Source organism: Ailuropoda melanoleuca, chromosome 6, assembly GCF_002007445.2.
Source record: "Ailuropoda melanoleuca isolate Jingjing chromosome 6, ASM200744v2, whole genome shotgun sequence".
Taxonomy (NCBI): domain Eukaryota; kingdom Metazoa; phylum Chordata; class Mammalia; order Carnivora; family Ursidae; genus Ailuropoda; species Ailuropoda melanoleuca.
Window position 1 is genome coordinate 93,576,235 of NC_048223.1, and position 144,179 is coordinate 93,720,413.

A 144,179-nucleotide genomic window follows, 5' to 3' on the forward strand; every position below is an offset into this window, starting at 1 on the left:
TCTTCGTTCCTTTAGTGCACAGAGAAAACAGGCTGGAGAAGAGAGGGCAGGCTGGGAAAAAAGCAAGAGACTGCCATGAAAGAAAAGATGAGTGTATGATCTCTGCCTCTTCACACAGAGCTGAGTGACCCCCGTCCTGCAATTACCATTATCAGAGAACCAGGGCCCAGAGGAAGAACACCAGATTGGGAGTCAGAAGTCTTCTTTCACGCATACAGACTTGCTTGGGCAAGTTAACATAACCTCTCTGACCCTCTGTATTTTTCTTGTCTAGATGGGGAAAAATACCCACTCTCTTTCCCTGATTAGGTTTTTGCAGTTTCACATGAAACAATGTATGCCAAATGAGTATGCAATGTAAGTTATTCTTACTGTGACTCAGAGGACATAATTTTAAAATCTTGCCACTTCCAATAAAAACTTATGGATGGAAAATAAACAAGAATATGTTATTATATTTCTTAACACCACACTAGCCTACTTACCTACCTTCAGCCACTGAAATTTACCTGAAAACGTACGTGTGTGTGTGTGTGTGTGTGTGTGTGTGTGTGTGTTTTCTTTTTCTAATTAGTACTTATTGCTGGGAACTATCTACTTCCACACTTGTCCTGGAGCCTGGAAATGCTATATAACCTCATACCAAGGGCCAGATTATGTCTTAGCTGGGCTGGTGTGAAGGGAGTTTTCAGCACAGATTTGGAATTCAAAATAGGGTGATGTCTGCAAAGAGAGTACATCTTTGGCTCTCTCCTTTCTCCTATTTCTCCTGTAAGTATTCACTTCAACTTCCATATTACACTAACTCCTCCCTTTGAGCGGGTGCCTGCTTACTCTGAAATGTTATAGTTCAGTACTTGCACCAAGAGTTCTTTCTAGCTTTGAGGATGTTATCCATTCAATAAGGTTAATTAAGCTTCCAATATATATCTAGCAATAAACTGGATGATTTGTTAAAGTGAAGGAAAAGCCCTCAAGACATTTACATTCTGGAGGTGGAGCTCGTATGCATAGACATGACACGATGAGATAATATGGTAGAGCACACTAGGGAAATATACACTCGGCCCATATGTAAATCGGGAAACAAACTGAGGGCTTCAGAGGGGAGGGGGGTGGGGGAATGGGATAGGCTGGTGATGGGTAGTAAGGAGGGCACATGTTGCATGGTGCACTGGGTGTTATACGCAACCAATGAATCATGGAACTTTACATCAAAAGCTAGAGATGTACTGTATGGTGACTAACATAATAAAAAAAATATTATTTAAAAAAAAAAAAGACCCTCAGACTTTCTAACAGCCCCCAGCATATAACTGGAGCCATCCATTTTCAAACTCATTCTTACTTTGAATAGAAAGAATATTGACCTTCTATAGGTGAAAATTCAGTTTGCAAATTTTACTTTCAGAACAGACAAAACAAGCAGAAAATGATAGCTTATACATGAATTACACATGGAGGATTCTATTAGGTTTGGTCAGACTATGTGACTGCTACATTCAACATATATTTCTAAATGGATTTTAACGAATTTAATTATTCATGGTGTGATATATACTGTGTGGGAAGATTCCAACTATTTTCTGATATATTTCCATTCTAAGAATATAGTTCCATTAAATACATCCAGCATTATTAAAACCTCTACACATAAACTATGACCCACATATTACCAGTTTCCATAGGTTTGTAGTAGAACTGTCCATCTAATCAACTGTGACCCTTGTATATGTACACAGTTGCTTCCTGTATTCATTTACTCACCCACTTATCCAACGACCCACCCACCAACCCACTGATCCAACATGGAAGAAGCTTGATATGGAGAAATAACAGGTACTTAGAATCACACCTGGCTTTGAATTCAGACTCTAATGTTAATACTAATTATGTCTCTGGGCATCAGTTTCTCATTGTAAAAGAGATGAATATACATAATATCTAACTAGTAAGTTACTGTAGCATTCTAGAATACTTGCTGGAGGGATAGATATTTCTTCAAGTTTAATTTATAGTTATCTAATCTTGACTCAGATGAAGACAAGTAAAACAATTATTAACCTTGTACTGAGGAATTCCTTCTGCAAAATACTGATATAGCCACATATCCTGTGCTAGAAGAAGAGAAACACAGCCGCGGAAATTGTCAGGGCTCAGAGAATGAACGAGTGTGTTGGTTTCCCACATACTGTGGATTGGAGATAATTTTAGATGACAGCACAATCCTGTTGGTCAGGCGTTCTGATTTCTACTGTGCCAACTCATGGCTTCCTAAATAAAGTAGCTAAACGAAGTCTTTATTTTTAAAATAACTTCTGGGGACCATCGCTGCGGCGGGGCAGCCAGGGAGCAGGGCTATCTCAGGGCATGTCTTTTTGTTCATCTAATACTTGGAGCACCAACTCAAACTTCTCCTTCAAGGAGCAAAGTCATGAAAAAAATGGGGGTTCAGGAACCTCCGAGAGGAGTCATCAGCATTTGCTCTGCGACCAGCTCTGTCCACTCTAAGAAGGCCAGAGGCAAATGGTGCCATTTCTACATTTTGCTGCAGACCCAGAACCCAAGTAAATAGACCTTTGCTTAGTGTGAATACATATCTAACTCAGTCTAAACATGTGATGGACTCAGGAGAATTAAGACTGGCCTATGTAAGTGGCTTTGCTTAAACTCAGAACTCATTTTTGAAAAAGAAAAAAAGTAAAGCGCCTAGCACAGTGCCCTGCATGGAACAGGAATACAGCGGGTAATTAGTTTCATTCCCCAAACTTTGACTGAGACCCTATTGTGTGCCATGTACCATCCACCCTTGACCACATAAAACTAGGTCCCTACTCTCCAAGGACCTATAATTCAGTGCCCGAGGAGTTCACTGACAGATATAAATAGCGTGAGTTTCCTAAGGCCACACTGTGGACTCAAATAGAAGGGAGGAACCCCCTCTGCTGACAAGGCACAAGGAGGGTCACTTGAAAGAGTGGCCTGTTCCTAGGAATGTGAATGACAAGGCGTTGATGAGACTTTAGTCCACGCCTGTCTTGGGCTTGACCCTGATGTGCTGCTGGGTCTCAGGATCATTCCCTATCGGTAAAGCAGAGTTTGGTAGTAAAACAGTGACACAAATCCTGGTTTTGCTACCCTTGAAGCTATTCCTGTTCATTCATTTATTTTTTTCATCAAATATTTACAGAGTACCTACGATGTGCTAGGCACTCTGTAAATAGCATTAATAATACAACAGATATTTATTCTATTCCCGGGAGCTTATGATAGATAATATGTAAATAAATAACTTAATAATTGGAAACAATTTAACAAAAACTCAAACAGGCTTTTGCAAATTATAATACAACCTATGGAGGAAGAGGATGAGGGAATGGAGAAAAAATAGGGTAAACTTCCTTTAGGTGTTAGTGGAGGCCTGTTTTGGAGCTCATGTTTCCACTGGAGGCACGAAGGTGGAGGAGGAACAAGGTGGGAGGAGAGTGGGGGCAGGAGTGGCAGGAGAGAGTTTCGGGGAGAAAGAAGAGTGAGTGCTAAGGCCCAGAGCGTGGCAGGGGTGGGAGTGGGGGGGCACATCTGGCATGTTCCAGCTCTCAAAGGCCACCAGTGAGTGAGGGTGCAGGAGGCATTAAGGAGAAGACCGCTCAAAATACTCACTCAGAACTCATTTCCATTCACTAGACAGTGTTCTCTACTTGACTCAAGTGAGAGCACTGGCAGTTACTACCACGACAGGAGCCTGCCCTCCCTCCTCTCCCACTACCCCCCATTCACACAGCCCACTCTGGCTCCATGCTCCTCGAGCTCAGCAGGCAGGCCCTGCCTCCAGGCCTCAGCATCTGCTCCTGCCTCCCCTGGGGTGCTTTTGCCGAAATACCCGCCTTGCCTCCTTCAAATCTTTGCCTTCTCCATCCATTCCATCTAAAATCTCACCTCTCCCAACCCTCCCACACCCATGTTCTCTTTCTCCATTGCATTTATCCTCTTCTGAAGAGCTGGGAAATGACCTCCTGGACTCTGCTCAGTCTCTCTTTTCTAGACTGTAAGCTCCAGGAAGACAGGGACTTTCGCCTGTTGTGTTCACTGCTCTATCCCTAGCTTCCAGAACAGTGCCATAGGAGGCATTCGAAGACAATCTGTTGAACAAATCTCTTTTAATCCTTAGAAGCTAGCCTGGGAGGCTTAGCTCAAGGGAACGGTGAATTCGTACACATGAAGTTACAAAAATCATTTCATTGACAAATTAAAGTCGTGCATTGATGAAGTTGTATTCAGTTTTGACAGTCTTTCCATCTCATGAAATGAAAATCAATGACAATTTATTAAAGCCCGTAATTTTCCTTGCTATTCATCGTATATTATTTGCATTGTGACAATGTTACATCCATTGATTGCATTTCAATTTGAAAGTCAAACATAATTAAAATAAAAGGTTTTCTGTGAGATTCAATTCTCTTTTTGATAATTGTATCTCTTGTCTTCTAGTATTGTTATATAAACTATACACTGTAGTGAATTATATATTCAAGGTATGAAGAGAAAGTGGTCTTAAAGTATGTTTCATTTTCCTATCGTTTTTAAATTTAAAAAAACCAGAATGCAAGCAGGGAAGTTTTTGGGGGGTTTTGTCTGTTTTTCCACTCTAATAGATAAAACACAAAATAGAGCAACACTAAAAAAAAATACTACTAGCCAGATGGGTATGTCTCCTTGCTACACTTATGGTGATTAAAACTTTCCATTTTTGGTACTTACTTGAACTTGAGGTCTGCAGTAAGAAGCCTCTCAGGCTGCGGGAAATTGAGAAACTACAAACGAGCACACTCCAGAAGGGTCTTTTTAATTAGCTACTTATCTTTGAAAACACAAAGAGTCACTTTTCTTCTCCTGTTGAACTCCAGACTCCCTTTCTCCATGAGAATGCCATACTCTTCATCATCAGGATAAAAGTCCTTGGTTGCTATATTCTTTCTGGCTCTAGTTATGTCAAGCTGGATCTTAGAAGTCCCCTTCTGGAATGTAACTGGAGGAGTTAGCTGTCTTGCCTGGATTGACATCCTAAGACAGGGAATCTACATAGATGGAATCTTGAGTCAAAGGAACGAAAGAGTGAGTAGGACCTGTTGGGGGGGGGGCAGAGCAAGTGACCTTTGCCCTTGACCTCTTTGGCATTGCACTGTATGGGGGCGCTCAGGCACAGGATTTCCTGGACCCAACCTCTGTTGCTGACAGTCCCTTAGCTTACAAAAAAATTCCAGGTGAATAAAGGACAAGCCTTGTTTAGAAGGACGGAAAACAGTGATCAGACAGGCCTTGATGGGCCCCAAATCAGAGAAAAACATCTTTCTGAACTAGAGCATCTGTCTGTCCAGGAAACTACTGGACTATATCAAAAGGATAGAAATTAATCTATAAAATTCTAATGCTAGCACAGCTTCACAACCTCATTAAAAACTCTGGCAATGTGACACTTTGTGTGTGTGTGACAACATCTTTTCCAGTGACTTAAACATTCTGGTAGTTTTACTTTGATGCAAACTCTTCCCAAGTGATACTCAGATCCGGATCTCACTCACAGTAGTCCCTTGATACATGCCTACCGATCACTGGATAAGTGAATGAATGATCAACAAAGGAACATCCCTTTCTAGCAAACATTAGCATTTTACTCTGAAAAGCAAATAACAAAGCTGTCTGAGAGTCAGCATTTTACAATCTGGTTTCTCTAAAAGCTTTTGATACAAAGGTTCTTACAGAGGTTAAACATTACAACACATTTTTTAAATAAAAAAGAACAATTCAAAAATAAAATAATTTTCTTTCGGTGCTAAATCAAATACATTTAAAAGACCGTTTCGAATCTTGCAAAAACAACGTGAGCCTTAGTTAATACACAGCAGAGAAAGTTCATTATATATGAAGTTGCCTCTCGGCTATTTTTAATCTTTCCATATAATGGCCTCCACATACAAGAACCAGTGTGCCCACCTCTGTCCTCCCTTCTCCTGCTCTACCTCCCATAGCGGTGATGGTGGCACTTTGGAGCAGGGATGAAGGAGACTTAGTCCTAGTCAGGCTGCCCTGCCTTTGGAGAAACCACATAGTATCTCTGGGAGCCCCGCTTCCCTCACTTGCAAAACGAGAGAAGAATGCTTGCCCTACCACACACCCCCCGCAACCGCTGGAGAGTGTGGAAAGTGCTTTGAAAATGTTAAAGCAGAATATAAATGTAAAGCGCTCTCATGACAAATCACCAGGAGGCCCTTCTGGCTTCCTTAGAGTGGCCCCACCGTCATCAGCCTGCCCCCAACTTTTAACTGGAGGGTGTGCAGCTGGGAATGAAAGGCACTAAATATTTCATCTTCTAAATTCAAAGGCACAAGCACAACCATCCGAAAGGGTTTATTTCAGAAACACCCATTCTGAAAAGCCCACCCTAGCTGCCTACGTAAAGAAGGCTGGGTCTAGGGGAGTCCCCAGACTTAGGTCATGAGGTAGTAACTCTGTATTATGGACTGCGTTGTGTCTCCCCAAAATTCATATGTTCAAGTCCAAACCCCCCAGTGCCTCAGAATGTGAGACTGAGTCTGTAAAGAAGTAATTAAGTTAAAATTAACTCATTAGAGTGGCCCCTAATCCAGTATGACTGGTATCCTCATGAGAAGACATTAGGACCAGAGACAGGTATAGAAGAAAGACCATGTGAGCACGCAGGGAGGAGAAGGTCTTCTGCAAGCCAAGGAGAGAAGCCTGCTGACCCCTTGTTGTTTAAGGGGCCCAGCCTGAGATACGTCGTGACGGCAGCCCCAGCAGACTAATGCAGTGTACCTGCATCTTTCTCTCTCCGTGAGAGAAGGGGACACATTGGACTTGGCACCTCTTTCTTCGGCCCAGTTCTTTTCCCCACTAGGTAGGGTCAGTGGTGACTGGTCTGAAGGTTGCTAAGTTGCTGAATCAGCTGGGTACCTGATTATTTGACCCTGCCCGGGTAAGAAAGGGGGCAGGAGACAGAAGGTGAAACTGGGAGGGAACCAACCACTGCCACTCAAGGAGAACACCTGAGTCTCCTTTGGGCTGAATGGAGCTGTGCCGAGTAGCTGGCTTCCCCTACCAGGGCCTTCCACTAGAGCAAGGGGACCTCGGCCTCAAGAGGCTCTAAGGAAGATTCACCCCTGGGGGGGATGAGAATCAGCAAGAAGCCCAGGCTGGCCAGACACCCACGCCAGAAAACAGTACAGCAAAATCCCTCACCTGGAGGAGCCCCTGAACAAGCCACGGGTGAACTGTCCAAAAACAGCCAGCATTTGGACACGGATGGCCCAGGGAGGGTGAACAGCTGGTTGGGAAAGTCATAAAGCAAACAAAACAAAACACCACAGCAACCTACTGAAAAGAAATGGTAAACTTGGCCATTGGGCACAGAAAAGTTGTTTCCTCCTGCCATCATCAGGGAAGACGATCAAGAGGGGAGAGAGACTCTCCTACTGAAGGTTCTGACAACAATCCCAGGGCGGGGAGGAGGGCAGTATCCGCACCACCCAGCAATTCTCCAGCACCAGCTGGGTATCCTACAGTTCCATTCAATCCTGGCACTATCTATCCCTGCGCACTTCACTAACGGCAAGCCCAGGTGGTCACCTGTGCTTCTGACTGCCTGGCTCTAGACAGAAGGTTCCAATGACTTCCTCTTCGGGTTTGATTCATTTGCTAGAGTGGCTTGTAGAACTCAGAGAAACGTTTTACCTAAGAGCCGGATGGAAGAGATGCATAGGGTGAGGTGTGGGGCAAAGGTGAGGAGCCTCCAGCCTATCTTCCCACCAGCCACTCTCCCCAAATCGCCAGGTGTTCACCAATCTGGAAGCTTTCCAAACTCTGTCATCTTGGCAATTTATGGAGGCATCATTACATAGGCACAACCAATTAAATCACTGGCTATTGGCAATTGAACCCAATCTCTAGCTCCTTTCCCTTCCGGGGAGTTCAAGGGATGAGACTGAAAGTTCCAACCTTCTCATCACTTCTCATCCTGTGGCAACCAGGCTCCACCCTTTAGTTACCTACTGGCTTTCTAAAAGTCACCTTCACCGAACAAAGACACCTTTGTTGCTCTCATCACTGAGGAAATTCCAAGGATTTTCAGAGCTTTGTGCCAAAAAGCAGGGACAAAGACCACATATATATTTGTTTTAAATCACAATATCACACCTTCCTTTTCCCCAAACAGTTCCATCCTCCAAGCGAGGCCCATGAATGGATAAAGTAGAAATATCTTAGTAATACAGTTGGATTACAGAAACCAATGGACTGACCTAAATTTTAAATGGAATTGGGAGGAAAAGAAAAGAAAAAACGAAAAAAAAAAGAGGAAAAAAATTTTCTAGTCAGAATGGGACATTTGGGGTCAAAAAGCGCAGTCTTGAGACTCAGGGGAGTTGCACGTTGTGTGGATCCATTACACAGCTTCTCAGCCAAACCCTCACACGGGTGAGCGCAGGCCTCCCGGCAGGCATTACTCACACGTAGCACACCTGCTCACGCCTCAGTTTCATGATTTACCTCATCCTCACAATCTCACTGCGAAACTTGAACCTCACCTCTGCAGCAGACGAACAGTGTGATACAACAAGTAAGACACCCGCTCTGGCACGGCCTCATCTGTAAAATGGGGACAATCATCCATCTTGCAGAGTGGTTTAAAGAGTAAATGATACACAACATTTAAGATCAAGTCGGGTACATACTGATGTAGGAAAAACCTTAGGGTTCGAAGCCGACGGTCAAGAAAGAATTCTTGAGATATCTTTGGTGCAAAAAGGTGGTTTTATTAAAGCACAGGGACAGGACATGCGGGCAGAGGTCCTGAGGGGTGGTGACGATATACCTAAGAGTTGGGAGGGGGTTAGGGATAGCACAAGTCTCTAAGGAATTTTGGAAGCAAGGTTTCCAGGGCCTTGAGGGGGCTAGCTATTGTTAGGAAAAGGTCATTTATTACCATCTAATAAAACCTTAGTCATGAGACCCTTCAGATATATCGGTGGGCCATATGCTTGGGGGATGATGGCCAACACGTATCTTGGGGGGGTTGAGAGATAAACGAAATTTCTAAAGGAATTTTTAGGTTAAAGTAGACTTACAGGACCCTGGGTGTTGGGCTAAGATTGCCTGTTGCCCTTAGCAACGTATTAACATCNCGGTGGGCCATATGCTTGGGGGATGATGGCCAACACGTATCTTGGGGGGTTTAGAGATAGAGGAAATTTCTAAAGGAATTTTTATGTTAAAGTAGACTTACAGGACCCTGGGTGTTGGGCTAAGATTGCCTGTTGCCCTTAGCAACGTATTAACATCAAGGCAGTCAGTTTCAAGGACTTGTCAATGGGCTGTCGGTGATGAGGGAACAGAAGGCAAGCTCAGGACAAAGCAGACATTGACACCCTGCAAACCACCCCCCCATGTATGCAACATTCCTCAGGCACTCCTGGCTGCCCTAAAACTAAGGAAAGGAAAAAACAAATGGTTAACTGACAGAGATCACAATCCTGCAAGACCGGAGTCTCCCTCAGTTTACACGTGTCCTAGTGATTTACAAGGAAGAAGCTTTCTTATCAATAGCCTAACTTCCAGAGACCCATAATTCAGTTTCCTGAAGCCCTAACATTACCATCCCCTCCATAAAATTGAGGGAAGCTGAGGCAGAAGGAAATGTAAATAAACCAGAATTTCTTTTGGACCTGTAGCTCATTGATAAGAACACAGTGAGAGTGTACTGGCTTGACAATAGCAGGGCCTCCAATATCCTGTGAGTCTTCTCTAACATATGGAAATGCTTTCTCAGCCTCCCCTTTCCCTTACCTCCCCTAGCCCCATGGTATATAATCAGCCACCCCTCACAACCCGGGGCAGCAGCTCTTTCTGCCCACGGGTCCTGTCCCCGTGCTTTAATAAACCACCAATTTTGCACCAAAGATGCCTCAAGAATTCTTTCTTGGTCGTTGGCTCTGGACCCCACCCCACTGAACCTCACATATATTGCACAACCTCATCATAGGTAGTAAGGAAATTTAATTTTTCTTCTGCCTTTGTTTCCCACATCAACACTACATTCTTTTTTCCCCTTTCTTTCTTTTTTATTTATGGGAAAGAGAGCAGGGGAAGGAGCAGAGGAAGAAAGGACAAGCAGACTCTGCATGGAGCCTGATGCAGGGCTTGATCTCAGGACCCTGAGATCATGACCTGAGCTGAAACCAAGAGTTAGACGCTCAAGCTACTGAACCACCCAGGCGTCCCCCTCCCACTATATTCTTGATAAATGATAGTTACCATTATTAACAACAATAATTATATGAGAAAATCTTACATTCTAGGAACACTAGTCTATCGATGTTATCCAAGCAGAGATATTCATTCCCAGTGCAAGCTCTTCGTCTAGAAAACACACGGCACTGTAGGGGTCAAGGGCAGGCCACCCCAGAATTATGTCACTTTGGCATATTATTTTAAACAAAAGAAGGCAGCCTATACAAAGCAGGAAATAGATCTCTCATGTGAAAGTTACCCTCCCTGTACAAGAAGGTAAAGACAACATTCTTAGAGACAGAAAATTTAGATCTGAGAAAGCTGTATAAACAATCTTTGTTACTTTTGACTCATGTACTACTCCAGCCCAAATTCTCTTTAGAGTTCCTTACTAGTATTAGAGGCAGGTATATGGGTTCTAGCAGGAGGCCTGGAGACCAGCAAAGAGGAAGTCATTGCCACCTATCTGGCAAGTCAGAGGTCTATCTGGCAGCACTCCAAAACAAAGCCACAAGAAGCCAGATCAAACCAGACAGGCCCAAGATGGTTGGTAAAGGAGACTTGAAACCCCTGACCAAATAAGGAAGAAAAATCACAAAATTCTGCTTCCAAGAAATCTCCACCTTAAGTAATACGTATTCTATCCCCCAGGTAACAACTGTCAGTAAAAAATGGAAACCCAAACCCTAGGGCTCACAGCTCTTGCTCTCTTGAGCTCACCCACTCTACATCGAGAGTTTACTTTCATTTCAATACACTTTTGTCCCTCCGCTGTGTTGTGTCTGTTCTTGAATTCTTCCTTGTGACAAGACCAAGAGTCTGAAGTGACATCTTTGAGATGGGCTGGATCGAGGCCCCAGGGCCTGGAGTCTCCCCAGCTCACCAGGCAACACTAACTGAAGCTCCCAAAGTTAAATTTTCTTTGTCCCATCAATTCCTCACAGATTTATTGTCTCTTTGACTAAAAAGTACAAAAATTGCCATTTCTTTAGTTTGAATTTCATTGTTGGGCCTTTATGCTTATGTTATAAAACTCTGTTTTTCTCCTGTTAATCTGTCTTATAAAAATTTAACTCTTAGGCCAGATGGAAGAACCTTAAATATTGGAAAATTTCTTCCTCCTCCTCAGTACCTACCCCATAACACATGACCATGGGGGCCACATCAAATGTCATCTTCTCTATGAAACCGTTTTCAATGCCATCCTTGTACCTCTTTCATCCTCTTTGCAACACTACAGAAGAAACTTCTTCCTCCTGTTAGGTATTGTTCAATTTGCTGAAAAAGTACTTAGCACATTAGTTTTTCCAGCTAAACAACAAACCCTCTGAAGGTTCAGAACATGGTTTATTCAGTTTTGTGCCTAGTAGGTAGTATGTGCTCCATGTTCAATACCTTGAATTAGATGGTTAGCTCCTGGGTTCTTACCTACATGAGGCGTTGAACTAGAAGATGCTCTGTGGTGGTTGCATCAGAATCATCTGGAGAGCTTGTTGAAGTACAAGTACTTGGGCTGCATCATCAGTGAGCCAGACTCAGCCAGTTCAAAGGGATCCAGGACATTTTAACACTCACCCTTCCACAAGCTAATTAGTGTATAAGTGAGACACCCACAGACTGCTCCAGCTCTTGGATTCCATGATTACATGAGTCAGCTCACATCTGAGTGTGCCCTTTGCTCATTTCCTGACTCAACTTTTCAGCCTTTTTTAATTATGGGAGAAGGAAAAAAGACTTTGTTCTTTTGTTTCCAGTGTAGGAACCAATTTTTACTGAGGACCAATTGCTCACGGTTGAGCACAGAATTGCTTTAGCATTCAAATTAGTTCACTGTTGATGAAGCATTTCTTGAAATTATTTAAAAGCCCACAAACTAGCCCCCCCTTTTTTTTCCCTACAACAGTCTATCAAGCATCATGTACGTTACTCACAGTTCAAAATGGTCTTTCTAGAAGCTTTCGGAATTGTTCTCTAGCTCTAAAGGCCCATGAGCACAATTCTGTGAGATTCCTCAAGATCTCTGCCCTACAAATCTTGCATTTCAAACCTGGTCATTTTTTTATTATGTATTCTCTCTTCTCTAACCCAAGTTGCAATATTGAACACTATTTTTTTAAACAAATGAGAAAAAGTTGTTTTAAGGATGCAATATCTAAAAATAACATATATTAGAGTAGTCCCAGGTATTAAAATAGAGATTACCTGGCCATTTCTCATTTTCTGAAGTATACAGCATCCTTCCAAACCCTCCCCCTCAACTCCCACCAAACTTATGCAGCTGGACAAGTGATAAAGCATTGAAACCTCTGGAGAAAGATCTTAGACCTATGGTCACTAAGAAGAAGAGTAAGAAGTAAATGAGGCAAGTGGCTGGAAGCTAGAAAGTTGTCTTTATCTTGGCACCTTCTACCAATCAAGAAGAAAGGTTGTTCATATTTCCCTTTCCTGCAGAAAAGTATAGAAGAAATGAAATTGGGCATATTTCCAGTCCTCAATTGAATTGCTGGTGAACTCTGATAAATTATCCTGGGGAATTCTAGTTGAAAATCCCACATAAATACACTATTTCAGCAAGTGTAATTAGAAAAAAAATATATCTACAACATTGCTTGTTAAGAATGCTGCATCCCATAATAAACATTAAATATACTTTTTCCTTTAAACCTGATAATTATCTTTGCTCTTCCATAAATATTAGAGGCTGTCTGTCTTCTGGTCCTGATACTCCACTACCTACCACCAAGCTCTGGTTTCCGGAGAGACAGACCATAAGCGGCCCTCACAAATACATTGATCCTTAAACATGCCTTCTTCCTCAAAGTTTTGTCCCTTTTCCACCTTGAGGAGCTGGAAAGGTCCATGTTTAAGAGTGTTGACCTCTACATGGCACAATGCACCACCATTTCTCACCCCTGTGTCCACAGCAAATTTTTAAATTGTGAAACATACTATATATCTATCTATCTATCTATCTATATATATATATCTATATATATATACTAGTGTGTGCATATATATCAGATATGTAGGGTTTATGTAATAATATAATCACCAGTTTATGTCACATGCAGGTTAAGAAATAGAACATTAGGGGTATCTTAGAGGTTCCTCCTGGATTATGGGCCATGTTTCACTGCTCTCAGAGAAAACCATCAGGTGACTTGTATGATAATCATTTTCCCTCTTCTTTTTATAGTTTTATACCTACATGTACATATTTAAACAACCTAATTTTGTATTGCCTGTTTTGACCTTTATGCAAATGAAAACATACTGTGTGTGTGTATATTATATACGCACGTGTGTGTGTGTGTGTGTATTTTTGAGATTTGCTTCTCTTGCTCAGTATGTTTGTAAAATTCTTGATCCATGAAGCTATGGTTCATCACGGCCATTGCTGTATAATATTTCATCATATAAATTAACCATAATTTTTGTATCTGTTCTCTTCTTGGTAGGCAGTTAGGTTGTTTCATGTTTGGGTTATGACAAACCTGTGTTGATTGTCCTTCTATGAACCTTCTAGTGCCCATTACACGAGTTTTTCTAGGATAGCTAGCTGAAGGTAGACTTGCCAGACTGGAAAATACACACATGTACTTTATGAGATAATGTCAAATTGTTTTCCAAAGTGGTTGTACCAGTTATACTCCCACCAGCAGTATAGGAGAGTTCTATGTATTTCCATCTTTGCCAACATTCTCTAAAGACAAACCTAGCCCCCTTAATCCTTCTCAGCACAGAGCTTGAAGATTTTATTACAAATTTCTCAAAGCTGGCATATGAGATAAAACCTGTTTGTCATCTCCAATATAGAAGGTTCCCTTCAATTTTCTTTCTAAAACCTTAGAATCTGGAGAAAGCCTGTAAAAAGCCAGCTTCTAACTCCCAGTCCTTAAAGCTCCACATTGGCCTTTCTCAGCCTCCCAGAGTCAAAGGTACCCCTAATGCAAGAGACCTCCTCAGTCTCCAAATACATGTTTCTGAGGCTTAAGATCAAAACTGTAGGAAAACATGTTTTGTTTTGTTTTGTTTTTAAAAAAGAGAAAAAATTTTAAATAATCCTTCCCATCTTCCAACCAAAATATTTTATTTCTAAGATGACTATTTCTATCACACTCAAAATATTATCAATGAGATAACAGTGGGAAAAAGAGTATCTGGACATGAAGAGAAAAATACAAAAAAACTCAAGAATTTTATTTTCAGTACTAAAGCATCTGTACTTTTTTAGACTTAGGTATCAAAAAAGGTATTGAAAATTTTCTTGCTTTGCTGGTCCCCTAAAGGGGCTCTAAGGAGCAAATAAAACATGGAGAAATCAGGCTAAAATTTCCAAATATGTGCCAAGAAGTCCAGTCCTCAGGTTCCCCCAAAACAGAGCAACATAATCACTAAAGCCCAGAAAACGGTTGCTCTTTCCTCTTTTCCAGCAAAGCAGAGAGGTTGTCCCCAGAACAGAGCAGTCTCTGTGGTCCATTATGTAGACCTCTTACCTCTTTAAGAGTAATACACGAATTGCCTGAATAGTACCCAATTCACTTAGTCATTATTTAAAAGCACCCAGTCATGTTTTCTTTCAACTCAATGTGTGACTCAGGAAAATCAGTTAAGCACAGTGGCCCCACTAGTAAGTGGGGTGTGGGGCCAGATGATTTCTGACATTCTACTGCACTTTTACATTCTTTGATTGTTACTTTTCATATCTCCAGGTTGAGTGCTACTGGTGTGATTGACAGCCTAATACAAAGTGTGCTTTTACGTAGGTCAACTATAATTGTTCCTGAAAGCATTTGCTCTAGTTGAGCTATGCACCTGCCAAGTTAATTTATGAAGCTGACGATTGATCGCCAAGCAGACAGCTTAATAAAACATGATTACTACTAATTTCTTAACTTGGCCGTCAGTCCGTGCCTAGTGGCTTTGCAATGGAAAAGAGTGATGGCAGGTACTACTGGGTGGCTCCCAGCAGCCGTTTCCCCTTCTTCTTTTTTAATCTCATTTTCTTTCTTGACTGCATATGGGAGTGGGTATATGACTCCATCCTGTCCAATGAAGCAGAAGATGATGACTGCTAGGTACTTCTGGAGATGGCTTCTCTCTCTGATGAGAGACAAGGGTATAAAAGTGGATGACTCTCACCTCCACTTCTTCCTTCCTGCCTTTGGATTTTGTCCTGACAGGGCATGATGGTTAGAGCTGTGTTACCTATTTAGTGACATGAGGAAAGGCGTGAATGAAATGCCGAAGGCAATCAAGCTGAAAGCAGGAAAGAGAGTTCAACGACATTGCTGAGGAGCTCAATTAAGTCCTAGAACCACTGACCCCCGGATGTTTTGTTATATGAGATCAATAAATCTCTATAATTTACTTGAGACACGTTTATACAAGTATTCTTATACATACCGCCTGAGACGCACTTCTTCATACAAAGGTCTACGATACCTAAAGGACATTGCTCTGAGGACATGGATGCCTCCGGGCCTAGCTTCACAGTTGATGAAATGATTCACCCCACAAGATGTAGAGGGTTTCGTCCTCTGCCACCTCTTAGCATTGGCTTTAGGCAAATCACTAAAATGGACGAGTTATCATGCCCTCTCTGTAGCTGAATTGTCCAGTGGGAAAATGAGGAACATACTTAGGGTGCAAAGAAAATGCACACAACATGAAAAGAAGTCTAGCTGTGATAAATACCCCAGAATTTTGCAATCAGAAAATTTAAAAATAAGTTATTTTAATATCAGATATACATAAGTTCTACAATTTACATTAAAATATTGCTCTGGGGGCGCCTGGGTGGCTCAGTCGTTAAGCGTCTGCCTTCGGCTCAGGGCGTGATCCCGGCGTTCTGGGATAGAGCCCCACATCGCTCCTCTGCTATGAGTCTGCTTCTTCCTCTCCCACTCCCCCTGCTTGTGTTCCCTCTCTCGCTGGCTATCTCTGTCAAATAAATAAATAAAATCTTTAATTAATAAATAAATAAATAAATAAATAAATAAATAAATAAAATATTGCTCTGAATTTGAATTTGGTCAAGATTTCTAGTGCACATTTTCATCCAGCTCTTCTCTTATCCTGGACCTACTGAAGATGGAACTTTGTAGGCCATTGTAAGTAGTTGGAGCCATTGAGCCTAGCCAGAGAAATAGGATAGGAAAGAATGCAGAATTTCAGAACTGCTATGGACTAGTGACTACTGTAAACTTCCTATTCTTTCTAAATGGAAATGTTTATCGTACCATCCTATTCCTTCTCCATGAATGTATATTGGAAGGAGGGAGATAAGATAAACTCAGTCCATAGGTCACCAGACCAGGACACACCTCTTCTGAACATGGAGATTATCCCTATCACCTGGAGATCTTGCACTGTGCAAAGAATGAAGTTTCCAGATGGGACTTTGGCTTGTCCTCCTAAGGAAGTGGCTGAGTGTGCTCTTCATGTAGACAGAAGAACAAACGTATTTGGTAAGAAGGCAAGAAGGTAGACTTCAATGGAGATGATTTGTGCTCATCCATATTCTTTCCCCTTCTCCCTTCTGGGCAGATTAGAATTCCCAGTCACCTTGCAGTTGGGCAGGGTCGTAAACTACTTTCATCCAGTGAAAGAAAAAAAGTGATAGGCATTTCTTCTAGGCCAAAGTATTCTGAAGCCAGTATGCCATCCTGACAGTCTTCTCATCTCCTTTGGCAAGAAATGAGATCGTATTTTAAGATAGTGGCCTACAAGATAGAGGAAAGCTTCCAGAGAGAGGAAACTATCTCCTAACCTGCATTAGATTTTTAACAAGTTTGTGGCTCTAAACCACTGGGCCTTTGTTATTAAAGCAGAACTTATTATATTCTAATTACATTCTAATATAATAACATGATGGGGAAAGGAGGAGAACTAACATCTTTCCAATACCTAGGTCCCTGATGCCCCCCTTCTTGGGCACTATGCCTCTCCAATGCCCAAAGACAACCCCTTATGCAACACACCAGGCCCACTTCCTCTGACGACCACATTATATCCAAAAACGATTCCCTTTTCTTTGGCCATCAAAACTTTCTCCTATCCATGGTCTTATAACCAATATACAAAACAATTCACATTTAAGCATTACCATAACAGTAGCAAGCTCAGATTTTTTCAAGGAAGAAAGTACTCTTAATTTTGCTCACTTGAGCCTGTGTCCTATATCTATATATAAATCAGTGCCTACAGGAATGCTTTTAAGTGGAATCTTATAAAAATGACAGTAGGATTTATTAATCTCTGACACTCTGTGATTAAAGCTATTTATAGTTAATTTATATATAGCTAGAAAACCATACAGGATAGGCAGGTGTATCTGATCTCAGTCTCCACTTTTTATTGTTAAGGAATGGTGATCACCTCTCATCAGAGTAGCTAAGCAAATACTGTAACCTCCTTGATGATTATTCTATTCTGCCTGAGTAGTCCTCAACATTCCACCTCATACTCTTCTCTCTGGGGCATGCTAACGTTGCTTCTGAGTCCACGTGACTCACACATGTACACTTGTCTGAATTAGTTTATCATCATATATGCATATAAAAGAAAACTTCAAATTCTTTCAAAAATTAAAGATTATCTCATGAAGTTCAGAAGGAGTGGAGATTCCAAAGATGTATTTTGATCAGTGGCTCAACAATTTCACCAAGAGCCCAGGTTCTTTCCTTATCTCTTCTTTCCCACTTTCTGCATTGACTTCATCCTATGCTTGTTTCCCTTTGTGGTCCCAAGATAGCTTTAGCCTTTCCAGAAGTCTCATTCAGATAGGACAATATCTAGCCCAAGGTAGAAAGAGGATGCGCACTTCCATATCCCTTTTTAGGAAGGGGAAACTTCCTCAGAAGCCCCACAAACATGTCTTTCCTTTAGGTCTCACTGGTCAGAGTCACATTACACATCCATTCCCAAACCAAAACCGGCACTAGGACTAAGAACTTAGAACAAAAGTTCTCAATGAGTAGTGGATGGAGGTCTGTGGGAGCCCCAGGCCATTTCACGGAATCCATGAAGTCAAAATGATTTTTGTAGTAATGTCAAGATGCTATTTGCCTTTTTCACTGCACTGCTATTCACGTTGATAGTGTGAAATCAACGGTAGATTAAACTACTGTATCAGCACCAATCCAAATAGAGGCACTATACTGTGTTAGTCATTACACTCTTTACTGCCATGCACTTGCAGTAAAAAATAACATTTTACTCAAGAATGTACTTGATAAAGCAGTAAAAATTATTAATAAATCTTGACATGTGAGCCCACATCTTTTTAATATTCCATGTGGTGGAATTGGAAGTATATGCATGAAATACTTCTGTGGCATATAAAGTATGTTGGTTGTCTCAAGATAAAGAATCACAGGTGCAACTGTTTGCATTGCAAACTGAACCAACCGCTTTTTCAGTGGAATACCATGCTTTTCTTGAACAACAAAAATGACAAAAAAAAAACTAGAATTAGTCATACTTGGGTATTTAGCAGAGATTTTCCTTGGTAATGAATGAAGTAATCCTGCCACTTGAGAGAGAAAGAGGGTGGGCAGAGGGAGGGAAGAAAAAACAATTAGTGACCGTGTTGTTGCCAGTGAAAAAAATTTAAGTTTTCAGGAGAAAATGAGAATTAGAGAAAATTTGTTCTGCTACCATGAGCTTGATACCTTCCTTTTTTTTTTTTTTAAGATTTTATTTATTTGACAGAGAGAGACACAGACAGAGAGGGCACAAGCAGGGAGAGCAGCAGGCAGAGGGAGAGGGAGAAGCAGGCTTCCCGCCAAGCAGGGAGCAAGGCGCAGGGCTTAATCCCAGGACCCAGGGATCACGACCTGAGCCGAAGGCAGATGCTTACTGACTGAGCCACCCAGGCACCCCAGCTTGATACCTTCCTGATACTAAAGACTTTTCTTATGAGATGTTGGGGATATCAGTGAATGTGATTGTGATTTTTTCTATATGAACATTTGAAGAAGAGCAGCATAACTGTGAACCAACATTCTTCGAACAACCAATGCATGATGTTGTGAACTGATGTATGGTTAGAAGTGCCATTTACTGTGTAGGATAGGTCAGTGGGCTTTAACAGGACAGATGAAAAGTCCATTAACATGGCTTTAATTTCATCAATTCACCTTGAAAAACCACCGCTTGTTATGTTTTAGTATAATATCAAAGAGGAATATCCACAGTTATCTGAAAAGTTTATTTATTAAAATATTTCTCCCTTTTCCAACTGCATATATGCAGTTTTTACAATTTAATGAAAATAGTATATTGAATAGATGGAATGCAGAAACTAACAGGAGAATTGATTCCATCAAATAGTAAAGATATCTGCAAAATTGCAAAACTCTTGCCACTCATTTGTTTTGAAGAATATATCCTTTGCATTGAAAATGTTACTTTAGTAAACATGTAGCAGGTTTATTATAAAATGTATTTATAACTATTTAAAAATATTTCTAAGTTTTAATTTCTACAATAGTTAGTGTTGATAGATATAAACCACAAAACAGAAGCTCATTTGGATCCTCAATTCTTTGAGGGTAAAGACGTCCTGAGACCAAAGAGTCTGAGAATCATTGGGTAAGGCTAATCAGGACCCATCATCAGATGTCATGAGATTTACTAGAAGCACATGGATTTCTGTTGTATAGGAAGATACGTGGATAAATGGAGAGTTCTGTTAGCAAAGAAAAAGGGAGCATCTGACACAGTTATAGTGGAAACCTTCACTTCCCTCCAGTATGTTCTGCAACACATTGGCTGCAATGCATTTGAGTAGTTAATAGGAATGGCTTTGTGACATGGCAGCTCTCAGTTTCCCTTATTGCCATGCTCTGCCAGCTGTGTTCTCTGCTGTGTTCAGTTCCTTCAGCTCTGATTCTGCAGGCTGATTCATGCGGACAAACGGAGTAAGGGGTTCGTTCCTCCCATTGCACTCATCAGGCCATGATCACAGATGGAGATTCTTGGTCTTAGTGCAACCAGAGGGGAGAAGTGGAGAAATAGGAATTGAGAAATATTAATAAACGGTTACCTTCAGGGAGTGGTGCCTTTATATTTGCTTCAGAGCAGGAACATAGGAGCAATAACCTGGTTGGAAAGGAGTCTATGGGACTTGTTTTGAAACTCTATTTGTTGAGCAAGCATGCAGTTGCTTTTAATCCACAGTTTATAGTACAGATACATAAGAATAGTAAAGCTTGGTAAAGATGCTTTTATTCACACATTACTTCAGATTTAGAAAATGACAACTGTCCATCTCAAATTATGAGTGACCTTGGGATGCGGCAGTTGATGGATATTTAAGAGAAGGGAAGTTACAAGGGGACTCCCCTATTCCTAACACACTCCTGGACACTGCCTCGGCCTTGAGGAAGGTAAGGAGGAAAATTAAGGGACCATGGGATAAGGCGCAAAAATCCACTGCTAAGTCAGGGATGCTAAATAAACAATACTACTCAGGAGTAACATGGGGCGAACAATTTCTGGTCCTTTTGGTACTTGAGCAATAAAGTGTGACAGATGACAGGATAAGAAGAACCTTTTGCTGGACACTCAGCTAAAAAATATTTCCCTCTGCTTCCAAGATTCAACACGCTTAACACATTTGATAGAGTCCTAGCAACTGCTGAGATGCTGATCACAGAGGTAACAGCATCCACAAGATGTTGCAAGCTTGCTTGAGAAAACAACTGAGCAATAGGATTTGGGGTAAGGGAAAGACATCTAGATGCCTGAGTCTGCCCAGGAGTTATTAGCATCAATAGAACAGTCTCTCCCATGTAATATCTGGTGTATGTATTATATAATTCCATTAATTAACCTGTATAATATAATATTGTGCTGAAGGCTCTTGTCTCAGGTCTCACATAGTCCCAGGAGTTTCCTGGAAAGTCATTGGAAAGTGGTAGGTCATCCAACAATATTTCAGTTAAACTGATTAACTGGGGAAACTCATCATAAATCTCATGGATGGGTGAACTACAACTTACTAATGTAACAGCAATTATACCTCATGCAGGTATAGCATTTAACTCTTTACAAAGCCATTTTACTCTGTCATCCTCATTGTATCTAACCTGAAATTACCTCACCTTATCCTAAGAACAACATGCAAGATATGCTTTATCTCCCTTTGACAGATAGGGAAACTGAGGTTTAAACCCACATACACTTTTAAGTGATCTCCCCAAATTCACAAGAGCAAGTAGGAGCCGAAACATAATTTGAGCCCAGGTATTCCAAATTCCACATCATAGCTGCCTGCTGTTTACACACTTGCCCTGCTACACCCAGAAATATGAACTTAGCTTCTGAAGTCATCTGACTTGCTCATTTCATGACATTCCTGTCTTGACACAGAGACGGTCCCTCTGCTTCCCCCTTCCTCTCCGCACTTGGTTGGGCTGCCTGCTTGGCACCCTACCACTGTCTGCGGGCTGGTGCTGTGGAACGCGCTTTTGTCTCTCCTGTAAAGTCCTTGAGAGGGGGTGGTGACCAGCCTCACTGATCTCTGTGGTTAATTGGTTTGTTTTTCCCACAGAACCCTGCTCAGTGCTTGGCCCATGGTAGAAGCTTAGTAAATACTCATCCCTGGTAGATGAAACGCTCACACATCTGCCCTGAGCACTGAATGGTTCTGTGAGAAACTCACTCTCACGATAAATCAATTCTCCTGTGCAATTGCCTCTTTCAACTAAAACTAGACCTGATCCTGCAGAAATAGCTCGAATTCAACCAGGCCAGCCAGCAGCATTCCCAGCCTACTGGGATCTTCACAGCCATTCTGGGAAGACCAAGAGATGCACTTCCTTCAACGAAGGCCTTGGTTCCCCGAGCAGCTGGGAGTGCTGTCATCAGGCCGTGCTCAGCTTCAGCTCCTACAGGGATTGCCATGACTACGCTCCCTCCAGGAACCCTCATATTTATGAGCGATCTGTGTGGGGGTTAAAAAGACCTGCCTATCTCAATTCAACAACAGACAGACCCTGAAGGGACATTCTTGCTCCAGGGCTCCCTGCGGGGTCAGTGGAGGGTGTCACTAATCCAATGCAACCTTTCAACCTCGCCCTCTGCCCAGCCATTCTTCCTGTCCCTTGCCCAGCTGGGGCTCTCAAGCACTCCCCCTAGGAAACATCCTGCACATTAGCCCCACGTCAGAGTTCCCAATCCGAGACACACCTTCACTTCTTCTAGGATTTGAAACAAATCCGGAAAGGGTTCTAAAGGCCCTTCCTTATTTCTGCATTCACCTTGTGGAATTAAAGCCAGCCAGGACACTGCTCCCTCTCCCTTGTGCAGTGAAAACAGCTTTTCTCTGATTATATAAATAATACAGGCTCAATATAAAGTATTTTTACAAAACACAAAAATAAAAGTCATGTGAGTGTTATCATGCTAATTGTCTTTAATATTTGGGTGACTATCCTTCCACTCATCTCTTTACGTGTACATATAGTTTTCCAAAAATCTGGAAAATCACGTAAGCAGTTTCTTGGTAATCATGGACCCCATAGGTTATGCACAGATCCACAGTATATATTGTAGAGACTTTTGGTTTTGCCTAGTTTTCCCTTCTCCCCCTTTTCTCTGCGATCCCTACACATCACACAGGTAAGTGACGTTAGTTACTCAGTACGTCTCCTTGTACTGACTTCTCCAGGATGTTATACTTATTCACATACACACATGTGCATAGATACTATAGGTATTTTTACCACTTTTTCCAAAAACGAAATCGTTTATTCTTCTGTATCTTGCTATTTTCACTTAATATATTATGGCTATCTCTCCAAGTAAAGTGGTACAGCCTCATCTTGTGGCATCATATTCCACCAAAGGAAGGTACAACTAAACATTTGAATCCTCTGGGTTTTTTTTATGGGTATCTGCATTATTTCTAGATTTTACTACTCCAGTGTTGAATTAATCATCTTTATACGAGTGCTTCTATTTCTAAGAGATAGGGTCCCAGAAATGGGACACAGGAATACTGTGGCAAAAGATGTGTACATGTTTATACGTGTGTGTGTGTATACATATGAAGAGCTCTCTATAGAGATATCTATTGGTTTACTTTCCAAAAGAGATGTAATGATTTATAATTTCTCAAGCAATACTTGGGTGGGTGTATTCCTTTTCCTGCTATTTCATGAGTAGGTATTATCTCTTTTTGTCCATCTGATGATTTAAATTGATATCTTACATTAATTTGCATTTCTCTAGACACTACAGAGGTAGAGAAAATTTTCATATATTTATTGGCTGTTGGGTTGGCACATTCTGCTCCTTTCTACACTTTCTATTTTTAATCTAGATCTCTACTTGAAAATTGTTCATTATTAGCCTTCTCATATTTTGTTTTTAAAGATTTGAGAGAGAGAGTGCACCTGCAGGTGTGGGCGGGGAGGGAGGCTGATCAGAGGGGGGGAAAGGGAAAGAATCTCAAGCAGACCCGTGCTGTGCATGGAACCCCACACAGGGCTCAATCCCAAAACCATGACCTGAGCCAAAACCAAGAGTGGGATGCTTAACTGGCTGAGCCACCCAGGTGCCCCTAGCCTTCTCCTATTTTAAAATATAAATAGGAAGATATTTGTAAGTTGGACATGAGTTGTACTGGTAGCAGGGAAGTAGGGGTTGGGAACACTGTCCTAAGGGACTAGTTAAGAATGCTGTTTAGGGGCAACTAGCAAGGAAAGAAAATATCATTGTTGAGCTACCACTTTGCCTACGTGCTTTGCCTACACTCACTTCTCATTTTCTCAACATCTCTGAGAAGTCAGTACTATTATCCTTCTTACACAGGAGGAAACTGAAGCTCAGAGATTTTCAGGAGCATCTCAAAGTCACTCAGCTCCTGATTCATAGCTGGGCTTTGCGTTGTGAGCCAGGGCCCCTGTCCTACCACAACTCCATGCAGCTTCCCAGCACACTGGAAATTTTACAAGCTTTTATTTGTACCCTCTCCACATAAGGCATCGGGTCCTGTGTGAGCTTCTCATGCTCCCTTTACAAGGTCAGGAAAGTGGGTCCCAGAGGCATAGGGGTAACAGCTAGGGCAAGAGATAGTCCAATATTTTATAGGACTGGATGGTTATGGAAAAGAATTTATCTGCTATAAATACCTATTGCGTGGAGCTGCTGCCCCATCATTGAATAGTTTTGCAGGAACCTATTATATCGCCAAAGCTCTTTAGGGAGCAATAACATAGATGTTGGTATTTTAAGAATTGATTTTTCCTCAATTTGTTGTCCTCTTGTACCTCAATGAGCTTCCTTAGGACAATTACTTTGAATTCTTTGTCAGGCAATTTGTTGCTCTCCATTTCTTTAGGGTCAGTTACTAGAGCTTTATTAATTTCCTTCGGTAATGGCATGTTTGCCTGATTCTTCATGATCCATGTAGCTTCGCACTGGAGTCTGTGCATTTGAATGAGCTTCTGTCCGTATTTACGGACTCTTTTTTCTTTTAAAACAGGCAAAGACCTTCTCCTGCCAGGTCTCCTTACTGATGGGATTGCCTCCAGAGTATCAGTCAAGTAAGACTGGATCTAGGTCACCAGCTGCTGGTTAACAGGCCTGTTACCAGGGGCATGGATGGGTGTCTCCTGCCGGGTCCGTATGAGATCAGGACCAACTCTGAAGTGGCAGTAAAGTGGGACTGGAGGTGGGTCACAGGGCTACTTCAGGTCCCATGGTTTTGTGGTGTGGAGGGCTAGGCACGTGTCAAAGAAGGAAACTGGACCCTTATCTAACACCATACACAAAAATCAATTAAAAATAAATTAAAGACTGAAAAGACCTGAAACCCTACAACACCTAGAGGAAAATATAGGGAAAAATCTCCTTGACGTTGGTCTTGGCAATGATTATTTGGCTAGGACACGAGAAGCTCAGGAAACAAAAGCTAAAACAAAAACACAAGAGGAACATCTAAAAAGTTACTACACAGCAAAGAAAGTGATCAAAATGAAAAAGCAACCTATAGAAGGGGAAAAGGTATTTGCAAACCACATATTCAATAATGGGTTGATATCCAAAATATATAAGGAACTCCTACAACTCAATAGCAAAACAAAAACAAAAACCAAACAGAAGACTAAAAACAAGGCAAAACAAAAATTCTATTAAAAATGGACAACTGACCTAAACAGACATTTTTCCAAAGAGGACATACAAATAACTGAGAGGTAGATGAAAAGATTTTCAACATCACTAATAATTAGGAAAATGCAAATCAAAACCACAATGAGATATCAGCTCACACCTCTTAGAATGGTTATTTTTCAAAAGACAAGAGATAACGAGTGTCGGTGAGAATAGGTGAGAATATAGAGAAAAGGAAACCTTTGTACAGTGTTGATGGGAATGTAAGTTGGTACAGCCACAATGTGTGACACTATGGCGTTTCCTACAAAAATTAAAAAATAGAGCTAACACATGATCCAGCAATCCCACTCCTTTTCCAAAGGAAACAAAATCAGTCTCTCAAAGAGAGATCTGAATTCGCAAGTTCACTGAAGCATTATTCACAATAGCCAAGATATGTAAACAACTTCCAGTGTCTGTTGACAGATGAACGGATAAAGAAAATTATAGACTAGAATGCTATATAGCCATAAAAAAGAAGGAAATCCTGCCATTTGTGACAATATGGATGAACCTAGAGGATATTATGCTAAGTGAAATAAGCTAGACCATGAAAAACAAATACTGTATGAGCTCACTCGTATATGTAGTCTATGAAAACTAAACACATAGAAACAGAAGAGTGGGGGGCGCCCAGGTGGCGCAGTCGTTAAGTGTCTGCCTTCGGCCCAGGGTGTGATCCCAGCGTTCTGGGATCGAGCCCCACATCAGGCTCCTCCGCTATGAGCCTGCTTCTTCCTCTCTCACTCCCCCTGCTTGTGTTCCCTCTCTCACTGGCTGTCTCTCTGTCAAATAAATAAATAAAATCTTAAAAAAAAAAAAAAAGAAACAGAAGAGTGGTCACAGGGGACTGAGGGGTAGGGGAAATAGGAGATGTCCATCAAAGGGTAGAACTTTCAGTTATAAGTTATGGAGACCTAATGTACAGTATGGTGACTATAGTTAATGATGTATTACACACGGGAAGTTTGCTAAGTAGATCTTAAGTGTTCTAATCACACACAAGGTACTATGTGAGGTAATGGATATGTTAATTAGATCAATTGTGGTAATCATTTCACAATAAATACTTACAATAAAACATTACATTGTATACTTATATACAATCTTTATTTGTCAATTATACTTCAATAAAGCTGGAAAAAATGAATAGATTTTTATGGGTTCAGTCTCTTTAAATCTTGGGCATGTCAGCCTTCTTTTTCTTTGCACCACATTGTGATCTCTTATTCCACAAACCCGACAATGACTATAATGACTAATGACTATAATCATTATTAATAATAGCAGTGTTAACCCTCATTCTATTCATACCAGATTTTACCAACAATGATTTTATTATAGTAGGGCTTCTAGGGGCCAGCCACTCTCTTGCTTTTCCAATCATTGCCTCATTGAAACAAAGTGTGGATAAAGTCCCATGCATTAGTCATACTAACCTAAAGTAAGGAGGACATATAAGGTGTATTCAAATTATCCTCTTTGCTGTCCACTGGAGGCTTTACCCCTCAAGCTTTCTGTCATGCCTTGTGGGTCAAGGTTGGATAGTCTTACTAATGGCTGGCTCCACTTGCCAAGTAAAGAGAGATGGTGACACTTAAAAAAAAAAAAAAAGCCTGCTGTAAGTAGGTTGCTTGCATACGTTATCTTGGAAAACCTCATGTTCTGGTCATCAATCTCTGCACTGTGGGGAGGGTAAGAAGTGGAACGTGCTTGGCTCCGGCTCCCAGCACTTGCATTAGGAAATTATTGTCTGGTTGCTTAGAAGTCCATCTGCTCCTGCTGGGTATTGCCGTGCTTGGAGGTCTAAGCCCCGAAAGTCATACCCAGCCACTGCCAAGGCCTCAGATTCACTGCAGCAGAGGTGATTAGGGTTCCACGTGGGAAACAGGCTGCAGGAATAGATGACTTCCCAAAGCTCTGATTTTTTTCATCTAGATGACCTATGGCACATTGAAAAGAAAGGATGTGCAATTCACCAAGAGCTGCTTTTCTACAGCTCATATACTTTCACACCGCAGTGCGGTTGTAGGTCTTTACACCCTGCTCTCTGCATTCAAAAGGCAAATTGGGGCTTTTAGTGGCATGGTGAGCGGTGTGAGTCTTTCATTAATAGGTCTTCCTGAACTAGGAAACACACAGGCAGCTCTCTATGGCCTGTCTGCCACACTGGGCACACTGGTGCCGAGGATCCTGCCCATGGATGAACCTTGGGAGACAGAGAAGTCAGGGAGGAGCTCTGGGCCGGAGACTCGACTCAGGGAAGGTCTTGGGGAAAGGGTAAATTGGGTAAGCGGTACGTGCTGACAGTGGAGACTACTCCTGTCTCCTCCAATGATTTGTCCTCTGTTGTGCACTTAATGGCTTCATTTTTCTGGAATTGGAAAGTCATAAATATACTGTTCCATGCTGTTAACCTTCCAAATCAACTGCCGAGATTCTCCNGGGTGACTATCCTTCCACTCATCTCTTTACGTGTACATATAGTTTTCCAAAAATCTGGAAAATCACGTAAGCAGTTTCTTGGTAATCATGGACCCCATAGGTTATGCACAGATCCACAGTATATATTGTAGAGACTTTTGGTTTTGCCTAGTTTTCCCTTCTCCCCCTTTTCTCTGCGATCCCTACACATCACACAGGTAAGTGACGTTAGTTACTCAGTACGTCTCCTTGTACTGACTTCTCCAGGATGTTATACTTATTCACATACACACATGTGCATAGATACTATAGGTATTTTTACCACTTTTTCCAAAAACGAAATCGTTTATTCTTCTGTATCTTGCTATTTTCACTTAATATATTACGGCTATCTCTCCAAGTAAAGTGGTACAGCCTCATCTTGTGGCATCATATTCCACCAAAGGAAGGTACAACTAAACATTTGAATCCTCTGGGTTTTTTTTATGGGTATCTGCATTATTTCTAGATTTTACTACTCCAGTGTTGAATTAATCATCTTTATACGAGTGCTTCTATTTCTAAGAGATAGGGTCCCAGAAATGGGACACGGGAATACTGTGGCAAAAGATGTGTACATGTTTATACGTGTGTGTGTGTATACATATGAAGAGCTCTCTATAGAGATATCTATTGGTTTACTTTCCAAAAGAGATGTAATGATTCATAATTTCTCAAGCGATACTTGGGTGGGTGTATTCCTTTTCCTGCTATTTCATGAGTAGGTATTATCTCTTTTTGTCCATCTGATGATTTAAATTGATATCTTACATTAATTTGCATTTCTCTAGACACTACAGAGGTAGAGAAAATTTTCATATATTTATTGGCTGTTGGGTTGGCACATTCTGCTCCTTTCTACACTTTCTATTTTTAATCTAGATCTCTACTTGAAAATTGTTCATTATTAGCCTTCTCATATTTTGTTTTTAAAGATTTGAGAGAGAGAGTGCACCTGCAGGTGTGGGCGGGGAGGGAGGCTGATCAGAGGCGGGGAAAGGGAAAGAATCTCAAGCAGACCCGTGCTGTGCATGGAACCCCACACAGGGCTCAATCCCAAAACCATGACCTGAGCCAAAACCAAGAGTGGGATGCTTAACTGGCTGAGCCACCCAGGTGCCCCTAGCCTTCTCCTATTTTAAAATATAAATAGGAAGATATTTGTAAGTTGGACATGAGTTGTACTGGTAGCAGGGAAGTAGGGGTTGGGAACACTGTCCTAAGGGACTAGTTAAGAATGCTGATTAGGGGCAACTAGCAAGGAAAGAAAATATCATTGTTGAGCTACCACTTTGCCTACGTGCTTTGCCTACACTCACTTCTCATTTTCTCAACATCTCTGAGAAGTCAGTACTATTATCCTTCTTACACAGGAGGAAACTGAAGCTCAGAGATTTTCAGGAGCATCTCAAAGTCACTCAGCTCCTGATTCATAGCTGGGCTTTGCGTTGTGAGCCAGGGCCCCTGTCCTACCACAACTCCATGCAGCTTCCCAGCACACTGGAAATTTTACAAGCTTTTATTTGTACCCTCTCCACATAAGGCATCGGGTCCTGTGTGAGCTTCTCATGCTCCCTTTACAAGGTCAGGAAAGTGGGTCCCAGAGGCATAGGGGTAACAGCTAGGGCAAGAGATAGTCCAATATTTTATAGGACTGGATGGTTATGGAAAAGAATTTATCTGCTATAAATACCTATTGCGTGGAGCTGCTGCCCCATCATTGAATAGTTTTGCAGGAACCTATTATATCGCCAAAGCTCTTTAGGGAGCAATAACATAGATGTTGGTATTTTAAGAATTGATTTTTCCTCAATTTGTTGTCCTCTTGTACCTCAATGAGCTTCCTTAGGACAATTACTTTGAATTCTTTGTCAGGCAATTTGTTGCTCTCCATTTCTTTAGGGTCAGTTACTAGAGCTTTATTAATTTCCTTCGGTAATGGCATGTTTGCCTGATTCTTCATGATCCATGTAGCTTCGCACTGGAGTCTGTGCATTTGAATGAGCTTCTGTCCGTATTTACGGACTCTTTTTTCTTTTAAAACAGGCAAAGACCTTCTCCTGCCAGGTCTCCTTACTGATGGGATTGCCTCCAGAGTATCAGTCAAGTAAGACTGGATCTAGGTCACCAGCTGCTGGTTAACAGGCCTGTTACCAGGGGCATGGATGGGTGTCTCCTGCCGGGTCCGTATGAGATCAGGACCAACTCTGAAGTGGCAGTAAAGTGGGACTGGAGGTGGGTCACAGGGCTACTTCAGGTCCCATGGTTTTGTGGTGTGGAGGGCTAGGCACGTGTCAAAGAAGGAAACTGGACCCTTATCTAACACCATACACAAAAATCAATTAAAAATAAATTAAAGACTGAAAAGACCTGAAACCCTACAACACCTAGAGGAAAATATAGGGAAAAATCTCCTTGACGTTGGTCTTGGCAATGATTATTTGGCTAGGACACGAGAAGCTCAGGAAACAAAAGCTAAAACAAAAACACAAGAGGAACATCTAAAAAGTTACTACACAGCAAAGAAAGTGATCAAAATGAAAAAGCAACCTATAGAAGGGGAAAAGGTATTTGCAAACCACATATTCAATAATGGGTTGATATCCAAAATATATAAGGAACTCCTACAACTCAATAGCAAAACAAAAACAAAAACCAAACAAGACTAAAAACAAGGCAAAACAAAAATTCTATTAAAAATGGACAACTGACCTAAACAGACATTTTTCCAAAGAGGACATACAAATAACTGAGAGGTAGATGAAAAGATTTTCAACATCACTAATAATTAGGAAAATGCAAATCAAAACCACAATGAGATATCAGCTCACACCTCTTAGAATGGTTATTTTTCAAAAGACAAGAGATAACGAGTGTCGGTGAGAATAGGTGAGAATATAGAGAAAAGGAAACCTTTGTACAGTGTTGATGGGAATGTAAGTTGGTACAGCCACAATGTGTGACACTATGGCGTTTCCTACAAAAATTAAAAAATAGAGCTAACACATGATCCNTGAGAATATAGAGAAAAGGAAACCTTTGTACAGTGTTGATAGGAATGTAAATTGGTACAGCCACAATGTGTGACACTATGGCGTTTCCTACAAAAATTAAAAAATAGAGCTAACACATGATCCAGCAATCCCACTCCTTTTCCAAAGGAAACAAAATCAGTCTCTCAAAGAGAGATCTGAATTCGCAAGTTCACTGAAGCATTATTCACAATAGCCGAGATATGTAAACAACTTCCAATGTCTGTTGACAGATGAACGGATAAAGAAAATTATAGACTAGAATGCTATATAGCCATAAAAAAGAAGGAAATCCTGCCATTTGTGACAATATGGATGAACCTAGAGGATATTATGCTAAGTGAAATAAGCTAGACCATGAAAAACAAATACTGTATGAGCTCACTCGTATATGTAGTCTATGAAAACTAAACACATAGAAACAGAAGAGCGGGGGGCGCCCAGGTGGCGCAGTCGTTAAGTGTCTGCCTTCGGCCCAGGGCGTGATCCCAGCGTTCTGGGATCGAGCCCCACATNCGTATATGTAGTCTATGAAAACTAAACACATAGAAACAGAAGAGTGGGGGGCGCCCAGGTGGCGCAGTCGTTAAGTGTCTGCCTTCGGCCCAGGGTGTGATCCCAGCGTTCTGGGATCGAGCCCCACATCAGGCTCCTCCGCTATGAGCCTGCTTCTTCCTCTCTCACTCCCCCTGCTTGTGTTCCCTCTCTCGCTGGCTGTCTCTCTGTCAAATAAATAAATAAAATCTTAAAAAAAAAAAAAAGAAACAGAAGAGTGGTCACAGGGGACTGAGGGGTAGGGGAAATAGGAGATGTCCATCAAAGGGTAGAACTTTCAGTTATAAGTTATGGAGACCTAATGTACAGTATGGTGACTATAGTTAATGATGTATTACACACGGGAAGTTTGCTAAGTAGATCTTAAGTGTTCTAATCACACACAAGGTACTATGTGAGGTAATGGATATGTTAATTAGATCAATTGTGGTAATCATTTCACAATAAATACTTACAATAAAACATTACATTGTATACTTATATACAATCTTTATTTGTCAATTATACTTCAATAAAGCTGGAAAAAATGAATAGATTTTTATGGGTTCAGTCTCTTTAAATCTTGGGCATGTCAGCCTTCTTTTTCTTTGCACCACATTGTGATCTCTTATTCCACAAACCCGACAATGACTATAATGACTAATGACTATAATCATTATTAATAATAGCAGTGTTAACCCTCATTCTATTCATACCAGATTTTACCAACAATGATTTTATTATAGTAGGGCTTCTAGGGGCCAGCCACTCTCTTGCTTTTCCAATCATTGCCTCATTGAAACAAAGTGTGGATAAAGTCCCATGCATTAGTCATACTAACCTAAAGTAAGGAGGACATATAAGGTGTATTCAAATTATCCTCTTTGCTGTCCACTGGAGGCTTTACCCCTCAAGCTTTCTGTCATGCCTTGTGGGTCAAGGTTGGATAGTCTTACTAATGGCTGGCTCCACTTGCCAAGTAAAGAGAGATGGTGACACTTAAAAAAAAAAAAAAAGCCTGCTGTAAGTAGGTTGCTTGCATACGTTATCTTGGAAAACCTCATGTTCTGGTCATCAATCTCTGCACTGTGGGGAGGGTAAGAAGTGGAACGTGCTTGGCTCCGGCTCCCAGCACTTGCATTAGGAAATTATTGTCTGGTTGCTTAGAAGTCCATCTGCTCCTGCTGGGTATTGCCGTGCTTGGAGGTCTAAGCCCCGAAAGTCATACCCAGCCACTGCCAAGGCCTCAGATTCACTGCAGCAGAGGTGATTAGGGTTCCACGTGGGAAACAGGCTGCAGGAATAGATGACTTCCCAAAGCTCTGATTTTTTTCATCTAGATGACCTATGGCACATTGAAAAGAAAGGATGTGCAATTCACCAAGAGCTGCTTTTCTACAGCTCATATACTTTCACACCGCAGTGCGGTTGTAGGTCTTTACACCCTGCTCTCTGCATTCAAAAGGCAAATTGGGGCTTTTAGTGGCATGGTGAGCGGTGTGAGTCTTTCATTAATAGGTCTTCCTGAACTAGGAAACACACAGGCAGCTCTCTATGGCCTGTCTGCCACACTGGGCACACTGGTGCCGAGGATCCTGCCCATGGATGAACCTTGGGAGACAGAGAAGTCAGGGAGGAGCTCTGGGCCGGAGACTCGACTCAGGGAAGGTCTTGGGGAAAGGGTAAATTGGGTAAGCGGTACGTGCTGACAGTGGAGACTACTCCTGTCTCCTCCAATGATTTGTCCTCTGTTGTGCACTTAATGGCTTCATTTTTCTGGAATTGGAAAGTCATAAATATACTGTTCCATGCTGTTAACCTTCCAAATCAACTGCCGAGATTCTCCCTTGATGTGGCAGTTGCATTTTTCTTGTCCTGACTCGATGCCCTTCACTGATTGCAGAAGACGTCCCTTCCCAACATCTCTTACACAGCCACACTCTCCCTTTTCCTCAGCGAGGAACTCACGCTCTCTGTCAGTTCTCTGCTACAGACCAGCGGCAACTGGCACAGCACAGCGGCAAATCGGAGCCAGACTCTTGCCCCACTTCCCATGAACTAGCCTGTGATCCCCTTCGGCTCATAAGTATGTAGGCTGATAAGTCCTACAGAAAATACGGACTAGAAAATCAGCAGGATGCATTACTAAAGTACAGAAACAGTCTAGTATGTCACCGCAGAGGGGCCAGGTGCTGCTAGAAAAGTGACGCTGAGACTGGTCCTCGAACCAGTCTCTCTGGGCTCTCTCTGGGCTCTGACACGAGGCTCCCTTCAAGCTATCCGTTTCCCTATCCGGCAAAGGGGAGCTATCAGGCCCTGACCATTCCAAAGCTCCCAGCAACGTCTTGGGTGTCGGCCAACACACCGTTCCAACGTTTTCCTATATTCTGTTTCTCCTTCGGAGTGTCTACCATAGACCATTGAAGATGGGACCGAGGGTTCAAAAGGGAAAATTCCACCTATCCAGGACCTCGCAACTCCTAGGTAACTTCAAAGCACAGAGGAGGCTGGGTGTAAGCCTCCCCTGATGCCAAGGTGGACAACTACTTCCTTCTGCATCCAAACCGCTGAGTAGTAGTTGTACTTTAGGCAAATCATTTGTACCTCTTTGAGGTGTTAGGAGGGAAGACCTACCTTACCAGACCATGGTGAGGATTAAATGAGATGATGCAAGGACCTGAAGATGACAAAAGTGAATAAATGCCTTATAAATTGTAAAATTGTGGCACTGATATTGTTACTGTCATTATTCTTGGTAATTATTTAGTTTATGCATAAATGCAAGCTTTGATGAGTCTCCAGTGTAATTTCTAGAGCTTTTGTTGAGTGATTCTTAGCATTCCTGGGAATATCTGAAACATAAGACACGAGTTCTCAGCCAGGTTATATTAAAAGTTTGAATTAATAGAAACCATTGTGTCTGGCTCAAACATGAAGTGGGTAGATGGTACATAGACATTAAATTCCTGGCTAGTCTCAGTCTGAAAAACTGAGAATGAAAAATATTTCCCTCTTACAAAATCCTTAGAGGGTCATCATTTTCTCAAATATCTGTACAATTTCTTGAGCGTGCCTTGCTTCCATTTTCAGCTTATAAGCATTTTCTAGAACTCTATTAAACATGCTGAATATTGGATGCAGACAGAAATTAATTCCCTTGGAGTTGGGCTTCCAGAAAAAACTACTTCTCCTCCTGCGCCCACTTCTGCCCCATTCCTGCACCTGTGCGGCCATTCAGCAGGCAACCTCTTTACGCCCCTGCCTTCACGCCAACACTGTCGGCACTTACTGCTCATTCAATTTCCCCTCTCCCCGACACCTTCCCTGAATTTGAGGAAAATTAGTCCTTGTTGGAATTTTTTTTCATTTTTTGTATCATATATTCTGCCTCCCCAGTTGGTCTTCACCCGCCCCCAGTGACCACTGAATTCCCACTCCTCCGTTTTGTACTCATGCTGCACAATTCACAGCAGCAACATACCAACTTGGAACCGTAACTGGAAGAAGTTCAAGCAGCTTCCCCAAATACGTGGGTTACTCCCCAAAAGTTATATATTTGAAGACTCTGACTCATGAACTCTGTGATCTATATAAGCAGAAATATTTCCTAAGAGAAATGACGATACCACAGTTTTATTTTTGAGACACAAAACATGAGAAATAAAGGAATTTAATACAATATAATGCAAAGAGCAGACCATTACTCACGAGAAACAGCACCTTGCTTAGCAGCTGACAAGAATTACTAGCAAACTTCCTGCAACAGCAATCTCCATGAGCAATAACTAAAGAATATGGCTCTGCCTTTCTCTCACCAGATGGCCAATAGACAGACACTCCTGCAGTCAACTAGCAGAATTCAGACTCACAGAAGATCATGTAATACAAGCCGTCAACAGTGTTTCTCAGACTTTGGTCTGTATAAGAATTACTGAAAGAGCTTTTTAAAAATTGAGATCCCCACACCCCAGTCTCAGAGATGCTGGGCAAGTGGAAATTCAGGTAGAGACCCTAAAAAACAAACAACAAAAAAACAAAAAACAAAAAACAGCTGCATGTTTAATGTGCACCCCAGGGAGTTCTGATACAGTTACTCCACACTCAAAGTAACAGATACGTACTTCTGAATTTTAATTTTTCATCTGCAGTGTATCTGTATGCCCAAGGTCAAAGACCCACTTATCCACAGAGCCAGGACAAGGAATAACTAATCATAATCATCATCAGTTAAATGTTTTACGGGAGACTAGAAACAAATCCCCTGCCTCCCTGCAAAAGAGTCCCACCATTCACCTCTTACTTCCTTACATAGCTTCCTCATCGTGCAGGCATCTTTAAAGCATTTATTGAGCATCTACTATGGCTAAGACACCAAGAGTAATACGTTCAAAGACAGAGACCTGTTCTCTTTCCTCATGGAGCTTATAGCGTAGCAGATAATTATTTATAGATATAAGGAAAGATAGGAAATAAAAATAATGAAAGAAATGAGTTGATTAAAAAGATTAAGGATCCACTCAAAATTCATGTAGTTAATGTGACAAGAATGAAGAGGGACATTTCAATATAACAACTTCTCCATTTTTTCTTTATTCCACAAGCATTTATTGAGTATTATATGCTAAACACTATGTTAGGCATTAGGGATACAGCAGAAAATACGGAAGACAACATCTCTGAATTCTGGAGGGGTAATTCTAGTGGGATGAGAAACAGGTAACTAACAGTTAAACCGTGTAATTAAACAACATAATTACACAAGAAGAAAAGCGCTCCAAAGAAAATAGATTGGGCAATGCCACGGAGTGAGAGGAGGAAGGGGCAGAGGGTAGTTTCAGTAGGATGGCCAGGAAAAAGCGACTTTGGGGAAATAACATTTTATCTGACACCTAAAACCACATAGGCACCAATTATGTATGCAAAGAGCTAAGAAAAGGAGTGTCCCAGGTAGAGGGAACAGCAAGTACCAAAGCCCAGGTATAGGAGTAAGCTCTTCACCTTAAGGGAATAGAAGGGAGAACAATTGTACATTTGAATGGAAGGTAAAGAGTGACAAGAAAAGTGGGATAGCATGAAGTCCAGGATGTGGTCAGGAGCCAGAGGCTCTGGGATTGTGTAGGCCACTATACAAAAACTGAATTTCATACCAAGGGCAGCGGTTGGCCATGAAAAGCAGGGAGATTATTCAACTTGCATTTTTAGAGCTCAATGGATAAGCTGTGAAGAATGAATTAAAAGAGAGGATGGACATAAGGAGGAAAACAAGAGATTACTACTTGTCAAGATGTTTCATGCTCAAAGACGAAGGAAGGGCATTCACCAAGAACATGGAAGAGCGAGGACGATGTACCTCAGGACGTAAACTGCCATCTTAAGTAGATTCACTGTGTGCACAAATCCTCTTGGTGTTCAAAATGCAGCACAGACCTTCCAAGTCTGGCATCCAAGACCATCCACCCCATGGCCCAGCCCACCATCAGATTTATCTTGGCCCCCCCACCCCCGGCACCGTGTCCCAACCAGATTGGACTCCTGCTTTCCAACTATCCTTTCCATGTCCAGCACAATGCTAATTCCTTTCCGTCTCGGTTTGTTCTTGCCAAAACTCCTTCATCTAAATGTGAAGGCTTACAAATGTTTCTTACACCACCAAACCTTTTCTATCAGATGCAATCTCTTTTTCTTGGAAAAAAAGATTTCAGTTCACACAGTTATGCCCAGCATGATTGCCATTTGTTTTTTATATCTTTCCTTCCCTAAGAGACTTTGAGCTGCTTAGGGAAGAAATGGAGTCTCACTTTTTATTACCCATGATGCTTTGCACAGAACTTCAGAATGGAGCAGGAGTTCTATCACCTGAACGTGATTAACTCTGGAGCTTCCTTCCTCCCTCTTACCCACTGCCTGAACACATGCTGTTCCAGCTTGCAGTTCTGTGGAGAAGGCTATGCTCTGTGATAGCCTGGCCCTTCATTCTTGTTCTGTCATGTGCATCGTATGATTTTCAGTCTCCTGTCTGTTCAACAAATGCCTCTTCATCTCTCAAGACCTAGCCAAGGGTCACTGTCTTTATGAAGTATAAAATGGCACCCTCACCCTCTCTTCAAGAACTGACACCTCCCTGTTAGAGGTTCACCTCCACACCATGTGAACTTAAAATACAACGCTCTGTACATCTTATTTAACATAAAATGTGTAATATCTTGCAGGGCATTGCTAATGTACGAAAATAAGTAAATGCAAACGCTAAGCCGACAATAAAAAAAGACCAAGAGATAAAAAGTACAATAGACAAGAGATGCCATTTGTTTTTATAAAGTGGAAATCCCTGAGTTAGCAGAGAAAGTGGAGTCCCCAAATGGCTGGATCCCCAGCTAAACCTTCTACAGTAAAGCTCACCAGTTCAAAAGCCCTGCACATACAAAACACACCAGCTTTGCGTGTGTACCTCACTCTGAAACATACACATATTCACAGACTAAACATTAGTAAAAAGCCTCTACTGAAGAGAAAGGGAATTCAGAAGCGACAGAGACAAAGAGAGGGAGAGATTCCTTTAAAACTGTAATTAATTTCTCCAGAGAGGAAAATATGCTATAAAAAGGAACATTCATATCATTTCAAAAATAGCTCTTAAAAACTAAAAACATGTGAAAGCAGGAATACACACACATACACACACTGGAAAATACAATTGGGAAGATCTCAAAGCTCCCCCAAGAAGAATAAAATAACTGAGAGATTAAAAAAATATTTAAGAAGGGGCGCCTGGATGGCTCAGTTGGTTGAGCCTCTAACTCTTGGTTTCAGCTCAGATCGTGATCTCAGAGTCGTGGGACCAAGCCCCATGTCAGGCTCTGTGCTGGCTGAGCGTGAAGCCCGCTTGGGATTTTCTCTTCGCCTCTATACTTTGCCCCTTCCCTCCTGCTCATGCATGCTCATGTGCACGTGTGCGTGCTCTCTCTTTCTCTCTCTCTCGCCAAAGGAAAAAAAAAAATTAGAAGACTAACCTGGGTAATTCAAATACCAGAAAGTATAGGAAAAATGGAGAGGGGAGCAATATTAAGAAATAAAATACAAAAACTTCTTAAAACCTATGTTTCTATAAGAAGAGTATCCATTGAAGCCTCCGCTTAGTGGCTGAAAACCCTCACTAATGCACATAATTGTCAAATCCCACAGTTGTGGGTTTAAAGAGAATATCTGAGAAGGTCCCAGGGGAGAAAAAATAGAGAGGTCATTTACAAATAATCAGAAATAATATCATCAGTGTCTGGAATACTGGAAACCAGGGAACAATGGAGTCATGTCTTTAAAATGTCTAAGGAAAATTACTTTCAGCCTGGAATTCCATCCTCAATGAAACCATGATGTATGTTTAACAGTAGGATAAAGATATGTTCAAAGACACGAGGTCAGAAAGCTACTAGAGGATGGGTATTCAAAACAGAGGGTATTCCATCAGGAAAAAAGGGATCTAATCCAACCAGAGGGAAAAAAAGAGAGAAAGAAAGAAGTGAAAGGTATTTCTAGAATTTTTCAGGGGTGGGGGAAAAAGTGAAAGATATTTCTGGGGGGAAGTTCTGGGATTTAAACTGCATAGCAGGCTTAAAATAAAATATCTCAGATTGGCCAGGAAAAGATTGCTCTCAAAGGAGAAAACAATGTAATTGATGAAGATTACCTAGTACGTCTGATCACAGAGAAAAGAGGTTTCCAACACTGTCAGAGTATCGTGATAAGCACACAGAAAAGAAAAAAAGTTGTAAATATTAACTGTAAAAAGGAGGCAAGAAAGAAAACATGACACAATATATTAGGTGATGCACACAGAAATAGCATTTTCATAGTCCTGATGCTGTAAACACTAAATACTGATATAACCAAATTCTGATATAATTATATTGAGTGAAGGTGCGGGGGGCAAGTGCACTGGAGGTGGTTGTGAAATGAAGGTTGTGTATTAGATCTCTCTACATCAAGAGGTAATCTAGAAATTTTTTTGTTTCAAAAATCAAGAAATATCACTATAAACATGTCAACGAAATAGAAATAGAAATAGCTTAAAAATCAACTTAAAAAATGAAAGAGTTGCCTCTGGGGAACAGAAAAAGAGCAAAGACAGGTAGGAAAAAGAAAGGAATAAGCAGTGTGTTTTATTACTCTTGGCAAAAAATTTAAACAGACTTTTGATGTATGAGCTATTGAGACCATTCTTCTTCTACTCTCCCCTATATAAGAGGGTAACAACATACAGAACAATATGTTTCACTATCTGAAGAACAGTATGCTTTACAAAATGATGATTTGTTGCTATAAATGACCCCAAAACATAATAATTTTGAAGGTGTTTGGGCAGTTTTTATATAATACGGAGCCAGAAAGTCCGTTCTGAGTACATGAAATCTGCCTTATTCAAAATCTCCAAAAAAAATTCATGCTATTTATGTAGACCATAAAATATGATTAGCCAAAATGGGTTAATTCATTCAGTCATTCTTTTACTGAATGGCCACTAAGTATCAGGCACACCAATGTTGAGCCTAAAAACAACAGGAAACAAGCAGAGTACTGATAGGATCAGATTTGCATTTTAGAAGCTCCTGGGCTGTTCTAGGGGCTGGACTGAACAACAGTTAATAATACCATACTGAATACCGGCAATTTGCTGAGAGAGATTTCAGGTGGTCCCATCACACACATACACAATAACTACAGGAGAAAATGTGCTAATTAGTTTGACAGTGGTAATCATTTCACTATGTGTATCAAATCATGTTGTATACCTTAAATATACATAATTTTTATTAAGAATAAATTTTAAAAAACAGATAGTGAAGACTAGAAGGCTCCACAATAGTTCAATTAAAAGCTGACAGACAAAACTAGGGTGGTGACAAAGGAGATGAAGAGAAATGGATTCATTTGAGATAGATTTTGGAGGTGATATCAATATTTTTTTGGTGGCTAATTGGATTTCCGGGTTGACAGAGGAAGGCATTAAGGATAATTTCCAATTCAGGGCAACTGAGCAACCAGGTGCTTGGTGGTGCCAGTAATTGGGAGGGGCAAATTACATTACTCAACCACGTAATCATCTTTCTTATGCCTCTTCCTTAGAACTGGGTTTTCAGTCAGCCAAAATCTATGAACGAGGCATCTAGGAACTTCGAAGAACATCAAGTCTCACTTCTTGCTATTGTGGGTTCAGACCCACAAAGGAAAGCCTCTCTATTGCCCCTTCTGCTCAAACAGCCCCTGAATAAATGGATTTAGTTTGGGGTCAGGATTTTATGTACTAAAACTAAAAGCTGTTCTTTTCATTTTATTGCTTTCTTAGGACTTTCGTAGGGTATTCTATGTCTAATTGTGTTTCTACTGGGCTGGCTGAGAGCCTGACTCTGCTTCCTAACCCCCTAGAAAACACATCCACAGCTCTGGTGGCACCAACCAAAGCCACCCCAGAGCTCACTCCTCTGAGTGGCATGAAAAGTGCCTATATTTCCTTTGGACCCTTATTAAGAAATAATATGTTCTATGGTCAGGAAGATGTGGAATCCATAATCTGTACGCATGGTGGAATGGATTCTAATGGAACCACAGGACTCCATAAGATCGAGGAAGCAGATGGACCTGCTTCGCCACTTGGGGGCTGTTTAACCGGCCAGACAAGAATTGAACACCTTAATCATCTTCAATTGCATAAATTCTGTGAGGCAAATATTTCCAGGTGAAACTCAACTTGAATCCAATTTTCAATGACAGACTCTATTGTGAAGAGGCAGATGATCAAACCGATAGAGAAGGGACGAGGGGGGTTGGACAGGAGCCACATGGGATGAGGAGCTCACACGCTCTTATGATCCAAACCTGCCAGCATCTGAGATTCTGTCCAGAAAACAACTGGAGAAAATATCAGACCGAGTAACTAGATATGCTATTCTTGGGCTTAAAACAATCAAGTCTGCTTTGAAACTGTTGGGGAAAGCATCTTTTACCTCTCCTCTATCAGTAAAATGAAGGAAACCATTAACTTCCTAAGGGGTACATTCATGTGTCAGCGCCAAGCCAAAAATCCAGATTCAGACTCAAGATGGCCTCATTCTTTCCACTACAAGTGTTTAAGAGTCATTGACACACTAGTTCCTTTTCGCTGTCTCCATTGTACTTGCCTGGTCTAAGCTAAGGAAATGATTAGTATTTCTCTTCTCAACTTCCTGTAAATAAGACATTTTTTTTTTCTCAGCTTGTGTAAAGATGTGTTTGTGTCTCTCAAAGGACTTGTATGACAAAAAGCCTTCCAGAGAATTCCAAAGGGGCAAGAGAAAATGCAATAAAAAAATATTTCCCTTATGAGGAAAGGTTTCTGATGTTGAATAAGTTAGAGTATTTTAATAAAGAGAAATAAAGGAATGTTCCAGTCATGAGGAAAAATCTCATGGGGGGGTTCTTGGCAATATTCATATTTGTATTGAGCATAGTTTAACAAGAAAGCAGAATATAAATACTACTGAAACCTCAAACTTCTCACACATTTTCTTATCATTTTCTGAATTTTTTAAAATACAAGAATGTGCAAGCTCCTCTTACAGTTGATTCTTCAGGAACCATGAACAACTCAGTAAAGAGCAAGTTTAATCTACAGGAGTTAAAGAAACACACATGCGCACACATTTACTTCTCTAAATAATGTCCATGAAAATACTCTAAATATCTTGTTAGTCATGTAAATTCTAGTATAGTCTTCAAATTAGACATTAAAACATAGGTTAAGCATACCTTAACTTCATAAACATTTTCTTATTGTTCATGCTTCATCTGTAAGTATATCCTCAGCAGTCCACAGGCATATCTCACAGAAAGCTCATTTTTATTTCAATTCTTAAGGAATTACAAAAAAACTTCCTTTCAGACTTTCAAAAATGTGGCATTTGGTTGTGCCAAGTATATCCCCATCCGTGACAAGAAACATATCTGAACTTTGAGTTGTCTATGAAACGGGCCTTTTAAACAAGCAGTTTCTTTCACAATATAGTTTTGTTAAGGTTTCTCACCCTTTTGAATAGCAGGCCAATGTTCATTAGAGACCTGTTGGAACCCCGCAACATATTCTCATTTCAACAGTGCTCTAGGACCTGTGTTGATGATCATTGGGTTTGTAGGTCTTCTGAGGATAGTTTGGTACCAATATTTGGAAAATGGCAATTCCTCAGAGCCAGACATCCTTCTAACACATGTAAGAACTGTACTGATATCTTTTCTGGGCTACTTTTCTTGCCCTTCTAAGTTCTTAAGTCTGTCACAAGTTGGGACTGACATCAGACAAATTAGGCAGTATAAGAAAATTTTCTTTCTCCACTCTCTTTCATTGCCTAGATCTCTATTCTGGGGCTTAGTCCAGGAAACACCAGTACCCCTGGGCTGGTTTGGGCTGCCTAGAACCTTGTCCCAGATTCTGACTGTCTCCTTGAATCATGTAATCCATATTCCTCAGGAGAAAGATACAAATCAGGACCTACACCAACCAATCTGACCAATGACTATGTTATGACATTAATAATTATTAGTGGAATAATAATAGGGCATTTCCCCAAACCCCGAAGTGAGTCCATTCTGTCAGCTACTATTCTGTTCATCATGTAAAAGAACAGCACACACATCACCATTCCTCCCACTCTGTGTCCATGGCAGACAAATATAACTGATGGACTACACTTCCCTATGGGGTAGACAATGCCTCAAAGCCCTTTGCGGAATCCTACTTCATGTAGTCAATGCTAATCTATGTTAATTATCTATTGCTGTATTCAGATTACCCTAAAACGTTGTGACCTAAGTCAACAAATATTTATTACCTCACAATTTCTGTGGGTCAGGAATACAGGTTTGGCTTAGCTGGGTTTCTCTTAACTGAATTAAGCTCTGTTTCTAAGCTAACATTATTTAGCAGACCACCTTAGTCTTTATTGGCTGTTGGCCAGAGGTCTTAGTCACATGGTCCTCTTCATAGGAGAACTCATGACATGGTTCGCAACATTTTGCAGAGCTAGTAAACAAAAGGGAAGGGAGAGGGAGAGAGAGGAAGCCATAGACTCACTGTCACCTAGTCTCAGAAGTGACATTCTATCATTATTACTGTATTTTATTGGTTCTGAGTCACTGGGTCCTGTTTGCATGCAGGGGGAGGGGGTTACACTAAGACATGAAAACCAGGAGGCAGGGATCACTGGGGGCTATCTTAGAGATGGCCTACCTAACTATCAATTTATCAGACTGGGCATGCAACATGGACCTTCCTCCAGAAATTACTGTTAAATAATTTCAACTGAAGGCATGAAAACTTGAATTTAGTAAATGATCAAAATCTAAAATGAAATTATTTCTTGAGATATTGTGGTTGTGGGTTTTTGTTTTGTTTTTGTTATTGTTTTTGAGAGAGAGTGTATGCATGAATGGGGCAGGAGAGGAAGAGAGAAAGAATCTTAAGCAGGCTCCACACCCAGTGTGGAGCCCCACGTGGGACTTGATCTCACAACGCTGAGATCATGACTTGAGCTGAAATCTAGAGTCAGATACTTAACTGACTGAGCCACCCAGATATCCCTTGAAGCTATTGTTTTCAATGGACACATGTCGCTGGCTTCTCTTAAAAATGAAATACCTGATTTTGAAAAATAGTGATTTCCTTCAGAATTCCAAAAAAAGCAATACCAGGTCTGCAATGAGATTTCCTCCTGTAGATAATACTTATAGTTTCTTATTTAAAAATGTAATAAATAGCTTTTTAGAAAGATTACAAAACCTGGACAAGCGTAAGAAAAATAAATTTACCTCAGATTCTACCTTTCATAAATAAACTCAACAGTTTAGCCTCCTCCCCACGGTTAGTATACATATGTATTTATATTTACATTGTAAAATTTCACACTTGGTTGTGAACATTTTAGTATTTACCCAAAGGGAAACAAAACTGGAAATGTTACTTTGTCAAGTACGTGTCAAGATGGCTCATTCACTTGCAGGTATATGGACATAGACATTAAGGGAAGAACTGTAAAAACCACTTGGGTCATAGCATGGTGTGGGCCTGTGGTGACTTTTTTATGCCTTGCAAAAATCTCTCAGTGCCATGATAATGGTTTAGCAATAAAAGAAACCCCAGGAGAGGAAGGCATAATATATTTTCTCTGCTGAACTGGATTGAATGGTTACGACAATAGTTAAGAGGCTTTTTAAGGAAACAGATACAACAAATCAACAATTTTATGTTTAGTCTATTACTTTTGTTTAGTATACTTTTTCATATTCTGTTTATCGTGTTTCACTAAGATAATTCCCGCTATTGAGTTTACCCATCTGAATCTTCTTGGCCTCTTCCTAGTGTTTTAGGTTTGGGTTTACTAGCAAAGTCTAAGAAGACCACTTTATTCCTATAAGTTATCTTTAAAGCATATTTTACTAACAATGTTAGAGCTCAAATGTGTACCTCATTAGGTCATTGGGAGGACTGAGTAGGACAATGTTAATAAAGGGCTGGTACATAACCGGCATACAATAATGGTAACAATTTGGGAAGGAGAGCTGAAGCCAATCAGCTTCTCTGAACCGGACTTTGCTTAGAAATTAATGTGTATAGGATAAGATATTTGCAAATGACATATCAGATAAAGGGCTAATATCCAAAATCTATAAAGAACTTATCAAACTCAACACCCAAAAATGAAAAATCCAGTCAAGAAATGGGCAGAAGGCAGGAACAGACATTTCTCCAAAGAAAACATACAAATAGCTAACAGACACATGAAAAATTCTCAACATCACACATCATCAGGGAAATACAAATCAAAACCACAATGAGATACTACCACACACCAGTCAGAATGGCTAAAATTAACAAGACAGGAAACAACAAATGTTGGTGAGGATGTGGAGAAAGGGGATCCCTCTTATACTGCTGGTGAGAATGCAAGCTGGTACAGCCACTCTGGAAAACAGTATGGAAGTTCCTGAAGAAGTTAAAAATAGAGCTACCTTATGACCCAGCAATTGCAATATTAGGTATTTACCCAAAGGATACAAACATAGTGATTCCGAGGGGCACATGCACCTCAGTGTTTATAAGAGCACCGTCCACAACAGCCAAAACAGAAAGAGCCCAAAAAATGTCCATCGACTGATGAATGGATAAAGAAGATGTGGTGTGTGTGTGTGTGTGTACATAATGTAATATTACCCAGCTAACAAAAAGAATGAAATCTTGCCATTCACAATGACATGGATGGAACTAGTGTGTATTATGTTAAGCAAAATAAGTCAGTCAGAGAAAGACAAATACCGTATAATTTCACTCATTTGTGGAATTTAAGAAACAAAACAGATGAACACAGGGAAATGGAAGGAAAAATAAAATAAGATAAAAACAGAGAGGGAGGAAAACCACAAGAGACTCTTAACAATACTGAACAAACTGAGGTCGCTGAAGGGGAGGTGGGGGGGATGGGCTAAAGGGGTGATAGACATTAAGGAGGGCAGTTGTTGTATGAGCACTGGGTGTTGTATGCAAGTGATAAACCTCTAAATTCTACCCCTGAAACTGTAATACTACACTATATGTTAACTAACTAGAGTTTAAATAAAAGCTTGAAAGAAAAAAAAAAGGAAGTCATTGCATATATACAGTGAGGCGGAAGAGAAGACTCTGAAAAAGCTTTAACTCCCAGGTGAGTTGTAAAGAGGTCAACATAAATGAAAGAATGGAAAGAACATTTTCTTTTCTTTTTTTTTTTTTACTTCTGTTTGGTACCCATTTATTTCTTTCATGGTTCATAGAACATTTTAAGAAATTTCAGAAACTGAATAAACCTTGTTGCAGTCATCTGAACTCTGACCTGGGAAATTCCTTCAGACTCCCCTGTTTCCTCCTTGTGCATCTCTCCTCCATCTTGTTTCCCTTTCAGATTCAACCTTACTCAATCTGTTATTGTGGCAAAGATGGCTAATTTTCAATCAAAGATTCAAGCTCTCCCTCTGCATGTTGATCCTTGGCGAGGAGAAGATGGTCTAGCTCGTGACTATTTCCCAGCTCCCTGCAGATAACTTAACTAGTTCTTTCCAGAGGAACGTGAGGGGAACTGGTGTGTGTCACCACCAGGATGGGATAGTTCTCTTTCCCGGTGTGCTGGCTGAAAGAAAAGGGAAAGTCAAAACAGAGGACAGAATTAGCCTGGTCCCTGAGTAATTATATGGAAAGCCACCTGTGACACACAGACATTGGGTTGTTAAATAAGTGAGAAATAAACTTTATATTGTGTTAAGGCACTGCAATTTGGGAGCTTCTGTTATATAGCAGCTAGCATTCTAAATAATTGTTACCCAGTTCCAGACTATCTCACTACTGACCAGCGAACTCCATAGAGCTCTATCTCAGCCAATTACTCTTCAGCTGCACACATACCATCTGTGGGTTCTTAGGACTGTACCCAGTTACCTAGCTAGGGTGCCAGCCTACCTAACAAACCCATCTACTCCTCTAGACCTCAAATATCTATGAAGAGAGAGGACATAATGTGGTTGCAAACAGCTAGCTCTGGTCTCTGTGTCTCCTTGACATTTCATTGTCTTGTCCCCAGGTTCAATCAGAGAAACCCTGCCATAAAATAACCACCAGTGGATTTTGAAAACTGAGGCACAATTTAATGGATACAAGATACAGCAAAGCTAATTGTGGCATCAGATAGCATTCAAGACATACTTCAATTGCTAAGGCAGAAGACAAGGCAGGGGTGAAAAGTCCAAATTAATTACCAAGCACCAGTAGTTTAGGCATCTGCTATACAGAATCTGGAGCCAGTAGCCATTGATCTCAGTTTCCAGGCATTGGCCGACGTTCTGGGATATAGTTGAGCCCCAAATAACAAATACACCATACCCACTGACAGTTTGCAGTGGAGAAAGGCAGATCTCAAGTGTCTCCTAGGTAGAAGGCAATTGTCAATTCCACTCTATCCATGCAATGCTGATGGACTCTAGAGTTCTACTCTCCAGCAGTTCACCCCCAGGGCTGCTGAGACAGTCCATTTGAAGAACATATCCACAGCTGTGTTACTGTACCTGCTACAAAGGGCCAGCAAAATTGGCTGCAGCCATTCCCCCAGTCACCCAAGACCTCTGGTGGTCCACATGCAACTGAATGTGACTTTTCTACCAAAATCAACTTCAAATGGAGGCAAGAGACATTTAATTTAGGACACACAGAAGACACTGAGGTCATTACAAATTAGGTAAATAATTTTAAGAAAGTTGCCATGTCTATCCCTAATTTTATTAGTTTAAACTGTTAAAGATTAAAGCCCGTTAAGCTTTTGGCTTTGTATGTGTTTGGATAAATAACAAAGCATCTTTTTACTGTTATTTCTGTTGGCAAATGTAATTCATAGAGCATGCAAACCATATTTATTTAATTTAAGTGGATACTCGTTCTTCTTGTAGCTTTTAAACAAAATACGCTTCTACTACGTCTAAGACCCAAGTCACCAAAGTACAGCCAAATTGTTTAGATTCTGGTGCGTCACTATGGAAACACAAATCTTGCACCAGAATAGCAGTAGAGAAAGGCTGCTATCAGAATTGAGCCAGTGCCAGTAGAGGCTGTGTTTGTTTCCTCCCTCCCTCCCCTCTCTATTCCTTTCCTCTCAGGAATGGCTAATGACAAATTTCTTATTATAAAGGGGGAAAAAAGTGGTAACTCTGATGGAGATAATAAAGTCATAAAATCCACGTGATTCCTAAAGAAGCCACTAATAGAAGCTCAAATTATATCTGATTACAAATTATCCAATCAATTAAACCATAAGGACTGTGTATGCCCCAGTGAGAAAGAAAAATAATTATTCTAGGACATTTTTACTAAAAACACATTCACCTGAAATAATGAGGCAATAAGCCACATATTTTGGTTCTTTCCAAGAATACACATACTGTCTCAATTCTCCAGCTCGATTTACACATGTGAAATGGAGACCTACATGACACATGCATAGACTGTGACTTACACCATAGCACTTTCCCACCTGGACTTCAGGACTTGATCCACCTGGTGGCGGAACTGAAGACTCTTTGTCAAGGTTCAGAAAAGGCCTTTGGTGATGGTTGCTCTATTACCCCGAGCTAGCTACACCTACGCTTTCACCACCAACTATTTCACATAATATTTACTATCTCAAGTAGTAATGAATTTCTATATTCTAAAATGGTAGTAATGAAACAGGCCTGATAGAAGGGGAGAGTGTGAAGAAAAGAAGGTAATTAAAATGTTGAAAACATCTCTGTGCCACATACTGGAAAGGAGCTTCACCTACATGGCCGCGTTTAGTCCTACAGCACCACCAGTTTCTTATAGTTCCACCATAGAAATAAATTTCTTCTTTTATAGATAAAGACTGAGGCTTCAGGAGACTAAATCATTTGCCCCAAAACATACACCTAATGAGTGTTGGGGCCGGAATTATAATTTCTCTGTTTGATTCTAAAGCCTTTGTCCATACCACTATATCCTCCTGCCGCTCTCCTCATTGGTGAAGATGCGGACTTAAGCTTGCCAGTATAGTCTCAAGGGAAATAAATTTGACTATGTTCCTACACAGCATAGCAAGATCTAGGCAAGAGCCTGGGGCAAATCATTCTAACTTACAACAGATTAAAATTATATATAAAATCATCATTATACCAAATTTTCCTTTTAGACTGTCAAACTGAATATGTCCCAGAGGATAAAGACGGCAATAACACTTGGTGACTAATTCTCAAGATATTCAATGCGTGACTATAAATCAAAGAAATAAGACATAACAAAAAAGAAAAATAACTTTAAGATGTCGGTGCTTTCTGAAAAGATTCTCAGTGTTGCCTCGATGTAGGGTGGCTTTTTCTGTTGGTGAAACATATAAGATCACCTAACCAAGGACTTGGCAAAGCAAAAAGGAAAAATATCGGAGTCAAACTTTATCCAAATTGTAGCTTTCAATTTTAAGTAATCAGTAGACTAGACAGCTTTCAAGATAGTTTAGGCCAGGGTTGGCAAACTTTTCCTTGAAAGGGCCAGATAGTAAATATTTAGGATTTGTAGTCCTATCACAACTATTCGGTTCTGATGTTATAGCAGGAGAGCATAGACAATACATAAACACATACCAGTGGCTGTGTTCCAATAAAACTTTATTTACAAAATATATGTGGTGGGCTAGATTTGGCCCACAGGCTGTCCTTGGCCAACCTTTGTTTTAGGCTATATGTTTTGCTCAGGTTGGGAGTGGAGGAAGTTCGCTAGAGTTAATGTCACTTACAAAACAATGGGCTCCTGATGAGGAGGGGAAGGAGAAAAAAAAAAGAGATGGAAGGAAGGCCTTAACATTGTCTTGATGCTAAAGCCAGAAAGGTTAATCTCTTCAGAGACGCTGAAAGAAACTATATAACTCTTGTCTAAAGGTAAGCCCTTTAACTTCAGGAATTTCCTCATTAGCCAGATGAAAGGCTGATGCAGATCAAAGAGTTTGAGAACAGTTCTTCAAATGAAGTCTTGTAGAGTCCGGATATGTAAAACAAATTAGTCCACTGACACTCTGGTTAAAGCTGGAATGAAAGCCTCACCTCACAAAACTGATCTTGGGTCAACTAAAATGCCCACATCTCTTTCCCCCCAAATCCGAACTTCAAGTGTAGGCTGAAAGCCACTATGGTAGACAAGCGCAAAGGCTCTAATTCTGACATTCTGTGATTGCGTGATTTAATATCTCTTTATTCCTGCTCTTAAGGTATATCTATGTAACATGAACAATACACCTGTTTTAAGAGGCCATTTTCTGTGGCATCTTCCAAGTAAACAAACATCAATCACGAGATCTCCAAAAGGGCAACACAGCTGGTTTGATTCACCTAGCGTTACTGTTCCTTTCTCTACAAAAAAACTGATTACTCACAACTGTTTAGCTGCTCAAAAATTCACCAAACAAAATTTAAGTAACACAATCCAGCAGGGCTGGTCTTAGTGTCCATGCATACTGACTCGATTTCAGGTTTATCCCAATTTTAATCTTGTCTTCCTCTGCTCAGGCTGCCATCACAAAACACCATAGATGGCGTGGCTTCACTGAGAGATTATTTTCTCATAATTCTGACTGCAAGAAGGCCAAGATCAAAAACAAGCACGGTAAGCCTCGAGTGAGAACTGTCTTCACTCCCTCCCTCTCTTCCTTCCTCCTCGCCATGTGAGGACACAGAGGTGGGGTCTGTTGACAAGCTATCTATGGACAGTTTCGATGTAGTTACCCCAGATGAAGTCGATTTGGGTGTCTTTGCTATTTTTAACTTCTTTATCTAACTCCATCCTTCTCGTCAGATGTGTTATGAACTGTTTTTGGGTAATATCATTTGGAAGCAAACATAAAAATCTGATGGAAATGTTGCTGCTGTGCTTGGAACAGGGGCACTAAGAACAAGTATCATCCTGGATTTGCTTCTTTGGATTAAATGTAGGAAGCACTCCTGAAGCACTTTGCCTCCAAGCATGACAGAGTGGAGTTCTGGGCTTAGCGGCCTCTTTCAAGCAACAAGTATGTGGGTTATGAGGGTGTTGCCAGAAGCGGCCCTTCTGCGGTCACCGGAAGTGAGTGACTTCTGGAAGGCTGGCACACAGACTGACGGCAGGTTTCAGAGGACGGAAACACTGCCTGGCTAGTAATTGAGTTTGGGTTTGCAGCAGAGGTGGAAATTGTCCTGCTGGTAAGGTTTCAACTCCTGCAAATGCCTTCCTCTAGTGTCTAGCACAACGCTGGGTGACAAAGCAGCATTCAGGGTAGCTTTCCCAGGTGTTTAAAGGTCAGAAGACAGCCTCCCCTCTGAGATTTAGGACTACTCGGGAAGAGAATACCCAGAAACACTGAAGGGGGCTGTTACTGCAATTATGGTTGGGAGTAGAACAAGTGTGCTCCTCCGAGGATAGTTCCAGTTGTATTTCCAGAAAGAAATGCGGCCCATTTTTAAGCACATTTGGTCAGAGCAGCTGTGGTATTTTATGCAGCATTTCCTCTTTTCTCTCTCGCTCCTTTAACACCAACAATAAAGTTTACTTTTTCTTCTTTTATAACTTCACAATACATAATGCATAGTCACTGCAATTACTCCACGAGGAAGCATGGTCTTGCATTTATCCCATTTTATCACCCACCGGAGGACACCATATCTCCTATTACTGCTGGTGAACTTGATGCCATTATGTGTAATTTCTTCCAGATGAGCTGTAGCACTTAACTTTCTACTTCAAAATACTGAGTTATGTTCAAACCAAGCCCAGCTTCTATAAAGCGATTTCCCAGGGCAGAGAATTCAAGTCTAATTAAACACATTGCTTCCCCGTCAATGTCTTCTCTGTGACCAAATTGTTTCTGAAGAGGTAGGCAGGTATCAGATAAAGCATGGAAACAATTTTTAGGCATTGGGTGGACATTAATGAAGATAGTAGCATATAAACTGCTAAAGATGGCGTAACAATAGTCATGAGTGAACAAAAATAATTTCTAGAAGGATTTTTTTTTTTAAAGCTGTAATTCAAGGCTTTTTGTCTTGCTCTGCTTTATTGCACATGCATAACACTTTTTGTGTTCAACACAGGAGGAAGAACCCAGAAATATAAATTTAAGAGAGACTTTCTGGCATCAAGTGTCTACCGTGTACTGATGTGGTAAACAAGCTATACAGTTTACTTCTAATCCTCACAACCCAAAGTATTACAGATATGCAATCCCTCATCCAAAATCCTCATAGCCATATGTGCTCCAGAATTCAGAATTGTTTAGATTTTAAAAGATAATAAAGCACATGTATGGCACACATTCTATAACTAAGTGGGGTCTGGTAGAGCATTTGGTAGGCCAATTACAGAATATCTGCAGTGAAACATGACTCATCACATTAAGTGGCATTAAAAAAACCATACATGCTAAAAATGGTTCATCAGTAACCATCGATATATTTGCCACTCATTCGACTTTTTTTTCAGAAGCTTGTGGATTTGTACTTGTGAATTACCTGTTGTAGGTGTTTAGACAAATTAAAGAAAGGTTAAATACAAAGTGATACTGCTAGCATACAGCTAGGCTGGGATTTCAATCCAGGATCTTCTGTCTCCAAAGTCTATGTTCTGACAGGCAAAGATGGATAAGAGAAAGCAGAACAAAACAGAGGTCAGGCAATGGGAGCAACAGGGTAGAAAAACAAAAGGACAGCAAGTCCAATAAAGAAAGAGATAGATATAACATCAGTTGCCCAAGGGGAGACAGAGGGACAATGAGAACAGTCATCAGAAATGGAAATGGGATGAGCAGAGTGGGAAGAGGAACCACGTGCCAGGCGATTGGACTGATGGGCTCTGCACAGACTGCGAGATGAGGCTATGGAGAGGACAGAAAACTTCTCATTGTAGCAAAATTGTCTCCAATTTCCATAGCTCACAACTATTTATTAAAATGTATGCAAGCAATGCCTACTATGTGCCAACACTAGGGCTAAAGCTATGAAAAAGATGGGCATGTCTCTGCACTTATTAGCTGTGTGACCCTAGCAAAGTTATTCAGCTACTTGGGTTGCAATCAGTTCATTTGTAAAATAAGGATAATAATATCTAGCGCACAGACAGTAAGTGATCAGAATTAAATGATACGGTACATGCAAAGAACCAAGCATGGTGCCTAGCACAAAGCAAATGATGTTATTTGCCACTATTATTACGAGAATTTTATTCTTTGAGACAACAGAGTTCTCCAATCAAAGGAAAACTGTCCAAGTTCTGGAAGTATTTGCAGAAAGCAAACCAGAGTACAAAGTATCAACTTCTGGTTGAATATAATTGCTGTTCCATCAGCAATCCTGGTGAGTTTGCTCTATTTTCAGCTCCACCCCTAACTTGTTGTGCTATCCTGAATGAGTCATGTAATAGCATCTGCTTTCCTCATTCTGTGAACTGACTTCTGCTCTCTTTAACTCAAGGGTATTGGAGACGGCACTGGGGATAAATGAAGAAGAAATCACTGCTCCAGCTAATATGCTGCTCCAAAACATGGGTTTTTAGAGAACTCTCTTGAACTTTCTGATTGGAAGACTAGGAAAGATAAACATGGAGAGAAGGCAAGCTTCTCTTACATGATTGTACCTGAATGAGAGGAGTCTGCCTGGGTGACCACAGCACAAGCAGAGGAAATTGGCATAAACGTTGCTTTTCCCAATCCTGCAGTAACATTCCCATTCAAAAGTGCAATACTCATTTGAATACTTAACATTTTCTCCCAAGTCAGAAAATTGAGAATTGCTAAGAGAACTGATCTATTTCAGCTGCCTTTATAGAATAGGTTGATAATCCAAAGGGCAGTCATTTGTTTCTGGTAACATTAATAATATATTTTGTAGGCAATTATTTTGATTGAAAACCACCTATGGTGCTTTGCCTACCTATAGGATTGCATCCTATAAGGGAAAAGAGTCAAGACCTTGGATATATCCAGTGCCTTGGGTGCACAATTAGGAAAGAAGTCTCTAGGAGCTAATTAACTGAAAGTAAAGTGTTTCCTTATCTATTTGGTCTAAATGAAATGTGGAGAACCCATGCTTGAACTTAAGGAGAAAGTTACCATCTTGTATACAAGAAATTTACATATGGAAAAGTTGGATCATATGATGACGGTGCCCTCTTATCTATGGGATACAGTTCCTAACATTTTAGGGCAGTAACCAAGGGGCATAAAAGATTCTCTTTTGTCTGGGATGGAAAACTAAAGGCATGAGACAGAACCTTAGTGAATAGACTTAATACTTCCCCTCCAAATACAGACACCACCCATTTGAATTTTCCATCTTTTTTTTTTTTTTTAAGATTTGAGAGAGAGAGAGCGTGAATGGGGCGGGCGGGGGGCAGAGAGGGAGAGGCAGACTCCTCACTGAGCAGGGAGTCTTGATGCGTTCAGGGCTCGACCCGAGGACCCTGGGATCATGACCTGAGCTGAGGCAGATGCTTAATCTACTGAGCCACCCAGACACCCCTCATCCTCCCACCACTCTCTAGCCATACACAACAGCTTGCACATTGCCAACCCTGCTATGAATTCTCTTTCAGTCTTTGTACACTGTGTTCCCTTTGCCTAGGATCCTTGTTCATTCTCTAATCTCTTTGTTAACTCACCCTTCATGTTGACCCTGACTCCTCCCTGACCTCCTACATCTTGGTTAACTATCCCCTCTTTTTGTGCTCACATCACACTTGTCCCTCTGCAGGATAAAAGTTGCTCTCCTTATCTGTCTCTTCTACTTGACAATGAGCAAATTGAAGGCAGAGCTCTGTCATATTCACAGTTGAATTCTCAGAGGCTAACACAGTGCTAGCCACATAGCAGACACTCAGAAAATACCTGTGGAGAGCACCTGGGTGGCTCAGTAGGTTAAGTGTCTGCCTTTGGCTCAGGTCATGATCCCGGGGTCCTGGGATCCAGCCCTGTGTGGAGCTCCCCTGCTCAGTGGGGAGTCTGCTTCTCCCTTTCCCTCTGCCCCTTTCCCCCTCTCCTGTGCACGCACATGTGCACTCTCAAATAAATAAAACCTTAAAAAAAAAAGAAAAAGAAAAGATCTATAGAATGGTGAGTGAATGAACAAAGGAGGTGACTTGCATGGAATTAATCAAAGGGGGACTGATTCGCTAGTTCATCCTACCACTGCCTCTACCAACATCACAACAAAACTTCTAGGAAGCTTAGAAATGAATGCCTGCAGGTATTTCTAGCCGCCTACAGGGCTGGCAGCTCTAGACCTTCATGAGGCTTTAATTCTAGTTAGGAATTTAAGTAAAGTTATGGTTATAACCTCAGTGAAAGAAAGAAAACCTGTCTTGGCAACCCATTAGTAGTTTTGTTGATGAAAATGAACAAGAGTGAGAAATGGAAATCTCATTAGACTTGAAAGTATTTTTAGTTGGAGAACATTGGCTTTAGACTGCCAGAAAACCAAATGGAAGAGAACTGTAATGAACTGTAAATATGTTAGTGAAAATGGTCAAGTGGGATCATGCTTCGAAGAATTGCCCACTATTTCTACCAAATCACAGTCTGGTTGCCCAGCAACCACTCCATATGGGAATTGCACAGCATGATGACATATTAGATCCTGATCTCGGAAGTGGACTGACAAGCCAAAACCATTAAGTCTTGCAGTCTGACTTACATTAACCCTATCACCTTAGTAAACTGTGAACGAGTCTCATCCTTTGCCTACACAAAAGGTGAAGTCTGTCACACAAATACTTTGGGTGCCCTGAGATACCTTGGATGTGTTTAAGGATAGCTGAATTCATCACACATACAGACTCCATTACCTGTGCTATCCCGGACCCTTTCCATAGCACTAGTTAGCGTACCAGCGATGAAAGGTGGTACCTAGGCTGGCCACGGCAGAAAGAGAAAGATGACCTGTGTTTTTCTGTGCCATTTCGAGTCTCATATTCCTTCACTTTTACTGACCTCTTACTTTTACTGTCCACTCCCCAAAAGAAGGGAAACCACAAACTCCAAAGCTAATGTTCGTGTTGGTTCTTTTACTTTATCAATAGGAGAAAAGAACACTGTAAAATCAAGTTACCATTTATTAAAAATCACTATACTATTCTTATATATGTTATGTAGGCCGAACATTCTTATATGCACTTGGGTTGTCATGCCGAGTACTCGTATGACTTAATTTTATGAGATACACACTATTAACACTACCCTCATTTTTCATGTGAGAATAATAAAGGACAGAAAGTTTAAATAACTTGCTATAGTCTAAATACCGGCTAAGTATCAGAACGGGGATTCAAACCTGGCTGACTGACTCCAAAAACGACCCTCTCGACCACTGAACAATGCTATCTTTCGAGAAGAAAGGGCCAATAAGTTTATTAAAAATGTTCCTATCACTAGTAATCAAAGAATTACAAATCAAACCTAAAACAGCAACGTGTTATTCGCCAATTCAGCTATGATTTAACACAATAAAATTCAATGTAGACAGTGTTTGTATAATGTTTAATGTGGGGAATCATGACTTTATTGTCAACTTTTTGTTGTCGTCATAGTGGAATGGTAAAAAGTTGGGAGTGTAATAGTGATTAGCCATATGCATGCTTCCAGTGAACTATGGGCAGTTTTTGTAATTATTTTGTTATCCTATGTTGTTTGTTCTGGTTATATTTGTTTAAATGTAATTTTATGTCTTTTGATCAATTAAAAAGATTGGGCTTGCAAAAACATTCAGTGTAAACAAGGGTAAGATGAAACTCCTACTTTAAGAGATTGTTGGTGCAAATATTAATTAGTATAAACTTTCTAGAGAAAACCTAAGCGTTACGCATCAAGAGCCTCTGAAAAACTATCTTTTGATCTACTCCAAGAAATCTATCTGAAGGAAATCATCAGTTTTTGGCAATTAAAACATTAAATATTTGCTAAATATTATTAGAGTTGTAAAAAACTGGAAATAATCTAATGTCCAAAATTAGGGGACTGTTGGGTAGCTATGAAAGACAAAAGAATCACAGAATAGAAAAATTCAATACACCATGAAGTGAAATTAGCAGAATATAAAGCTGTGTATATTAAATCTCTATTAAATATTTTCTCTTTCTCTCTCTTCTATCACACACACCACTACTTGCCAGAGAGAGAGAGAGAGAGAAGGAAAAGGAATAAACAGAAATCTTCTCTGAAACACATCATCCAAAAATAAGTATTGATAATTATTTATATAATGACAGTTTATTTTTAATTCCAAACTTTATCTCTAAAACTTTTTCATGAGTATTCTTCGTGCAAAAATACAAAACAGCAATGAAAACCGATGTTATCCCCTACTAATGTTCTCTGCGCCTGAAGTAGACGACCAGAAAACCAACCCAGTGACGGGTTATGCGTCATTGCTGATGTTCTTGGTGACTCAGTAGTTTATCACTCCCATTTAACATTTTAACTTACATGTCTTCTGTGCCGCAAAGCAGAGTTAAAAATACGAAGCTATCGGTTTTTAAGAAGCAATCCTAACAGCAACAAAGTACTTTATAGTTTACAAAGCCCTTTCTCAGAGAAGATAAAGCCAGTTTGATCCTGAATTGACCTTTGAGTAGGCAAGTCCTAATAAAAAACTTAAGAAAAAGAGCAGACCTCACTCTTAGGTGCTTGAAGCCAGCGCGATCACTGACCTACCCATCTAATACCCCAGCACTGAACTAAGCAGATGAGAAGTCCTACTTGGCCAAGATCATGGCGTTAGTCAGCAGTGAGGTCAAGGCCCAGACCTGGACCCAGTTCCTTTGATTCTAAATCTGGCACACTTTCCATTAAGCTAGCAGAATAATCAGATGGCCATTCTGTGAGGGACGCAGCAAGGAGAGGAATTTCCCTTTTCCTGAGCTCCCGCTATGGGGAGCATGGAGCACCTAGGCTTCTGAGTAGACTAAACTTGGGATTAAATACGTAGCCATGTGTTTGCTATACGATGTGTTTGCAAGTAACTTAACATTTTCAAGCTATAGTCTTCCTGTCTGTGAAATAATGGTAATGTCAACATCTGTAAGCCTAGCACAAAGATTAAATGTTTAATATGTGCTTGGTGCCATGTGACCTTGGGCACAGCTGTTATTTCTTGTTCCTGCCACCCATCACCCCGCTGCCCCACCCCCACTGATGCACAGGCACAAACCTGATTCAAGCCTGCCTTCTTCCCTTCTGTATTCAAGAAAACAGAGTTAAGCACCACCCTGCAAAGAATCTAATACTGTCATACAATGGGCATAAATCTTAAAAATGCCCACCTTTCCGGGGTGCCTGGGTGGCTCAATCGTTAAGTGTCTGCCTGGGATCGAGCCCTGCATCAGGCTCCCTCCTCTGCTGGGAACCTGCTTCTTCCTCTCCCACTCCCCCTGCTTGCTGTTCCCTCTCTCGCTGGCTGTCTCTCTCTGTCAAATAAATAAAATCTTTTAAAAAAAAAATGCCCACCTTTCCTGGATATGTTCTTTAACCTCTGTACATTTGCTAAAAACAGTGTTCAAGCTAATATAGACCATTGAATCTCTTTTGATGTGAAATATAAGAAACTGCTTGAGTACCATAGCATTCAGTCACATATTAAGTTTAGACAATGTTAACTGAGTAAAATGCTATTTTGACTGCGCATGACCAGGGCCTTCTTAAGTCTTCCATTTTTATTATTTTCTTTTTAAACATGGAACATCTGGCTTGAAGATAGGTGATGAGAAAATGCACATACATTTTATTTTGTCACTCCGAAGGCTTTATACTAAGCCTAAAAGCTTTTGGCTAAAGAGCAAAAACACTAGAGACCCATTTTGAATAGCAAGAGAAATTGAAAGGATTTCAATTCATCTGCAGTTGCCGTGGCTGGCAGGCGGTACCTTTTTTTTTAATTGATTTTTCAAATGCATATAAGTCACCAAGCTTGCAGATTCCAACCTTTCCAATAGAGGATTAGCAAACTTGCACAAGAAGGAGACTTTTGAAAAATCTTAAGTTATTTAGACTCTCAATTTGAAAATGGGGAGACTGGAGACATTGACAGTAATTCTAATGGGATGAAGGTTCCCAAATGAACTTTAGATAGAAGGCCAACTCTTAACTACTTGTATGAATACAAAGGTGAGGCCAAGGAAAGGCCTCTTTGAACAGCCCCCTGCCACAGAATTCTTACTAGGAGTTTCCAAATTGGGCTTGTTTGGTTTCTTCCTCCTTATCCACATCTGTTAGCTTTATAGTGGGAATGCAGGAATGAAGTGCCATGTACCAGGGAATCTGATGAAACAATCCATACCTCAGAGTAACCAATCCTTTGAGAGTCAAGCTGCCACTAAATAAGGGCTCCTGCAGTCAGCATGGCTGAGTAAAGCCCTCTGGTGGCCCACCATCGGTCATTCAAAGGAAAAAGATTCTAAATTATAAGGTTAAATGTGAGGAAGTCCAACAAAACTCTCAGTTTATCCTTTATGATTACTCGTTTCCTTTCATTTGCACTAATATTAATCACAAACAGATACTTTTTCTCATTTTGAGGATCCACTTGCTGTGCTGGTTCCTTGAAAAGAAACTCTCTGCATATTGGATACCAAACACTGAATAAGAATTATTTAAAAAAAAAAAAAATCCAGGGGCGCCTGGGCGGCACAGCGGTTAAGCGTCTGCCTTCGGCTCAGGGCGTGATCCCGGCGTTATGGGATCGACCCACATCAGGCTCCTCCGCTATGAGCCTGCTTCTTCCTCTCCCACTCCCCCTGCTTGTGTTCCCTCTCTCGCTGGCTGTCTCTATCTCTGTCGAATAAATAAATAAAAAAAAAAAACTTAAAAAAAAAATCCAGTAGTACTACACCATTTGTTTTAGAGAGATAATCCATAAACAGTCACTGGTTTTCTTGTTCTACAATTCTCTGTTTACATCTCAATTAGAGCATCGAATAATACTGCTGTGAAATTATGCTAAATATTTCATATAAAGCTTTTAAATATAGATTCTGTAAAATGATGAGTTTTACAGTGTGTTCTAATTCCGTGTATATGCCTATATTCCCTGAAGGCTGAGAAGGGGTTTCTTCTCTTCTCTCTTCCTCTCTTTCTTTCTTCTAGCTTCTGTGCCTACAACAGTGCCTGGTAGAGCAGGCATTCAATCAATGTCTGATAAGTGACATGACAGGTTCCAAGGAATCTGAATTGGTTTTCTCCTGTTGGTGTTACTGGTTGTATCTCTCATATAAGAAGGAAAGGTTTGAGAAGTTCCACAATTGTCCAAGGTCAATCAGTGGCAGAGATGAAACAGATCTTAGATGACCTTTCTGATGTCCTGAGCGCATCCTTTCCATGCACCATCCTCTCTCCCAACAACCACCTGCTGTAATTGACTTCACGGTGGCCAAGTTAAACCAATAATGGCAGTGGTTGTAAACAACATTAACACACTTCTGAGATGTGTTTATGTTGGAGACACCAATAAAGGAGCTGCTTCTCTAAACTTAGCTACCAAAATTAGTTACACTAACTCATAAATACGGATATAAACATTTGATTGTCAAATCAAATATGGCTAATTTCCCCAGACAGAAGAATCGCTTTTTGGTCTAGGAGAAAACACTCTCTCCTTCCCCCTTCTCCTGGGCTGTCAGCCAGTTTTTTCAAATCTCACACTCTTCGATGAGTCCAAGGATTTGAGGTGGGGAGATGGAAGGGAAACCAGAATTTCTTACAGGGTACGTCTATTTTCTATACCTCCTATTTCCCCTAAGGCAATAGAGCACAGTCATACAACCACTTAAATGAAGAGAGGACAGAACCAGGTGGGGTGTGTAGGTGGAGAGGTGGCAAGAAGAAAAACAAAATGAAGTTTATATCTCAAAACATTATCCAGCCATAAATATTCATATAGTATATTTCTAATCAGGAAAAATAACTACAAGAGCAAGAACACGAATAGAAAATTCACAAAAGAAAAAATATGTCCCATCTCTACTTTCAAAATAATCAAATTTACTAGTAATTAAATAAATGCAAATTGAACCATTCTTTTGGACTCTTATGAAAAGATTCAGAAGTTTGTTAATAAGCTATATTGGAGAGAGCAGAAAGACGTTCCTGTTAACCGACTTCACAGAAATTTTTAAAATAATGTTTGAAAGGCTTCAAAATTTGTATTTCTTTTGACCCAGGAATTAGGTTTCTATGAATTTACCCATTGAAAATAATCATACAAAATGACAAAAATGTTCGTATGAAGATGTTCATTACAACAAACTAAATGCCCACCAGTGAGGAATTGGTTTTAAATATGGCCTTTCGCAAGCAATGGTGTCTTCTGCAACTGTTAGAAGTGACGCTAGGAAGTTAACACAGACGTTGATTAAACAGTATTACATTCTACCCTGTGACATTTAGACAGAGATAAAAAGTTTGAGAAGTCATATAATATGAAAGGAGGTTATTTCTTAAAATTCATTTGAGACAGTTTTATTTTCCTCTTTAATTTTTTAATTTGGTTTATTTTCTGTGATTTCTAAGTATTTATGATTTTCATAATTAGACACACTTTAAGTATTACAGTCACTCTCATTCTAGAAAGAAAGAGAGGAAGGAAAGAGGGCATGAAAGGAAGAAGAGAGATATGTCTTCTGGTAAAACCAGAGCGACATGCCTTAAGTCAAAGATCTGGCAGCAAAAAGTGCTCATGGGGAACAAGTAACAAGGATCAGCGTAAGTGACAAGATCCTCAAAGGGACTCTGCCCTTCAGTTCCCCTGAAATTCTCTGTGCAGCAGGTCTACTGGCCAGATGATAAAATACTGTAATGGGGTCACTTCTGCCTCAGATACCCTCATATCATTGGCCTCGTCTTTCTTCTTCAGAGGTTCCTCCAGAAGCCCAACCTCAGCTCCCCTTATGAACTTAAGCTCAAAATTCCCAGAACTGCATATTATTTCTCTCCATATTCCCTGCTTTGGATTTTTACCTCTCCTACCTGTCAAAATGCATGTATCCTGATCTCTGTTCCATAGCAACTGATGCTAGCGAGCATTAACTATGATTTAATTACAACTATTTTAGCACTTTCTTTAACTTTTTTTTTTCTTTCTTTTTACAAGAGAGCATGTTAGGTGCTTTGGGAGAAATAAATACCAAGCATGGTTGTTATACTCAAGTTTGGGAGGCCATAAATAAGAACTAAATAATGCCAGAGATTTTTAAACCTAATAACAGCAATGTGACCTATACCGTGGTGCAGTATGTATTTTAGTCAAGAGTGGAGTCAGATAAGTTGGAGATTTAGAGGTCACAAGACCGGAGTTTGAGACCCAGACCTGCCACTTCCTTGCTCAGTCAGGGTCTCTCCATTCCTCTGGGTCTCAGTTTATCAATAAATTAGATACTATAATACTAATAGTGTCCTTATGGGATTTAAAGAGTATTTGTAAAATACTGCCTCCATGGATACAGAGCCATCATACCCTTCAAAACCACCATTTACCTTATAATACCCTATGTGATCAGTTTCCTGATCTATCTCCATGTTAGACCAATGCCGTTTACTTCTCCCTGCCTTGGAGAGAATTCCTATGTTAAAACCAGGCAGGGGAAAGGCGCCTGAATCACAGAAGGAGCCACATCTGGTCAGATATCACCACTGGTGCCTGGACCCTGGGAGATACTAAGTCATTTCTCTGAGAGTGATACGGAGTATCAGATTGAAAATTTCAGTTGAGTGATATGGGTAAGGCAAACACTATGAACACTATGGGAACCTTTCTTTAATATTCCCTTTAACCCATGGTCTCTCAGTACCAAATTTTCAGAAGTCACAGAGAAGGCAAAACAGCACAGTCTCTATTTTATTTCTGTTTCGATCTAGAAGAAAAAATTTCAGATGAACACTGAAATTATTTTAAGAGTTTAAATTGTGTCCTCTCTCATACTTTCCCATTTAATTGAACTTTGGCTTTAAAAGGATTCTGAAATTCCAAATTCACAAAATAAAAGGAGGTCTGGTTCCTTTAAAAATGACAGATCTCTCAAATAATGGATGTGATAGAACTACCCCCCCCAGCCTTAAGATATAATTGATGAAAATATTTAGTATTTAAACATGATGAGTTGGTACACATATACACTGTGAAATGATTACCACAACCAAGCTAATTAACACCTCCACCAGCTCACACAGTTAGTGAGAACACTTAGTATCTACTACCTTAGCGGACTTCAGGGACACAATGCAGTGTCGTTAACTATAATCTTTCAGGGACACAATGCAGTGTCGTTAACTATAATCGCTGCGCTGGATAGTAGAGCACCAGCACTTATTCATCTTATAATTAAAAGTCTGTACCCTTCCAGGTAAGTAGAGATTGGTAAATAATATATTGATTTAATTTAATTTTTTAAAAATATTTACTTATTTTAGGGAGAGAGAGAGCGAGCAGGGGGAGGGGCAGAGAATCTCAAGCAGACTCCCTGCTGAGCACGGAGCCCAAGGCAGGGCTCGATCTCAAGACCCTGAGATCCTGACCTGAGCCGAAATCGAGAGTCAGACGCTTAACCCACCGAGCTACCTAGGCACCTGATACTTTAAAGAGAAAAAAGAAAAAGGCAAAATTCTGCAAATTACAGGTTTTGTGAGCTTGTAATTAAACCATAGGAGAATCCTAAACTGCTTCTGTATTGGGCAATTCGTGAACCTTTAGAACATAATCTTACGATCAGTGGCTTACTACAAGTCAGTCACATTGTGAATGGAGAAGATTGCAGGCTTAATTTATGTAAGTCTGTTGGAATGAACAAGAATACTTTGTGTTTAACATTTGCTGATTTTCAAGCCACTTTCTCGGTATTTCTTAAAAACCTCTTAACAGCCCCCGAGGCTAAAAATGGGTTTTTGTTCCAATTTTCATTCAGGAGGAAACAGATAAAAGGGAATTAAGGGTTGCAAGGGAGCAAAGCTAGTGAATGGAAGAGCAAGAATGTCAGCCTGAACCTGTGACTGGTGATCCAGTGTCCTGGCCACTGGCATTCCTCCCTACGGGCCAAATTTACAGGTGAGAAGACATTAGGAGGAACATCGACTATGTGATTTTTTTGCACTGTTTAACAGTGGAATGATTCATTTCACAAACAAATACAATCCCCCTCAGTTCAAGAGTCAAACTAACAGCTAAGTGGCTGAGAAGTAGGACAGATCATTCTTATATTGGTAACCATTCAAATCCCTGCATCTCTAAAATCCTAAATTAGAAATTTCTGTAACGCTTCAATCAATCAGAAAGACTGGATTTCTCCCTGGACATTTGCTACATACTATAAATTGCTTAATTTATGAATGATTGTTAAATGAATTGACATTGGAATGACTTCAACCTCAGTAATCACTGACAATTTCTATCTAACTTTTAAATCTTTGTTTTCTGGGGTAATTGCTTCTTTTCTGGTTTTTATCATACTGGAGGTCATGATTTTGAAAATTGGCCATTATTGTTCCATTTTGAGGCAACTAATCAGGATGCAAAGATAGGCTATGATCCACTTAAAATATCTGTATCTATTTGACCATTGTGTCACCTCATAATGAAGCAAATCTTTGATTTAAAGCTATTATTTTCTTCCTTAAAAAGATTTATTTATTTGAGGGAAGGAGGGTGGGAGGAGGAGAGGGAGAGAGAGGGAGAGAGAGAATGCACAGGTGTGGCAGGGAGGGGCTGAGGGAGAGGGAAAGAGAATCTCAAGCAGACTCCCCACTGAGCGTGAAGCCAGATGCAGGGCTCGATCTCCCAACTGTGAGATCATCACCTGAGCCAAAATCAAGAGTTGGACACCTAACCGACTGAGCTATCCAGGTACCCCAAAGCTATTTTTTTCTTAACTGATATGACCTTCTTTTCTAAATGCAGATAACCAGCAGACACAAACACTCTTTACTTCTATTTTAGAATCCTGTTGAAAAATCTGGTGGCAATAAAGTTCCTGTGATGTTTTTTTCACCCAGGCTTGTACCTCCACTACTACCATGGCACGCCCCCTGACATGCACACGGGCATGTGCTTGTGCCTGCATGCTGCACACACGCGTGTGCACGTGCACACAGAGCTCTACAGTTACATTTCAAGAAATCTGAAGATTTCTCCAGGAACACATTTAAGGTCATACAGGATTTAGTCCTGGGCATTTAAATTAGGCAAAATCACAAACCAACTGTGAAAAGCAAATATGTGTCCTCTTCCCTTCAGTCCTTTGAATTTTTTTGGCTTTTCCCCTTTGTTTTTTTTCTCCTTGCCCCATTACAATGTAAAACTGGCTCTGAATGTTCTTGGCTTGGGCTCCCCATGTGATAAGAAGTCCACTTATCTATTTCTGAAGTCCAGTGCTTCCCAGGACTCTGTTGATCATTTTCCAAGCTTTCCTATCTAGCCACTCTGTCACCAGCAAATCAGCTTCCCCAAACCAGCCTACCATATCAGAGCCTATGCCTAGTTCATCCTTTTGGAGAAAGAGAAAAGGGGCAACAGAGCAACCATGCAAGAAATGGTCATTTGTCAAATCTTTTCTTCCCAAGGCACAACCCACTCCTCCAGAAGATTAGATGTGGCAGTTTCCTTGGAAGTCTTTAAACTATGCCACATTCATGGGTTATTGGTTATCACTGTGGAAAATCCAGCCGGGACAAGGTTGGCCACAGGCATTATATTTCAATCAGTTTGCAGAGCCTAATTTTCCATGACACAGCAAGTAAGGGAGAAAAGTTGTTAATGTTAGCTAATAGGTCTATTTAATAGGCAGTGAAATGCAGTAATGTCAGTTTCCAAGAGTCAAAAGCTGTTCAGCAGAGCTGTGATTTATAACCATTCTGGAGCAATATTAATTGAAGTATTTGGAAAAAAAAAAAAAAAAAAAAAAAAGACAGTGTTTAAAAAAGAAGATTATAGTGTCAGTAGGGAAAAGCTCCCAGTTTGAGAACCTATCTAATGGGTATAAATTTAATCTTGAAACTAAGAATATAACTTCTATTACAAAGCTACCTTTCCTATAAATATGGCCAAAATAGGAAATGACTTAGGTTATCAAAAGAACATATCTTTGACCATAAGACCTACCTCGAAAGGCCTGCCATAAGGTCATTAATTCAAGCACCTGACCCTAATTTACTTGGCTTTACAAGTTCTTGTCTGTTAAAATGAGGATAAACTTGGTTGTATATAGTATATTAAGTCAGATTTGTCATTAATGTATTAGACTGAATTAATTTATCAGATCTTCCCTTAAATACAGGATTTTGTATGACTGAAGTCTGTTATAATCCTGTTGGGAAGAGTAAAAATACAGGGAGGTGCAGAATACTGCAAGGGAGGGCCATGGATGATAGAGCCTTGTAGAAGGATATGGAGCAAAAACAAAACTAAAGGGGTTTGAACTCCATGAGTCTGCTTATAATACATGGATTTTTTTTTCTAATAAATAAAGTACAGTATTGTAAGTGTATTTTCTCTCATGATTTCCTTAATAACATTTTTCTGTAGCTTACTTTGTTGTAACAATACATTATATAATACATATAACATACCAAATATGTATTAACTGTTTATGTTATTGATACGGCTCCTAGTCAACAGTAGGTTAGTAGTTAACCTTTTGGGGAGTTGAAATTTATACATGGATTTTTGACTGTGTGCAAGTGTTGGCACCCGTACCCCCGCTCCCCGCCACCAGTGTTCAAGGGTCCACTATACTCAACTCTGTCAATGTAGCAGGAAAGCAGCCATAGACAATATGTAACAGAATGTCTGTGCTACAATTAAACTGTATTTACAAAACAGACACAAACCAAATTTGACCTATGGGCTATAATTTGCTGAATCCTATAGGAAAGACCTCCACAAGCCTTATTTTTACATTTAGATCCCTCACCTCATGTAGGTAGCAAAGCAGAGCAAGCCCTAGACTTACGAGTGCTGGCCTCCACTTCTGTCCCTGACGCTAAGGGCTGTGTTGTCTTGACTAACTTCCTTAGCTTACTGGCCTCCCTGAATGGTCATAAGGAAAAGGTAAACACCGATCTCTTTCAAGATCTGAAATCTTTCAATCTATCCTTGAGTACTTAGGTAATTCTCAAGAAACATGTTTTCTCAAGTTGGGAAACCTCAAAAACAATTTTTTCTTTGTAAATTATTAAAGGCTACAGTCATCACCTTGATCACTGCATGGACCACCACCAATCAACATGATTTTATTAGAACACAGTAGGCTGAAAGGAAAAACTCACTGAAAGAACTTTAATGGTACAGCAACACTATTTTTTGCCATTTCATAATTTATCAGGCTCCCACATCAAGTTTGTTAAAAAACAAAATCTGAAGATCTCATTAGCTTGAGTAAGTGATTCATAAATTGGGCAGCATTTCATCTACAGGGAAGCTCCATAAAGCTGCAGAAAAGAAAAGGTTTTTAAAGACAGAAGGAATGGAAAAAAGAAATTCTTAGCAAAACAAAACAAAACAAAACAAAAAAACCATTGTTTTAGGCAGGGTTGTCCTCCTAGTATTGACCAGAACATTCTAGTTAAGCTGGTTAAAGTTTACAATCCTGGAATCCTGGGGGCGTTGAAACTGTGATTAGGTTAGGTATTAAGGCTTGGTTTACTGATGCGGGGCCTTAACACAAGTGACTCCATTTTGGGCCTGTGGTTTTCTTTTTAACAGGCCACATATCTCAACTGATTCAAGTATTCAAACCCTTTAATACACATTTCTTTTGAAACTCTAATTTTCTTAACATTTCATTGAAAGCTATATTTTATTAATGTGGAATGATTATTTTAAAATTATTCTAGTTAACATAAAATATTTGGGAAAAGGAGTTAAAATATATTAATGAAAATGAACATACAAATTATTAGAAAATCAAACGAGCTATCATCAACCATAAATTGCATTAGACATTAATGGTTGTTATTTAGAGCTAATAAAATGCATTCATTTTAAATGTATTTGAATTTTTAAGATACATTAGTAAGATTTATGATAATTAAAACTTTGGAAATTTTTCTTAATAACAAACAGAAGAAAAAAGTAAAATCATGAGCTTCCTATCACTGAGAATATTCAAGAAGCACCTGATGAGTGTTAAATATGTTATTAAGAAAATGTGTACATGTTAAGCTGATAGTTAGCATAAGGAAGGAAATAATAAACATTAGAATAGAAATAGAGAATAGAAAAAGATCAATGAAACTAAAGTTGGTTTTTTGAAAAGACAAACAGAATTGAAAAACTCTTGGCTAGACTAAGAAAAGACTCAAAATCAGAAATGAAGACATTACAACCAATGCCACAGAAATAAGAAGAATCATACGAGATTATGAACAATTGTACACCAACAAATTGGATAACCTAGAAGAAATGGATAAATTCCTAGAAAGATACAACCTATTAAGACTGAATCACGAAGCAATAGAAAATCTGAACAGACCAATAACAAACAAGAAGATTGAATCAGTAATCAAGAGTCTCCCAACAAAGAAAAATCCAGAGCCAGGTAATTTTATTGCCAAATTCTACTAAACATTTAAAGAAGAATGAATGCCCATCCTTCTCAAATTTGTTCAAGAACTGAAAAAGAGGGGCACCCGGGTGGTTCAGTCGTTAAGCACCTGCCTTCAGCTCGGGTCATGATTCCGGGGTCCTGGGATCAAGCCCCGCGTTGGGCTCCCCACTTAGCTGGGAGCCTGCCTGCTTCTCCCTCTGCCTGACAGTCCCCCTGCTTGTGCTCCCTCCTCCCTCCCTCTCTCTCTGACAAATAAATAAAATCTTAAAAAACACTGAAAAAGAGAGAACACTTCCAAATTTATTTTACAAAGTCGGCAATACCTTGACATCAAAACCAGACAGAGACACTATAAGAAAACTGCAGGCCCATATCCCTAATGAACACAAATGCAAAAATCCCCCACAAAATACTAGGGAACTCAATTTCAGAGCACATTATAAGGATCATAAGAAACGTATACATTGCATGAGGGTTTGGCCTCACCAACCCTAAAGATAATTTCTAGTTTTATAAATTTATAAAGCCAAGCAAAATAGAAATCCTATATCCTGAATATATTCACGGAAGTATTTTTAAAATGTTCTTTGTGGGCAAAGTATGGTAGAGAATACTCAACAGAGGCTGAGACATGAATGAGAAAAATAAAAGATACAGACCTTTTAAGAAAGTGAGAAGACGCAGTCACAGATTTTCACAGAGGAGGTAACTAGCAGGTCCGGACCCCTGACTCCCAGCTGGTTGCTGGCAGAGCTGAAACTAGAACCTCTACTTATTCTAGGCTTCCTTCCACTTTACCACTTTGAGCCTCCATAAATAGAGAAAAGTTACACAAGAAATAATATAGACAAGGCCCAAAGGTTCTGCTGTAAGCAGAAAATCAGGGCTTTCTTCAAGATGGGCAGAGAGCTAGTCAAAGTACGCTGCCTGAGAAGTAAAAGGAGAGGAAAGGGACAATGGGAGATGCAAATCATCCCAGGCCAAGGGAGAGCCAGGCACTGAGACTTCAAAACAACACAAAAAAATTAACTGGGGAAGAGGACAGTTTTATATATTCCCTTGACTTGGAAACAAAAGAAAAACATAAGACATCTAGTTCCTCCACATACTCATTCATTCAGCAAATACCTCTTAGCACCTACTGTGTGGCATTTTCTGGGCCAAGTGCTGGAAACATGATCAACAAGGAATGCATAGCCATCATCCTCCAAGATCATACAGCCTGAGAAAGGAGAGAGATGTCTGGCCCAGCAAAGCAAAAGTACAGGAGCGATTTTAGAGAAAGCAGCGTGGTGGGGAGAGACTGACCTAGTCAAGGAGTCATTAACACAAGACTTGCTGGAGGAAGTGGTATTCATCAGAGTCAAAGGGATGAGTTAGACGCAAGCAGGCAGAGGGGGAGGAAACGAGTTCTGGAGTTCCCGAGGAGGAAATCATTCTCTGTTACCCTCTCTTGAATTGGCGCATCCTCCCTCTAGGGTTTCACGACATCGCCAGCCATGCTTTTTCCATCTTCTAGGCAGGCTTGGCCTGTCTGCAACATCTCAACGGCACTCAGCCCCACAGTCCTCTCCTTTCTACACTCTTGTATTGGGTGATTTCCACCCAGAGCTCTAGTCTGATTTCCAGGCCTGATCTTGCCACTGAGCTACAAACTAAGATGTCCAACGACAGATTTCAAATCTGTTGTGAATCAGGCATTTCAAACACACTGTGGCTTACGTGCGGTAGCCCTCTGCCCTTCTTCCATTTTGTGTGTTGAGTATACACGCTCTCTTGGAACACACTAACATGAACAGGAGGAGCCACGGCTGGTGAGAGACAGGGAGAAGTACTGAAGCTCAGGCACAAAGGATGAGGAGTAGTTGGCTATGTGCTGAAGGAGAAAAACAGGATTGCAAACCAATGACACCCTGCTCTATTTTTACCTTATTTGGTCTCTTAACAATGCCCTAATAAGGCATAGGTGAGTTTTAAAAATTCTGTATTCTTTTAATATGTAGCCTAAATTTTCATAAAAAATTAACCATATTTATTCTTAGTAATGAAGTGACCTTCACACAAAAAAACATATGAACCTGGATCACTGGGAGAATGTCAGTGATGGTCAATGACTCCAGGGGTAGGCATTAATTCCTGGAGACTAGACTTGGTTTTGCATGGTTCTTCCACTCCATGTAGCTGGACAGGTAAAACCAAAGAACTCTGGCAGCAATCTGAGTCATTATGAAAACAAAAGACAGCAAAATGGTTTGCTAACTTTTTTGAATTTCTAGGTATACGGCCTTGCCTTTCAGCAAAAATAAATAAATAAATAAATAAATAAATAAATAAATAAATAAATAAAAATTCATTTTTTAACCTAACCACATCCTTCACTGACAGTTTTTTGTTGCAAATACAAAATGCAATAATGAGAAGAGTGAATAGTTCAACTCTCAGACTGATGTATAATGACAGTTTTCTGATACAAGGGAAATGAAGAATTGAGCAGATTCTGTGAAGTGAAAATCCCCAATTATGTTGTTCCCTTGAATTAATTAAACAGGTGCTAGGGAATTTTCAGAGCAGCACCTCTGAGACCTCGGTTGTACGGAATTACTTACAGTTGTTAAATGTTGTGCTCTTCTCAGCGCAAACACGGATGCAAATCCTGATTGAGAGTCTACAAGGTACAAAGTACAGCTCTGCTCGGACTCCCTCGAGGAGTTGCTACTAATCCTGATGTGCTTCTCACACTTGACCAAATTTTTTTGTTTGTTAAGAAAAATAGTCTGCTTTGGAGTACTTCCAATATTTATCAAACGCACTACTGAAAAAATTAATTAAAAATCTTAACCCATTTCACTACCATCATCCTATTCCAGGATTTACAGAAGAAAAATACTTTCACTGGGTTCCGCATAAAAGAAATGATCCTTCTTTTTAGATTAGGATTTAAGGTCTCTCAGAAACTGGACCGTCTCTTCTATGACCAGGAGTTAAACTCATCTAAGTTTGTGAGTTTAAAGCCTGCAGCTTTTGAAAAAACCTCACTCCTGATTTCCAGAATCTAAGAAACTAATCAATGTTTTTTCTTTGTTATCTGGCAGATGCCTCAAAGATCAATGTATCTACAACAAAACTTGTCATCTTCAGCAAAATCATTCTTCCATTTATATTCTCTGCTTCTTTGGATGAATATCCAGTATCTCAAACCGGAAACCAAGAAATTACCCTGGAATCTTTTACCTTACCCTTCCTGTTCAGTCCACCACCAAGTTCTTTGAATTCCTCTACCTGAATATGTCTAGAACCCCTCCTGCCTCCCCACTACCAACTCCACCACTCCAGGCCCTCACATCTCATCCAAGCAACTGACTACAGCTTCACTAATCTAATAGTTGTTTTCCTTCTAGCCATGTCCCTTCTTCCCCATCAGATAGTCAACAGCCGTGAAAGCCTGTGCTCCATATTGTCATGGAATTTATCTTTCCAAATCATTGCTACCATTTCAAAGTTCTTTAATGGCTTCCTCTCCTACAGAATATTATCTAAACTCCTCTGCATGGCTTACAAGACCCCTTTTGATCTGACAACCTGCCTCTTCTCCTATGAATCTTAACCTGTATGTCCCTGACCACTTTATCTTCCAATTCTCAGAAAATGCCTTCACTCACTCAGGTCTCTAGGCCCATACACATTCGACTTACTCTTTGCATAGAATCCTGACCCCTTCTTGCCCATCCATGAAACTCTGATTTACAATTCAAGCCTAAATTCAGAGCATCTGCTGTATAAACTTTCCTTGACTCCCAATATCTCACAATCTCCTTTCCCTCTCTATGCTGAATATATCAAAAATATAATAGTTGTCCTTTCATAATGATTTTTTGCTTTATAGGTCTGTCTCCTACTAGGTTATGCATTCTTTGACATTAAGATCCTTGCAACTTTATCACTTATGATAATGCCTGACATGTGGTCAGACACAGTATTTTTAAGACATTGATTTGACTAAATGAATGAATGAATGAATATAAAAATACATGGTTGACTTGAAAAAATAAGGAATCATTTTTGCCTCAACTGCTTTCCAACTCTCCCACTTACTATTATTCCAGGGGCCTAAATCTCCTTGGAAATTGAACATCTGAATCCTGCCTCTTGGTTAAGTTCCTTCATGGCTGTTTTATGGTGTTTCTTGCAGAAAGGGGCAGGGGTAAATGGAAACAATAGATGTGGGAATGCAAAGATCGATTTTGCCTTGGTCACCTCCAGAGTCCCTTTCAGTTCGATCACGTGTGTGTCTCTGCTGAAGCAAATGTATGTTGTTATAATGAATAATTTCAGGTCATTTATCAGACAAATTGACTGGATTTCATCAACACTAAGAGAGAGGTTAGGAACGGAGTGAGGAAAATCACATGAAGCAAACCTGTATCCTCCTGTGAAGAACCGACCCAGGGCTTGCAATGTATTAGCTTACAAAACTGGAATGTTCTTTCTGCTGTCTTTACACTGGCGATTTGCCCACTGCAGGGCTTAGTTAGTGAGAGAACAGGGGATGTGCTCAGCATATGGAGGCTTCCAAACTCACATGAACAAGACCAAAAATGGAAATATGACCAGAAATAAAGAGAAAACAACCCATACCTTTTGTTTTACCAGCCCAGAGGGTTCATATTACATCCGTTACTACTTGATCATTTTTTTATTCAACTTCCTAAATGTTTTCTAAGATGTCATGTGAAAGGCCAGCTACCACTGGAGTTAGGTAAGACCTTAGACACCATGTGGTCAGGTGCTTCCCAGACAGTGACCCCAGTGCCGTGGGGCTCTGATGTGATACCTCAGGGACCAAATAGGAGGGCAAGATCCAGCCCCCTTTTCCTTGCTTCAACTCCAGCACCAATCTTCTTGCCTATTGCATTTTTTTGTTCAATAATGGAGTCTCGCACATGACTTCATCTGGTGAGGATGAAAGAATTCTATTTAAAAGTTCATAATACTCTGTTATGCCAAATGCCCTTGACCTACAGAAGAGGAATCTGAGGCTTGGAAAGGTAAGTGATTCCACCAAGTGGAAGATGACCAGGACCTGCCCATTCTAATGCCAATTAAAATGAAGGCAATATACCTGACAATAAGGTTTAGAGCCCAACTGCCTGAATTCAAGCCCTGCTACTGTCACTTGACCTTGGGCAACTTATTTGTCCTATTTGGTCATCAGTCCTCATCTGAAAGATGGGATTCATATTGGCACATGCCTCATAGAATTCGTTTTGAGGAATAAATCAGTTAATCATAGGAAGTGTCTGGTATATAGGTAATAAGCACTCAAAATATTACCTGTTGTTACTATAGCTCTTTTTTGGTTTTACTGAACTCAAAAACTACAGGGTTAGACAACATGGTAGTTTCCTTTCATGGCTGTAACAGACTGTTACAAATATAGTGGCTTAAAACAGCACCAACTAATTATCTTAAAGTTATGGGGATCAGAAATCCAAAATGGAGCTCAATAGGATAAAATCAAGGTGTCAGCAGGGCTAATGTCCTTCTAGGGGCTCTAGGGGAGAATTTTCTCCCTTGACTTTCCCAGCTTCCAGAGGCTGCCTGCATTCCTTGGCTTCTGGTCCCTTCTCCCACCTTCAAAGTCAGTAAGCAACCTTATCCCATCTCTCTCTCGTTCTGACTCTCCAGCCTCCCTCTTTTACTTTGTTCACTTAAAAGACTCCCCATGATTCCATTGGGTTCACTCAGATAACCCAGGATAACTTTCCCATCTCAAGACCCTTAACTTAATCACATCTACAAAGGCCCTTTTGCCCTCTAAGTTGATATATTCACAACTTCTTGGAATTTGAACATGGACCTCTTTGGGGCACTATTATTCTGTGTATCATAGGCAAGTTATGTAAATACGCAAAAATGGTTTTGTAGAAGAGGGAGTGGTGTGGACTGGTTGTGCCTTACCTAAAAGGAAATCATAATAAAAAATCTTAGAGTAGACGAACCAATACATCCCAGACCTGACTCACATGAGGCCACGGTTTGGGATCCCTGCTCTATGACACTTCATTGTTTGGTTAGACCAGGTCTACACGAAGCAAAGAAGAAAGGTGGTAATTGCCAGAGACTGCGTTACTTGAGAACTCTAGATGACTTGAGATATTTTTCTCATAGGGAAACAATGTAAGTTTCCATCCAAATTCATGTAGTCTGCTTCCTACATGCTTTAAATACCTGGCCATGGGAAATGACCCAGTTTTTATCTCCCTCTGTTGACTATTTCAAATTAAACTCTTTAGCAGCCAATAACCACAGGAGTCATACCAACAGGTGCTTCATCCTACACTCCCATTTTATGTCTCTTTTTTAGCCACTACACCTGGTTGACTTGGTGATCCTCCAGGGATGGCATCTGTTACCACCGTCTTCCTTGAAATACAGGCCCACGGTTGTTGATCTGCAAATGTTGATGAAAACCCAAACTGTATTTGTCTCTGTTGTCTCATGGCTTTGCCACCATATGCTAAATCAAATTACATTTCACAGTCGGCAGTTGAAAGAAATGAAGAAATAGTCAATGCAAAGACATCTTCCTTGGCACCATTAGGGAGGTAAAATATTAAACCTGCCTATCTATCTCCTTTATTCAGTCTGATTATCATCATTGTTAACATGGAAAGTGGCTCTTTAAAATGAGCACCCAAGGCATCGCAAGCTGGTGCAGCCACTGCCGGAAAACAGTATGGAGGTTCCTCAAAAAACTTAAAATAGAACTACCATATGATCCAGTAATTTCACTACTGGGTATTTACTTCCAAAGTAAATGGAAACACTAATTCAAAAAGATACATGCACCCCTCTGTGTACTGCAGCATTATTTACAAAAGCCAAGATATGGAAGCACCCCAAGTGTGCATCCATAGATGAATGGGTAAAGAAGATGTGGTGTACACACACACACACACACACACACACATGCATACACACGCACGCACATACACACACGCACGCACACACGGGAATGGTACTCAGCCTAAAAAAAGAATAAAATCTTGCCATTTGCAATATGGATGGATCTAGAGGGTATAATGTTAAGTGAAATAAGTCAGAGAAAGAACCATATGATTTCACACATATGTGGAATTGAAGAAACCTAAAAAAAATGAACAAAGAATAAAAGAGACAAACCAATAAAAAGACTCTTAAATATAGAGGACAAACTGATGGATGCCAGAGGGGAGGCGGGTGGGGCATGGGTGAAACAAGTAAACGGGATTAAGAGCACACTTATGATGAACTGTTGAATCATTATATTGCACGTCTGAAACTAATAAAACACTATGTTAATCATACTTGAATTTTTTTTTAAATGAGCACTAGAGGCTCCTTCTCCTGAGTGCACACATCAGTCACTGAAATGCAGATTTGTCATCATAAGCAGGAGTTTCAAGCATGAAAAGCAAGAGTGTCCTTGAGGCAATGACCTTGAGGGAAGGAATAGCAAGGAATAAGTAGGAAGAAGAGTGGTAAGGAACAGAAGATGAAGTTGTCCCTTGTCCATATGCATGAGAGCAGGCATGTGGGACAATAACTAGGGGTGACTGTCAAAAGTCTTGGGAGGAAAACGTTGTCTTCATCCGTCTCTGACCGCTGGGTGAGAGAGCTACAGGTCAAAGAGTCTAAAGCCCATGGAGCCATTAGTTTATTGAACTTTAGTTTATGAGTCACTGTTTATCGGCAGATGGAAGGAAACAATTACTGCCCTATACCTTATTTTCAGGAGGGAAGCAAACTTCCAAGCACTGGGTCTCACCCCACTGAATCAGCTCCTTCATCACAAAAGCTACTAATGGCCACTGAGACCAAGTGGAGAAGATGTTGGTACAAAGGAGGGTTAGGCATTATACTGTATATAATTCCTCCTGCTATTTTAACAAATTTCCACAACCCTAGTGGTTTAAAACAACAGAAATTTGTTATCTTATGGTTCTGGAGGTCAGGAGTCTGAAAGGAGCCTTATGAGGCTAAAATCAAAATGTGGATAAGGCTGTGTTCCTTCTGAAGACTCTAGGGGAGAATTGGCTTTCCTGCATTTCTATCTTTCAGAGAACACCTGCATTCCTTGATTGCAGCTCCTTCCTCTGTCTTCAAAGTGCATCACTCCAACCTCCGCTCCTGTTGTCACATTAACTTAGACCCTCTGGTCCCCCACTCTAAGGATGCTTGTGATTACTTTGGGTCCACCTAGATAACCTCTGATAATCTCCCCATCTCAAAATCCTCAATTTTACCACATCCAGAAAGTCCCTTTTTTTTCCAGGTCAGGTGACATGTCCACAGATGCTAGGGATTAGGATGTGGGGGTCATTCTTTTGTCTAGCAGACAGATTTGTCAAAGATGACTTTATTCCAGAAGATACAAACCCAAATGTCCACCAAAAACAGACAAGTAATATAAATGAATCAACAGACCAAAGAATGATGGAAAGGGAAGTACACTGGAGCATGAATAGCCTTCTGAGGCTTTCAAATTTGAAAAAGCATATGTAGTTACCATGTGGTTAAAAAAAAAAGATGTCTGTGGTTAATGCCTGCTGATCTACAGCCATTGTTTTAAACCACATATTTGCTCTGTCTTCAAAGAGCCCCTTTTGCCCTAAGAAAGGGAGACACTTTGTTAGAACAGCCACACGCACTCTGCAGCCAAATCCACACTGCCGTGAATCTATAAAAGGCTAAAAAGAATATGCAAAAAAGAAGAATGAGGTTTAGAGGCCCGTGTTAGTGGAGAGACCCACCAACAACTCATTGGAATAGGCCAGGAAGAAAGCTGATACTTACAGGAAATATGGGATTTAAAAAAAAAAAAAAAAAAAAAGATGGTGACCCTGTTCCCAGCAGACTCAGAAAGAGTTCTCTGGCTTGGAGGCAGATGAGAGCCTGCTAAGTAGTCTCCAAGGACTGATGGCTCATAAATTTCTGAAAGTAGCCACTGTGATATTGTAGCACAAGTCCAAGGGCATAGACAGAAACAGTAGCAATGCCATGTTTTTGCTGGACTTGAACTCAGAGATGTTCAGCCAGCTCCTGAGGGGTGGTGTGGGTTATCAGGGAGAGGGCGATGGGGCATCACTGTGTGAAGACGTGTTGAGTATTTGGTTATGGTAAGAATGGACTTTCTCCTCGGTGGTGGAACTCCAGGTTTGCAAACACCCTGAAATTTGCATCAAAATTGGGATACACATTAAAGGTTTCTAGAGGTTTGGACCAGTATTTAACACATGGTAGCAGGGAGGAATAAAAAGTTGTATAGTCAGCAGAGGAGGGCAACTGAGGCAGCTCTTGCATGAGGGGGGAATTCAATTAAAATTCATACAGGAAAAGACATGCCCTTCTACTTAAAAACCAAAGGAAACAAACAAGCAAGTACATGGATGTCGGGTTACAAAAGGGAAGGTTCTATGAAGGGAGAAGTTGAGCCAAAGAAAAATTTATTTGCATATAAACATAACAGAACGTAAATGTATACATGGGAAAGAGAGAAGGAAAAAGAAGAGGCAGAGGGAGGAAGACACAGACAAAATGCTTTATTGAATGATTTGTACTCAGTCGGGGTGAAAGGATAAATTAGCTTTTTCTGTTGTTCTATGCAACTGCCTTCCAACAAGTTTGTCAGTCATCTTCTTGTCTCTGGATGACATCTCAAAAGACATCCAACAGCTTCTCCTGTCACTCACAAGCACCAGGGAATAGTCTAATATAAAATGCCCAGTTTAGTCCTAATATCAAAGCCTTATTCTCTCATATAAGTCAAACCCTCTTCCCTGTCCTCCTGCATCTTGGGCTGGTGGAGGGCCTCAGCAGGAAGGGAAGCTGGGTCAGCTTCGGACTTTCACTCTTGCTCTTTTCTACTCACTAAGCAATCTTGTTTTCCAAGGCTCAAGAGGAGGGAGAGGGGGGAGAGAGGAGACAGAAAAGATTCGGCCGGACTGGAAGGGTTGCCCCTAATGTTGGAGGCCACCAAGAAAGCCTCCCTCCCCTGTTCTCCTCTTCCCCTCTTCCTGCCTCCTGGGCTCCACCTATGTGGAGTCTTCAGAGACCCCCATTACTGTGCATTTCTCCCCCACTTTTCCCATGTCACAGGAGATACACCTCCCTCACCTTGAGCCGGTTGCTCATGACTCTCCCATCAGCCCTAGCACCCAATGGTCCACCCCATACGTGCTCCCCATCATGGGCTTGTGCACCCTACAGGGGATCCGGTTGGGCAGAAGCTTTCAAGGTGGCCCAAGTTCAGCTCCTACATCAGTGCCTATCTGGTCCATACCTAGTAGAGCGGACCATTTTGAATGCAGCCCTGTGTCCTTGCTCTCCTGTCACAAATGGTTCCCCTTAAGCACTTTTCTTCATAAATTTTAGGTATAAATCAGGTTCCTCAATATCAGCAGGCATAGGTCAAGCTCTGCAGATGATTTCCTCTCAGGAGATGAGATCAGAATTAAACAACCCTTTGCTTGTCCTCTATATCTTCCTGAAGTTACCCAGAATCTTAACATGGCCAGTACAGATGGCTGAAAACCTACTGTTCTCAGCCTTTGGAATCTCTGCTAGAACTCCCAGATAGAGGGAAAAGCCACAGCTAATATCCTGTTACATACATGGTAGATACATGTACGTGTGTGTGTGTGTAAACATATACATATATGTATGTGTATATATATCTCTAGGTAGTGGCTAGCTGCCTGAAAAGTAAGGAATTGGAGCCCTAAAATTCAAGGAACAGAGGTGAGGGTAGAGCAGCAGTTTCCTGCAAGAAAACAACCAATACATGCCAAGAAGAGAGCTGATTAGTAACACTGGGGAAGCAAGAAATTTGAGAACTGTTATGACTGGCATTTAATCTTTAGTGGTTTCTGCATCTGGGCAGAAATGCCCTTCACTATGCCTAAATCTTCAGGACAATTCTGTCACCATATCATCACTGAATTAGTGCACCATTGCTTTGGATAACAAAGGAGAGGAGTTTTCATTTCCATTTAGGAGAGAAAGGCAAGACAGATTTGGAGCAGGCAGCATTGTGGTGAAGTGAAGGTGGGAAGTTCTTAATGACTGAGCCAAAACAGAAAGTTACAGGCAAGTTTTGGGCCAGAGTTAGCCCCTCTTTTTGGGAATGTGCAGAAATATTGAGAATCTTGGACTTCTCCTGGCTATTTAAATTGGAAGCTTGATTTATTTCATGTGAATGTCAAACAAAATGGTGCCTTCAGAAGGCTGGAGAGCTTGGAGGTAATCAGGACACATCTAATCAATGTAGTATTCCCTGTTTTTTAAACTTTCTAGTATAAATTTGAGTTTCGAGTGTTTGATCAAACTTCAAAATGTTTCCCATTAAATGGCAATAGGAAAACAGAAACATTCCAAAGCGATTAAACACCTATGGGAATCAAGCACAAATTATGCAGCTACTAGCACAAGTCTTATGTATTCTGTTGACAGTGGACAAGTTTTGAGGATTAGACTGGGCCATTTCCCTGACACTTTTGAACCTCTGGGATTTCAGTGTTTTATTCCTTGTCCTGTCACCTCCATTGCCTCCAAGTTCCCTTATTCAGATCACACGCTTCCAGTTTTACTTTGAGGATGAGAACAGGATTATGATCAGACAAAGGCAGAGGACAGGGAAATCATTGGTTTTCCCAGGACTTCAGAAGTTTCTTGCAGAGGTCTTGCTGGGAGCCATAGGGCAGGATACAGATGCTAGTCTGGTCTCTGCCAAAGTCACCATGATGACCCGCATGCCATGGTAAGGTCAGCTGTGCTAGGCTGAGCTGTAGGTTTTCTCCCTCGAGGCTGAGGTTTTATAACTTCTGATATTCCAACCCTTGTAGGTTGACTCACTGAAGCCACAGGAGAGTGGCTCATACCACTCAGGCTCACCCAAGGCTCATTTGTAAACCAGAAAATCAATCTGCTAATTTACAGGGATTCAGATACAGCTACCATTTGTTTGGAGCATGCCACATGCCAAACATTGAGCTCGAGGCTTTCTTACTCATGATCTCATTTAATCCTCCTGTGAATGGTCAATGGATGTCCCCAAAGGGAAGCCTACTTAGAAAAATGAATAAGGTTTAAAGAGTTTCTTGGAAATATCAAATCAAGGCAAAGAGAAATAGATCACCTAAGGAAGTAATCTTAAAATAGAAGGATGCTCTTGAGTCTTTCTCTTACATACACCTGCTTATGAAACAAATAACAGTAAGGAAACCCAGACTGCTCCCCACTGGCAGTGCAGGATCCTGTCTGATCAAAACTTTCTCCTACTCTTTTCAGTATTTTATGCTGATGCTTTGTGCCTCCCCACAACGTCTTACTCCCTGACAACCAGGAGGCCTCTGCAGATGGAGGGGCAGGCACAGTGTGTTCTCTTTAATATAGGAGAATGTCCCCCATCTCTTAAATAGATGCAAACTCTTTCTTGAACCAGACTTAACTCCTTTGCCATAGGAGCAGACTGGGCAAATTGCCTCCAGAATAAATCTCTGGAACCTTCTCCACCTATGCTGAGAGCAGAAGGTAACCTGTGCCCTCTCTGTGGCTCTAACCATGGCATGAAGACGTAGGAGGGAAGAGGGACACAGATGGAAGAGATTCAAACTTTTAAAGTTTATAATCACAAATAGTTATCCACTTAAAAAAATCTAATCACATGGAAGAACTGTCAGGTGTGTCAGTTTGAGATTTTTTAATTAATTAGTTTAAGCATTTATGCAGGTGCCATGCATTATGTGTATAGAGATGAATGAGTCACTTTGCTTTCAAAGAACTCATTACCCAATGGGGAACACAAACATGTAAGGAAATCATTCTAATGCAGTGAGCTAAAGGATAAAGGAAATAAACACGGTAGCACCAGAGAAGTGAGGTTTGGAAAATTGCGACTCTGGCCAGGGAAAGTCTCACAGCTCAGGTGACATTTGAGCAGTTTTAAATTAAGAACGGAAATTCACTGGACAGGAATAGGAGGGGCAGTGGAAGAGGGGGTGAAGAGGAATGTGTAGGGGAGGGTGTTCCAAGTAGAAGGAACAGAGGCCTAAGACACCACAAGACTCTTAAGAAAGTACGAGACACTTGATATACCTACAGCGACTCATGAGTGGAAATGAGGCTGAGAGTCAGGTGGGATCAAGTCAAAATTGGCTAATTGTTAAGGTTAGAAGGCTGAATTGTAATCAGTAGCCAGTAGCTACCGAATCTAAGCAATGGCATGTCAAGAATGTGCTGGCATTTTTAAAAGAATAGTGTTATGATTTGTGCAAGTTATCTTGTTTTGTAACTGCTAAGTAAAAACAATGTGTGAATGATATTTGTTTTAGGGCAGTCTATTATCCTATCTCATTGTGTTTAAAGCATTATTTTGATAATATTCTACATATTTCGCAATGTACTTTCTTCTCTTATCTAATATTTCCTGATATACCAACTACTTAACATACGGTGTGTAGCTCTGGTGTCGTGGGAAGAGGGCTAAACCTAGAGATAGAAAATTCGGCTCTGAGTCCCCACTCTCCCTCTTTCTAGCTGTGTGACCTTGTTGAGTCACTTTTCTGAAATTCAATTTTCTCATCCATAAAATGGGGATACTGATATCCACCTTCTGGTTGGCTATGAGGATTCAGTTAAGGAAAAATGAGAAAGCCCTGGGACCTAAAAAGTCCCCCAGGGATTCCAATTCATGAAGTATAGGATGCTGTTAGGTGATATTTAACAGACCCTGATGATCTTGAGGGGTCAACTTCAATCTCCCTTTCTTTTCTGGAGGAGAGCATTCAGGCTCAGAGAGCGAAGGCTTGAGCTAGAGCTAAACTAAAGTCTGGACCCCCAGAACTATGCACCTGTGTAATTCAGGAATGGTCCTCTGGCATGGCTTCATAAACAGGAAGCCAAAACCTCAAAATGAAAATTTATACAGAAGTGTGTTTATATATATATGGAAAGAGGTCCTGATTCCTTGATCCAAATGTGACTGGCTTGCTGTTTAAATGAAAGAAAATCTGATGGTTAAGAGAGAATAACATATTCCACTTCTTCCACTCAATGAAAAAATTAGCTCTCTTCCTTACAAGAAAGTTTATTGTAAACTCATAACTAGTTTTAGTGCTACCTACTGATTAAAGGTTGATTTGCTGAGGATGAAAGTAAAATCTTGATTGCATAACTGCTAAAGAGAAATAGGTGGATTCCTATTTTAACCCATATGGTCTGTGTGACAGCTTTTAGGAGAGATACTCTTAATAAATCTGTCAAAATAAAAACAGAAAACTGGAAAAGTAATTTTTTCAAGAAAGTGAACATAGCTTCATTTATTAAAAATACTTTGTGTTCTTAAGATTCCAAGACTAAACAGAATAGACTACATGAATTTAAATAAAACCATTTCAAGTAGAAAGGGGGAAATTTATGTTAGAATTATAATAAAATTCAGAGTAAGAGATTCCACTTCAGAGAAGGTGGTGGGCTATATTATCAAACTAATCCTCTTGCTGAAGAAAACTAAAAACACTGGACAAAATGTACTTTTAAAAAATGCTCAAGGGCATAGAAAAGTTAAAAAGATGGGATTTAGAATTTTCTAATATCTTACTAAGTGTAACTGGATCACCGAAGCTTCTTTTGTTCATATGGCATTTACCAAATCTTCCAAAATTAAACTCCAGCTTGGACAGCTTCATACAAGAAAAAAGAGAGAAGCAAAGATCTAGAGCTTTAAGATATAAAAACCAGTAGGAGACCTTCCTCACATTAAGAGAGACCTCAAAGGACTAATGCCTCAGCCAAAGATGAAACAGAATTAAGCATGTGTCCCAACTACTCCCCACAAAGAGAACTGCATGCCCATCCCTGAAGAGAATTGAAAGGAGAGTTACACTTTGCAGAAGGGGAAAACAAAACAAAAATGCTGGAAAAGAAAAAAATCAGAAAACTTGGTCACCAAAAAAACAAATAAATAACCTCTTAAAAAGTGATCCCAGAGTATGATGGTCCTCAAGGGCCACGCAGAACTAAAAACAAATCTTCTCTGGAGATATAAGTCTTCATACGAAGCCTCAAAGTATCATGACAGATACCTATCTTCAAGGTCGAAGAGTAAAATAAAGCTGAGGACACATGGAAACCAGGCATATCAAGCAAGCATCAACAGAAACAAAAGACAACATAAAAAGATCCACAAAGTCCTCTGGCATTAAAGTTGGAAGAGCAGATTATAAATTAACTGTGCTTAAAATGTTAAAAAAATAAAGACGAACTTGAGATAAATAATAGGAAAATACTGAAAGTGACTGAGTAGATTTGAAAAAGAACCAAAGAGTGTCTGAAAATGTTAAGCATAACAACAAATGGCAAACTCAGTGGTGGTGTTTGACAGCAGATGACACAGAACTTCAGAGAGAATCAATAGGGAATTTCTGAGAGGATGGCAGAGTAGGAGGAGCCTAAGCTCACCTTGTCCCAAAAATACAATTAGATAACACCCATATCAGTGTAAATAACCCAGAAAATGACCAAAAGACTGACAAAACAGATTCTCCACAGCTAAATGAAGAGAAGAAGCCAGAAGGAAGAGGGAAGGACTGGTCAGGAGCTAAACCGACCCATGGGACTGCCCATGTCCACAGCAGGGAGGGATGCCATGGATGCAGGGAGGGTACAGGAATGGACCCCCACACCAGGCATCCCAAGCAGGGGGACTCATGGGGAAGACAAATCCCTATACTATCTGGCTTTGAAAACCAAAGGGGACTAACAATCAGTGGGGCTTAACACCTGGAACTTTAAAAATCTTCAGGCTTACCTCTGGGAAAACCAAAAGGATCACCTGAGTCCCCAACCTTAAAGAGACAGCAAAAAAAAGAAAAAAAAAAAAGCCCTACTGAGATACGGCATAGAAGCAGCAGCTTGGAAAATAACTAGGGTATACAGGAGGGAGATTCATTTACAAATCTCAGGGCACGTGCTGGAGGAGCAGGGATCTTTGAGAGAACAAAAGAGCTGGTGGTCACCATTTCCTCTCCCTACCCCCAGCCCCTACTTACATACACAGACACCGGAGGGAACCAGTAAAGCACAAACACTCTCTACCTAGCTTGCTAAAAGTGTGCCCCACCCACACATTCTCCTGAGGAAAATCCCCTTCTATCCTAGCCTCAGCAGGACTTTTCCAAGGCAGCAGCAAGTCCCCTCCTGCAGCAGACCAATGGTGGACCTTGCTAGTACTGCATGCCCTCCCCCACATTCTTCTGCAAACATGCCTTTTCTAGCTCAGGCTTTCTTGGCAAGAATCTTTGAGGGCAGCTGCAGGTCTCTGTGCATGCCTTGCCTCCACATTCTCCTGCAGACCTGCCTCCTCCAACAGTACTTGACAAAAGTCCGTCCAAGTGGTGCCACAGCCTGGCAGCACACAAGCAGCCCCAACAAGGGCCAGTAGGGTGTAAAGCCTCGAGTTTTAAAACTCAGAAGCCTTGGCTAAATTAAAGCACAGAGAGTACTGTGCTGCTCTTGGAAAGAAGGCAGGCAAAAAAAACTGGGGTATACAGCATGGAAACAGAGATCTGAAGAGTGCCTGGGGAACACAGTGAGATTATTTGCTCTTCTCAGAGTATTTCCCTAAGAGGAAGCATTCATGGACACAAGTTTCTGGGGACCAAGGAGCTGGCTAGTGTCATTCCTTCCCTCCCATTCCTTCCCTCCCCCACCCCTCAGCACAAACAAAGAGCCACTGACAGGAGGCAGCACAGTGCCAACACTGGCTGACTAACTTGCTTACACTAAGCCCCACTCCCCTGTGCTCCATGAGAATTGCCCTTCTCAGTCACATTTACTTCAGTCCCTGTCCCCCAAAAGACCAGCACAAACCTCTGCCCATACCATGTGTCCCAACCAGAGAGTTTTTCAAGGCTTCAGTTCCAGTGGAAGTGGTGACGGGTCTCATTTCACAAGCAGACCAGAGCACACCTAGTTAAAAGTCACCACATTCAGGCCAGGAACCAAACACTGCCAACAATAGACAAAGAGAACTTCTGCAGATGACTGGCCTGAAGGATAGAGCAGCCAGAACACAACAGCAGAGTGCATGCAGCACACACTGGAGATACTTCCTGAGGCATCAGGCACTGGAGACTATATAACCTCTTCTTCCTAAGGCCATTACTTTCGGGAAGAAGAGACACAACTACCTTTTCTAATACAGAGAAGCAGGCAGAAACTTAGACAATGACAAAGGAATTTATCCCAAATGAAAGAACAAGATAAGGTCATGGCCAGAGATTTAAGCTACACAGATATAAGTAACATGTCTGATGGAGATTTTAAAGCAACAGTCATAAGGATATTTACTGGATTTGAGAAAAGAAAATAATGGAAGACTTCAGGGAGACCCTTACCACAAAGGTAAAAGAGTTAATAAAGCATCAGAAATGAAGAGTGCAATAAATAAGATGAGGAACATGCTTGATGAAATGGACAGCAGGCTGGAAGAAGCAGAGGAATCAATGAATGACTTAGAAAGCAAAGTGGTGGAAAGCAATGAAGCTGAAGAAAAGAGAAAGAAGAATTATGTAAAACAAGAATAGACTGGGAACTCAGTGACTCCAAATGTAATAACATTTGTATTATAAGAGTCCCCGAAGAAGAGAGAAAAGGGGGCAGAAAATTTATTTGAAGAAATAATAGCTGAAAATGGCCCTAATCTGGAGAAAGAAACAGACATCCAGATCCACAAGACACAGAGAATTCCCATCAAAAATCAACAAAAGCAAGCCAACACCAAAACATACTGTAATTAAATTTGCAAAATCCAGTGATAAAGAAAAAGTCTTTGAAGCCCAAGACAAAAGAAGTCACTAACTTACAAGGGATACCCAAAAGTCTAGCTGGAGATTTTTCAACAGAAATTTGGCAGGCCAAAATAGAGTGGAATGATGTATTCAAAGTGAATAGATTTAAAGTGAGGGGATAGAGAAACATTTATCATGTAAATGGATGTCAAAAGAAAGCCAGAGTAGCAATATTTATATCAGACAAAGTAGACTTCAAAACAGACTGTGGGCACCTGGGTGGCTCAGTCAGTTAAGCATCTGCCTTCGGCTCAGGTCAAGATCCCAGGGTCCTGGGACTGAGTCCCACATCAGGCTCTCTGCTCAGCGGGGTCCTGCTTCTCCCTCTGCCCCTGCCCCTCCCCCCCTGCTCCTGTGCTCGCACGTGCTCTCTCCCTCTCAAATAAATAAAATCTTTTTAAAAAATACATTCTTAAAAAAAGAAAAATAAAACAAAGATTGTAACAAGAGGCAAAGAAGGACTCTATATGATAAAGAGGACAATCTAACAAGAAGAGACAGCAACCGTATATATTTACCCACCCAACTTAGGAGAACCCAAATATATAAAACAACAACAAACATAAAGGAACTAATTGATAATAATACAATAATAGTTGTGGACTTTAATACCCCACTTACATCAATGGACAGATCATCTAAACAGAAATGGACCAGATGGACTAAACAGGTCTATTCAGAACACTTCATCCTAAACCAACAGAATAGACAGTCTTTTCAAGGGCACATGGAACATGCTCCAGAATAGATCACATATTAGGCCACAAAACAGCCCTCAACAAATACAAGAAGATTGACCTTTTCTGACTACAATGCTATAAAACCAGAAGTCGATAAGAAAAATCTGGAAATATCACAGATACATGAAGGTCAAACAACATCCTACTAAACAATCAACGGGTCAACCAGAAAATCAAAGATGACATTTTAAAAAGACATGAAAACAAATAAAAATGAAAACACAACAATCCAAAACCTTTGGGATGCAGCAAAAGCAGTCCTCAGAGGAAGTATATAGCAATTGAGGCCTACCTCAAGAAGAAAAATCTCGAACAATGTAACCTTACACCAAAAGGGACTAGGAAAACAACAAAACCTAAAATCAGCAGAAGGACATAAGATTAGAGCAAAAATAAATTATATAAAAACTAAAAAACAAATGAATAGAACAGATCGATGAAACCAGGGGTTGGTCTTTTGAAAAAATTCATAAAAATTGATAAACCTCTAGCCAGACTTATCAAAAAGAGAAAGAACCAAAATAATCACCACCACCACCACCAGAGAAATACAAACAATTATGAGAATATTATGAAAAACTGTATGTCAACATATTGGACAACCTAGAAAAAAATGGGTAAATTCCCAGAAACATGTAATTACCAAAACTGAAACAGGAAGAAATAGGAAACTTGAACAGACTGATAACCAACAGAGAAACTGAATCAAACATCTCCCAACAGACAAAAGTCCTAGACCAGAGGGCTTCACAGGCAAATTCTACCAAACATTGAAAGAAGAGTTAATACCTATTCTTCTCAAACTATTCCAAACAATAGAAAAGAAAGGAAAACTTCCAAATGCACTCAATGAGGCCAGCATTACCCTGTTACCAAAACCAGATAAAGACACCACAAAAAACAAACGAACAAACAAAAAAACCCAGAACTACAGACCAGTATCTCTGATGAATGTAGATGCAAAAATCCTCGAAAAAATACTAACAAATCAAATCCAACAATACATTTAAAAAGTCATTCACCACAATCAAGTGGGATTTATTCCTGGGTTTCAAGGGTGATTCAATATTCACAAATCAACATGATACATCACATTAATAAAAGAAAGGATAAAAACCACATGATCTTTTCGATAGATTCAGAAAAAGCATTTGACAAAGTACAACACCCATACATGATAAAAACCCTCAATAAAGTAGGTTTAGAGGGAACATACCTCAATATAATAAAGGCCATATATGAAAACCCACAGCTAATATCATCCTCAATGGGAAAAAACTGAGAACTTTTCCTCTACAATCAGGAAGAAGACAGTGATGTCCACTCACCACTTTTACTCAGCGCAGTACTGGAAGTTTTAGCCATAGCAAACAGACAACAGAAAGAAATAAGGGGCATCCAAATCAGCAATGAAGAAGCAAAACGTTCACCGTTTGCAGATGACATCATACTAGATATAGAAAACTCTAAGGACTCCAACCAATGAACTACTAGAACGGATAAATGAATTCAGTAGTCAGAGGATACAATATCAAGGTACAGAAATCTGTTGCATTTCCATACACCAATAATGAAGCAATGGAAGGAGACATTAAGGAGTCAATCTCATTTACAATTGCACCAAAAATAAGATACCTAGGAATAAACCTAAGGCAAAAGATGTCTACTCTGAAAACTAAAAAATGCTGATAAAAGAAACTGAAGATGACACAAAGAAATGGAAAGATATTCTACATTCATGGCCTAGAAGAACAAATACTGTTAAAATGTCTATACCACCCAAAGCAATCTACAGATTTAATGCAATCCCTATCAAAATACCACCAGTTTCTTCATAGAGCTAGAACAATCCTAAATTTGTATGAAACTACAAAAGACCCTGCATAGCCAAAACAATCCGAAAAAATACAAAACTAGAAGTATCACAATCCCAGATTTCAAGATACACTACAAAGCTGTAGTGATCAAAACAGAACGGTACTGGCCTAAAAACAGAATTATAGATCAATGGGACGGAATAAAGAGTCTGGGGGTGGGGGAGGACACCAATGGTTATATCATCAATCAATCTTCAACAAGAGGCAAGAACATGCAATGGAAAAAAAGTCTCTTCAACAAATGGTGGTGGGAAAACTGGACAGCAACATACTAAAGAATGAAACTAGACTACTTCCTCTCACCATACACAAAAATAAACTCAAAATGAATTAAAGACCTACATGTGAGACCCGAAGCCACAGAAATCCTAGAATAGAGCATAGGCAGTGATTTCTCAGACATTGGCTATAGCAGCACGTTTCTAGGTATGTCTCCTCAGGGAAGGGAAACAAAAGCAAAAATAAACTATTAGGACAACAAAATAAAAAGTTTCTGCACAGGAAACAACGAATAGAACCACACAACACCCTATAGAAAGGGAGAAGATATTTGCAAATGACCTAACCACTAAAGGGTTAGTATCCAAAATATATAAAGAACTTAAACAAAAACCAAATAATCCAATTAAAAAAAATGGGCAGAAGAGGGCCAGGCTGATATGCTGCCTGCCTGCACCTACACTGCTCCCCCGCTGGCCCAGGCTGCACTTGCAGGCCACCCCACCGGCCAGAGCCTCCACAGCAGCGCAGGGCAGGACCTACAAGTTCTTAAACACGCAGAAGCCCTCACGGACATGACGGCAGTGACGGATAGGGCACTCAGACCCGGCTGTGGTCTGAGCTCGTCCGAGGCCTGGGCGTGACCCTGAGCTACCTGTTCCAGGAGGCTGCCACCATCAACGGCCCACTCAGGAAGGGCCCGCTGAGTCCACACTTTGGGGGAGGGGGTTGCATGCACTGTGCCACTATCCAACCAGAGAGGAGCACTACACTGCCTGCAAGCTTTGTGACGCTGTCTGCCCCGCCCAAGCCATCACCATCGAGGCTGAGCCCACCACCGATGGCAGCTACCGCATCACCCACTACGACACTGACATGCCCAAGCGCATCTACGGTGGCTTTTGCCAGGGGGGCTGCCCCGTGGATGCCACCGTCAAGGGCCCCAACTTTGAGTTCTCCACGGAGACACACAAGTTGCTGCTGTACAACAGGAGAAGCTGCTCGTCAATGGGGGCAAGTGGGAGGCCGAGATCTCCGGCCAACATCCAGGCTGACCACCTCTACTGCTGACGCCCCCTGCCCTGCTGGCCTGCAGCCCCTGCAGCCTGATAAAAAGCTCTGCCTTCCCCCCGGCCCCTGCCAAAATGGGCAGAAAACATGAACAGACCTTTTTCTAATATCCAGATAGCCAAGAGACACATGAAAAGATGCTCAGCATCACTCGTCAACAAGGAAATACAAATAAAACCACAATGAGGTATCCCCTCACACCTGTCAGAACAGCTAAAATCAAACACAAGAAACAACAGGTGTTAGCGAGGAGGTGGAGTGAAAGGAACCTGCTTACTCTGTTGGTAGGAGTGCAAACTGGTGCAGCCACTCTGGAAAACAGTATGGAGGTTCCTCCAAAAGTTAAACCAGACCTACCCTATGACCCAGCATTCCACTACTGTGTATTTACCCCCAAAATATAAAAACACAAATTCAAAAAGATATACGCACCCCTATGTTTATTGCAGCATTATTTACAACAGCCAAACTATGGAAACAACCTAAATGTCCATCAATAGATGAATGAATAAGGGAGAGTGGTATATGTATGTGTGTGTGTGTACACACACACACACACACACACTGGAATACTCAGCATAAAAAGAATGACATCTTGCCATTTGTAACAACATGGATGGATCTAGATAGAGAATACAATGCTAAGTGAAGTCAGAGAAAAATACCACATGATCTCACTCATATGTAGAATTTAAGAAACAAAGAAAAAAAGAGAGAGAGACAAACCAAAAAACAAACTCTTAATTTTTTTTAAATTGATGGTTACAGGAGGGAAAGTGGGTGAACTGGGTAGAGGGGATTAAGAGGACACTTATCATAATGGGCACTGAATCATTATATTGTGCTCCCGAAACTAATATAACACTGTATGTTAATTATAGTAGAATTAAAATTAAAGAGTCACTAAACAGGAAAACAGATAAAAATGAATTAAAAAGAATGAAGCTCGGAGTTTCACAAAATTGAAAAATATATAAAAGCAAGATTGGGAACCTGGGTGGCTCAGTTGGTTAAGGATCTGCCTTTGGCTCAGGTCGTAATCCCAGGGTCCTGGGATTGAGCCCCGCATCAGGCTCCCTGCTCAGCAGAGAGTCTCCTTCTCCCTCTGCCTCTGCCCCCCCAGCCCCGACTCATGCATGCTCTCTCCCTCTCCCTCAACTAAAATCTTTTTTTTTTTTAAGTAAGTCAAATAGACATAGAGAACTGAATGATGAGGTCTAATATATATCTTATCAGCGTTCCAGAATGTAAGGAAAGAATAAATGGAGCAAAAGCAGTATTTGGGGGGCGGGAGGGAACTGCTGAGAATTTTCCCAAACTAATGAATGACCATAACTACAGATTCAGGAAGCCCGAGAGAAATCCAGGACAAGATAGATTAAAAGAAATCCACATTACGGTAAAACTGCAGAATCCTTATAACAAACCTAGGATGTTAAAAAGCCAGAGATAAAAGGTTACTTCCAAAGAGGCAGTAGTCCGACTGTGAGATAACCTCTCCACGGCAACAACAGAAGTCAGAAGACGACCCAGCGGTAAAACTGGCTGGAAGGAAATAGTGTGATAACCTAGAATTTTAAACCCAGAAAAATATTTCAAGATTGACAAAAAAGTATATTTTCTGATAAGCAAAACAAACGGTTACCCCTTTATTACAAGAATCCATCATTTATGACCTTCCCAGATGGAAAGTCTGAGACGCAGGAAGGAATGAAGGACAAATATAAAGTGGTAATTATGCAAAGCTGTCTCTCCCCTGGTCCTCTGCCTTCTATTTATTCCTGTTAAGAAATTGCTATTCTTTGAATCAACTGTCTTTGTTCTCTGGATAATTTTAGAATGTCTCTTTTCCTCTGTTGTTCTGCTGTGTCACTAAAATGAAACTCAGCTACTGAGTATGGATTTCTATTTATTTTTTCTATTATATACATTATATATATATACACATATATATAATATATATTCTTAAATTTGTAGATTAGTGTGTTTTAGTAGTTTCCAAGCAATTATCTTCTTGAAAATTTCCTCTGAAAATATTCGCAATATTTTGCGTTCCATTATCAGAAAAATATATGTACCCATATATATGAAAAACTCTTAAAACTACATAAGAAAAAAAAGCAATTGAAAAATGGGCAAATAACTTGAGCAGTCACCTCACCAATGAAGAGGTCTGAATGGTCAATACATATATGACAAGATCATCACTAATCACTATGGAAATTAAAATTAAAATGACAGATACCACTACCCACTCATCAAATTGCTAAAATAAAATGAAAAAAACTAACCATATAAAGCAATGGTGAGGATACAGAGCAACTAGGACCCTCAAACACAGCTGAAATGAATTTAATATGTTATAATCACTTTGAAAAACAGCTTTGCAGTTTCTTTTAAACTAAACACAAACCTATCATAGGATACAGGCACTCCACTCCTTGGTATCTATCCAAAATAAATGAAAGTATATGTCCACATAAACTTGTGTGGATATTCAGAGCAGTTTTGTAATAGCCAAAAAAAAAAATTATTCCAAATGTCCACCAATAGATGAGTGAATAAATTGTGGCACACCCATACGGTGGAATATTACCCAGAAATAAAAAGAATGAACTCCTTTACACATCACAGTATAGATAAATCTCAAAATCATTATGGTGAATAAAGTTCTAGAAAATGCAAACTAATCAATAGTGACAAAACTCAGATTAGTGATTGCCTGGGAATGGAGACAGAGGAAGGAAGGGACTGCAAAGGGGCCTGAGGGAACTATGGGGGCGGCAGCTGGGTTTGACATCTTGATTGTAAGGACAGCTGAATGGGTATGTACAGCCTCAAAATTCACCCACCGTACGTTTTAACCTATGAAATTTATTGTATGTCAATTATAACAAGTTTTTGTTTTTTTTTTTTTAAATAGCAATAAAGCAGAAAGGGTCACAGAGGATAAAGGGCTTGAGGAGGACACGTAATGGAAGCATTTGGTCGCACTATGTTACTCATCCCTGGAAAGTTTTCTTTTTTCTGAAGTGTGAATGAAAATCTTTCAAGCATTTTGAAGACAATTATCTTCTGAAGTTTGAACTGAATGACAGCTCAGTTCCTTTCACTTCTGTGATTTGGAATCAATGGCCTTTTGTCATTACAGATGTTGACACATTTCAGACCTTCTGAGTACCAGATATTTCTCACGAAACCTCATTTTTAAATATCAGCTGTTTATGAAGTTCCATTATACCTCCTGTTTACATAATTGTACAGGACTTTTCCAGTCCTTTTTTAAAGCAAAGGTAATGGTCTAGTTGTCCTACATGCTCATAGCCAACTATCCATAACTTTAGTTTACTTTGTTTTTGGTTTTGTTTTTTAAGAAATACTGCTTTTATAAAGCCGGGGCAGGGGGCGGGGGGATATGATGCTTGTTAAATTCATTGATAAATAAACTGGAGAGGCCACCTGGATATTAAGCAATTTTTCTTTTTAATAGAAGAATGTTTTAATTCAGAAAAGGCATCATATGAAATAGCTCTAGTGATTCTTTTAAGTTTGTAAGTTTTAGTGGGACAATAATTATAATTCAATGTGTTAAACATTAAATTGTGTATTTACAATTTGTTAAATGATGTTTGTTCATATAACCAATATTTTAAAAAGTTTATTTAAATGTGTAATATTATAATATAGTAGTGATGTGTTATACCATAAATGTTAAAATGAAATCATACTACAGGGGCACCTCAGTGGCTCAGTTGGTTAAGTGTCCAACTCTTGATTTTGGCTCAGGTCATGATCTCAGGGTCATGAGATCAAGCCCCAGGTCAGGCTCTGCACTCAGTGGGAAGTCTGCTTGGGATTCTCTTTATCCCTCTCCCCTTCTGCCCCAACTCAGCTCTCTAAAATAAATCTCAAAAAAATCCTGTTACAATGTTCTCAAAACATATACACAAATTACACAGTTCATGTCTATCCACAATGGCAGAAAAATTATAAATTGTAAATAAACATACTGTAAATTTGTATACAAACATGAAATTTTAATGCCTTATTCTCTTACCACTTCAACTCCAGATAAGCATGTTAGAATTTCCCACTGTCTTCCACACCTCTTAACCTCTTTTCAACATTCTCCATCTTTTTGTGCCTACATGTTGCATTTCCAGTAATTTCTCCTCCTCTATCTTCCAGTTTACTAATTCTTCCTTAGATTTTGTCTAATTTACAAAGATTTCATTTTGATTAATAATTTATAGAATTCCTTGTTGGTTTTGAAATCAATTAAGTCATGTTTTATTGTTTCCTTTTGGCTATAGGTATTTTCAAGCCTTCTTTTTCTTTATGTAGGCATAGGAACATAAGTGTTTTGTACTGTGAGTGCTTTATAGGTGAGTATTTGCAGATCTGTATATTTTTGTTGTTTCTGCTTGTGCTCACTCATGTGCCTTATTTTCTTCTGTGCTTGGTTATTTTTTACTACTATTGCTTAATGTTTTGGAAAAAATAGTTGTAACCACAATTTGAAGTCTAGAATGACTCTGCATTACTCTAGAGTTTTGCAGTTGTGCCTGCATCTAGAAAGATTTTTCATTCTGTGACCACAGTAAACTTCATAAGCAACTTGAGAATTTCTGAACTAATCAAACAATTTGAATCTGACCTGAAAATATATGCAAGGGCACATCTGTGGCCACACGTTTTCAGGAACATTCTCCCCTGCTCTGCTCAATTACAAAACAAGCTTTAGGACCTGAAGTTGGCTGGAAGTTAGGCTTACTTTCAGGTCACTTTTATTCTGCGTAGATAGCTGATTAGAACAAGTTTATTGTAAACAGAGTCTTATTAGACTCTGGATCTGTGTCCTGGAACTTGATTTCTGTTTACTTTGCCCTTTGATATTGTCTACATTAACATTCAAACTGAAAAAATCCCTCTAGGCAAGAGCAGATTTGGGTCAGCTTACCTTTTTGGGTTTTCACTGTTCCTTCCATTTTATCCAGGTTAATTTTTTGTTACTGCATCAACTTTTGGATAATTTTAATTATATTCCCCCAAAATATTTTCTCCAGCCATTTTTCTTTAGGGTGTGAGTGATACATGTGTATGACAGTGAACAGGAGGGGATGAGGCTGAAAACCTGGCCCATCACTACAGGAAATTGAAATCTGCACATTGTTTGAACAATTTTAAAAAAATTTTTAAACAGCACTCACAAAAATTTATATTGGTTGGATTATTTTGGGAATATCAGATCACCTGTGTGATGTTATCTGAACCATCATGAAAATACTAAAATAATAATTTTCAATCTTTTGGGGTTCTTTTTCAGGGGGGGAATCAAACATGTAACATTTACAAATGAAGAGTGAAACTACACAAAAGAAACATCCTAGCAAACTGATGCTCTTTTTGAGGTCATCTACAAATCCCGTCCCCATAGCAACACAAGTACTTCTCTAGATTTCTTCCTTTGCACTTCGTATTTTGCTCAGTCGTGAATTTTCAAAGCAATACCTTAGGTATCTATTTTGCAATTAAATCAATTGCTTCATTGTTAACCCAACACTCACTCTCTGTCCTTTCAAGGAATGTTTAAACACACTGATGAAAAGAAAAGTAAAACATAGTTGCAGACTAGTTATTTACAGGAAAATAAAATGGATGGCTTCTGAAATGTCAAATAAGCAGGTTTCTAAATTTAATTGTTAGCTTTTGTAAGACAATGGCAAATCTTCACTAGTAGTAGCAACACCGTGATTTTTAATTTATTCTTTCTGAGTCAAACTGAAGGATGAACTTGAAAGTAAATCAGTCCCCTCTGGATAATATTCACATTATATAAGAAATATTGGCAATGACTCGAAGTGAATATTTCAAAAACATCCACACATTCATACAATATAGGGATGATGGGCTATAACTGGATTAGTCATAGCACCTCAAATCACAATAAATTTCTTGTTTTCCCTTCTTACTAGTCTCTACCCTCCCTCTTCAACCCATGGCTATGAAAAATAAAGGGAATAACTTAAATCTTCAAATAATTCTTTCAGACTTTTTTGTAGCTATATTTTTACCCTGACTTCTCCAAGTGGGCCTAAGAAAGCTCAAAGTGATATGAAGTATTGTTTAAAAAATATATAATCTCATCCTCCCACAAAACTCTAAACATACTAATCACCATCGAGGGATACAGAGCATCCAAGAAGAGTCTGGGGAAAAAATATCTAGAACTCATCAAGGTACATGTTATCAAAAGTTGGATAGATATGGGTTCAAATCCTAATTAAGTGTGGTACTTTGGGGAAGTTATTGAAACTCTATGTACCAGTCAGAGTTTGGTCAATAAAGCAGAAATTGCTTGAGGTAGGTCAAATACAGAGACTGGAGAGTTAGAAAGCGTTGGGATGACGAGTGAGGCAAGGATCAGGGAAGTCATTGCTGTGCTCAGAAACTCAGGAAGAATAAGAATCATGGGAAACTGCCACTGCTGACTCACAGTCTCACACAAGGAAGTCACTCATCTAACCTCAGATCTGTCCCCCTGCAGGCCATGTGCCTATACAACCCCATCAGGAGCAATATGGCCTCTCTTCTTGCAAGTGCCCCAGTGGCAGAGTAATATGGTAACTTGTTGTCAGGAATTCTGGGAAATATAGTACCCAGGCTTTCAGCCTGTGCAACACAAGAAGAGAAGAGCTTGCAGAGAAGTGTTGCTGAACTGCCACCTAAAAATCTAGCACCTTCTATATTTCTCAGTGATTTCAAATGTAGAAATATTTTAAAGAGTGTATCAAGATTGTGGATGGAGCACCTGCTTCAATATTCTCTTGCATCAAATCCCCTAAAGTGAGAGAAAAAAATACATATGTAAATATGTACACAAATTTATTCAGATATAGCTATAGATGATATAAAGCATAAGAGGACAGGAACACACAAATTGTTAAGAATCATTGAAAGATAGAACGCAGATGGGATCAAATTGATAACAGCTGTGATAAACAGCAAAAAAATAATAATCAGGACAATATCACTGTTAAAGACTAAAAACAGAATCTAAACTGGATTGAACTAAAAAGCAGAAAAGTGTTCCGGAAAATCATTACAGTTAATTAATTAAAGAAGTGAATTTAGGAAAATAAGATCAGGACTTTTCACCCTTGCAAAATGCAACAGAACCAAGTTTTTGCATGATTTATTCATTTTTATTAGAGGTGCAGAGTTGGTTTTTCATTATCACTTTAAAACTAATTTTCATGTAATTTAATGAATTTTGATTCAAATATTTCTTGCATCATTATCTGAATTCTTTAACCAGCATCTAGTAATAGAGGACTTAAAAATTACAACTTTTCTGATTTTCTTTAAAAGGCATTGTATTGCCTTTGATAGTGATCATACAATTATACAAAAATACCATATACCAGTTATAAAGCTTTATTTAGAACTATATGAAGAGAAAGTTTCACAACTCAACTGAAAATTTAGCAATTCAATGTGATATACAGGATATGTGATATGTATATATGTACATATATGTGATACATATGTATCTGTCTGTGATACATAAATATATTTGTGGTTTTAAAAGTAAGCATTCTAATGACAGTCTACATATAAGAACAAAGCTCTTCAAGAAAAGATGCCTATGCATTTTGAATTTGACTGGCTCAACACTTTTAAAGATGATCAACTATAATAGTTGTACACTATTTGCTTAAGCTTAGCTACAAAGATGAGAAATTAAAAGGGACAAAGGCCTTAATGCAAGGGCATAGTCAGAAGAGGCAAAAAAAAAACCTCTGCTTCCTGGAATTATGGTATATTAAGCCTGGTCCTGTTAGAAGCAGGTGCCAGGACAGGATTAAATATGAAGGCATTTTTATTAAGGGAAATGGCTGTGAGAGAAAATGGAAAGAAGCCAAAAGTGACTGCAAGAGAGTCAAACTATAATACAAGTCTGACCCCCAACTGAAGGAGAGAGGGAAGAAAATTGGGTGGACATATCACAGATTACTATACATCTAAGAAAATTTTGGCAAGGCCGTAGGAAATAACCAAGCTAAAATCCAGCCAGCAAATGAGGCCTCTATCCCCCAGGTATATGCCTGCTTTAGTACCACTACCGAGATTAGTGGTGGGCCAGGAACCAGCCCCTAAGAAACAAGGACAAAGAGCTGTGATGAACTCAGAAGCATCAGCTCACCACCAGTCACTTAGGCTCCCAGGAGCTGGAGGTCCACCCCATGTATTCTTGACGGCTGCACATCCACAGTCCACATTCCACAACCAGCAGAATTCTGAGACAGCCTTCTCTTTGAGGGACTCTCTGGACTCTTTCTTCTCATGGTGACCCACTCTGAAGGCTAGGGAGGATTCCAAGGTAGACTCCAATTTTATGTGGGCAAATGTACCCTACTCTATACCCAATTTTAGAGCTCAGCCCTTGGTTTATATAAATATTTCTTCCATGTCTCAAGGAAATTGTCTAAAGCAAGTTAAATGCTAACCCCCCCCAAATCTGTAACTCTTTCCCAATAAAGTGTTTGGGGGTGTTACGGATTTAATTGTGTCTCCCCCCCCCCAAAAAAAAACCATACGCAGGAGTCTTAATGCCCTGTAACTCAGAATATGACATTATTTGTAAACAGGGTCTTTACAGAAGAAATCAAGTTAAGATGAGATCACTAGAGTGGGCCCTAATCCAAAATGGCAGGAGTCCTGATAAAAATAAGAAATCTGGACATGCAGACAGACACACCACAGAAGGAAAACGATGGGAAGACACATAGGGAGAAAGCCACATGAAGGTGGAGGGTTACAGTGAGGCATCTACAAGCCACAGAGCAGTACGTGTAGATAGCAAACCTCAGAAGCTAGGAGAGGCACAGACCAGATTCGCCTTCATAACCCTCAGAAGGAACCAAAACTGCTGACAACTTGAACTTGGACTTCTAGGCTCTAGAAAAACAACAAAACAACAAAATCAATGAAAATAGGAACTGGTTCTTTGAAAAGATCAACAAAATTGATAAACATTTAGCTAAATTCAGCATACAAATCAGGAAGAGGGGCACCTGGCTGGCTCAGTCAGTACAGCATGTGACTTGATCTTGGGGTCATGAATTCAGGCACCATGCTTGGTGTAGAGATTACTTACAAAGAGAGAGAGAAAAGAAAAGAAAAAGAATTAACAGAAGGAGAAATGAGAGAGGAGAAATAACTGACACCACAGTAATACAAAGGATTATAAGAGAAAATTTTGAAAAAAGATATGGCAACAAATTGGACAGCCTAGAAAAAAATGCACAAATTCCTAGAAGCCTAATGTCCCAAAACTGAATCATGAAAAAATAGAAGATCTGAACAGAGCAGTTACCAACAATGAAGTGGAATCAATAATCATAAAACTCCCAACAAACAGAATCCAGGACAGAACGCTTCACAGGTGATTTATACTAAACATTTAAAGAAAAGCTAATACCTATTCTTCTCAAACTACTCCAAAAAATAGAAGAGGAAGGAAAGCTTTGAAATTAATTCTGTAAGACCAGCATTACCCTGATACCAAAGCCAGATAAAGACAGCACACACACACACACACACACACACACACACAACTATAGGCTAATATCTCTGATGAACATAGATGCAAAACCCTCCAAATATTTGCAGACTGAATCCAACAATACACTGAAAGACTCACTTACCATGATCAAGCGGGATTTATTTCCAGAATGCAAGTGTGGTTCAATATTTGCAAATAATCAACATGATACATCATATCAACAAGAATAAAAACCATATTTTAATAGATGAATCATTTGACAAAGTACAACATCCATTCATGACAGAAACCCTCAATAAAGTAGGTTTAGAGGGAGCATACCTTGACATACTAAAGGCTGTATATGAAAAACCCACAGCTAATATCACCGTCAATGGGGAAAAACAGACTTTCCCCTAAGATCAGGAACATGACAAGAATGTTCACTTTCACCACTTTTATTCAACAGAATACTGGAAGTCCTAGCCACAGCAATTAGTCAACAAAAATAAAAGCCCTTCAAGTTGGTAAGGAAAGAGTAAAACTTTCACTATTTGCAGATGATATGATACCATATATAGAAAACCCTAAAGGCTCTACCAAAAAGCTACTAGATTAATCCAATTAAGTCACAGGATACAAAATCAACATACAGAAATCCATTGCATTTCTAAACTGATAATGAAGTTGAAGAGAAATTAAGAAGACAATCCTTTTTTTTTTTTTTAAGATTTTATTTATTTATTTGACAGATCTAGAGACAGCCAGCGAGAGAGGGAACACAAGCAGGGGGAGTGGGAGAGGAAGAAGCAGGCTCACAGCAGAGGAGCCTGACGTGGGGGCTCGATCCCATAACGCCAGGATCACGCCCTGAGCCAAAGGCAGACGCTTAACCGCTGTGCCACCCAGGCGCCCCTAAGAAGACAATCCTATTGACAACTCTACCAAAAATAAAACACCAAAGAATTAACTTAACTAAGGAGATGAAAGACCTGTACTCTGAAAACTATAGAACACCAATGAAAGAAACTGACACAAATGGAACAACATCCCATGTTCATGGATTGGAGGAACAAATATCATTAAATGCCCCTACTACCCAGAAACATCTACAGATTTAATGCAATCCCTATCAAAATACCAACAGCATTTTTCACAGAACTAGAAGAAATAATCCTCAAATCTGTATGGAAATACAAAAATAAAATACAGGAATAGCCAAAGCAACCTTGAAAAAGAACAAAACTGAAATCCCAGATTTCAAGATATGCTACAAAAATGTAGCAATCCAAACAGAATGGTATTGGCACAAAAATAGACACGTAGTAAACAGAACAGAATGGAGACCTCAGAAATAAACCCACAATTATATGGTCAATTAATCTTTGACAAAGGAGGCAAGAATATGCAATGAGAAAAAGACAGTCTTCAACCAGCGGTGCTGGGAAAACTGGACCAATACATGCAAATGAGTGAAACTGGACCACTTTCTTACACCATACACAAAAATAAACTCAAAATGGATTAAGGATCTAAATGTGAGACCTGAAACCATAAAAATCTTAGAAGAGAGCACAGGCATTCTCTGACATCAGCTGTGGCAATATTTCTGTAGATAGGTCTCCTCAGGGAAGGGAAAGAAAACCAAAAATAAATATTAGGACTACATCAAAATAAGAAGCTCTGCACAACAAAGGAAACAATCGACAAAACTAAACGACAACCTTCTGAATGGGAGAAGATCTCTGCATAATGGCTTATCTGATAAAACACATCAAAAGAGTAGTATCCAAAATACATAAAGAACTTACACAACCCCCAAAAAACAATCCAACTAAAAAATAGACAGAAGACATGAACAGACATTTCTCCAAAGGAGAGATAGCCAACAGACATATAAAAAAAAATGCTCAACATCACTCATCAGCCAAAGTTTGCCAAAGTTTGGAAGCAGCCCATGTATCCATCAATAGATGAATGGATAAGAAAGAGATAAAGTGATGCATATGATCTATATATGTACACACACATGCACACACACACGCACACACACACGCACACGGGACTACTACTCAGCCATAAAAAATAACGAAATCTCGCCAGTTGCAACAACTTTGATGGAGTTGGAAAGTGCAATGCTAAGTGAAAGAAGTCAGTAAGAGAAATACATATGATATCACTCATGTGGAATTTAAGAAACAAAGAAAAAAAAAGAGATAAACCAACAACTGATAATATCATACAAAACTGATGGTTACGGTGGGGGGTGAGGAGATGGGTGAAATAGGTGAGGGGATTAAGAGTCCACTTATGATGAGCACTAATTGACAGAATTGTTGAATCACTATATTGTACACCTGAAACTATAACAGTGTATGTTAACTACACTGGAATTTTTTTAAAAACCAAATTTTGAGAGATTATGTCTCACTTAAATTAACTAAAAACATTCTCGCTGACTCCCATTTCAAAATTTGGGTGTAGGCGCTTGTACGTAACAGCGTAACTTCCTGTTTAATCCTCTTTAAATAAAAGGCTGAAAATTGCTGTTGGATACCAAATGATTTCCAAATGACTTCAATTGCCTAGAATGATGAATCTGGATCAACAGAAAGAAAAGCCCTCAATTCTTTTTCAAAAATTAAATTTTCCAAACACAATATAAGGAAACCACATCTAGAAGTCATTCTTGAGAAAAACATCTAGTGGCTTTAATGAATACAAGGTTGCTATAAGCTGTAATGTGACACAATTGATAGAAAATTTAATGCAGTCTTAGCCCAAAGGCAGATTAAGGAACTTCAGGTCAAAGGAACTGATTCCCTGGGGCTTCACATAGATTCATAAATACCTGGAATGTTGAACCTTATTGAGAAGGACATTGGCAAAAGGATGAACAAGGGATAAAAGACCTCAAAACCAAGTTATAAAAACAATTTAGAGACACTATGCATGCCTGGAGACCATTTAAGGAAGATTTGATATGGCAAACATCTGAAGCTTTATGGGAGAGTAATTAGACCAGTTCCATGTGGCTCCAGATGGCAAGAGTAGGAGCAATGAGGATAAGTCACGGGCAAAAAGATTTGGACTCAAAATATAGAACTTAGCAGAAACTAGAGCTGTCCAGAGGTAGAAAGTCTTGTTGCTTGAAGTGGGAGGCTGAAGAGAATGAATCTTAAGGATGTTGAAATATTCTCGCAATGAAGACACAGTTGCATTGAATGATCTCCAAGGATCTGTGATTAGATGATAAGAGGATATTAAAACTATGCCACATTGAAATGGCTAGCATGGAATGAGCAAGAAATTAAGGAGTTTTAGATGTAAAAGAAAGGAAGACAGAACTCTAACCATGAGTGTATCTGGTGGTTAATAAGAAAAAGAAATGGGGCAAGGGCAGAAAAGGCTACATAGACAGCAAATGTATTCTAAAGAAGATGGAAAAAATTGATAGGAAACATGTTTTACTTTTTAGATGTTGTTTTTCTAAAGATGGATTCAAAACAGTTCTTCATACCACTCATTACTTATCTTTCATAGTTTCTGATATCAGATACACTGCATAGAGAATGCTTTTTTTCCTACACTTTTGATGCCAATATACTTAAAACAGGATTCAGAAGCAGAAAGAAAGCAAGGATAAATGCTGTTGTCGATGTCTCAGAAACTGTGTGACTGTACATAAAAGCTGTCAAAGACAACTGTGGAAGTTAGAAAGTATGACTCTAAACAGAGCACTTCAGTTGTTCACTATCTTTATCTCCCCAAATGTGTAACAGATGTTATATTGTGAAACTTACTAAATGAGTAAAACAGTGTTCTTGCTCAGACTTTTTGTGCCACTTTAGATTATGAGTTCAGAAGTTGACCAAGAGTGAATTATTCTGTTATACATATGATGGGCAATCCTGAGTTAGAATCAAATAACTGTAACTATCAAGAAAAACCAACAGGGTGGAATTTGATTATAATCAGGCCCGATTGTAGGAGAAGGTTTTGTTTTTTTTGTTTTTTAAGATTTATTTATTAGAAAGAGAGAGAGCACAAGCATGGTTGGGGGAGGAGCAGAGGGAGAGGAAAATAGAAACTCAAGCAGACTCCACGCTGATTACAGAGTCCTGCGCAGGGTTCAGTCTCACAACCTGAGATCATGACCTGAGCCAAAACCAAGTCAGAAGCCATTCAGACGTGTGCGCACGCGCGCGCACACACACACACCCTGCCCCTTGGCAGGAGTTTTTAAGCATAGTTTCAAGTAACGGGCTTGAAAACTGGTACTTTATTGTGCTTTCATCTTCAAGATCATGACCTAAGGGGCTGATATCTCTTCCCTGACCCTCAAGATGAAAAGATCTTCAATAAGGAAGTTAAAAGATATGCAAGATGACAGGTTTTGGGGCTTCTGTGACCAGCTTCTTTATCCACCCCTGGAACCCGATGAAGAAAACGAACAGGACAAGGAAAAATGAGAAGGGGCACAAAATAGCTCCACACCTTCTCAGCAACCAAAAACAACCAAAAATAGTAGCTATTTCTTCTCAAGCCGTGGGAATCCAGTTAGCTCAGCCTGAAGAAAACCACTGTAAAGACTATACCTAAGGCCCGTGAGGCCAAGTGACTTGAAGTAAATACATGAATAAGGACTCCAATAGTTGGAACTGTGTGCCAAGATGAGTTAGACGTGGTTCCTCCCCTCAAGGGGCTTCTAGGGCATAAAAGTGACATGAACTCTTTCACACAAGGATTATAAAAGAGGTGTACACAAAGTGTATGAAACTCCACAAAAGTAGAGAAGTCCATCAGAGGGCAATCAAGAAAAAAGATGTAGTGCTGACTCAGAGCTGTGAACGATGGGCAGAATTCCACTGGATGGAAACAGTAGAAAGAGCAGAAGAGATTGTAAATGGAAAGGCCCAAGAGCATGAAATGCCTGGCAGACCAACCACTGGCTCAGCACCCCTGGAAGCCTCCCGGTAGCCCTGCCATGTCTCATTATCTAATATCCCCATCCCCGCATGGATATTCCAATAACATTGGCCGAGTTTGAATTCATTTGCTTCCCAGCGGGACAACAGAAATTTCCTTAGGCCAGCTGACTTGGCAGGAGTCTGCTTCGTCCTGTGAGTGTTTAAGGTCACGGGGAGGTGGGAAAGAATTAAGGTCTGAGTTGCTGCAGAGGCCATTTACATGTGTCTCAGGGATCAAGGCACAGAAGGAAGGGCTACGTCCCCGTCAAGAATGCAAGAGGAGCAAATACCTAAGCTGAAATGATTCTAAGTGGGAGAATCCAGAGTGGCCCAATAGAGTTTCACTGCAAAAAAAGGAAACTATGTTGCTAAAACAACAAAACAAAACAAATCCATCATCTGTATCCTTCCATCCAAATATCTCAGGTTCTAGCCAATTGCTCCTGAATACACATTTAATCAAACTGGATATGCTAAGCTTTAGCAATCAGTCAAAGTTTTTGGCCATGACAAGTCTCTGGCCTATAAGGTCAGATCTCAAATTGGAGTTTTTGTGTCTTCAAACCCAATGAGCCCCTAAGACCAGCTGTCTACTGGAGGTGGTCTGGAAATAGGACTTTTTACAGCTTACACTTTAGCTCTAACCCAAAGGTTAATACAGATGTGGTTGTAATTCATTTCTTATAAGAATCTTTAAATATGGTGTCTCATATAGGGAGACAAAGCTGCTGATCCAGCTCCAGGAGGATGTGGAATTTTCCCATGGAATTGGTTTATACAGTAAGTCACTTATATCACTAAGACCCTTCTGTCAATTTCCCCAGGTTGTTGGGACCCAGTAGCCTGCTGGTATGGGAGTGACTTGCAACCATGATTAATTATGGAGTCGATACAACATTCTAGGCACTGTGCTAAGTATTTTACGTGCATTCTACCACTCAATCCTCAGAACACTCTCATGAGGTCTTGGCAGGGTTCTATAGATGAGAAAACAGACTTAGAAAGGCTGAATGAACAACCTGTCATCACACAGTTGCTAAGCTGGAGCTCCCATTCTAATAGGAGTGGACAACTAATGTACAGGGAAATCTAAAATATGTCAGATAGTAATAAATGCTAAGGAGAAAATAAAATGGGAAGAGAGGCATGGGGATGCAGACATTTCCATTTTTTTTTTTTTAAATAGGGCTGTCCCTATTAAGGCACGAGTAGGTAAGGGGACAAATCTTGCAGATATCTAGGGAAAGGTCACTGTAGGAAAAAGGAAAAGCAAATGCCAATGCTCTGAGGGTAGAAACGGCCCATGTGTTGAGACAGAGTCAATGTGGCTAGAGCATAGTGGGCAAGAGAGGAAGTGTGGGAGGGGGATTTGGAGCTGAAACACGGCCCAGACAATATGGGACCAGGCTCTGGTTGTTCTAGGAGGGACAGATTTCAATGAAGGAGCAGGAAGGGCAGTTAGGAGCTACTGTGATGCAGCAGGGAAATGACACACACTAAGGTGGCGGAGGGAGCAGCTGAATTGGGGACAGTGGGTCACATTCCGGATATACCGTGTAGCAGAGATGAAAAGACTTAATGGTTGTTCAGAAGTCAAGTGTGATGAGGGGCAGGAGTCAAGGCTGACTTTAAGGTATTTGAGCAAATGGAAGGACAAAATCTCCATTTGTTGGTATGGGGAAATTGGTGGAGGTCAGGTGGAAGGATCAGCGGGGAGGCTGTGGGAATCAGGAATTTGATTTCAGACATGAGTCAGCTCACAGACATGAGAAAGGCCAGTTAGGCAGATAAATATAGAATTTTGGAGTTTAGGTAAATACATGGGTTGGATGTAAATTCTGGGATCATGTGCGTGTAGAAGATATAGAAAATCACGTAGCTAGATGAGATCATTTTGGGAGTACAGATCCAGAAAACGGCTGGGAGAACTGAGTCCACTGACATAAGGTTGCATTACGATGTGCATTGCTGGGCTCATCTCTTCACATACAGGACTGCCCACTTCCCCAAACATACCTGTACTTTATCCACCCTCCTGACACACTACATAAAACAGTTTCCAACTATCCTTTGGCTACGAGAACTTTCATCTAACATTTTAAAACCTTGAGACATTCTCAAAGTGCATGTGCGCAGGCACACACATAGCATCTGTCTGCTAAGGACTGCTTGGCATGATGTCTCTCCTTCTGCATTCAGGCGAGGTCAGGGAGATGAACAATCCGTGGAGGAGAGTGAAAAGGAACAGTCAGTGAGTTCAGAGAAGAGCGAGAGTGTGTGCCAGAAGCCAAGAAGTAAAGGTGTCTGAAGAGGAGAGAATAAACAACCATATCAGAAGCCGCTGATACACTGAGTAAGAAGCGGATTAAGACAATCTGATTGGAATGTGTCCAAGAGAGAATGAGAAGAGGAACCAAAAAGTCAAAATGATTGCACTGGCACATACACCCATCATCAGTTTTAAAGTCACTTCCTAGCACTCACGGGAAAAGGAAAAAACCTCACTGGATACAGCTCCACTCAAAAGTGTCTGCATGTCCCTGAATTCTGACTTATCTGCACCGTCTCCATCTGGAGTGCAATCTTCAACTTTAAATAATGCCCTGCTTTCCTCCTATTCTTCAGCCATTAATTACATGCACTCAGTTCCTCCCTAGCAGTAATCACATCCCTTGAAGTCATTTATTTAACGAGAGTTGGCCCTTCTGTGTATGCTGATTATTTTTATCTTTAACAATAAGAAACTGCTTCACTTGGAGATTATCTAGATGACAATGTTACCTTCTGCATCTTTCAGTGTTGTCTGGTTGGACACATTATATCAACCAAATCACATTCATTTGTCGAAAGTGAGAGCATTTTTTTTTTCGAATTAAATGGCAAGTCACAATTCTTCATGACCATATTCCTGGCAAGTCACAATCATAAAACCCATCTGAATGACTAATAGCATTTTAACCTGTTAGTGGATTCTTCTAGTAGCAGTGAAATCCTTAACATCAAGAAGAATGCATTGATTTTTTTAAAAATAGTTTTATCTCTCACCAGCCTTAAAACATTATGCCTGTTGGGTATAGCAGAAAATTAATAACCAGGACTGCATCCCAAATGTTTAGCTCTGAAAATGCGCAGACGCCCCAACTGTGTAGAGATATCTATACGACAGTAGGTAAGAATGTGACTCTGGAGACAGACTGCCTGAATTAGAAGTCTGCCTCCACAATTCCTAGCTGGGTGACTTGGATCCATTGAATGGGCACATCAAGTTAGCTCATGGAGTTCTTGAGAAATTAAACGAAATGACAAATGAAAAACTCTTCATCCGGGGAAGACAGAAGTTCTTACTTACATGGTAAGTACTTGATGAATGTCATCTATCTTAAGCAGCCTACCTCAAAGCAAAATCTGTTGAGCAGACTTTTCCTTTGTTGCTTCTTCCCTTGGGCCAGGACATCTTTTAAACCTGATAGGACAATAGAATTTGTCCCACACCAGCCAAATCCTGTCAGAGGGTGAAAATGAGAATGTGGTCAAGTCTGTGCTCCACATAGTGGTGATTTTGTTCCCACCAAGGTCATTTACTCATTCAGCAGCCCTGGTAAGACCTTCACAAAGTAAATGTCCCAGGGCTTGGGTGTCTCTGACGAGGAGCACAGCTACTGAGAAGAAAATGGCTGAGTCTGTCAGTGCTGACTGTGGTGTTCTTCCTGGGTGAGGAGATATTGTGGACACGTCAAGCAGGGAGACAAGGTGAAGGGCAGGGTGAAGAGTGAGAACTTAAAGACTCCTAACTTTTCTAATGAGGTCATCAGCCTCACCCTCTGGCCATTTTTTTTTTTTTTTTGGAAAGATTTTATTTGAGAGAGACAGAGTGAGAGAGAGATCATGAGCAGGGGGGGAGGGTAGAGGGAGAAGCAGACTCCCTGCTGAGCAGAGAGCCTGATGTGGGACTCGATCCCAGAACCCTGGGATCATGACCTGAGCTGAAGGCAGCCACTTAACTGACTGAGCCACCTAGGAGCCCCTGGCCATTTTGCCACAAACCTTCCCTTTGGGAATTCTTCCCTACTGAGATCCTCAGGCTTGCTTTTGCAGAACTTTGTAGCAGCCTTAATTATTTTTAATTCACACAAAGCACCTCCTTGGGGATGGTATGCCAGCCACACTTGCAAGACTTCACTGTAAATGCTTGTTTTAGTCTAGTCTTAGTTCATTTTTAGCTACGTCATCGCTCACTTTTTATACGGAAAAGAGGAAAGTACCTTAACAAGGGGAAAGTTCTTGACACAAGTACAGAAGACAAAATACGTTTTAGGTTCCCCAGTCATCACCATATGGGTCATCTTATTTGGGAATACAGATGTTCCAGACTTCACTTTGATGAATCCTAAACTGAGCTGGAAAAAGCAGAGAGCCAGATTTCCAAACTTCCTTCTATGAATATTGTCAAACGCTGCCTTAGTAAGAGACGCCTCTGAGAAGATCTGCAGTGTAAACCCCACTTTGACTTTTTCCTCCAGTTTTAATGTGTATTTTTTTTTTAAGGACAGTTCTAGATTTACAGAAAAAGTGGCCTCTCGTTGACCTCCAATGACTCTCCCATTTCCAAATTACAGAGCCCTTGCTCTGTCCCAACTTTTAGGGAGCTGGTTTCATTTTATTTGTTTCATCACAATCTGCAATCCTTTCTGGGGTCCAATGCTTCAAAGATTTTTATTTGAAGACATTAAGGTCCACCCTTATGACCTGCTAGAACACAGTGTCACCAGAGTAAAAAAGAAAAAAAAAAATACCCTGGCTTCCACCACTTAAACTCTCCCCTCCTTCCTCCTCACCCTCTGATAACCAACAGTCTCTCTATTAACTCTATAGTTTGGGCTTCTCCAGAAGGTCATAGAACTTGAATCATACGTATGTAGCCTTTTCAGTCTGTTTTCCACTTAGAAATGTGAACTTGAGGTCCAATTTTTTTTTTTAACCTGCTAGCTCATTTGTTTTTATCACTGAATAGTCCACGGCATAGACGCACTACAGTCTGTTTATATATTCACCTATTGAATGACATCTTGGTCGCTTCCAATTTTTGATGCTCATGAAGGAAGCCCATGTGCAGGTTTCTGTGTAGATATACATTCTGAAACCAGGACCATGATTACTGGTTTGATAAAGCTAGGTTTAATTTTGAAAGACACTGCCAAAACGCATTCCTAAGTAGCTGTGCCATTGTGCATTTCCACCAGCTATGAATGAGGGTTATTTTTTCTCTGCCTCCTCCCCAGCAATCGGTACAGTCAGGGATTTTGTTTTGTTGTTTTGAATATTTTTGCCATTCCAATAGATGTATAGCCCTAGCTCATTCTGATCTGAAATCCCCACCAACCAATTATGTTCAGCATCTTTTCATATGCCGTCTGTGTACGGTCTTTGGTCAGGAGTCTGAGCTCTTTTGCCAATTTTTACATCGGGTTGTTTACATATTGTTGTTCTTTGTATATTTTGGACACAAGTTCTTTATCAGGTGTGCATTTGCAAATATTTTCTCCTATTCTGTGCTTGTGTTTCATTCTCATACAGTGTTGTTCAGGACAAAAGTTTTTAAGTCTAATGAAGTTCAACTAAACTCTTCTTTCCTGGATCGTACTTTTTGTGTTTTATCTGCATACTCCTCACCAAACCTGACATCATATAGATTTTCACCTAGGTTATCTTCCGGTTTTGCCTTATACTTAGGCTTAGGACTATTTTGAATTAATTTCTGTGAAAGATGTAAGGTTGGTGTGTAGATTTGGTTTTTTGCATGTAGATGTCCAATTGTTCCAGTACCATTTGCTGGAAAGACTAGTCTTTCTCCACTGAATTGCCTTTGTTCCTTTGTCAAAGATCAGTTCGCTCTATTTTACGAGTCTATTTCTGGCCTTTCTATTCCGCCCGTGGATCTCTGTACCTATTCTTGTACCAATACCACTATCTTAATTACTGTAACTTTATAGTAAATCTTGAAATTGAAATCTTGAAATTAGACCGCCAACTTTGTTTTTCTCAAATAATGTCTTGGTTATTCAAGGTCTTAACCTCTCTAACTTTTGAATCATTTTTTCAATATCTACAAAATAGATTGTTAGGATTTTGACTGGGATTGCATTAAAACTATAGATCTAGTAGGGAAAAAAATGACATTTTAATAATACCAAGTCTCGTTGTCTATAACTCTATCAATAACTCACCATTTATTTAGATCTTTGATTTATTTCGCCAGAATCGTGTAATTTTCTGCATATAGATCTTGTACATATTTTGAATTTATAGCCCATTTTTTAAAAATGCTAAATGGGTTATTTATTTTTTATTTATTTTTGAGACAGAGAGAGAGAGAGAGTGCACATAAGCAGGGAGAGGGGCAGAGGGAGAAGAAGACTCCCCACTGAGCAGGGAACCCAATGTAGGACTCCATCCCAGGATCCTGGGATCATGATCTGAGGCTGAAGGCAGACACTTAACCAACTGAGCCACCCAGGTGCCCTTATTTTGAACTTATAGCTCATTTTTTGTTGTTGCTATTATAAATGGTATTTTAAAATTTGAAATCCAATTGTTCATTGCTGGTATATAGAAAAGCAATGAACTTCCACACATTTACCTTATAGACTGGGACCTAGCTATTCTCACTTATTTCCAAGGGATTTTTGTTGCTTCCTCGGAATTTCAATTTTTTATATAGTCAGTCATGTCATCTGCAATCAGAAATTTATTTCTTGCACCCCAGTAAGTATCTTTCTTTCTGCAGCCTTACTGCATCAGCTAGCACTTGCAGCACAATGTTAGAGAAGTACTTTTCATCCCTGTGACTTATTTACAACTGCAAGTTTGCATCTCTTAAATCCCCTTCACGTATTTTGTCCAGCCCCATCCCTCTCTCTTTTTGCAACAAGTGTGTCTATATATTTGAGTCTGTTTCTTGTTTGTTCATTTGTGTTTTTTGGATTCCTCATATAAGGGAAATCATATGGTATTTGTCTTTGTCTGACTTATTTCATTTAGTGTGCTACCTTCTAGGTGGATCCATGTTGTGGCAAATGGCAAGTTTTTGTTTTTGCTTCTTTTTAAGGCTGAGTAATATTCTGTTGTGTATATACACCACATTCTTTATCCATTCATCTATTGATGGACATTCAGGCTGCTTCCCTATCTTGGTTATTATAATAATGCCTCAATAAACATAGGGGTGCATGTATCTTTTTAAATTAGTGTTTTTGTTTTCTTCGGGTAAATACCCAGAAGTAAAATTAACAGATCAGATGGCATTTCTATTTTTAATTTCTGAGGAACTGCCGTACTGTTTTCCACAGCGGCTACACCAATTTACATTCCAGTCGACAGCATACAAGGGCTCCCTTTTTTTCTACCTCCTCGCCAACATTTGTTGTTTCTGTGTACAAATGTCAAATCATTATTGTATACCTGAAAAATGTATTTTATATCCACAAAAAGAAAAATGATGAGACACCACGCCTTGTTTCCAATTGCATCTTTGTTTCCAAAGCATCTAGTTTCTTGCAAGTATTATGTTAGCTCTAGTTTTTTTGTAGATTATTTTCACTTTTAAAATTCTGTGTTTCCCAACTTATTTGACCATGAGGCCCTTTGACTGAAGTACGTCTATTAATATTTCACTCAACAATGGTGTTCCATGGAACACAGGAAAAATCTCATCATGGTAATAATTGTTCAGGAGTAACAGGTCAAATTTACCTTCAGAAGAAAATAAGATCAATTCTAGAGAGAGAGAAGGAAACATTGGAATGGTTTTATGTGGTTGCCAAAACAATTTGACCTGGTACATTTGTATCTGGGGTTTTATTCCCGTGGTTTCTAACCTTTATGTCTACCTGATGCATTTATTCATAAAATGTTTGTTTTACATTGTCAGGATTAGTGTGAGTTGCAAGAATACGAAGATGAATAAGGCATAATTCTTGCAATGGAGAAATTCACAGTCCAGTGGAGAAATAGAAATTAATTCCCAAGCAGCCCACCTGCTTGTACGGAAAAGAACACCTCAAAAGTTCCCCTCAGAAAGGACTCTTCAGGGTAAATAACTATGAGTCTCATACTCCTGAGACCATTTGCTGAGGATTTTTTCATTATGAAACTTTAAAACGTACAAAAAATATTTTTCAAAAATAAAGTACCCATTATCTGCCACCTACTTAAGAAATAAAACAGGATCAATATTCTTAAAGCCCGTGTGTACCCCAACCCCAAATGTATTTAAATTCCTTTTCCTTACTTCAGGTAACTACTATTTTCATTTGGGTATTTATTTTCTCTGTGAATGCCTTTATACTTTATTCGATGAGTAGGTGCTCCTAAATAATATATACTATTTGGGCACAACTGTAGATTTTATGTATAGGATGTCATAAAGGATAAAGCTTCTGCCACTTGCTCTCTTCACTCCAGATTACGTTTGTGAGCCACAGCCCTACTGACAGCTCTAGTTCATTTTCGCCACTGAATAATGTTCCATCGTATTAACGTAGCACAATAAATGCATCCATTCTCCCCTTGATGACATTTAGGTCGTTTCCAAGTCATTGAGATTTCAAAAAAATGCTGCCAGGAACATCATTACACATGTCTCCTGGGCACATGCGCCAGAGTTTCATTCATCCAGAGCTGCTACCTGGAAAGGGACACGCAACCTGACCTTCACTACTTTTTATTAAATTGCTTTCCAGAGCAGTCGCTCATTCTTTTTATTTTTATCAGTACTGGGTGAGTTCCCATTTCTTCATGTTTTTGCCAACACTTCGCCGCCAGCCCAATAGCTAAAGTGGTACCTGTTGTGTTCCTTACTTGAGAAGCCGAGCATCCTTACACGGATAAGCCATGGGGTTCTCCTCTGTGAACCTCCAGTTCATAACCCTCACCAATTTCTCTTGTGATGTGATCTCGTGTTTTAGTGACTAAATAGGATTTAAATATCTTTCCCACAGTCAGTACTTGCCTTTTGGCTTTATTTGTATGTTGTGATATGCATAAGCTTTTCATTTTGTATAATCAAACGTACCATTCTTTTTCCTTATTGTTTACTCTGTCTTAAGAAATCCTTTCTTGGACTTGGGTCACATAATCCCATATTTTCAATCAAAGCTGTTAAATGTCACTGCCACATTAGATTGTATTCCATCTAGAATTGATTTTTGCAGGACTGAGGCTGGGATAAAATCCTATTTCTTTCTAGGGGCCGACTTGTTTTCTTCGGGCCTTTTACTAAGATGCTCATCTTGCCTCAAATGATTTGTCAGAGGAACTATGTCACTTATCAATTTGCCATATATGTGTGTATCTTGGAGCTCTTTTAATATATCCAATGGTCCTATGTTTCTTCATTTAACCCTGCATGCCTAAATCACACTCTTATTTACTAAAGCTTTTTAATAAATCTTGCTTTCTGGAAAGAGAAATTGCCCTACCAATTTCCTTTTCTAAAAATTGTCTTAGCAACTCTCAGCCCTCTTCTAGTATTTACTAAACCAGGTTGATAAAGACTTCCTAAAATAATAAAACTAGCATTATATAAAACATAGGTTGATCTTGGAAGAACTGATATATTAATATTAAACCTTATTATCCATGCACATGGAATACATTTCCATACATATAGGCCTCTTAAAAATATTGTCAGCAAAGTTTTATAAATCTCTCCTTATTGTTCTCATACTTCATTTTTGATGATTCATTTGTAGGTATGTTATGTATGTGACTATGGTACATAGTACATATCTGTATTGAATTAAGTTTTGTTGCTGGTACATATGAAACCAAATTATTTTTGTTTCTTGATCTATGTTTAGTAACCTTGCTGAGCTCTTATTAATTTCAAAAATCTGTACATTCTCTTGGGTTTTCCATGGAGACAATCCTATCCACAATTACAAATAACAGTGGGTTTCCTCTTTTCCATCTTTCTTCCCATGATCCGGTTTTCTTTTTCTTACTATAATGGTAGGACTTCCACTGTAATATTAAATAGAGGTGGGATAATGAGAAATTTCATTTTTACCTGATTTTAAAGGAAATATTTCTAAACTTGTTTCATTAATTATGAGTTTCCTTTAAGTTTTTGGTATATGCCATTGGTCTGGTTAAGGAAATTCTTCCTAATTCTAGTTTGCAAAGAATTGTAAAGGTTCATTTTTTTTTTAATTAATGAGAGAATGCTGAATGTGATCAAATATCTTTCTACAGTTATATAGATGAGGTGAATTATTTTCTAAAGATAAACCAAACTGGCAACCTGCTAAAAACTCAGTTTTAACATGGTGTATTATCAATTAGTATCATTGCACAATAATGCTACATTAATAAGCCACCCTGAATCTCAGTGACTTCGAGCAGTAATCATTTACATTTATGGATCATCATCAGTCAGCTGGGGAGACTGAGGAGGCTTTGGTCCATCTACAGCACCTGAGAAAGCTCTGCTAACCTGAGTTTGGCACATGTCTGCAGGTCATTTGACATAAACCAGGCTGGGCTAGGCAACTCTAACAGGTGCCAATCTAAGTTAGCCAATCTAAGTTAGCCAGTCTAAGTTAGCCAACTAACAGGTGCCAATCTAAGTTAGCCAACTAGCTCTGCTCCACAAGACCTCTCCTCCTCAGACCAACAGGTTAGCCCCCGCAAGCTCTTCCCATGATGATGGCACAGGGACAAAACACCACTTTACTGTACAAGCTCATTCTAAGCCCTTACACATCATGTCCACCAAATTCCCACTGACCAAAAGAAACACACACACACACACACACACACACACACACACACACACGGTAGAAACTCAAGTCAAATGTTGGGAAGTATACTTGCACTTTTTGTTAGAGAAATTGTACGGTTATATGGCAAAGGGTATGAATATTGGAAACAGTGAAGAACTTGGGGTCATAATGCAATCAACCACAATGTATTATTTTTGGAATATATTGCTTGGTTTTATAGGATGCAAAAATATTTATTAAATACATAATTTTAGATTTGTCCTTTTGTGGCTTTGTGATGGAAAAAAGTTCAAATAACATTCTTTTTTATCATGACAAACATGAAAAAAGTGACTAGTGCAAATTTTCCCATACATCTAGGACCTGAATTGCCCCCAGAGATTTGCCAAAGCCAGAAAACTTCTTTTCTCTATTAATTCTTACATTTTTTAAAGAAATTTTCTATGCTCCAGGAACCAATTTAAGTTGAAAGTTCTCAAGAATTTCTTCACATATTTAAATAAAAGATGTCACTATGGGTATATCAGTCTGAATCAGTCTAAGTTCAGTCAGGAATACAATCTCTACTGCAGTATTAAGGGGCTTAATATATGAATTGGGACAAACCTAAGTGTTGTAAAGGGACAACTTTTCTTGCCAAACATTTCCCACATAAAAGACCTTTTGACTTAGCTGATCCATTTCACAAAATGGGCTCGGTCTCACGACAAGACACCATTAACAATAGTAACAAAGAATATGTAGAAATGAACCCAAAAATGAAGGCATAAAGCCTTTCAGAGAAAATGTTTTAGCTATATTAAAGGACACAAAAGAAAGTTAGAATTCAGCAATACACTCATTTATGCATGAGATAATTAAATACGGCATAGAGGTCAATGATCTCTCAAATTAATCTATAAATTCAATACACTAGCCATAGAAGTAGCAGAATAAGGCTGCAAGGATTAAACAAACTCATTCTAAGGTTCATGTGAAAGAAGAGCCAAAGTCAACTTTGAAAAAGAGCAAGAAGGAAGACTCTACAAGCCATTAACATATGTTATTAGAGCCTAGTAATTAAAAAAAAATAGGACACTGATAGAGAAAGTGGATTATTTCAACCAGCACACTAATGGCACATAAGAAAAACAGACCAGCGCACGTGAAAGCTTGATGTGTGATAAAGATGGTACCACAAGGCAAGAAGAAGAGCTAAATTGCTCCGTTGATGATGTTCTATAAAAACCAGTTCACCATACGGAGAAAAATGGAGCAGGACCCTTAATCTTTAAGTACGTGCCAAGTGACCAGTAAATGAATTTAAAATGCAAAGATAAAGATAAAACCATAAGTCATAAAGCAGATAATGTGAAAATATTTTTCTGGCCAAGGTTGTAGAGAAAGCTGGAACATTTATTCGAAACACTGTAAAGTTAAAAAAAAAAAAGAGAGAGAGAGAGAGAAGAGAAAGAATGAATGTGACTATATTAAAACGAGATTTCCTAAAGAATATTATAAAATCATGAGCAGATAGATGGCTTAGAGAAAATACTGGCAACCTTACAACTGATGAGGGAATACTACTTGATTATAAAACAAAACAAAACCAAAAACGAGTTCTTGACAAGTAAGAAAAAGACAAGAAGCACAGAAAAAAAAAATTGGAGGAAGTGTAACAGATCCGGAAAGAATCTCAAATTCACAATAGAAAAATACTAACTAATGCAACAATGAAAAGTCAAGGTACACCCATAGCTTGCAAAAAATGAGGAATTTTTATTAGGATATTGGGAGTTGTGGACCCGAACACTCATGCACTGCAAATGGCAACAATAATGAACTCACCCAGCCATGCTCGAATGGCAGTGTCCCAGAAGATTAAATATCTGTATGTTTTATGACCCTGTGATACCCCTCCTGGAGCTCTGCATCTCAGGAAATCCTCTGAGAGATTCGTAAGGGTATGTATACGTTCAAGCATGCTCATCATGACACTGTCCGTAACGAGAGGAACTGGAGGTATGCTTAAAGTCTATCATTAGGATGAATGTGATAGAATGGGGTAGTTGTAGAGCATGGAATACTACGAAGCTCTAAGAAGCAGCAAACCAGATGCAACATATGATGTCGACCAACCTTTAACACATTATGAGCAGTGAGCAGACTATTAGAATGGGATTTATGGTGCAATACCATTTAGCTACATTAAAACCAAACACAATCATGAATCAAAACCACATGCTTTACAAGGATATGTGTGTACTTAGATGTGTGTATATATACAGTTAAATATATAAATATGTATTTAAGAATATAAAGCAAATCCATTAATAGGGAAAAATAAGATAAGTAGGAGTAAAGCCTTGCATGAATTGATCATGATCGTGTGATATGTACACAGGACTATGATGAACTCCGTTCTCTGCCTGAGTTCCAGTAGTTAGAAAAAGGGGAAAAGGTGCCTACGTCGTCCTTACCCCTAAGGGCACTCAAACATACCACATAATGACAAAAATCCTCTGGTGCAAAGTTAGAGACTAGAAGAGAAAAGGCTGAATCCAACAAATTTTCTCTGGATTTTGCAGGATTTATTTTCAACAAACCAAGATTTTAGAGAATTAAATTCCCCCCATATTCAAGGTATCAGGCTGTTTTAATCCCGTCATGGTTCTTTCAAGTATGGCAGAGGTAAAGATGGGTTTGCTAATACCACCTCATTGGACAGTACTGCCTCACACAGTTGCATGAAGAACGTTCCCCATGAGGTTATACAACACTACTGCATCTTCATAGGGATGAGCCGATCTATTAAGACGCAACTGATAAATGTTTTATTCTGATGATTGTTCACATCCTGACCAATCTTCCAGCTATTGTACCCATTAGCAGGCAAAAGGGCTGACTGCTGAAATTAGTTAATGGTTCCATCCTCAAATCATTTATTACTAACTTCTGCCTACCCATCCCTCTCACTCACTTCTGATACAGCGAATACAGGCAGGAAAATGGCAGTGATTGGTTACAAACCTGTGTCACAAAGTTGGATTTGCTTTAATGCTATTGTTTTCAATTAAGAAGGTCGCGTCAATAAATGCCACTTAAACTAGAAGGAAACAATATTCAAGAGAAAGAGAATTGTGAAAGTCCCATTCTATTACTCACTGGTCAGACCCTTGGAAGAACTATGTTTTGTTCTAGAAGTCAGTTTTTAAGAAGGACTTCTACAACTGATTCCTATACAAAGGAAAATGAATGTGATGGTTCTAAGATTGGAAACCACATCAAATCAGGAACCAAAGCTGTTGGTACCAGAGAAGAATATTTGAGGGAGAACACTTTAAATGCAGGTGTTTGGATTCTACTCTTACTGGGGTCTCCAAAGATCTGCTGGGTTTAACCATCTTACACATTCTCGAACAGCAAGTTGTTTTACTCTGTCTGACGGACTGCAATGAAGAGTTAAGTATCAGATTAGATCTACTAAGGGACACTTCATGGACCCCTCCAGCCCCAACTTTCAATGCATCTAAGACAATGTTTTTAACGTGAAAAGGGAAATGAAGATGCTCTCTTCATGTGTGGCCTAGGCACTGGTTTTGCAAATCACCACTTCTTCCTGGTTCCAGATGGGATGAAATAAAAGATTTTCCCCCGCATCCAAGATTTTATTGCTAGCTTGACTCTGTTGGACACATATAACTGAGACTTTAATATCTGCAAAAACCCAAGAACACGATCTTGGAATGAGTCACCATTTTTTAGGGCAGAGGCTGCCAGTGAAGTCCCCAATCAGAAGTGGTATTTGCAGAGCGGGGGCTGTAGCTGGAACAACGTACAGGGTATTTCTGAATTGTCTGTTTTCCTCTTTTTTTCTAAACTGCCTGATGGTCTGTCTACAGCACATTAGGACTAAGGCTTAATAGTGCATTTTATCAAAACCAGCTATAAAGCCTGATGGAAAAGCCATGCAATTTTTAACTAGTTTATTCAGGAGTACTGTCAAGATGGAAATCATGAGGATTTAGGTTAGTAGCAAAACCACAGAGAGCCAAGAGAAGCACGGTTTCTGGATCCCTGTCAAGAAGAGGTCACTATGAAAAGCAAGGCCTTTATACACAGCCATCACCAAAGACAGAAGCTCTGGGGGCATTTTTCCAAAACAGGAGGGAGAGTAGGGCCCAAGCACTGTTCACTCTAAGCCAGTGGGACTCACGGATCCAGTCTGCACCATCTTTTCATCTATGCCAAGCTGTTTGCAGGGACCAACTTTTAATCTGGCACCTCTCTCAATGTATTTCATTCACTGTCAAGGGTGAAAGTATCCGGTTTGTTAGCTTTCATGGGCAACCAACCAAGGAAGCAATTGCTAACTTCTTTATACGTGCCAGGCAACAATTCAGCAGCAATGATCTCTATCATTTTGCTTGAAGAACATCCTTATCTCAAATAAATAAATATTTTGAAACCCAGAAACTGGTAAGGCTTTATTTATGCATTTATCTGTGAAAAGAAGCAAGGCAATGGGAACAGAGAAATCCCCATTCAGGTATTGCCTGAGCCAGGAAATCTTCCTTTTCTCCTTGATTATATTAATATAGCCGTAGTTCCCTTCAAGGATGATACCACCCCCTAGGGGACATTTTAGGAATTTGTGGGGGTGTGGTTTTCGGTTTTTTGGTTGTTTTTTGATACAAGTAAAATACTGTATGGTAACTAACAAAATAAAGTCACAGCAAACCAAAAAAAAAAAAAAAAAAAAGGAAGAGAGAGAGAGAGAAAAGAAAGAACCCTAACAGTGTTTTTGGACTCTACAATAAGTTGCCCCATCCCACACATTGAAGAATTGTATACCTTGCAACTTCTGAACGTACCACAGGATTTTCTAATGGGTAGAAATCTAAATCCAAGCCAAGAACCTAAACTACATCTTACATATAAATAGAAAGTGTATTTCGCATAATTTTAATATACTTCGAGGTTTCCAGGAATTTACCACGAAGACAAATACTTGGTTTTGTTTAGACGTTTACAACAGTTGCTCATTTAGAAAACCATGTCATTGACAGCAAGCCTCTCCCTGGTGTCATTCTGAATTCCCAGCTGTCACATTCAGAATGATTCTACCTCTAATTGTAGGTATCTGACTACTTATGCATTGTAACACATTTTACTTAAAATTAGAAAATTATTTCTTAGGTTACAGTTAAGGTATTGTACAGATTGCTTTTAGATACAAATCTTTTCAGGTGAATATACTGCAAATATTTTCTTCCAGTTCATAGCTTATCTTTTCATTTTCTTAATTGCTCCTTTTGAAAAGTAGATGATCTTGATAAACCTAATTTATATTTTTGTTTAGTGTTTTTTGTATCCTGTCAAAAGTCTGTCTACCCAAATTTCACAAGTTCATTCTCCTGAAGTTCTTCGGCTTGCTTTCTAGTTGTATGGTTTTAGTTATGTGTAGGTCTAGGATTTCTTTTAATTATGTTTTACGTATGGAATGACGCAGAGGTTAATTTTTTTGCATATGGATATGTAGTTTCAGCATCATTAAAAATGTAAAGTTTTTTGTCACTAAATTACCTTGAAATTGGTTAAAAATTAATAGATCACATATGCATAGCTCCAATTCTGAACTCTGTTCTATTTTCTCCTTACATAAATACCATGTTGCCTACAGTGTCTATGTTGTCTTAACATCAAGTGGTACAATTCATCTAACCTTTTTTCAAATTTGTTTTAGCTGTTCTAAGATATATGCATTTCTGCATAAGTTTAAGCATTATTTTGTTAATTTCTACCAAAAAAAGTGTTCAGATTTGATTAGGATGGCCTTGAATGTATAGATCAAGTTGGGGAAAAATGGGCATCTTCACAATACTGAGTCTTCTGGACCATAAGCATTATTTTTCTCAGCATTATGTTGTAGTTCTCACTGCAGAGAACTTCCACATCATTTCCATGGATCTTAAAAGTATTTCATGATGTTGCTGTACCTGGTACTGTTTTAAATTCGGTTTTCTAGTTTGTGTGTAGAGAAATGTAGTTTTTGAATATTAACCTTGTACCCAATAACCTTACTAAAATCATTTACTAATTGTATTTTTTTATAGATTTCTTAGGATTTTCTATTATAAACAATCATGTCATCTGCACATAACAGGTGTTTTCTTCTTCAATTGCTATACCTGTTATTTCTTTTACTTCTACTGTTCCAGAGAAGAACTCCAGATCAAAGTGAAATAAGAGGAGTAAGAATAAACCTCCTCACTTGGTTACTCAACTGTGGAGTAGAGCATTCAGTATTTTTCCATTAAATTTAGGGTTAGCTGTAGGTTTTTCATCTATGCACTTTTTTAGATTGAAGATATTCTTTTCCATTTATATTTTGAGAGTTTTGGCATAAGTAGATGCTGCTCTTGGCAACTCTCTTTTCTCCATCTCTTAGAATGACCGTATACTTTTTTCTCACTGATTCTATTAATGCTGTGAATGCCACTGATGGATTTTTGGATGTTGAACCCACTGCACGTTCCAGGGATAAATTACAAGTGGTCATGAGATTTTATCCTATTTATCTATTGTTGGATTATCCTCTTCTGTGGACTTCTGCATTATTAATTATGAACATATTAGTACTAATGAAACAATATTAAGTACTGGTCTTTATGTAATGTCCTCATTTGATTTTAATATCAGGTTTACTGATAAAATGAGTTAAACAGTAATATTACCTCTACTTTCTGAAAGTTTATATGGGATAATTGTCTTTTGTCTTGAATGTTTGTTATCATTCACCAGTGACCCCAACTGACCCTAGAATTTTCTTTGCTGTAAGGTTTCAAATAACAAATCAATTTCTTCAGTCTTCTCAGATATAGGGCTATTAATGTTTTCCATTTCTTCACAAGTTCTTTTTTGGATTTGTGTCTTAAAGAACCACAGCTTCACCAAAAGTCTGACTAGTTTCTCTGAATACAAGGCAAGACTGTCCTTCTCTGGCAGATTTTCTCCCCTACCTACTCTGAACCTCAACCAGCCTCAGATATTAATGTCTCACTCACTTCAGAATGACCAGTCTTTCTGGAATTTAATTTTTCTGAGATTTGTGTCTACAGATTTCAGATTTTTTTTAAAGGTGTAATTTTTTTGTTTACTTTGTAACTTTTGTTTGGACAGTGAAGGTCTATTACTCCTGTATCTTAACAGAAAACAGAACTCCATATAGAATTTTAAATTTATATTTTGTGTATTATAATGTATGAACTTCAAGATAGTAAGGAAGAATTGCAAAATATTTGTTATAAGAGGGGCACTGGTACTGGCAAGTTTAAGAATTAACAAGTTTGAAAGACATGATTTTGTGAGAATTATTTTGATTTCCTCATCTATAACATGAAAATAGTAAGACCTGCTTTCTATTTCATGAGGTCTGGCCATATTTCACGAACACCTGGGATTTTTCTAAACTACCTATACCAGGACCTACCATCCTAAAGATTCTGATTCATTGGTCTATTATAGGACCCAGACATCCAAATGATTTAAAATCTCCTAGGCTGATCCTGATATATATTCAAGGCTAAGAATCCCAGTCATGGGGTTTTGTGAGGTTCAATAATGTAATATATGTGAAAGTCTTTCATAAACTGTAAACTATTAAAGAACCGCTTATTGCTTTAGAATGAGTATCTTATTTTCATAAATTAAAGAAAATACGACCTGGCACCCAACAGGATGAACAAGAACATAATCATGCCACAGGAAAAATTCCTATCAAGGTAATAATCGTGTGTTCACCTGTAGGGAAGAGAATTATGCTGAAACGTCACTAAGAGCAAAAACCAGAAATGAATTCCATCATCTGAGAGACAGAACACATTACCACTTATAATGTGATTCATGAATCTTTCAGGAATCTATGCGTGCAACTTAGCATGTGGAAAATTTTAAGTTTCTTTGTAAGTTTCTTTTTTCATTCCCTGAATCTGACCTTTGCATACAATCTCTCTTCTGTTTAGGATCTTTTGCCCCATAGCTCTCATTATAGTTGAATTTTACATTCGTATATGCAGTTATTAGGTTTATGTTGCTTTCTTTCACCAGTGTGTAAGTTTATTGAAGGAAGAAACTTCAAGCTTACCAGCACTGCAATACCTGATACACACTAGGGGCTCAATAAATGTCCACAGAATCACTGACTGACTGACTGAAGCCTTACTCAGAACTCTTGGAATATTATTGAGTAAGCATTTCTTCCAGATTAAATTTTAGTTTATAAAGACCACCACTTGGATTTAGATAAGCTTTTCTATATTAGTATCATGCATTTGAATATAGATAAGAAATCTTGGGAAGTCTGAATCCATTTCCTTTTCTTAAGTCACAGTGACTATTTTCTTGTGCTAGCTTAGGAGGGAGGAGTTGGGAAAGACAGATCTGCAGGGTGGGGAATATGGCTCTGGACTCAGGCTGCCTGGATCAAAATGGCAACTCTGCTACTTACTATCTATAGGCTCTTGGACACATGTAACCAGGATAAAAACACCACCTACCTCGTAATGTTGTTGGGAGAATTAACTGATTTATATATTCACTGTCTACTGGAAATCTGTAGTTGGATGCATTATAACCATCTTAAATTTGGAATATCCAAAACCAAGCTCCTGATTTGGTTTTGGGTACTCCCCCCAAACCTGCTTTGCCCACTGACTTCTCTAGGTCATTAAATAACCATTCCATCCTACCTGTCCTTGAATGTCTTGAGTTTTTCATGCCAAACACCTTGGAATCATCCATATCTTGTTCTCCTATGAAATATACAAAATATCAGCAAATTCTGCAGTTTCTTTCTTCAAAGATAACCAGGACCTGATCACTTTTTATCACCTCCTTGCTACTGCACTGACACTCCGGATTGTTGCAATCATCCAAAATGATCTCTGAGCTTCCACTCAAAAAAGCACCCAGAAAGCCTATTCTCAGCACAGCAGGCTTTATATTCCTATTAACACTTAAGTCAGACCACAGCACTCTTCTGCTCCAATCCCTCTGGTTACTTTCGAAGTCCATTCATAGCCTTCCAAGCCCTCTCTATGGCACCCTTATTTGCTGTCTGACCTTGTCTCCTCCTTCCCTCCCCAACCCAGCACTGTTGTTGCTCCAGCACTGGTCTTCCCAATTTCTTTTTTCGTTTATTTTTTTATTATTGTTATGATATGTCAGTCACCATACAGTACATCGTTAGTTTTTGATGTAGTGTTCCAGGATTCATTGTTTACGTATAACACCCAGTGCTCCATGCAATACGTGCCCTCCTTAAAACCCTTCACCAGGCTAGCTCATCCCCCCACCCTCCCCTCTAAAACCCTCAGTTTGTTTCCCGGAGTCCATAGTCTCTCATGGTTTGTTTCCCTCTCTGTTTTCCCTTCCCTCATTTTTCCCTTCCTTCTCCTAATGATCTTCTCTGCTATTTCTTATGTTCCACAAATAAGTGAAACCATATAATTGTCTTTCTTTGCTTGACTTATTTCACTTAGCATAATCTCCAGGTCCATTCATGTTGATGCAAATGTTGGGTAATCGTTCTTTCTGATGGCTGAGTAATATTCCATGGTATATATGGACCACATCTTCTTTCTCCATTCGTCTGTTGAGGGGCATCTTGTCTCCTTCCACAGTTTGGCTATTGTGGATTTTGCTGCTATGAACATTGGGATGCATGCGCCCCTTCTTTTCATTACACCTGTATCTTTGGGGTAAATACCCAGTAGTGCAATTGCTGGGTCATAGGGTAGCTCTATTTTTAACTTTTTGAGGACTCCACACTGTTTTCCAAAGTGGTTATACCAATTTGCATTCCCACTGTTCCTTAATCACTGTAAGCCCGGCTCCATTCTAGGGTCCTTGCCTGCAAGTCTTTTCCACCAGATATTTGCATGGCTTGCTCTCTTACCTCCTTCAGGTTTTGATTCCAATGTCAAGTTCTCAATCAGACCTTTCCTGGCCACCCTACTTTCAAGTGTGTGTTTATCAACACTGCAATGTTTCCTAACTTTCCTGCTTTATTTTTAATCAAGCACTTCTCATCATTTAATACACTACATAATTTGCAAGCATATTTATCGCATGTTTCTCTTCAGGCTTACCCATTAGACTATGAAGTCCATGAAAAAAGGGATTTTTCTATTTTTTTTTTCATTCCTGTATTCTTTTTTTTTTTTTTNCGTTCCTGCTTTATTTTTCCTCAAGCACTTCTCATCATTTAATACACTACATAATTTGCAAGCATATTTATTGCATGTTTCTCTTCAGGCTTACCCATTAGACTATGAAGTCCATGAAAAAAGGGATTTTTCTATTTTTTTTTTCATTCCTGTATTCTAACTGCCCAAACTGTGTCTGGCAATAAATACTCGTTGAATGAATGAGTGAAATAACACATGAAAGGTATTCAGCGCAGCTTCTGACCCTCAGAAAAATATTATAATTTTAGTATTTTTATCTGTGTTCAGCCTCCTAGTTTTCCAAAGGCAGTGAAGCATATTCTAAGTTCTTGAAAGAAGTAGGAAAACTTTTATCCCTTTACTACAGACATTAGCACTGTATTTAGTTGGGCATAACACTCTGGAATTCCACAGGCTACAAGTCAGCTGTACCTGTGAAGGCTGTTACCCAGCCAAGGATACACTTGGGGATGAGAAATTTAATGTTCTTCCTTTCATCAATAAAAAGCCACTTCCAAATCCCATCAGTAGCTCCAAAACCCTCACTGACCACTCATTTCCCCAATTTCCCCTCACTCGAAGATTTCCCCATACCCATGTTACAGTTTGGTGCTTTAGGCATAACTTTTGTCAGGTAGATCTGCTTCTCCAAGTAGGGGGATAGGAAACCTAGGATACACCCCAAAATAGGCACTTTCTGAAGTAGCAGCTGAGCAAGAGCCTTTTAATAACATTTTTTTATTATGTTAGTCACCGAACAGTACACCCCTAGTTTTTGATGTAGTGTTCCATGATTGTTTGCGTATAACACCCAGTGCTCCATGCAATACACGCCCTCTTTAATACCCATCACCGGGCTATCCCAATCCCCCCACCCCCCTCCCCTCTGAAGCCCTCAGTTTGTTTCCCAGAGTCCATAGTCTCTCGTGCTTCATTCCCCCTTCTGTTTACCCCCTTCTTCTTCCCTTTCTTCTCCTACCGATCTTCCTACTTCTTATGTTCCATAAATGAGTGAAACCATATGATAATTGTCTTTCTCTGCTTGACTTATTTCTGAGCAAGAGCCTTTAAAAGGCTGTTTAGTGGCAGAAAATCAACTATGTAGCTAAATTCTTAATCGAACAAAAAGTTAAATATATTTTTAACAGGTCCACATAGCTTCATACTACCAATTTCCCTTCATTACTTACGTACTTCTCTGAAAATTGTGAACAAAACCCAACTCATGCATCATCCTTAATATAATTCTTTTCAAATCTAAATCGAAGGACATAAACCATCTTCAGACAGTGGCATTCCCTCTTGAACTTAGCCACAGAAATTCAGAATTAACAAAATCAGAGTGTAGGGGCACCTGGGTGGCTCAGTTGTTAAGCGTCTGCCTTCCGCTCAGGGCGTGATCCCAGGTTTCTGGGATCGAGCCCCATGTCAAGGCTCCTCCGCTGGGAGCCTGCTTCTTCCTCTCCCACTCCCCCTGCTTGTGTTCCCTCTCTCGCTGGCTGTCTCTTTCTATCAAATAAACAAAATCTTAAAAAAAAAAAAAATCAGAGTGTAAAGGCTTCTAGGCCCATGACTTTACTTTCATGCTTGCATTCTTACAATACAATTTCAGAACTATAAAATGTCAGCATCTGAGATCATCCACTCCAAATGCATCATAGGAGGAAGCTGAGGCCTTCCCGTTGTCACAGAGGCAGCCAACAGTAAAAGAGATTAGGGCTTTGGTTTCATGTCTATAATGCTTGTTCACCATCTAGCACCCACTCAAGCATCAGGTACCGGCCTCATCATGAGCCCTGAATATTGAGCACTGTCATTGCACAAGGATGTCCGAGTTCATACGGGTTACAAAAAGCAAAGCAATTTATTTCAACTTGTTCCAAGAGCTGCAGTGAATTTCCACTTGATGTGAGGCCAGAGAGAGAACTATGGACAAGACAGCATGCTTTGGATTTAGCTGGAAGTTCAGAAATCTGAAGAAGTACAACATTCACTTAGGACATTGGCTATAGCAATGTCATTGTCTGGTTTTGATTACATAGGAAAGTAGGACCTAAGCCACATTGCATCTGGGATGATAGAAGTAACTTTTCAGAAACAGCAAGAATGGTACTTTGTACAAGACTCATTTTATCAGGGTAGGGTATTAAAAAATCCACAGAAGCTGACCTTACATGCATCCAATGGCTCTTGATACAGAAATACATTAAGTTATAAAATTGTTATTACAGACTATACTGCTTCATTACAGAAAACTGACTCGTATCTTAGTAGCAATTTGAACGGGTCTTGAAACTTCTAGCAGCAAGGTCATCATCTGGAATCGATATACAAACAGTAACTTCACATGCTCTCCCACAAGAGCTCTTAAAGACATCCTCTCCTCTGCCTGAGTTTTAAGAAGCAGGACAAGAACAGCTATCCTAGCCCAGGGAGACGTAACTGCCAAGCAGGAATTCAGGGTCACAACACAGCTAAGTTTCAGTGGCACATATAATTACTATCCAGTTTCAAGCGGGCATGAGTTTTTCTTTGACACAATTCTGTAAGTTCAGGCTTCTAGCAGTATTACTCGCCCATGGAAGTGAGAATTTCCTGAGGAGAAAATGACTGGGAGGATTATTCTTCGATGAGATTAAGTAGGGCAACCAAGTTTATGTATTCAGGGACAAATCAAGAATGAATGTAGTGAAAACCTTTTGAAGGTATGGGTTGTACATTATGTTTGGGGATCCAAAGACTGGATAGAACACAGCTCTCACTTCCAGAGGAATCCAAATCTGGTTGAGGGGCAATGGTATGTAAACAAGTGCTAGAATCTATTGGGGAAAGCTCAAGGTCTGCTGTCACCCCAATCTGGGACTGAATTCAGCTTTGCTGATTTTTAGCTGGGAAACCTTAAGTTACTTCACCTCTCCTAGGCTTTAATTTTCTCATTTATAAACAGGATGCCTCCCTTTGGAGATACTCTGAAGATTAAAGGGGATAATGCACGGAAAGGGCTTAGCACATCTCCAGGTATTAGCATGCAAGATTACCACCATGATTATTACATAAGGTACAAATAAATACTAGTACATAGCATCGAAATACAAGCAGTGTGCCATGAAAGCAATTTATTCTGCCTGATGATGAGACCTCTGCTCTGAGCAACACATGCCCTTTACAAAAGCAGCACAAATCACATTTACTGAGAGATGACTATTACTCTGAAAAGGTTCTAAACATGAGATTATTACTATTTGAGATCAAAGTACATTGGCTATGCAAGGGGTAGCCATTTGTCTGAAACTACCACCTCTGTGACTGATGAGAAAGGCAAATCTATTATCTGCAAGGTAAAATTGTCTAACAGAAGTAAATCACAAGGAAACTCAATTTACCTCATAGTAAAATTTGGCTTAAAATGAATCTGACTCACGTTAAGACAAGAATCTTCCAGCAACACTAAATGATCTCTTCATGAATTCTCACCTGGAAGCTCTCCATAGACCCTGTCTCAGACCACTCGGGCCACTGTGACAAAAATACCATAGACTGGGTGGCTTTAGCAATTCTCACAGCTCTGGAGTCTGGGAAGTCCAAGATCAATGTGCCAGCAGATCGAGTTGTTGGGGGGGCTCTCTTCTTATATTGCAGACAATGGCCTTCTCATGCTATCCTTGCACAGTGGAGAGAGGAAGCTCTGGGGTCTCTTCCTCTTCTTACAATGGGGACTCCACCTTCATGACCTCATCGAAACCTCATCACCTCCCGAAGGCCCGGCATCCTAATGCCATCCCATGGAGGAGGTGTGTTTGAGTTGCAACATATGAATGTGGGGGGACCCAAATGTTCAGTTAATAACAGATCCCAGTTATATCTATCATCTTGAACTATGGTACGAAGACTTTTAAAAAAAAGTCTTATTTTTGAGAAGTTTTAGATTTCCAGAAAAACTGCAAAGCAGTTTCTACATATTACCATACCCAACTTCCCCTGTTGTTAACATCTTACATTAGTGTTGTAGAAGAAACCAGATAGACCCCCACCCACAATTTGGCTTGGATGTCAAAAATGATGGGGCCATACACACATGAAAATGTTACCGCTTATATACTAAGGCTTTCTGAAGAGAGCAGGACACTTTCCAAGGTGATTCCAATGGCTTGAAAGCCCTGAGAAAGGAGAATGGCTAAGGGTTTTTATTGTAGTTAGAGGGCTGGACCATGGTGAGAATTACTGTGTATAGTCAGGTACTTATATGGTTCAAATCTCCCATCAGTGCCAAAGGAAGGAGCACCCACACTTTCTTGTTAGTTGCCTAGATGTGAGTCAGAAGATGGAAAGAGAAAGCAGACGTCAACATACAAAGTCAGACTCTTTATTACACGTGGTACATTTGTAATAGTCAATAAACCAGAAGTATTACATCTTTTTAAATAAAGTCAGTATTTATCTAGATTTTGTTAGTTTGTGTCTAATGTCTTTTCTGTTCCAGGATCCCATCCATCATCTGACATTCTGTCTAGTTGTCCTTCTCTTTAGGCTCCTCTTGGCTCTAGCAGCTTCTCATACTTTGTTTTTGATGACCTTAGCAATATTAAGGAACAGAAGTCAAGAATGCTATAGGGTATCTCTCAAGATTTTTCTGATGTTTTCCTTATTAGACTGGAGTTATAGATTTGGAGGAGAAAGACCACAGAGCTCAAGTATCACGTTCCATTACATCATATCAATATCCACGTGATTTATCATATTATCCAGATGATTTATCACTATTAACATTAACCTTGATCACTTGGCTGAGGTAGTGGTTATCAGGTCTCTCCACGGTAAAGTTCCTCATTTGCCCCCCTTCCCGTACTATACTCTTGGGGAGTACACCCTCCTAAGCCCACACTTTGGGAATGCAGAGTTATGACCACCTCCTGCAGGGCAAGAATCTATATAAGTTGTTTGGAATTCTCCCACAGGGGAGATTTCCTTATGCTCCTCCATTTATTATTTTTTTCAATCACTGACTTATGTCAGTATGGACTACTGGATTTTTTATGCCTTTTGTTATATTCCAAAATTATGTAAGTTTTTGCTCAAATTGTACAAGCTTTGGCCCTTGCGAGCTTTTCCAGTTAGTTCTTAGGTCTCCTTGACATACCCATTTTATTTTGAGTCCTTTACTTTCTGGCACCACCAGATACTCCAGGCTTACCTTGGCTATTTCGTTTGTGGAGAATAGAATTAGACACATTAAAAGTATCTACGGTTCTTGTGGTTTTCAGTCTCTGTATTCATAACAATTGGGGCTGGACAAGTCTTTATTGTAGGAGCTGGAATGTGCATTGTGGGACGTTCAGCAGCATCTTTGGCCTCTACCCACCAGAAGCCAATAGTACACCCACCCCCTCACTCCGTTGTGACAACCAACAATGTTTCCAAGACATTGTCAAATGTTATAATTACTTTAGTCCCAAGTCTGAAGAAAGCCCTTTGATTTCCAGATATTTAATGAAAGTCAAAGACATCTTATCTTTTGAAAGTCATTTTTCAAGTAAGATCTAAATTAAAATAGAACCCCACTGACCATTAAATCAAACTGTGTCAAGAGATTCTCTTTTCTTACATTTTTAAAATGTATCCTCACTTGAAAATTCCTTATTCTCTGCAGCTTTTATTTCCACTTAATAAAAATGTGATTTTTCTTTTTAAACAGGTTAACTTTGCTAGTAGTTTGCTGACAACCATTTACTGATGTTTGACCTAACGCTTTCCAATCAGATGAGGGTTTGCTGTCTATGGAAGACATTCTGAGGTATTAGGAGAAACCAAATCTTCTAACACCTTGATCTTGGACTTCCCAACCTCAAGGATTATGAGGAATAAATTTCTGTTGTCTAAGCCACCCAATTTGTAGTATTTTATTTTGGTGGCCCTAGAGCAGATTAGTGCATCCTCAATGCTTTTTTAATTTTTGTGATACCAACCACATAGTACATTCTAGGACAATTCTAAACATGTTGGTTTATCTACATAGGTTGACGAGCTACTTAATTAAATGAGCTGCTGAATTAAATGGTCATTTGATTTTCTGTTGAATTCTCAACTAGGAAACAGCATCATAGATATTGTCTATATTCACAAATCCTAAGATAATACTGTCCATTAGAAATGACCACTGGTTGAAACTATGTCTCTTTTAACAGAGGTTTCAAGATTCTCATAATAAAAAATCATAGCCTTGGGGTACCTGGGTGGCTCAGTCGGTCTAGCAGCTGGCTTAGTTTTGGCTCAGGCCATGATCTTAGGGTCCTGGGATCAAGCCCTGCATTGGGCTCCATGCTCAGCAGGAAGTCTGCTTCTCCCTCTCCCTCTGCTGTTCCCCCTGATCCCTCTCTCTCTCAAATCTTAAAAAAAATAATAACAAATAAAAAAAATAGCCTCTTTTTCTAGTTCAAAAAAAACAAAACAGTAACAATTGAACCTTCTACGTGTCGGACACTGGTCTCTGTGCTTGGCCACTGGTGAAGTCACATGAAACAATAGGCCTCTACACAGAAGAAATACCTTTAATCTGGCTACTGAGATGGCTCCCATCGTCTGGCCAAAAATACTTATTGTCAGTTTTAAGTAAACTTGAGATCACAATTTTACCTAACTGCTGAAACATAGAAGCAATTGACCTTTCTAACCTGTGTAGTCCCCAAATAGTGGACTATCAGTCAGTATTAATAGTAGGCCACAGCTGGGAAAAACCACCTTTCATAGAGCTGTGTTCTTTTCATCCCTGCTTGTGAGTTTATTCTTACTTCAGTTTATCTCTTCCTAAACTTGGTCAGTGATACCTGCTACTTGATGCTTTCAAACCAACATTCCAACTTTTGCTAACTTATTCTTTCAGAGCTTCAGATTCAGTAGTCCACCTGCTTCCAAGGTACAGCAGTATTCGTTTTATCAAGTATTTCTCACGGCATGACAAGGGTAACCAGCTTTGCAGACTGTCACATCTTCCTGACCGCTACGCCAATGCAGCTCCACTTGTAGGCAACGAATCCTGTAATGGTCATGGTTCAGCACAAGAAAAATGAGCCACTCTAGGGATTTGCAACTGGAAGGGACTTTGTACAAGCTATTCTACTAACAAAACCAATGGGTCGCTCAGAGTAGCAGCGTCAGGACCTCAGGAGAGCTTGAGAGAACTGAGCTCTCAGGTGTCAGAGAAACTGACTAAAGCAATGAGCCAAAATGGAAGTAACAATCAAGGCTTCAACACTTACTGTGATAATACAAGCAAAAGGTTAACACCAGAGGAAGTGCTGACTCTCCAATGCCATTCTGTTTTCTCCTGTGGAAAGGTGCACGGGTAGAGGGTCAAACAATAGACCAGTACACGGGGTAGGCCCAGGAGAGGGCTTGGGGAGAGGGGGTTGAGGGTGGTCTCACTGTTGAGGAAACTCCAAACAAAAGGCTCCTGCAATTGTACAGACTCTGGCGGCAGGGGAGTAGAGCGGGAGGAGGGGAGCTGGGGGTAGAAAAGTACTGGGTATTAAGTCAGAACAGGGGAAAATATCTCCAAGGCTTCTTCCTTCTCTCCCCTTGTAAGAGAGCCTCAGCCGAGGCACCTGAATAGGACCTCAGCAAGAAGGCTCCAGATAAAGAGACTTCTGAATGAAAGCCCCTGGGCTAGGAATGCTAATATGTTTAAGAGCATGGCGGGGGGTTGGGGGAAATGGGGGGGGGCAGTCTTGACTGCAACTTCCCTTGGAGGGAGTAACATCCTGGCTGTGCACCAAATCTTGTGTGTAGGTGGGTGGGGGGCTGTTTTCCCTGAGAAGTCGGCCTGGTAAAGCCTTTGTAATTGCCTATGGTAGGGCTGGGGTGGGGGTGGGGGGGATCACAACTAGGTTTTTTTTGGGAGGAGCCAGACTCCTCTGCAGCCTCTTGGCAGGGCCTTCAGGAATCAGAACTGACCTACCAGGAAAGCCACTGTTGCTACAGAACCACTCGGTGTTCTAAATAAAGGAACCAACCAACATGTGTTATCACCACTGCCACCACGACTACCACCACAACAGTCCCTAGACACCCAGGAGCCTGAAGACTGTTACAGGAAAACCTCATTTCTTCACAGTCTAGCTTTCCACAAACCACCAACTAAAGGAGGGTGAAGATGGAATGAGCTTGTACAAGGTGTCAGATGAGGCTTCTAGGTTTTAAATGTTATAATTTTCAGCATTTAATGAGCACCTATGTTTGTCTCTGAAGAACAGAAAAAGGCAGGAGACAGTTCTTGCCCATGAAGAAACCAGAAACCTAGATTTCCTGAAGACATTCATCCCTCAAGCATCTATGATCTTAGACTGTCTTTACAGTCATATTGCACAATATATCTGCCACCACTTAGGACTCCTCTCCTCTCTCAAGACTGCTGACAGAGTTTCCAATTCTCCTCCCACCACCAGGCAGAGTAATTTCTAAACCTGATACCAAGTAGATCAAGTCTCTCCATATACCAGAAGTCATATTCTTCTTAATACAATCAGGACCATCAATGGCATTTTCTCTTATATGGCAACATGACTATTATATACATGGTCCAAAGAATAAGTAACTGGGGACAGGTTTCCGTTACAATAATTATGGGAAGTAAAGACCTCTGACTGAAGGAACCCCACTGAAATCTTTAATAAAGTCTGAGGAGAACTATTTGTCATGCAAAGAAACACTGAGTTAAGGCAAATACCAACTTAGAGTAAGAACAGCAACGTCCCCATCTTCATTATCCCAGCCTCTCCCTCACTCATCAGTTAACCTTTTATGCCTTTGCTAAAACCTCATTAGTAAAAAGGAGACCTGCTTAATAAGCATAAAGTAAGGCTTTAACGGACTTTGGAGATCATTTCCATCTAGGACTCAAAGCACTGAAATGCAAATTCTTTTTATATGAATATTTGAGAGCATTAATTAAGCATTTTTAATGGGGTTTAATTGTCAGGATAAAATAAAGTTCCCCAGGGGAATCTGAATTTTAACAAATATTAAAGTCAGGGGTGTTTAAATGGGGAAAAAGTAGTCTGGTAACATGAATTTTGGTTAGCCAAATTAGTTTTATAACAAAACAATTTTTAATCTGTTTCATCAGCTTTAAAACTTTGAAAAATCTCTTCGCCCAGGGAAGTTACTTCCTAAAACTAATTTTCACTGCTTTAGAAATATCACTTTTTGGGCTTTGTTCTTTTCTTGGCAAATTTTGGTTTTGTTTGGCTTGTTTTTTGTCGGGGGGGGGGGCGGATAAAAAAGACTAGAGGAGTATCCTGAAAGGTAAGTAGCTTTCAGTGGTGGTAAGGTAAAATGAAGCATACGTAAAAGTTTAAGAGTTTATCTGAGCACAAATCAATTTGAATTGCGCAGTTGTGAAACCATAGTGGTTAGAAGTACTCCCCTAACAGATGCCTGGCCATAGGCCTTTTAGACAAAAAGCAGCAGCAAATCAAGATGATTGATCCACTATTGCTTAAAGCCTCATTGGCTGTTTGCTAATGGGTTGTCTTCAGGTTTCAAATTTGTGACCTCGAGGCATTTACAAGCCTAGGTTTTGGTTTCCTTACCAAAGCTGCCACAGCATTAGGGCAACCTAAGACTATGGGCTTCTTGTTTGATTACATTTAATAGCAAACACATTTCAGTCTAGAATGAAACTGGATTTCTTTTGGTGAAAAGAGAGTGGATAGCAGATAGTTACTCAGCAGTATCTCCCATAAAATACTTCGACGGAGAAGCACAAGGCTCACCAGGTGAAAAACCTGCATGTTCCCTCCAACCAGGATTATGTTCCCCCACCCCTTCACCTACCTCATCTCTATTCTTGATTTATTATCCAGGTTTCACTTCCTCTGAGGAACTTCCTGAATGCCCCAAGACAAGGTCAAAGGCTCCATCTAAGTGCTTCCTTAGCACTGTACTTCCACCAACCACTCATTCTTATCTTGCATTTACTTACTTGTTTCTTCTACAATATATATTCTCTCTGTAGAAACTGTATCAGGCTATAAACATTGTTCAGTAGCCCTAGCATGCTGCCTCATGCAGAATAAAACAGTATCGAATGAATGCACGAACATACCCAGAGTTAACCATGCGATCAGTTGGCGACTGAGTTAGCTTCAGGTGGAATATCATAGCCTGGCATCAAACTGGCTGGTATCAGTAGGAATTATAAGATAACCCAGAACACAATTTCCTCAAGGTTCCTTTATACACCCTGTGGAGTCTGGACTTCATTGATCTGGATCTGGATGAGAAGAATGGACATAAGATCATGGTGATGTAGGATGGAGAATATTTTAGTTGGCATTCATTGGCCATTTTAATACACATTATCCTCGGGGCGCCTGGGTGGCGCAGTCATTAAGCATCTGCCTTCGGCTCAGGGCGTGATCCCGGTGCTCTGGGATCGAGCCCCACATCAGGCTCCTCTGCTAGGAGCCTGCTTCTTCCTCTCCCACTCCCCCTGCTTGTGTTCCCTCTCTCGCTGGCTGTCTCTATCTCTGTCAAATAAATAAATAAAATCTTTAAAATATATATATATATATATATATATACATACATACACACACACACATTATCCTCACTCCCTTTACCCAGGGGAAAGGTATCTCTAATTGCCAAGCCATTCAGGATAAGAAATTTATACTTACACTAAGCTTCAAATCCATCTACCCCTTCTCTATCACCAGCTTGCCTTGGACATGGTGACTGATTCAAGAATGGGCATCTAATCCAAAGTCAGACCAATAAAGCACCTGGAGGCTCAATGCCTGGGTATTTTTCAACTCTTGGGAAAAGTGAGCATTCTAGATGTTCCCATCTTGGTCCTATGCTAAGACAAACTTTTTATTTTTTTTTTTAAAGATTTTATTTATTCATTTGACAGAGATAGAGACAGCTAGTGAGAGAGGTAACACAAGCAGGGGGAGTGGGAAAGGAAGAAGCAGGCTTCCAGCGGAGGAGCCTGATGTGGGGCTCCATCCCATAACGCTGGGATCATGCCCTGAGCTGAAGGCAGATGCCTAACCACTGAGCCACCCAGGCGCCCCAAGACAAACTTTTTAAATTCAGTAACAAGGAAGCTGAGTCAAACATCGGGAGAAACACGTTTCTTAGTGGTCCTTTGAGCTTTGCATAAAAATTCACTAGAAGTTAGCATTTGTCCCTGCATCAGAGTAAAACCTCCTGACACTGAGAAAATGTGTTTGTTACTTCTGAAAAGGAATCACATGACACTGCACAAACCTGTTATAGCAGGCAACACACTGCACTGAAATAGTTTATATGTGCATTCTCCTCTCCTGTAATCCTTGGTGCAGCCATGTCTTGTCATTTGGACAGTGCCTGGCACAGGATGACTGAGTACCCTATAAATCTTTGCAGAATTAAATGAGTAAGAGCTGTAATGGAGTTCAACTGTGTTTTCAAATACTTTTTGTTCTAGATTAATTTAAGTAGTTATGCTCTTTTTTTCTAATTATATTTTAAGAGGTAATTAGATACCAACCTTTAATTGTTCTGAAGGTTTTACGAAGAAACTGTGTGCAGGATATAAATTTATTGGTGAGTAACTCCCATATGGGACGTCCTCAGCTTGTTTCTAGAGGTGTAAGGAAGTGAACATGAAGACTAAAATTCCCAAAACCAAGCCAATTTTTTCAAATTGGTCATGATTCCTTAATTTCACTTAAGATTTTATCACCTTTCTTCTAGAGGCAATATCTGCTGTGAGCATTCCCTATGGGCATGCATCATTGGAAAATTAAAAAGCATATTTAAATGCAATATTATCCTGCAAAAATGTGGCAATGCCCCAGAGTTGACTATGTGTGCTATTAGATATTTCAGAATTTACTTTGCCAGTGGTGAAGAATTCTCAATAATTCCCTTCTTGGATAAAAGTAGGGCATTAGCAGAGAAGTAAACGCCATCACACAAGCCACAAGTTCCCATTTTTCACCATAAATGTGTTCCTAGAAACCATGCTGGGAAGCAAAAAGATTAAAAATAGATTTTTTGCTTTTATACAGTTTAAAACTGTAGTTACCTATTCACGTAAGTAATATTTATATACTGGTTAGGTAGAATGTTGACTGAACTCTCTTCTGGAACCAAGAGAATAAAACAACTGGACTCTAACACAGGCTGTGTCTCTCAGTAACTAATAAAGTAGAAAATCATGTTCAAAGTAAGAAATCTGAGGGAGAAAAAAAAGATGGCAGAGGAGTAGGGGACCCCTTTTCCAGCTGGTCCCCTGAGTCGAGCTGGATATCTACCAGACCATCCTGAAAACCCATGAAACCAGCCTGAGATGCAAGAAGATACATCTGGATCTCTACAAATGAACATCACCAGCGCTGAGTATTGAGGTACCAAGCGGGGAGCCGTGAAACCGCGCACAGATATCTGAAGATAAACGGAAGGGGGAGGGAGCTGCCGCGTTCGGGCGCCGGGAAGCGATAGCCACCTGCACAGGGGAGCGGGCGGACTCAAGGACCAGCACCCGCGAGACAGCAGACTGAGACCGTGAGCCAGGGAACGCGCATGCGTTCAGACTGAAAAGAAGCGCTCCGGAGCGCTCACTGGAACCGGACTGAGAACCGGAGCTCGGGAGCACCGGCGCAACCAGACTGAAAACTCGCACTCCAGAATGCACGAGAACCACACTGAAACAGGGAGCTCGGGAGCGCACGGGGGCAGCTGGCGGTGTTAGAAGCACAAAGGACAGAGACATGCCGGCCCTGGAAGTGAGGGCTGGGACACCGGGTGGGGGGCGCACATCCCGGGACACTGCAGGGTTGAGCAGCACTGACAAAAACAGAGTTAAAGTGGCCAAGAGAGCTCAGCGGAGAGCGGACTGTGATCTCTTTGTTCTGAGACAGAGGCTAGGATATGGTCACTGCTGCTCTGACTCTCAGAAGAGGCACAGCAGACCGCCAGGGAAAGCCGCCAGAGAACAAAAGCCTGGAAAGACCGGCTCACAGTGTGCCCATCCATCCCCTCACAGGGGACAGGGCGACTCTACCCAAACAGGGTTGCCTGAGTATTGGCGCGGCAGGCCCCTCCCCCAGAAGGCAGGCTGAAAAATCAAGAAGCCCACATCCCTAAGGTCCCTATAAAACAAGGGCGCACGGCCTGGGTCCTGGTCAATAATTTGGGCTCTGCGCAACCCCACAACCACACCTCATCAGAATGACGAGAAGGAGAAATCCCTCCCCAGCAAAGAAAAGATAATGAGTCTGTGGCCTCTGTCACAGAACTGATGGATATGGATATAACCAAATTGTCAGAAATGGGGTTCAGAGTAACAATGGTCAAGATGATGTGTAGCCTTGAAAAAAATATTAACGAAAAAATTAACGAGAATATAGAATCTCTAAGGGCGGAAATGAGCGTGAATCTGGCAAAAAAAATGCTATGAATCAAATGCAGTCTAAACTGGATGCTCTGACAGCCATGGTAAATGAGGCAGAAGAATGAATTAGTGGAAGATGGGATGATAGAAAAGAAGGAAAAAATGGAAACTTTGCTCAAAAAAATCCAATCTCAAGAATGTAGATTACGGGAGATTACTGACTCAATGAAACGTTCCAATGTCAGAATCATCGGCATCCCTGAGGGGGTGGAGAAAAACAGAGGTCTAGAAGAGATATTTGAACAAATTGTAGCTGAAAACTTCCCTAATCTGGCAAAGGAAACAAGCATTCATGTCCAAGAGGCAGAGAGGACCCCACCCAAGCTCAACCACGACAAACCTATGCCACGTCACGTCATAGTGCAATTCGCAAATATTAGATCCAAGGATACAATCTTGAAAGCAGCCAGGGGGAATAGATTCCTTACATACAGAGGGAGGAACATCAGAATAATGTCAGACCCGTCTACAGAGACCTGGCAAGCCAGGAAAAGATGGCAAGGCATATTCAGAGCACTAAGTGAGAAAAACATGCAGCCAAGGATCCTTTATCCAGCAAGGCTGTCATTCAGAATGGATGGGGAGACAAAGACCTTCCAAGACCGTCAGAAACTGAAAGAATATGTGACCACCAAGCCAGCCCTACAGGAAATATTAAGGGGGGGGTCTATAAAAGTAAAAAGGCCCCAAAAGTGATAGAGAATAGAAATTTACAATCTATAGAAACAAAGACTTCACAGGCAACATGACATCATTAAAATCATATTTCTCAATAATCACTCTCAATGTGAATGGCCTAAACGCTCCCATAAAATGCCACAGGGTTGCAGACTGGAAAAAAAAAAAAAAAGAATGACCCATCCATACGCTGTCTACAAGAGACTCATTTTGAACCTAAAGATACGCCCAGACTGAAAGTGAAAGGAATGGAGAACAATTTTTCATGCCAATGGACCTCAAAAGAAAGCTGGGGTAGCAATTCTCATTTCAGATTGGATTTTAAACTAAAGACTGTAGTTAGAGATACAGAAGGACACTATATTATTCTTAAAGGATGTATCCAACAAGTGGATATGACAATTATAAATATCTATGCCCCGAACAGGGGAGCAGCAAGATACACAAGCCAACTCTTAACCAGAATAAAAAGACATAGAGATAATAATACGTTAATAGTAGGGGACCTCAACACACCACTATCAGCAATAGACAGATCACCTAAGCAGAAAATCAACAAAGAAACAAGAGCTTTGAATGACATACTGGACAAGATGGACCTCATAAATATACATAGAACACTACACCCCATAACAACTAAATACTCACGCTTTTTGAATGCACGTGGAACTTTCTTCAGAATAGACCATAAACTGGGTCACAAACAGGTCTCAACCAATACCAAAAGACTGAGATTATTCCCTGCATATTCTCAGACCACAATGCTTTGAAACTGGAACTCAACCACAAGGAAAAAATTGGAAGAAACTCAAACACTTGGAAACTAAGAACCATCCTGCTTAAGAATGATTGGGTTGGGGCACCTGGGTGGATCAGTCGTTAAGCGTCTGCCTTTGGCTCAGGGTGTGATCCCAGCGTTCTGGGATCGAGCCCCACATCAGGCTCCTCTGCTGGGAGCCTGCTTCCTCCTCTCCCACTCCCCCTGCTTGCGTTCCCTCTCTCGTTGGCTGTCTCTCTCTGTCAAATAAATAAATAAAATCTTAAGAAAGATTGGGTAAACCAGGGAATTAAAAATGAGATTAAGCAATTTTTGGAAACCAATGAAAATGAAAACACATTGGTCCAAAACCTATGGGACACTGCAAAGACAGTCCTAAGGGGAAAATACACAGCCATCCAAGCCTCACTCAAAAGAAAAGAAAAATCTAAAATGCAGTTTTTATATTCTCACCTCAAGAAGCTGGAGCTGGAACAGAAGAACAGGCCTAACCCATGCATGAGAAGGCAGGTGATCAAGACCAGAGCAGAGATCAATGAATTAGAAACCAGAAGCACAGTAGAGCAGATCAACAAAACTAGAAGCTGGTTCTTTGAAAGAATAAATAAGATCAATAAGTCACTGGCCAGACTTACTCAAAAGAATAGAGAAAGGAGCTAAATTAATAAAATTACGAATGAAAGGGGAGAGATCACGACCAACACCAATGAAATAGGAAGGATCATTAGAAACTTTTATCAACAACTTTATGCCAATAAATTAAACAACCTGGAAGAAATGGATGCTTCCTGGAAACCTATAAACTACCAAGACTGAAACAGGAAGAAATTGATTATTTAAACAGACTGATTAATTATGAAGAGATTGAAGCAGTGATCAAAAACCTCTCCAAAAACAAGAGTCCAGGGCCTGACAGATTCCCCGGGGAATTCTACCAAACATTCAAAGAAGAAATAATACCGATTCTCCTGAAGTGGTTTCAAAAAATAGAAACAGAAGGAAAACTACCAAACTCATTCTATGAGGCCAGTATGACCTTGATCCCCAAACCAGGAAAAGACCCCATCAAAAAGGAGAATTATAGACCGATATCCCTGATGAATATGGACGCCAAAATTCTCAACAAGATCCTAGCTAATAGGATCCAACAGCACATTAAAAGGATTATTCATCACGACCAAGTGGGATTCATCCCTGGGATGCAAGGGTGGTTCAACATTCACACAATGATCAGTGTGATAGATCATATCAACAAGAAAAGAGTCAAGAACCATATGATCCTCTCAATAGATGCAGAAAAAGCATTTGACAAAATACAGCATTCTTTCCTGATTAAAACCCTTCAGAGTGTAGGGATAGAGGGTACATTCCTCAATTTCATAAAAACCATCTATGAAAATCCTACAGTGAATATCATTCTCGATAGGGAAAAGTTAAAAGCCTTTCCCTTAAGATCAGGAACACAAGGATGTCCACTCTTGCCATTATTATTCAACATAGTACTAGAAGTCCTTGCAACAGCAATTAGACAACAAAAAGGGATAAAAGGGGTGCACTTGGGTGGCTTAGTCGTTAAGCATCTGCCTTTGGCTCAGGGCGTGATCCCAGGGTCCTGGGATCGAGCCCCGCATCAGGCTCCCTGTTCTGCTGCAAGCCTGCTTCTTCCTTTCCCACTTCCCCTGCTTGTGTTCCCTCTCTCACTGGCTGTCTCTCTGTTAAATAAATAAATAAAATCTTTATTTAAAAAAGGGGTAAAAGGTATTCAAATCGGCAAAGAAGAAGTCAAAATGTCTCTCTTCGCAGATGACATGAAAACCCAAANTGAAAACCCAAAAGACTCCACCCCCAAACTACTAGAACTTATAGAGCAATTCAGTAATGTGGCGGGATACAAAATCAATGCTCAGAAATTAGTTGCATTTCTATACACGAACAATGAGACTGAAGAAAGAGAAATTACAGAATCCATTCCATTTACAATAGCGCCAAAAATCATACAATATCTCGGAACTAACTTAACCAGAGAGGTAAAGGATCTATATTCTAGAAACTACAGTTCACTCTTGAAAGACACTGAAGAAGACACAGAAGATGGAAAAACATTCCATGCTCATGGATCAGAAGAATAAACATAATTAAAATGTCTGTGCTACCCAGAGCAATCTACACTTTCAATGCCATCCATCAAAACACCAATGACATTTTTCAAAGAACTGGAACAAACGCCCTTAAATTTGTGTGGAACCAGAAAAGGCCCCGAATTGCCAAGGAAATTGAAAAACAAAGCTGAGAGAGCATCATGTTGCCTGACTTCAAGCTATACTACAAAGCTGTGATCACCAAGACAGCATGGTACTGGCACAAAAACAGACACATAGACCAATGGAACAGAATACAGACCCCAGAAATGGACCCTCGGCTCTATGGGGAACTAATCTTTGACTCAGCAGGAAAAAATATCCAGTGGAAAAAAGACAGTTTCTTCAATAAATGGTGCTGGGAAAATTGGATGGCTATATGCAAAAGAATGAAACTTGACCACTCTCTCACACCATACACAAAGATAAACTCCGAATTGTTGAAAGACCTCAATGTGAGACAGGAATCCATCAAAATCATAGAGGAGAACATAGGCTGTAACCTCTTTGACATGAGCCACAGAAACTTTTTTCATGACACACCTTCAAAGGCAAGAGAAACAAAAGAAAAAATGAACTTGTGGGACTTCATCAAGATAAAAAGCTTCTGCACAGGCAAGGAAACAGTCAAAAAACACTAAGAGGCAGCCCATGGAATGGGAGAAGATATTTGCAAATGACACTACAGATAAAAGACTGGTATCCAAGACCTACAAAGAACTTCTCAAGCTCAATACACGAGAAATAAATAATCAAAACAAAAAATGGGCAGAAGATATGAACAGACACTTTTCCAATGAAGACATACAAATGGCTAACAGACACATGAAAAAATGTTCAACATCTTTAGCCATCAGGCAAATTCAAATCAAAACCACATTGAGGTACCACCTTACACCAGTTAGAATGGCAAAAATGGACAAGGCAAAAAACAACAAATGTTGGAGAGGTTGTGGAGAAAAGGGATCCCTCTTACACTGTTGGTGGGAATACAAGTTGGTACAGCCACCTTGGAAAACAGTGTGGAGATCCCTCAAAAAGTTAAAAATAGAGCTACCCTATGACCCAGCAATTGCACTACTGGGTATTTACCCCAAAGATACAGACGTAATGAAGAGAAGGGCCATATGCACCCCAATGTTCATGGCAGCATTGTCCACAATAGCTAAATTGTGGAAGGAGCCGAGATGCCCTTTAACAGACGAATGG

The 144,179-nt window shown here is 40.0% G+C and overlaps 1 pseudogene; it reads left to right on the forward strand.

The window, feature by feature from the left end:
* The first annotated feature begins 27,552 nt into the window (after positions 1 to 27,552).
* LOC100465066 lies at positions 27,553 to 90,432 on the forward strand (annotated as a pseudogene).
* The last annotated feature ends 53,747 nt before the right edge of the window (positions 90,433 to 144,179 follow it).